This window comes from Parasteatoda tepidariorum, chromosome 9, assembly GCF_982258835.1.
Source record: "Parasteatoda tepidariorum strain Cologne lab strain chromosome 9, Ptep-v5.0, whole genome shotgun sequence".
In the NCBI taxonomy this organism is placed as follows: Eukaryota; Metazoa; Arthropoda; class Arachnida; order Araneae; family Theridiidae; genus Parasteatoda; species Parasteatoda tepidariorum.
In genome coordinates this window covers 91,731,306-91,853,201 of record NC_141763.1, presented here as the reverse complement: position 1 = coordinate 91,853,201, position 121,896 = coordinate 91,731,306, and the positions used below count along the sequence as shown (strand labels likewise).

General features: G+C 29.4%; 3 protein-coding genes and 1 long non-coding RNA gene across 7 annotated transcripts; 1 reads left to right on the top strand and 3 right to left on the bottom strand.

The window, feature by feature from the left end:
* Positions 1 to 4,503: 4,503 nt before the first annotated feature.
* On the bottom strand, positions 4,504 to 10,159 carry LOC147804331 (uncharacterized). Its single transcript, XR_015429415.1, has 2 exons — positions 10,019 to 10,159; positions 4,504 to 4,846 (listed from the first exon to the last, which is right to left on the bottom strand). It is a non-coding gene; the product is annotated as an uncharacterized LOC147804331 (long non-coding RNA).
* Positions 10,160 to 11,605: 1,446 nt separating this feature from the next.
* Positions 11,606 to 31,860, bottom strand: LOC107447608 (uncharacterized). Of its 4 annotated transcripts, none has more exons than XM_087152345.1 (9): positions 31,747 to 31,860; positions 25,952 to 26,109; positions 23,979 to 24,024; positions 21,803 to 21,896; positions 20,444 to 20,554; positions 18,616 to 18,671; positions 17,675 to 17,750; positions 15,856 to 15,982; positions 11,606 to 11,791 (listed from the first exon to the last, which is right to left on the bottom strand). In XM_087152345.1, exons 2-9 carry the CDS (start codon positions 26,074 to 26,076, stop codon positions 11,773 to 11,775), a joined length of 654 nt encoding a protein of 217 aa, XP_087008471.1. In that variant the 5' UTR covers positions 26,077 to 26,109; positions 31,747 to 31,860; the 3' UTR covers positions 11,606 to 11,772. The 4 variants fall into 4 exon arrangements, with proteins under 4 accessions (XP_087008471.1, XP_042900021.2, XP_087008473.1 ...); XM_043044087.3 differs by having other exon boundaries at positions 18,616 to 18,668; XM_087152347.1 differs by lacking the exon at positions 31,747 to 31,860 and adding an exon at positions 29,321 to 29,383.
* Positions 31,861 to 34,502: 2,642 nt separating this feature from the next.
* Klp61F (Kinesin-like protein at 61F) lies at positions 34,503 to 84,763 on the bottom strand. Its single transcript, XM_021145722.3, has 25 exons — positions 84,509 to 84,763; positions 82,596 to 82,731; positions 81,045 to 81,118; positions 79,778 to 79,856; positions 76,993 to 77,175; positions 75,176 to 75,391; positions 71,277 to 71,343; positions 70,192 to 70,270; positions 68,673 to 68,865; positions 67,087 to 67,175; positions 64,178 to 64,265; positions 60,790 to 60,894; positions 58,936 to 59,031; positions 58,639 to 58,846; positions 54,031 to 54,203; positions 52,844 to 52,972; positions 51,074 to 51,238; positions 49,119 to 49,214; positions 48,977 to 49,038; positions 47,648 to 47,741; positions 45,812 to 45,895; positions 45,640 to 45,735; positions 44,055 to 44,277; positions 41,310 to 41,581; positions 34,503 to 35,196 (listed from the first exon to the last, which is right to left on the bottom strand). Exons 1-25 carry the CDS (start codon positions 84,565 to 84,567, stop codon positions 35,023 to 35,025), a joined length of 3,240 nt encoding a protein of 1,079 aa, XP_021001381.3. The 5' UTR covers positions 84,568 to 84,763; the 3' UTR covers positions 34,503 to 35,022.
* On the top strand, positions 84,760 to 88,150 carry LOC107447648 (uncharacterized). The gene has a single exon (XM_016062614.5). The coding sequence runs from the start codon at positions 85,153 to 85,155 to the stop codon at positions 88,087 to 88,089; it is 2,937 nt and encodes a 978-aa protein (XP_015918100.3). The 5' UTR covers positions 84,760 to 85,152; the 3' UTR covers positions 88,090 to 88,150.
* Positions 88,151 to 121,896: the final 33,746 nt, after the last annotated feature.

Here is a 121,896-nt window from a genome sequence, read left to right as displayed (position 1 = left end):
AATAAAAATAAATTTGTGATAATAATTTTATAAATAAATAAATTTTAATACTTAAATAAATTTAAACAAGGGTGAATTTTAAATAAAGTTCTAAAAATAAAAACACTATATGAATAAAAAATAAGATCTATAAGCATACGGATACATCCACTAATACGGATACACAACTCTACCAATTGAAATAGCTTTGAAAAATTTAACCCAATAACAATGATCGCAAAAACTGCAATTGATATGATATTATTGAAATTCTATACAGTGTGCAAAAATTAAACGGACCACCCTGAATAACTTTTGATCTTATGATCAGATCTTCACGTTCTAGAACGTAAAGAATCTAAATATTTCGAGGGGATACCCTCAAAAATGCTAATTACTTAGTGCAGACGATATTTTAAGTTATGAAATCAGACACATAAACGTTCTTTCTCTAAATAAATTTTTTTTTTCCTCCAACGGATTTGGATTTCTGACCCCCAAAATCTAGAGGGTAGCCGCAATCAGGGAAATATGGTCTAAATAGTAAGGCCAGGATAGCGGTCCAATGGCTGGTCTCCATAATGCTAATTTTACTTTTTGCGTATTTCACCATATTTCAAGAACTTTCTAAGCAAATTGAAAAATATTTGCACACAATTATACACTCTAAAAACTGTACCGCTGATTTCAGAGGCACATTTGGATCGTTTGTGCCTCTGAATTTTAAGGGCACAACGTGCCTTTAAAAATGAAAGGCACAATGTACCTCTGATTTCAGAGGCACATTTGGATCGTTTGTGCCTCTGAATTTTAAGGGCACAACGTGCCTTTAAAATTGAAAGGCACAATGTACCTCTGATTTCAGAGGCACATTTGGATCGTTTGTGCCTCTGAATTTTAAGGGCACAACGTGCCTTTAAAAATGAAAGGCACAATGAACCTCTGATTTCAGAGGCAAAATCAGATGTACCTCTTAGCTTGAAAAGTACATTGTACCTTAGATTTTGCTTTTATGAACCACTCATTGAAATAAGCATTTAGTGGTACCAAAACCTGTTATTTACCAGATTTGAACACACTTTTTTTTTACCTATTTGTAATTTGCTTGCACTTCATATAAAAAGGGGTTTACACTATTACCAAGATATTAATTATAATAATTCTTAATGAAAAATATTTCTGAATTCTTTGAATATTGGCCACTTGAGGTGATCATCTCAAGGGATTCCATCTAAGGCTTTTTCATAGGCAATTATAAAATATGTAAATTTACACAATTTCTTTAATTATGTAGCGTTTAATGATACTTCAACAATTTCAATGATGTTTTTCTAATCAGATATAGGTATAAAAAAATAATATTTATTTCTGTTTATTCCAAGTCAATATAATTCATGGATTTTTTTCCAAAAAGTTATCCTCAAAATGGAAATTTCTTATAAATTTAGATATTTTTTAAATATTTAGAGATTTAATAAAATAGCTTTATAAGAATCAAAATTAAACACTAAATATCATGAAATCTAATATCTTTTATTTTCACACATAAAGAACAATATTACATAATTTAGTAACAGTTGCACACAAATATGGAAAAATATAGAACTTTCACAATATTTTAAAATTATAGATGTAGATTTTGAACAATTTGTATGTTTTATAACATCAAATATGTTTAATCAAATGACTTTACAAGTGTAAAATCAAAGATTTCTTTCTATTGAAATGAATTTTTTTTTAAAAGCCTGATTTTGGCGAAGCATATTAACCCATTAGGCGCCATCATTCCCATTTTGGGAACATTAGCTTTCAATTTTTTTAGAACTAACCCAAGTTCGTGATTTTTTTTAAAAAAATCAGATTTTTTTGATTTAAATCAGATTTTTTTGATTTTTATTCAAATACACTGTAAGAACTTTAATTTATGATTAAAAAAACTTTATAAATGCTTAATCAAAATTAATAATAAAACTATATTATAACAATATTTAGAACAATATTTTAACTTACTAAAATAATTTTTCATTATAATACATAGCTTTGAATGCATAGCAACCATTTTGAAACAAATGCATGATTGAAATTTAAGGACTAGTTCAAATAGAAAATTTAAAGAATACTTTAGTAGTCTGTCTAGGTTTTTCAAAGATAACTATTTTGTGAAAATGTAGACATAATTTTTGAAAATTAAAAATTTGGATTTATCTTTTCTTACGAGACACAAAAATAAAATGTTGAGAAAAAAGTATTTTGTGGAATTGTTCTACCGTTTTTCCTAAAGTTGTGTAGGTACCGGTAAACGGTAGTAAATTTCACTTGGACAGACCCCTGTACTTTAACTATTCAAACAGAGTTTCAATTAGCAAACCATAATCTTAATTTAAAATTTCCTTTTTTTTCCGTTTGATTTTTAAAATGACAAAATAAATGTAACAGATTGTGTTTATAAATGTAGTCATTCATCAAAAAATAAATATTTAATCTATATATTTTTATATTAAAATATGCACTTTTAATTCTATATCAAAATAGATACGTTAAGCTAAAAATATTTTTTTTAAAAAATCTATGTACTCATAGGAATTTTTTTCCACAAAATTTCGTTATAGAAAATCAGATGTCAAAGATACTGTGAACATATTATGAGCAAAAATACCAGTTAATAACCCTACTGTTTCAAATAGAGTTTGAAAGGGAAGAATGACACTATATCAGGAAAAAAATATCTGAATTTATTGGCCTTTTTCTTTTCTTTCTATTTTTGGCAAATTGGGTATTTTCTTTTTAATATGCTTTTGAAAAAGCTTCAAAAATATACATTTTCCACCAATAAATATAATGTAGATTTTAATTCCATGCTTTTTCTTTCAAACGGTAGAATTTTAATTAACAATATTTACATTATTTTTTGAAAAAATTCATGTTTAATAATTACTTTCTACAGCTATGCAAGTCTATATTAAGACAGCATTAAATGTTTACTTTAATCTGTGCTTTCAATCTCAAGAATCAAAAGACTTTAAAAATTGTAATTTTCAATATGTTGGAATTTAACACACACCAAGAAAGAAAGTAATTTCGTTAACTAAAATTAATTAATGCAACAATTTATTTAAAATAAATTTTGAAACTAAGAAAAGAAAATAATAAAAGTATCAATAATTTAAAACACTGTTTTTTAACTTTTATAATCAATATATATAAAAAAAAATTAGTTGATTTAAATCAATGATTTTTTTAAAAAAATCATTTGATTTAAATCATGATTTAAATCGTGATTTAAATCAAGCTGATTTAAATCAACAAACCCTGGAACTAACTGCACTTAATATTATTTAATTGACAATTTTATTTGAGCTCTGAATATATGAAAAGCATTTTGCAATTTTTTTTGAAAGCTTGTTTCAGAATTTTTATTTTTTATAGTATTTTAAAAATCGTGAAATTCCGCATTTTTATCCCCAATCATTAAACATGCATTTGTTTTATAAATATTATTAAAATAAAAATTATTTTAACTTAAACTTGATTACAACAATCTAATGTACAAAATAAAAATAATCCATAGAGAAAATGTACAATGGCTAGTTTACAATTGAAGAAAAAAGACCTTGTTCCCTTTTGGGGGAAAGTATTGGCGAAAGCTGTTTTCAAACGAAAAACAAGATGCAGATTATTTTAGCAGAAAAATATTTTTTCATGACAATAATATATGCACTAACTTAATAACGCAGAACATAGCGTCGTTTCAGGTTTATCTTTATATTACTACACTAATCTAATACGTTGCCAAAAATAAACCTCAATCTATGTTTATTTCCTCCCCTCAAACACGATAAAACATCTGCATTTTTCAATCTCTTCCCCATTCATTGCACGTTTACTCCTCCCCAACAGCAAAATGACTCTAAATTTCTATTTGCATTTTTATAAAATAATTAATTTATAATAAATTTGTATTATGTTTAAAAGTTTCCTACAGAAAAAATCTATCATAAAAAATTTCTAACATTTTCCTTTGGCTAAGAATTTTAAAATCTGGCAAATAATTTGAAATACTTAGTATAGGCTATGTATATATATATATATATATATATATATATATATATATATATATATATATATATATATATATATAGTAATATCATAATTAAAGGTCAATAAAGAAAAAGTGCTGGTAAAAAAAGAAAACACAACACTGGAAGCAAAATTATAATGGCAAACATACTTAATACAATGAGTAATTTAACCAGTGAGAATAGCCTAAACCAAATTTACAAAAATTACAGTTTAAAATAAAACAAAATTAAAAAAAATTAGCACTATAATGAGAAAATAAAATATCATAGTAAAAGGTGATAACATATAGATAAATTTGCTTTACAGAGTGGAACAACTGTAAGTCAATTTTACTTGGAGATGGTAAGATTCGTTTAATGCAGACTCTTATAAAAAAAAGTCCACATGTTTTGCAGAGAACTTTTATTAAAACATTTTCCAAATTTTGAAAAAAATCAAATGACACACATTTTTCTTTCTTTTAGTTTTCACTAGTTATTAATACAGAATCACAATAATTCGGAGAAATAGCAACGGACATTTAAAGGTTGTATCCGGAAGAAAAAATGCTCAAGTTAAACACTTTGCTGGGGGAGGTACATGGGCAAAGCATTTGCAGAGGAGGCCTGATCAAATCCTTCCCACAGCATCCACATTATTTATAGTTTAGCATTGACCACAGTGCTGATGTAAAATATCCTCAGAGGTAGTTGGATCATGGGTTTGAGTCCCCTGGACGCCAGACTAACTGTAGCAGGCTTAGTGGTTTTCCTCTCCATGTAAGTGTTTTATCATGCATTCAGCTCGGCTAGAACATTTAAAACAGGACTTATCAATGTAAGAGTATTTTATTTGAATAAGTAGTTAAAAGTTTCTATCACAATGTACACAAATACATTCATGAAGATTTTATTACATTAAGAATAGGTTTAGCTAAAATAATTTTTATATATAATATTATTGAACTAATTTAACACGTTGAATGCCATAGGGGTCACCGGTGACTGGTGCTGAGTTTTTTCGTAGCGCCACTGGGGTCACCGATGAACGGCGAAACCTCGATTATTCGAAACACATAATTCGAACAAATTTTTAATGCTCTAATTTTTTTTATATTATTATTATTACTAAAATGAATATACTGAATATACTGAAAAAATCATTTTGGCCAGACGGGCAAGCCATGAAAATTAGTGTGGCATTCAACATGTTAAAGAAAAAAAAAAGTGTAAATCTATCTAAGCTTAAATACATAAGAAAGTGCAAGGATTGTTTTTAACACAAAACAAAATTGGAGTCAACAAAGAAAATTCAAATGTAAATCGAAAAGTAATTATTTATAAAAATAATTATTATTTATAAAAATATTTAATAATTAAAAACATTTTTTTGCATTTACTGGAACACAGTCAAGACAAAGTAACAGCAAAAAAAAAAACTATTAATCATTTAGTTATACTAATAATATAAATTTAGATTACACAAACATTAAATTGCCCTTCAGATAGCAAAAAAAAAAAAAAAAAAAAAAAAAACAATTTCACTGCATCAAGTTTAAACACATATCAATCCTTACAATCAATATATTTTCTTTCTAAATATTATCAAAATTGCTTCGCTTCATATTTTTTTTACTACAGTTCAGGAAAAGCATTAGTTATAGATTAAAAAAAGTTTTTTGATAATGTTATTCTAAGTAACACAGGTAAGGTAGCAATAACAATAAAAAATAAAAAAAAGTTTCTTAAAAATTATTATCACTGATGCTGAATTAGAAAGTTTTACTATAGTCCATTCCACCTTAAGTTGGCACTGGAGAGAAAGGTAGGTAGACCGGATTACATGGAAACTGGGTTACTCTTTAAGTCAGTACGGGGATGAGGTAGCAACAAAGGGAGAGAAAGTGGCCAGTATTGGCGTTTAAGAAAGCAAAACGCCGATTTTTTTTTTTTTAAACCAAGAATCGTACTAAAATTTTGTACAGAATACGGAAAAGAGCACGATTTTTTAAAGCATTTCTCATAATTATTGTTTTAAGATACTAGTTGTAAGCTGATTTCCTAATTAGTATTTAAAAAGCAGATTTTCTTATTATGATTTTTTAACTAAACGAAACTAATTTTAAACAGAAAAAAATATATATATTTAAAAATATTCTTTTTTGCTGAAATCTAAGTAAATAAAAAAATCAATGCATAGATGCGCGAAAATACTTTGTTTTAAATATTTATTTTTATATTCTTATTCTTATTTTTTGTAGATTAATGTACATTAATTTATCCCACATTGGTGATTTGTTGGGGAAGGAAAAGTCAGCATAGGCTGGAAATTATGGATCATGAAAAAGATCATACTTATGTTTTATAATACTTACTATTTTTTTTTCTTATTATAATTTTTTAATTAAACGAAACTAATTTTAAGCAAAAAAAAAATATATTTAAAAAGATTCTTTTTTGCTGAATCTAAGTAAAAAAAACCGAAATGCATAGATGCGCATAAATACTTTGTTTTAAATATTTATTTTTATGTGCTTATTTTTTGTAGATTAAAGTACATTAATTTATTCCTCATTGGTGATTTGTTGGGGAAGGAAAAGTCAGCATAGGCTGGAAATTATGGATCATGAAAAAGATCATACTTATGTTTTATAATACTTACTATTTTTTTTTCTTATTATAATTTTTTAATTAAACGAAACTAATTTTAAGCAAAAAAAAAAATATATTTAAAAAGATTCTTTTTTGCTGAATCTAAGTAAAAAAAACCGAAATGCATAGATGCGCATAAATACTTTGTTTTAAATATTTATTTTTATGTGCTTATTTTTTGTAGATTAAAGTACATTAATTTATTCCTCATTGGTGTTTTGTTGGGGAAGAAAAAGTCAACATAGGCAGGAAATCATTGATCATGAAAAATATCATACCTATGTTTTTTTAATATTTACTGTTCTTTTTTTTTTATAAATTAAAAAAAAATTTTCAGAAGAGTTTTTTTTTTTTTATACTATAAAATTATTTTTTTTTTCTGAAATATATTTGCTTCTAAGAGACAAAAGAACTTACTTGAAAAAAATATTTAGTATTATCCATTTGGGGGGGGGGCGTACTGTTTGTTCGCCCCCCCCCCTGTTTTCAGCTGCCATATCCCACCCTCTTAGACTCAACAGGAACTCTTTGAATAACATGATAACCACCTATTCTGGTGGTTATCATGTTATTCATTTAATATTTTAACAGTTGACAGTTCCTTCTACAAACTCTTTGTGTGGTAGCCCTGAATTGAATTCAATCCACAATTTCTCATCAGGCGAAATTCTACTTGGATGGGTAGGCGCATTTCTTTAAAAGAAAATACATATTTTGAAATATCAGAACTTTACTTTACTTTTCAGAACCTTTGCAGGTGATAGGAGGCTTAAGAGAAAAATCCGTATAATTTGTTATTTAAGTACAGTAGAATTAGTTAGTCTCGAAATATTTTGTCAGATACTGAAATATCTTAATACTTTCTACATAAGAGAAAGGATTTCTCAGCTTTTTGAGCTTTGTATTTCAAAAATAATTATTAAAATATTGATTAGTTTAAATTAACCTTTTGATGTTTAAAAAAATTAATGATTCAAATTTTGCGTCTTTTTTGAAATTATTTCAATTCCTATACATTTTATTAGTTTATAACTAACGGATTAACACTTCTATTATTGAAATTGTATTTCAGATAATATTTAAAAGTCCCTTTGATTGAACAAACTAAAAATTTTAAATTTTTACATTATTTAAGTTCCTATAAAAAGCGAATTGTACTTCAGAACTAAACATGGCGCAAAAGACGCAAAATTTGAATCTTTATAGAGATCGAATAAAGCGAAAACAATTTTTTCTTTTGTCGTAAAAAAATAATAATAAAATCACATGTTGATTAGCTACACAGCAAATATGCTCAACTGTCATCAGTTTAATAATATTCACCAGTCTATTGGGGCAATTGGGGTGTTTTTTTTCCATTTATTCTGAGGGGAAAGAATTTTTCATTAAATATTGTACAGATGAGGTTAATATTTATAAAATTAAATAATCAAATACAAAAAAAAAAAAAAACGAAATAAGAACTGCACAAGAGATAGGACACTTAAGCAAAGCCAAGGTGAATGGAAAAGCTGACTGACCAGTGTAGAAACATAGCCAATGAGCCAATTCCTTGTCCTTGAAAACTAATTCAGCGCCAAACTAAAACACCTCCTTCTTCTTTGTACATTCGCTTTACTGAGAAGGTATTTATAAGTTAAATACATTTTAACGAGAAAAACTTCTAATGAATGTTTCAAGATATACTTTTCTTACTATGCAACTTTTATTTATATTTGTACGCACATTTAAACTGCAATTAATTCCAAAATAGCGAAGAACTACTTTTCAAAGGCGGAGCATTACATTTCCTACCTTTCTCTCCAGTGCCAACTTAAGGTGGAATGGACTATAGGTAGCTTTTCGTAGCAAGAAAACATGGAGTATAAAGTGTTGAGCATTGAATATGAAGTACCAAATATTTTTTAAATAAATTATTCAGTATATATCGATAAAGCATTAAGAATTTATCTTGGAAAATGCCAGTGACACAACAGCGATTCTGCATATCTAATCCATTTGTGATCCAATGAATGTTATGCAAATAATTTTTTTATTTTTTATATATAGTTATTGATATCAAAATTATGTAAATTAAACTGCTCTAGTTAACAATACTTTAATATTTTTTAAAAAGTTCAAGCTGTTAAGTACTTGGCATTATATTATTTTAAACAAAGAGCAAGGTACTCATCACCGCCCATCACTCAACCATGACCAAAAATCCTATTTCTAGGGCTTTACTTTTTAACGGCCATGGTTAAAATGCCATGTAATTTTGATACTGGTCAGATAAAGTGGACTCCGCTTGAGCTAGCTCGTTTGAATCTTCTGCATGATAACCAATGAGAGAACTTTCACTTGTGGCATAATTTATATGCAAAGTATACACGCCAGTTGTTTTATACATTGCCAGGATCTAACTCATTACCCTAGTTCTCTAATAAGCAGTGTGAAAGATAATTTAACCAGCTGTGCCACAAGAGCACCCTGGAGCAAGCTATTAATCCTTTTTAAAAATCAAATAAATTAAATTTCAATTTGAAATGCTAAAATTTTTAAAACGAATTTCACAGTCATAAATAATTATATATCCCATGTTATCTATTTTGAGTCATAAATTCAAAACTAAAATTTGAAATTATACACTGAAAGCTGTGATGTTAGAATAAAACATTTTTAAACATTAGTACTTTTTCAAAAAAAATAATAACTAATTAAAAATTTATAAATCATTAGAAGATTGCATTTTTCTACCATGCTTACACCATATTTAAAATATAAATAAAGCATAATCTTATTTTTTTCTTCAGGTTTATATCAATTGTAAGTTTAGTAACAGTTTGAAATAATTATAATTAGATATCAATGTCAATTGTTTTCTAAAATAGCTAATGATTGAAAGTATACTTTTCATAATTATAATAAAAATTCGAAAACATTCTTCGTTGTTTTTTAAATTATTCAATCATTCTGTGAGAGAATTTCTGTGATAGCTCTCGAATGTAAACTAAGATAAACAAAAAAGCAAATTGGTATTTCAAATAAAAATGATTTCTTATTCATAGCAATCGCCACATTCAAAACCTCATACAAAATTATAATCAAACACTACAGAACAAATATAGGGCACTTTAAAAACATTCCTCTTAATATTATAATGATAAAACATAAATAATACAACTACAACAGAAATGTAAACATAACTAGGGTTAGCTCTCTCGCTTAAACATTTTTATAAGATTTGTAGCATTAATAATTCACTAATAAAAATTGAAATGTATTAATAAAAAAGATGCCGTCGTTACTTAGGAATTAATATAAAAATAAGATACAAGTATTAAACTTACCAAATTCAAGCATTTTTATAACATCAATAGAGCACATTTGTAGAAAACTTCTTCCATCGGTAGCGTGGATGCGAGGGGACAGAAAACGTATTTCGTCATAAAATTTTTCACTGATGTGCGCATGCGCTTGTTCTCCGTTACATGATCGTACCGAAGAAAAAGAAATGAAGCGAATTTCAGAGGCACGAAAGTCTTTTTGTACCGCGCATTGACTGGCGTTTGCTTTGGTACCTTTAATTTGTTGTGGTGCCTCTCATTTTTAAAGGCACATTAGTTATGTGCCTCTTACGCGAGAAAATACACGGTACATTTAGCCTGTGCCTCTGAAATCAGAGGTACAGTTTTTAGAGTGTAAAATTCGTTTATCCAAAGATTATGTTATACAAAAAGTATATTTTAGTAAATATATATTATTATTTATTAAGTAATTTTATTAAGTATTAGTCGGAAAAAATTTTAATTGTGAGGTATATATTTTCTTACATCCTTTTAAAATAGGTAATTTTGCATGGCAAAATACAAATGAGCAAAACCGGTTGAATAGTTTCTGAGAATTTTAAATATACGCAGGAACAATTCGACCGATTTAACTCAATTTTGTATTTTGCCAAGTACAATTACATACATTAAAATTATGTAAAAAGTTGTATGCCTAACAGTTCAAAAATTTTCCAGCTATAAAGAATAATAAATGTCTATTAAAATTTATTTTTTTGAATGCAATTATCTTTGGATAAACGAATTTTAAAATTATGTTAAAAATTTTTACAACTTGTTTAAAAAGATCGATACATATCGAAATACGCAAAAAGTAAAATCAAAATTAAGAGATCTAAACTTTGGATCGCTCTCCTGATCAAACTATGTGAACCATATTCCCAATTTGGGGGTTCAAAATCTAAATACATCTGAAAAAGGGTATGTTTATTTAGAGAAAGTAAATTTTTGCGTCTGATTTCGTAAGTTAAAATATCGTCTGTACTAATTAATTAGCATATTTGAGGTCATCCCTTCGAAATATTTAGATTGAGTCACAAAACATGAAGATCAGATCATTAGATCAAAATTTATTCTGGGTGGTCTGTTTCTTGCTTTGCGCACTATACAGCGAGTTTTGTGTACAAAAAGTTTTTAAATTCACTCCAAAGATATGATGAAAAAAAAGCTATGAATCTAGGCTTTGAATCTACCCAGCTTTAGAACGGGTACCAGCTTGCCAGGGAAATAAAAGAGGTAGGTGCGCAATGCTGATTTTATTGTCACCATCACGCCGTTAGTCACAAAATGTGGAATTTTAATCTCAATGACCCTCTAGTTCACAGGGGACTGTTGTGCGAATTTTTTGTGTATTTCGTATATACCAAGAATCAAGATTTTTCATAAACTGATAAAATTGATAACTTTTTTCTATGTTATAATTATTAAATTAGTAGCTTAATTTTTTTAAAATTGTATAAATTTTATTTTTGTGTGAAGTTTCCATTATCGAATGTTTATGTCAAATATTAAAAAATAAGCTAAATCAGGAAATATATATAACCAGGAAAATAATAAGGAAAGCAAAAATGAATGCAAAACACTAAAAAATTTTAATCTTAATCATCTTTAATGTTAATGATCAAGAAAATAACAAATATAAAAATTACCAATGCGAGTTTACATACAATTTGCCTGCCACTTAACTTAACATTCAAATAATATAGTAATAGAGGAGGCATATTTTTTTTTCCTTTTCACAAAACGCCGGATTCAATTCAAAATCTCCAGATGAATCTATAACAAAGAAACAAAAGGCAAGCAATTAGCACGTAAATTACGTAACCATAAGATTGTTGTTGTTGTAGTTCATTTACGCCGCACTAGAGCTGCACAATGGGCTATTGGCGACGGTCTGGGAAACATCCCTGAAGATGATCCGAAGACACGCCATCAGAATTTTAATCCTCTGCAGAAGGGATGGCACCCACGCTTCGGTAGCCCGACGACCTGCACGCGAAGTCGAGCTCTTTACGGTAGAACAGTTTAACGAGGACCAATACCGCACACCCTCGGTCCCTGCGCAGACTGATCCAAGAGGTCACCCATACGCACACTGACCACAGCGAGTGATGCTTGACGTCTGTGATGTGCTGTGAACCGCGCCTTAGCGATCAGATCACTGCGGGACACTATAAAATTGAAAATCGCTACGTAAAAAAGAAATTGTAATACAGGGTGTCCGGAAAGCTTTGTGAGACGGTCAAATGTCTCGTGAAATGCCACTCATACAAAAAATGTATAAATGAAATAAAAATATGGAAAATCTAAAAATACACGAGAGAAATATTTCAAAGATATGAACCTAAATATTCTACCTCACTCCCCCGTGGGTCAAGCATGTAACAAGTTCCAAATTTCAAATTAATTCACCAATTTTTAATGCAGATTTGGATTCTTCAGAAATAAACTACAATTTACTTTTGCTTTTCAATTCAAAAATGGTGTTATAATCACAAACTGGAAATGGAATAACATCAAACTTGCTTTCTCATTCTCAAACTCGGCCTCAACCCCTGCAAATCATCCGACAGTGGCGTACATAAACTTTAGCGCACCCCATCCGCAAGATTTAAAAGTGCGTCTTATCCTAAAATAAGCAGATTTTTTTTAAAAAATTATAATAAGAAACAGGAACACAATGATGAAGAGACATTCGGGTATTTAAAATAATTATTTTCATTTTAATTTAAGAACATGAGAATTGTAATTAGAATGTAAAAGCGCTGAATTGTAGCCTTGCATATCCTTACCATATTAAAACAACTAACTATCTTACTATAATTATATTCAAAGTTTAGTTAAGGGTTATTATTTATAAAATGAATTGAAAAAAATGTCTTAATAAAAAACATATGTAGCAGCTTTTAGAGGTATTTTCTTAGGCGCCTGTGCCCTCAAATCTTGTGCAACCTACCTCACCATGTTCGCAAGGGTGTTATTTACGCCACTGACATCCAAGCTTCAACCTTAGAATTAAATGTGAGAGCATCAAGATATTTTGATGGTTTATGTTGGTTTCTTGATAGCCCAACACTTTTTAACGTTCAAGTTTTCATCAAGCTGTACGATCGTTTTTTCCTGGAAATTCAAGATGGTAACCATAACATTTATATTGGGCCATCAATGGAAAACCATCATGATTTTTTTGATGCTATTGAGATGCTATTGTGATGCTATTGTGATGCTATTGAGAGTGAGCCAAACAGCATTATAGACGAGCGGTAATGATATTAAACTGTCTATGGGAGTCGGGTGCAAAATCTCCAAACCAAATAACCCTAATATTCGGTCTGGAAAAACGATTGTGAAGTTAAACGTAGTTTTGAACTATGTCTGACTCAAAAATTTAGAAAAAATCGCTAGGTTAATCTCTGGTCATGGTTCCTATATCTTGGAAAAGGCAATTGTCACAAGGCCAGCTTATGTCTTTAGAATTTCCATCAAAGAATTTTAAGGCATTCATGCTGGATCAAATTCTTTTCATCAAATGATGCACCACCGCACTAGATTGAAACAAATAAGGAGCTTCATGACACAAAAACCAATCACGACTATACTGTGTCAAATCTAAATGACTTTTTAAGCGGTGCTATGAGAAATGATCACTTTTATATTTTAGGCTGGTGGTTCCGGTATTTATCTTTGGAAGTCGAGTAATCAAATTTAATGAACGCGCTATTTCCTTCTCACTATAAAATGAATATAACGAATCACATTTTTATTAATGACCCTTACTTAATAAATAAAATTTAAAAAAAAGAAGTTTCGTGGTTAATTAAAAAAAAATGATGGAATTAAGTTTTAGAGCTTCGCTTTAAAACTCACAAATTTTTTTAGAAATATTAGCAATTTTTGGTTAAAAATGCATTATTCGAAAAATATTTTTTTGCTTTCTTCGTTAGACCATTTTTTTGAGGTACCGTCATTCGGGGCTACTTTGTGCAGCGGGGGCTACTTTGTGCAAATTCGAATTTGGCACTTTTCAAGTGCTGCTATTCAGTATTATGTTTATTTCACGTTAAAAATGTGTGGAATTTGAAGATAGAAGTCTCATCTATTACTGCAAACATTTTTTCGAATTTTAAAACAAGCTTAGAGTGTGCTTCATTCATCCAATGTCAATAACTTTCCGAGGACGTCGGATGTCGAAAAGTGTGCGTGGAAACTTTAGCTGTGAAATGCAAAGGCGTTGATAAAGCAATTGTCGTAAGTGCAAAACTTTTTATTTATATATTAATAAACAATTATATCATGTTAGCGTTTAAAAAATTTGAAAATTAATAACAAATAAACGGAAAATGAAGAAAAATGCACTTTGGGGCTACTTTGTGCAAAGTTTCATTCGTTTTTGTTTTCGACAGAAAAATAATCAGACGTTATAAAAAAAATAACTGGAACGAGAAACTACCGTGATTACACTTTAGAAAAGCTGCAACAATGTTTGCAAGCAGTTGCTGGTGGTATGTCGATTGCAGAAGCTTCTCTGAAGTACAAAATCCACAAAAATACTATCTCTAATAAAATTCACAAGAAACACATGAAACGTGCTGGTAAATTATTATTTTTCTTCTACAAAGAGTTTTCTAATGAATTAATCAAACGATTTAACACATAAAAATATATTTTATACGACATCAGGTGATTTTGACAGAAACTGAAGAGCAAGTTCTGACATGTTCATTCAAGCATGTTATGTTTAAATGTATCAATATTATAAATGTTAATGAATATGTAATAATTATTATTTTTGAAATATCATCCATTTCAATGTTAAAAAAAGTATATGGTTTCCTTTTGTTTAAACTCAAGTGTTTTGAAATAAACATTCTTTTTAAGAAAAAATTCTTCAAAAAAAATTGTTTTTTAACTCTGAAAATTATTTTCAAACTAATCTTTACATATCTTGATGTTTTTGTCTTTAAAAATGTCAACAACTGACTTTTTTAACAATTTTATACCAATATTTTACTAAAAACATGATTATTAAACTGAATTCCTGTCGCTGCACAAAGTAGCCCCATTTGGGGGCTACTTTGTGCCAGGTAAGTTTTGACTTATTATTCGTAAATATTACATACAAATAATGCCAATGTTAATCAAATTCACTCGTCTGAGTCCAGTTATGAATATAATATCTATAAATTTTACTAAAGTTTGAATTAACATAGTTTTTTTACATGTCAAAGTTCAAAAACTGCGAAATCCTGCACAAAGTAGCCCCGAATGACGGTATTTATATATTTTTTTTTTTTTTTTTTCAAAAAAAGAAGTTTTTTTGCAGAAAGAAGCTTTTAGAAGCTTTCTGAGGTTTAATCGTTTTATATAAGGTGGAGATACCAACTGCTCCGAACAAGACAGAATATTTAAAAAAGCGGTTGAGAACTAAAACTTGCAGACTTTTGGTTTATTTCCCTGACTTTTTAAAAGGCACGGTTAAACTGCAGCAGAGGGACGTATAACTTAAACCTTTGAATTTCTTAGAAGTAGTGGTATGTAAAAACCCTATAAATCGAATTTATTAAACCAAGAATCATACATTAAAAGATTACCACTCGAAAATATTTATCCGCTGTCCGGAGCAAGTTGACATCTCAATATAAAGTTTGAAAGAAAACAATATGTATACAAAAAAATAATTTTCTCTCTTTTTAAATATGTATATATAATATGTATACGTTATTTAGCTAACTATTTAATGCATTCTAACTACTTAATTTATAGTAACTAACGATATAATAATTTCTAATGACAGTCATAAAACAATTATTGCGAAGGATAAAAAAAGCAATTGTATTCACTTGAAAATACGATAAAAAATCCCATGTGAGGTTTTCAGTTTTTTATGTGGGCTTCGTAATTCCATATCATCTGCCTTGTTTTGCTGCATATCTTCTCCGCTGTTATAATTTTCATATCTCTTCAAAACTATAAGAAAATTAAAATTTTCATGATTTCAATTTCTTTCATTAAAAGGAATAAATATAATGACACAAACGAAATCAGTGGATTTGTTAGAGTCTGATAGAGACTTGATACGATAACTTATAAAGCTAATCTTATTTTTGTGCACAATTATAAAATTCGTTTATCCAAGAATAATAACATGCAAACAAAAAGTGAAATTATTTTAAAAAATTAGTGTAAAAAATTAAGTTTGGAAATCTGGGAAGGAAGGATAGGTCCGTGCCCAAATTATCAACTCGTTATTTGCAAGGTGTGGAAAAACGTAAGTAATTGTTTTATTTTTTAAAAAAAGGCTATCATTGCTCAACTCAATAACCTTGTAATTTTGAACCAAACTCACAAGACAATAAACTCCTCTAACAAGAAGTGGGACAAACCAGCCTTCGTGGAGGACTTTTTGGTGGAACTTACCCGCATTCGCATGACACGCGGAGAACCATGCAAAGGAGAGAAACCTTCCATGGTCAGCCCAAAGACAAAGAGATTATATCTCATGATCGCCAACCTCTGAGGCTATTTTACATCAGCTCCGTAGTTGGTGCGAGGCGACAGCAGAATTCGTACCAACCAGCAACCGTTTGATTCACCTCATTGAGTGGAGAATGCTCCATCCCCTACTAAGCCACCACCGTTCGTGAGTAAATTTAGTTAAAATTGTCCAAATTCAATTGTTGAGAATCACTGTTTGAGGATGAAATTGTGTGCATTGCTAAAACATTTCAGTCAAAGTCGATTTAGATATCAGGTGGGTTATGTGTTCTTGCTGAAGAGACACACTAATCTCCATCTCTCTGCTACTGCTAAAAGGTACACAGACGAAGTACTCGAGCATTTCATCATTATACTCGCCTATTCTGGAACGCTTTTGGTCCTAGATTTATATTCATGGATGAATCCCCGTTTGATCTTGGTCGATGACTTTCTTGAAAGTGAAAATATTCAGCGCATCTGCAGTGGCCTGATCACTCACTGGATCTTAATTCTATTGAGAATGAGTGGAATAATTTCGGTAGACAAATTGCAGCTCTTTCGCACTAACCTAACTTTGTTTCAGAATTAGAAAGAGCTCTATACAAATTGCTTGGGGCTCATGGAGGAGGCAACTTATTTACACAACATAAGGGAAAACGTTGTGTAACCTGTCATGTCTTCTACAATTGACAAGATACCATATTAAACTGCCAAATAACCTTTTAATTTTTTTTTCTCGTTAAACTATAAACTGTTAGTTGGCACTATTTTTTCCGAACTGTTTTTTCGTTCGAATAGTTAATAAAATCCATTCTTTTTCATTGTTTTCCAGTGGTATAACCGTATTATACTTGCATATTACTTTTCCTACCATTCTGACTCAGATATCCTATAGACATTCACGTAAACATCAATTATGTTTACTTTTATGCGGCTTCATGTTATGTTAACTTTTGGACACCAATGTATTTATCTAAATCTTGCCAACATTGCTACTGACATACCCTTTTATAAAACATTCAAGGTGAACTTTAGACGTTGCCGCTCAAATTTTTATTTCGAGAATGAATTAAGTAATACCGGTGGACTAAGAAACCCCAGTTACTCTTTTCTAAAATTAATATTCACCATTCTTACATTAAGCCATAGAAGTTAGCTGAATATTAAGAAAATGTATATTACCTTCGTCTTCCTTAAATATTGCATCTCTGATCGAAGAAGCATTGTAACTATTTTCATCAGCCTCGATACTTCTGATCTAAGGGAAAGAAAAAATAAAACATAACTTCACTAATACATATCACTGTTGCTTTTCGTATGAATAGTGTCTTTAATAATAACGACGGATCGTTTATATTGCTTGGTAACTCGCAATCGTAGCGCTCGAATACGCCCTCTGAGGAGAAGACCTGTTCCATGTCTTGACCCTCTTCCCCTCTCCTTCCCTCCCTCTCTTATGATATTTTCCATTTTTTAAATATTTTTCGTATTTAACTGTCACAAATACTTTTTAAAATTTCCACGAAGCTTTTTTTAGAACTATGTTCAATGTAGTTTTCAGTTCCATATAGTTTCCTAACTTAAAATTTTTTAAGAACTAAGAAACTGACGTACTTCCTTCTCCTATGACTCTCCACACGCTATTGGTGAAAGTATGCGAAGTGTTGCCATAGGTAGAGAGTTCTGCTCTACGTCAACTATATCCCATTTCGATCACCAATTGTAGTTTACGGCATCGTTGACAAATACTTATAATAAATATTTTTATTATTTTCAAAAAGTAATGTAGTACACAACTAGAATACATAGCTAGAATAGCCACTTAATTTTTTATTGTTTTTAATCAATGTTTATATTTACCTCATATTCACGAAATCTCCGAAGCCAGGAAAGAGGCTCAACCGGTTTTATTATGTTATGAGCTCTGTTTTATGTAATGTGGACAGGAAAAGCCTCTTTGCACACTTAAGAACCGCTTTTTTTCTCTTTTTTTTTCTTCAATATTCTCATGAGTAATTTTTACAATTTAGCTTAAAGCTCGATTAAAAGTTAACTTAGCTGAGCCACAAAACGAAAAGTTGACAAATAAAAAATGACAGAAAAAAGGTTTATAAATAGCTTACCTCATTGAAGTTAGTCATTCTTTGCTGATACTCCGCTGCGGGAATTTCTTTTGCTACTGGAAAAAATATTAGTAAGTATGTAGTTATTTTGATCAGAAATAAATGCCTCATACTTATAAAAAAAAAATTCGTGAATTTTTTTTTGTTGCGGAATAACAAGAATATAAAATTTTTCATAGACTCAGGTTAAACGTTGTTGTTCTAAAAAAAAAAAAAAAAAAAAAAAAAAAAAAAAAAACTAAAGATTTTTGAGTGATATTATTAATAAATTCTATAGTCACATTGTAAAAAAACGCTAAAAAGGGAGAAAAAAATCTTAATATTACTGCTAATTTTCTTTCAGAATATTCCGTAGTCACCTACCTTAATGTACCGAAACAAGTACGTCGAAAAATAAGCACCGGTTAAAAAAAAATCTAAAAATACACGTTCAAGTGCTTTTTACTTGACACACCAAATTCACCAGAGGGTGAGATTTCCTTAACTTTTCTTACAAAACAGAAATTACCAGAGTGTTTTGTAATCATCAACTTTAATATTATTTTTCTGAATTTTTGTAAATACTTAGGAAAAAAGAAAAACAAAGCGAAACAAAATATTATCAAAATTTAACGAATCATTGCCGAGGATTAAATTTGATTAACTGTAGAGTTGATGACAAACTCAAACATTAGCAAGTACAAATAACAGTGTTAAACGACGTCAATAGCTCAAATTCAGTTTCTTCAGACATAAAACCAGTTTTATTGACTTTAATTGGGATTCATTTCAATAATGATTTGTTTTTCTACCCCTCAATGCAGGTTTAAAGACCTAATTTTTGACAGATTCAGGGCGGTGGTAATTTATTAATAATAGTAACTAAGAATATCACTAACAATAATACAATAAATAAATAAAAATATAATATTAGCATTTTGTGATGCTTTCTCAAATGGCAATATGGGAGGCTATAGAGGTATAGATAGCAGGGTTCCCAATGAAATGACCCAGGTTCGTATCCCAGTGATGGCAGCATGATCGATACGAATTCTGCCTCGAAGAGCACTGACAATAGTGCTGACGTAAAATATTCTTAGCGGTAGAAAGATCGTGGATAAAAATCTCTTTGCCGTCGGGCTAACCGTGAAAAGTTTTCATGTTTTCCTTTTCATGTAACGCAAATACTGGTAAGTTTCACCAAAAAGTCCTCCGTGAAGGTTAGTTTGTTCAAATGCTTGATCCAGGAGTTCCCTTGTTGTCTGGGTTGTCTAAGAAATTTAAATGCTACGAAGTTGAATATAGTCGTATACTCAAAAATAGGGCGGCTGTTCTACGCCGGTATGAAATAAACTATAGTGCTTCGATAGAAGCAATTTTCCTTTTTTTAAGGTCAAATTATGATTGTACTGCAATGAACGGTGGCAAAGGCCGATTTACTAATCAGGCGGCTCGACGATGCACAAAGCCTGTTTGGGGTCTTTATTTGGCAAGTATTTTGCAAAATCAGGGTATTATTTTAAAAAAATTAAAATTACTTATTTCAATAATTAGCAATTTTAATGCATTCAATCATTTTAAAATGAATATTAAATTGTAATTTGGGAATGTTGAAAAGGTGGAAGAGGGAGCCGTGCTTCCCTTGTCTTCTGGGTCGGGTCCAAAATTACAATTCTAGGAAGTTGAATATTGATCATCAAAAACCAAATATTGGTTGGCTGTTGAACACAGATTATAAAATAAATTGAAACACTCAAACCTCTTATATTTTGAATAAACAAAACAATTTCATTGTGCTTATAAGTTATAAAAATAAAAATAAAATTTGAGCAATTGAATAAAACTTCACCTTTATTTCTTTCCAGGAACGAAACAAGAAACTGATATTTCCCGCAGCAATATATTAGATTATCAACTCCTTCAAAGCATATCTTGTGGCTAAGTTTCCAAGGATGTAAATCTTACAAAAGTTAAGACTTTTACTTATTTATTTTTTTTAATATTAAAATATTAACATAAAAGATATACTCTTAGGTGATCTATGCACTCCATACATGTCGGAATTCGAATTGTGATATGTTTATTTTAAAAAATGTATTGTTTCTGTATGTATTAAACAAGGTAAATATAGAGGATGGTATCTATGGTATTATGCACTGCAAAAAATTCCGGATCACATTGTGATATTGGGTGCCGATACTTTTTACCATAATCCATTCTTACTGAAACGTATTCTTAAAATCCATTTTTACTGTAGCATGTTGGGGAACAAAACAAAAAAAAAATTCTGATTTATCGTAGTTTTTACAGTAATTATTTCCGTAAAATCCCTCTAATTAAATAAATATTACTGCAAAAATTACGGTATAAGTGAATTTTACGGATGATGCACCCAAAGTGCTTGTGCTTTGTACTGCAATTTCATTCGGAATTTTTTACAGTGTGTTATCTATATCTAGATTTAAGTAAACACAGTGGCCAAGTAACTTCTCTCTAACTACTTTTTTTTTTATTCTTTATTTCTCTTAAACTGTGATAATATAGTAAACAATCTCTAATAACTTTCAAAAAGTTAATAGATAAAAGTTAAAATTTAACTTCTCCGCTCAGCTGGTCACTGTAAAATTATCAACCTTTGATCGGACTGCAGTGATAAAAAAGTTGTAGATTACTGTGTTAAATTAATCAAAAAAGTTGTTTCAATTCTCTTGCGTAATTTGCAAACTACCTAGATATTATGCGCATTACCTGCTAGGATCTAAAAAATAAAATTACTACAATCAAAAGATCAGCACATTAGTTGATAGAATCAAACATCAATCACTTTATATAATATCTAAAAGAAATCAAAGGGTTTAAAATATTATTAAATAAAGGAAATTAACATGTCCTTTATTTATTCCTTAATGTCTTAAGCATCAAGACAAAAATTCGATAAAAAAATTAGAACGAATCAATAAAATAACTCGTTCATAGAAAGAAAAATAAACTTTTACATTCTAATGATACGGAAACAGTTGGTGTGTTCAAATATATTGTGGAAACTCTTGATTCCGCACTTAAACGGATTTATCTGGTTAATTTACTGGTTTGCTAATGCATATTAACGGCTTTTAAGGTAAAGTGGTAACAAATACATAATGAAGCAAAGTTTGTGCTTGTAAAAGAAGCATATTTAAAGTAAGGAAATACACTGTTTGAAGGATACTGAATTTTACAGTTAAAGATTCGGTATGAACCATGATTTCTTCAATTTCATTTAGATCTGTTGTAGCTTTATGTAGTGCATGAAGAATAGCTTGCTGTGGCAAAGACAATACAGTGAAATAGCATTTTTTTTAATACAACACAAATTGAAATTTGATGAAATTTGAAAAATTATTAATATATTTTTCAATTATTTCAAAAACTGATAGTAATAGTGAATTAAAATACAATGGGAAAAATATCAAATAATAATAATAACAATAAAAAGTTTATATGTATAAAATAAAAACTAAGCATTTTATCAGGTTCCTAAAGATATGTCTGATAAAAATGCCTTATATAAAGGATATGCCACAAAGTAAAATGCTTAAATAGGTACATAGAGTTATCGTGTAAAATATAAATATTTTACTTTATTTGTATGGTAATTTACTGGTAAATTATAATGTATTTGTATAGTAATAATTCGTATAGTTATAATTCGCATAGTAAATTTGTAAATCTTTATTTGTATAGTAAGGTTAGGAAACTAACAAAAGAAGAGTACGAATAATTCAAAGCTAACATCGACCGAAATTACTTGATTAAAAGCTTCACTCATTTCAAAAATATTTAAATATGAAATAACAGTTGACATGACTCAACGGCTAAAAAACAGGAGCTCATTTTCAAGACTATGTCAGACGTGAGAAAGATAAAATAAAAGTGATTTGAAATATAGAACAAAAAGTTGTCAACGGAAAATGGAAAAATAAACATGGGAAACAAAACTAGAAAAACCACAGTTGCCCAGGAAAAAAAAAAGACAAAACGGAACAAGTTCAAAAGACACAGTGTCCAAAAGAGGCAAATCAAGGTAAAATACATTTCCACTGGAGAGATCGTGAGGAACTAATGTCGTTAACAAGGTAATTAGTATTCATATCAGTAAAACAAGATTCCTGGGGGTCAAGATGAATTGATGTGACTGGGAGGGAGAGGAATAATTTTGGTCTTTTTGAAATTAAATTTACGTCCAAGATTCCAACACTGTGCAGCAATTGCTGATTTAGCGTATTTTTGATAACGGATATAATTACTGTGTTGTATCATTTTTAAAAAGAATGAAGTTTTTAATTAGGTAATGTCTTAAACGCTTCCGTTTCTTGAGATTATTCATTAAATTGACCGAAATTATTTGATACTAGGAGGCTCCACCCCTCCTCGCTTCGTTCACCAACTCCTACGATTGCTAAACAGTATTACTTTATTTCTCAAGACAAATAGACTGCTACATCGAAATTAAACAAAAATGTTCAATTAAAGGGTTGCACAAACATAAAGTTTTACAGATATAGTTTAAATTATGTGTATTTTAATCAGTTACTATTTCAACATCAACTACATATTTTTTTTTTTTTGTAATTCTATGGTGTCTTGGTTGCATTAAGAACTCATTAAATGTTTTTCGTCGAAGAAATTATTTAATAATCATCCAAAAAGTTAATTGCTCATAGAGTTTTACAATTTTGTATGCTTTTTCTTAATTGCATATGTTGACTGGATTCAGTTTCACATTTATTTTATAAGTAAGCCATGTTTAATAATTGCAAAAGGAGTAATAAGTTTAAAATATTTTTAGATATATTTATCATAGAATCTTGCGATGCTTTATAATGTAATATCAGATTAGTATAATAATAGAGAAACATTTCTTTTGGTTTTGAAATATTATATAAAAGCAGTTTTGGACAGAGACAAAAAAGATAAACATCAAAGGTAAATATACCGTTAAATAAGGCGAAAATTATCTTTATGATTTTATTAATTCTGATAACAAGCAAAGGAATCCGAATCTTTTTTTATGAAGGAATCATAACCTGAGATTATCAAGCCAATAAAATATAAAAATATGCCGAAAACAATAAGAAACGGTTTTAGACCATTATCATGTTTTATGATATATGGAGAAATTATTTTCTTGTTAATCATAATATAAATACAAATAGAGTTTTAATATGCTACAAATATCGTTTTATAGAAGGAAAAATAAAAACTGTATCCTTAAATTTTGTATACAATTGCAATTATTAAAAAAAATATTCATAAATTGGTTCACACGTTTTCTTGTTTAATACAGAACTTTAATTATTTTTAAACCTAAAGGGGAGAACATTATAATGAGAAAAATTACATACCTCTAACTCCCACTGAATTTTATGTTCACCATGTTCCCGCAAAAGTCTAAAAAAATTAAACGAAACTCTAATTCAATGTATTTATGTAAGAGATGTATGTGAAAATGTATGAAAAAAGTATATTGATACAATCGAACTAGTTTATAACGAGAATGCAGGAACAGAGAAAATTCTCTCGTAAGTCCTGAGATGGGAAAAATTATCAAAAATGAAAGCAAAAAAGCTATAATATGAATAGTGTGCAAAAGGAAAAAAGAAAAAAAAATCTTTTGAGCCTAATCAACGGATCTTCACGTTCTAAGACACAATTTTAAGGGTTCGGGGAGTTTATTAGAGCAGACGATATTTTAAATTACGTAATCAGGCACAAAACGTTTTTCAAGCGAATTGAAAAATATTTGAACTCAAAATTATTCGTTATTCGTTTTTTTTTTCCTTGCTGATTGTACAAAAATGAACTAGAAGATTCAGTTCCATCGCAAAAGTGGATCTCTTACATTTTACGAGGTTCTAATTCTAAACATTTACTTTCCACGGTACTGCTAGAAAAAAAAAAGAAGAAAAAAAACACTTTAAGGCAAAATATTTTTGCTTTAATAATGTAAATTGACTATATAAGTAATATTTTTTTCGAGTTTAATTCCTAAAACGAATAATGACATTTTATTATTTTTCTCTTTAAATTTAATACTATCGTTTAATTTTTATATTTTATGTATACGACAACATTAGTAAACCTTAAATATCAGGAATTTTGAGTATAAGAGCCATAATTGAATAATCATCAAAAAATATTTAAATAAATTTTATTATTAAATTCCTTAATTTTGATTTAAGTAGATTTTTTGTGTGTGGCCCCTGAAAAATATTGTGATTACTGTCTGTTCTATTTTATCTACTAGTTGAAATTAGGTGTTTGAATTTTCAATATTAAGACTAATTTTTTTTTAATTTTAAATAAATAAATGTTTGTTATAACTATTCAAATTCCTTTACAAATATCACTGGCATGGGACGACAAGAGGCCTAGGAATGTGGGGCCCTGAACAAATGCCTCGACTGCCTCAACATTACGACGATTCTCAAATGTTTGAAAACTGATTACTTTTTACAACTTTGTATTTTCTCTATTCTCTAGTTGAACTTATGATTGAGTTTATTTTGTGATTGAACCTCGGTGAATTTTCGATGCGTAGTTCATGGAGCGAAATACGTTATCACTAACATTGATTGGTTTCAAAAAAGTTTGCAATTTCTTGGATAATTATATGTTTTTGGATTCGGTGTTTAAATTGTTCGTTCACGGGTCAGGAGGAGTCGGAATAACCTGGATAGCAGGGCGCTGGACTCACGTTTGTGGGAACGGGAGTTCGAATCTAGTCTGCCGAATGTAGTAAATGGTGACTGGTGCACGTTAAATTTGTCGAATCACAAAGTCCTCCATGCTCCCATAACAAATCAATACCTATCTGGAGGTACTGAATTGGAGATGGATCATTTTCTGGTTCAGGTCAAAATTACGATCTGTGGATGAATGAATGGGTCCGCCCTATAAACGGGTCTGGCGGAAGTCGAATTCTTGACCATAGGTGGCGCCACTGGAAAACAACAATCGCGCACCTAGCCTTAATGGCTTACGACAACAAAAACATAGGTAAGGAAAACACACTCAGACATTGTTATTCTGCGATTCATGGCAAAGTATGAGTCACATTGTTTATCGATCTATAATTTTTGAACAAATTTAGCTAAAGCTCTTATAAACAATACCAAAGGTAAAACATAATTAGTACGAACAGTCGTATAAATGTCTCTTTAAATTTTTGATTTGCTATTAACAACAATGTTTAGAATAGATTTTTTTTATTAATATACCAACCATTTAGTAAAGCTTTTTATGAGGGTTTCGTTTAATACGTGACTATCGTTATAAACTAGTTCGATTATAATGTGAATATAAATATTAGTCTTACTTGTACGATACATCGTTCATTTTTATCGTAAATTTAAATATGTGATCCATATAGCGAATCAGTTTAATGCCATCGTTGTCACTTTGAGGAAGTATTTGAATGTGACATGAATTCCCATGTGACATATCTACACTGATCTTCCTGTTTACTTAGCTTATCTGAAAAGTTATATTAATTTTTATAAAGTTAATTAGTCATCATACTAATTTTTAATACGTAAATAAAAAATATGATTCGATTCAAAAAGCAGGAAAACTCAGTATAGACACGAAAGGATTGAAAAACAAACATTATAATTTTGCTATATATAGAATAAGGAATTTTTAAACTAAGTAAAGATGTAGTCGAAAGACGTAGAGAAAATTATGAGTTTCTTAAAAATTAAGTTTAGATTAGAGACATATTGTGAATTGTTATATTTGGAAAACTGTTTTTGTTCTAATAATTTAAAAAGAAAACGAAAAAAATTGCAAAAGAAAAAACCACAATTTAATACAACGAAATAAGTCATTTTAAAATATAAAAAACATTACCAAATAAAATAAGCTATTTAATATTTCAAAATATTTCGTTACCTCTATAAACAAACTTTATTTATTATGGTCATCAAAACGTCCAAACATTAACAGTTAAAACGAAAAAAAAAATGTTTTTTTGTTGTTGAAGAATTAGAATTGGTTTTCAAACGATTTAATATAACGATAAACTTAATAATTAAGAACATGAAAACGATCTTTTTATGGTTTAATGAATTATTTTTAAATTGTAAAAATTGGTACGGAATCAGTTCTTTAATTGGTTTGAACAAATGTAGAGTCAAAAAGCGTTTTGTTTAAAAGCGAAAAAAACTATCATTGTTACAAATATATTTGCTAATCTACAGCTTATATTAACCTTTCTATAGCACCTACACATTTTAAATTAAATTTTTGTCGCTTCCACAAAATTATTTTAATTAAAGATATTCATGTATTTCTTCTTATACTTTATATTACTTTTATAGTTAGACTATATAAAGTTAATATAAAATGCTAATTGAAAGTGTTTATTGAGAGTGACTAATGTTTAAAATATAGATAAACAATACATAGTTTTAATAAATTAAGTTATCAAATTTTATGCAATTTACAGACGATTATTGTAATCCAAATAATTATCAAAAGTAAAATATCGAAAATATTTTAGAATTCGCGATCGCAACGAACTATAGGGGGCGTTGTTGTATGAGACGCTTACCTGCGATTTCCATATGAACCGTCATTCAGTTACTCTGGAGACGTCGTTAATGTAGCGTGTAGCATTGCAACGTTCCTTCTTTAATGTGGCTTATTAAATTTAAAAAAGAAAAATGCTTGATCTTCTTTCTTATACAACCGAAAACAAAATGGTATCTCTTTTTATTAGAGAAGGAATATCCAAAACACATCGGAAAAATATTTGTACATTAACAGAAAAAAATATGTATATTCTTATAAGAGTTAAAACCTAATGCCCGAGAAATAGTATTACTAAATTTAATGATATAACATGAAAGGCCCATTTAAACTTTACATTCTATAGTTTTAAGAATCATATTAGTTCAAAAATTAAAATGAACAAAAAGTATACATAAGCCTCATAATTTTATGAAATTTAATTTTGTAAACAACGTTTTTTGACAAAAATTTTTATCAAAAAATTTCAAGTTTCAATAAAAATCATTATTTAGAAACTAAGAAACGTAAAATAAAGAATGCTGATGAAAAAAAAAAAAAAAAAAAAAAACAATTCTTTTTTGTCGCCATTTTTAGTGCTACGAATATTCGTCTTTGGGATTTGCCAAAAACAAAACAAGATGCAATTTTATTTTTTCAGGAGGGAAATATTTTACCGAAAAAACGAAAATGTACCAATTCCCACAACATAAAACTTTATCTTGGCAAACGTACGTTTTGGAAATGTTATTTCATTTGGAATCTTATTCATCAGAGTTCATATGGCGATATGATTGTTTTGAATCTATGCTAAACTCTATATCGGCTCATTTTCCACCGAAATCCAATTAACTATTTTGATTTTAAATAAAGTGTTTTATTTTATGAACTGTCGCAAAAATTTTAAGTGTAGATTGGCGGCACTTAAAAACCGCCAAATCTGTAGCGGCGGTGGCGTTAATACGTCGTAAGTACCGAATTTTTATTCCATACTTTTCTGAATCATATTATTTCAAACATTGGAATATACAAGAAGTATACATAAACACATAATGTTATACCATTTAATTTTTCAAAAGTATTTTGAGAACAATTTTTATCAAAAAATTATAAACTAAAAAACGGAAAATAAAGAATTCTTAGGATAAAAAAAACGATTTTAAGAATTATTAACATTGAAATAAAAACTTTCATATTGTTTCTTTTTTTATTATTCTTATAGTTCTTAATCAGACGTAAAAAACCATTCTGTAGAGAACCATCATCAAATGAAAAAAAAATATTTACAAGCAAATTTTTTATTGTAAAAATCATTGCACTTACCTGATTTATGATTCCCGGAGAATTCCAAAATGATAAGTTCCTTGTTTGAAAACTTTATTCTCAAATAATAGATACATAGTTTATACCTTCATTACTTTTAGATAACATACTACACAGCAAAATTTTATAATTGATATGAATTTGAATATGTAGCTAAAAACAGAATAGCTGAATTCTAGTTGAACTTATTCTTTCAAAATTAAAAAAAACTTACCAAGAAAACGATTTAAATTAATTAAGAATCAGCACAAGTGGCACTATTTCAAGTAACTTGGATAATTTTTTATTGTTGTTTTCCGAATTATATGGATACAGAAATATATACTATTCTATAACGAAGAAGAATATGCTATAACTATTACAATTCTGTATGTTCTGAATTCATATTTATTCACTGGAATGACGAAAGCAATGTTGACTTCACTTTAATTCGTAATGAATTGAAGACAGAAGAAATGCATTTTACCTTAATACACACATCTGTAACAGTATCCGAAATCGGAAGTCATCAGTTGCAAGTTTGTTGATAATAGAAATTAAAAATAATTGAGGAATTTTTCTTCAAATGTTTGGCGTGTTCTGTTCCTGAAAGATTTACTAATATTCTGGAGATTTTTTTCAAGTTCTTCGGCCTTTTCCTTAGGGAAATTTTGTTTCTTATTTGCTGCTAAAAAATGGCGTCTGATTTAGTCAATGACTTTGATGGAACTAAATGAAAACGTGATAAATTAATGTCTGATATTTACAGGCTCCCGCTAGACGGCGTACTCGAGCGTTGCGATCGCGAATACTATATTCTTCTACTCTGTTTTTATTTTATTTATTATTATTAAAGTAAGACTAGAAAACTCACTGTTTATTACCATTTGTTTGCGATCTTCTAATAATGCATGATCTTTCGACATAAAAAAAAAATAAGAAGAATGAAAATGAAAAAAAAAATTAAAATTTATCCAACGTTATCGGAAATTTTATTCATCTCTCTCGAGATCTTCATTTTATATGCTTGCACCTGAGAAAAGTAACAAAAAAAAAGTTTAAAAAAATAATTAATAATAATAAATTTAAAAAAAAGAGGCAAATTTGATGTTGCCAGAGTTTTAATAGTTGTGTGTGCTTTGACATTTTTAAAATATAAATTTAACTCAAGAGAGATAAAAACCGTTTCCTTTTTGAATTGTCATATTATTATATGTAATTATAATGCCATAAGATTATCTTAAGTCATCATTAACGAGTAAATTTACTTTTTTATTTCTTATGATTGTGTCACATTTATTTTTCCTAAGTTTAATTTTTCTTCCTGGTACAATTGATAATTTTTCAAAGTAAACTAATCATTCGTTTAGTTATAATTAAAAAAAATTGCTTACCCATTATAATAATTGCATATTTTATTAATAAAATGACTTTTACTTTTTTAAAAAAAATATCGACTTAAATGAAACGAATGCCAAGAAAAAACGTGAATCGGAGCATCCTAGTGTTAATGAAATAAGATATAGTTAGATACTTTTTTGGCTAATAAATTATTTCAGATTACTAATTTGAAAACAAATAATTTGGAACCTAGTTGTACCTACGTTCCTACAAAGTGAAAGTAAGGTTTACTTAATTTTAAGATTAAAACCAGAGGTAGGATATTAATAACCTAAATATCCCTAAAAAAAATTTTTTTTTTTTTTTTTAGAAAAAGAAAACGTCAAAAGTGAAAAATAATGCATTTGAAATTTTCGGCGCCATATTTTATATTAACCATTTTTAAGAAGAGAAATTATCGATCATAACTTGTATTTATAAATTTAATAATGAAATATATCAAAGCCATAGTGGCTCAGGGGATAGAGCAACCACCTACTAATAAGGGGAACCAGGTTCGAATCCTAGTGATGGCTCGCACCGATCTCAGTGGTGACGTAAAATCCTCAGTAGCAGACGGATCATGTGTTATACTCCTTTTGCCGTCAGATTAACCGTAGGAGGTTTTCCTCTCCATGTTGTAAAGCAAATGCAGGTTAGTTCCATCAAAAAGTCCTACATGAAGCCAAATTTCTCCTAATACTTGATTCAGGAGTTCTCTTGTCTTCTTGATTGGGTTCAAAATTACAAGGCTATGGATTTGAACATTACTAGTTGTAAGCCCGAAATTGGGTCGGTTGTTCAACGACGGTTATAAAATAAAATTAAAAAAAAAAAAGTTAGAGGGGCGATATCGTCTCCTGGTGGTAATTAAAAGAATCTATGAATAAAATAAAATGTAAATAAATACCTGATAAAAATTTATTAATCTTTAAGAACAAAAGAGAATTGCATTGTATCATCAAATGTTTTTTAATATTTTTAAACGAATGTCTTCCCACCAAAAGCAAATTCCGATACCTAGGAAAAACTGGATCAATATCAACACCTGTCATTGGAGCATATTTAAAATAAAAGATTCAATGCAAAATTTATAAGTTACAAGGAAAGAATTTGCTCTTAAAACAAAAAATTACATTAAAGTCAATGCCCAAGATAGAGGTTTCCATATCAAGATAATCTATAATATTGTTAAAAAGATGTTCTCCAATGCTCATAATCCTAAGTATGTTTTTTTAAAATATAACCGTCATTGAACTGCCGACCCAATTTTTTAAACTTTTAGTAAATTAGCTGCCAAGTACCAAGAATTCTTTTAAAACAAATTCCAAGCCATCTTTTCTCCAAATAACAAAATCAATTCCTCGAATCTCAAATAACCGATTGAATGCCCAGATGTTATATTGAATTCTGCAGGTAGAATATATGCTCTCTTGCAGAGCTGCAGAAAACTCTTAGACCTAATCATTTTCCCAGAATCCAGTTTTTATTTTTTGGGTTTGAAATTTTTCTCAACTAATTTACAAAACTAAATTAAGGTTCCACTCATAAACTAAAGGAATTCAAATTTATTGACTTATAAAGCTGTGTTATATTTAACATAACAGAATATACAGGGTGTTCCAAAATTATCTTTACATCACCTGGCTTGAAATTGATTACAGACTGGAAGTGCTTAGGGCCACCAATGGTGCACATGTTGAAGTGTACTAAACAAAACTTTATTAGTTGCAGTAATACATGCAAAAGACAGAATATAAATATCTTGTTTATTTTCGAAGTTATGAATTTTTGAAGTTGTAAAGAGAATTTTGGAACACCCTGTATATATTTTAACAGTAAGTTTATGGCAGAAAGAATGAGAAAAGTATTAAAAGTAACATGAAAAAAGCATATTTTATTATCTAAATGTTGACTTACTTTTCCATTTTTAGTATGCCTTATTTGTCCACATAGGGTCAGGTGGGGGAAAGTAGGTATAAAATTAAGCCTGTTTTAAAGAAGAGTGCATTTTATATATACATTGGATTCATATAGATTAAATATGAATCATAACATATGAATTTTGCTTGATTGTTTTCTTACAGTTAAGTAATGCATTCAAAACGTGTTTTGATATACCCACTTTACTTCAGAGTGGGGCAAAGGGAGCATAATTCTAATTTCATTAAAATCATTCAGTACATATGAGTTATAATATATATTTTATTAAAAAACATATGTAAATATTGTTTTAGAAATGAAAATGCTCTTAAATAAAAATAAATGAATCTTGAATATATTTAAAAGAATAAGTGCTAAAAATAACGTTCTATTTCCGTACATTAAATCAAAATTAGGGTTCACTTCGGATGCAGTTTAAATTGCAGAACTTGACATAATTTCATCAAAAAGCAAGAAAAGTGGAATGGTTCTTTGTTTATTTCAAATATAAAAATTAATATCTATTGAGGTAGTTAAAAGTGTTTTTTACTATTAATAGTAGTTTATTCAATTTAGTTATTTTTAAAGTAATTGTTTTGTTTTCTATGAAAAACTAAAATATGAAGACAAAAACTTGTGTGAAAACTCATTTATATCTTTAAATATGCTAAGTTTTACTATTATTCTATGTATTTTGGTAATTTTTTTTAATTATATAATATGTTTGTTACATTGTTATTACCCCTATCGTTGTTCGATTTAAAAAGTAAAACTTAAAAGAAATTCTGTTTTCAGTGTTGAAATTACTATGTAGGGCTATAATTAAACAAGTAAATAATATTTTAGATATTTTATTATAAAATATAGAGCATTAGATACTTACTAAAGCTAATATAGAAACACAAAAAAAGAAAAAAACATTACATTTAGCTAAGCCTAACCATATACCCATCTCAGAAAACAATTCATAGTAAAATGATTTTAAAATTTATTCCTAAATTTCGATGCTGATCTGTTCTTTAGATGCACCTCTACCAGTGTGAACTATAATGAATAGGTTTTCCGAATTTTTAATGATGTAAGAAGAAAGTTCACCACCAGCTTAAACTAATATACTGTATAAGATGATCATAAACAGATAGTTTGCAAACATTAAACTTTTTACTAGTTTCTAGTACTGAATTAAAAATGCCTGCCCCAATCCCAGTAAATGTTTCTAAAAATATTAAACCAATTACCTAAATTTAAAAGAGGAAAATAGATGTTTTTTTAATATATGCCCACTACACTTACCCCCCCCCCCATTACATTTTTAATTCTTCAAAAAGACTGAATAATAGTCAGAAAATCACAAACATTTTTAAGTTATTGAAATTAAAACCTTCATTTCTCCTTATGCATACTATCAATAAACCAAGAATTGATGAAAATCTTAAATTATTTTTTACCATGAAAATGTCTGTCTAAATACTGTTTTAATCCCTTCCTTCTCGCTCCTGTGAAAATGACTGGGTGAGATTTCGTCCACTATTTCTCGCTCGTGATATTGACAGACTAGAGTGTTCAGTAGTAATGCGCCAATAAGAATAAAACTAATTCATTTCTTTTGCCTGGAAAACATTTTATTTCTCATTTTACACACCTGATGGCAGTAGCAGGATATTTTTAAGGTAAGGTATAATTTCCAAAACCCAAAAATAAAAAATTTTATGTACTAAAATCATGTGAATACGAATCACGATATTGTATTATAAAATTGTAAATACAAATCACATTTGATTTTAAAATTGCTTTAATTTTAATCATAATGGGTAATTTCAGCGAATCATAATGTGCAATTTGTAAATGAAATGTGATGTAGGTTCTCTGAGATCTCGTCTGTTACTGGCGAAACAAGATTAAATTAAACGTTTTAAACCAGTTAAATATAGTGTAAAATAAACTTGGAAAAAATTAAAACGAAAAAGTCGTAAATACTGTATTTCATAAAACACATTTACTATGAATTGAAACTCATGATTTGTAAACAACTTTAAAGCAAATCATGATGTCTATTTCACCAATTGCTCTGCCACATTTTTCTTATTGAAGGCAGCAATAAAATCACATAAAAGCTGACTTTTTATTTTTCTTAAAAATGTAAGATGTTTAAACGGAAAACAACAATCCCGATTTTTTTTCTTTTACAGAGAAAAAGTAGCAAAAACATTTTTGACTTCAAAAATTTTGTAGCATTCTCTTTCAAATTAGGACAAAAACTTTTCCAGGATTCATAATTAGCAGATAGTCTTAACAATTGAATTTTGATATTTTTAAAAGCATTATTTAAAATAAAAAGGTTTTAAATTGAAAATAAAAATTCTTCAAACTGACTAGTTAAAAATATGCATTTGTATTATAGGAAAATGAATGCTCTGAACTCATACAAAAAATAATGTCAGGACAAAATATTTTTTACTAAGAATTGCAGGACCTACAGCTTGACTAAAACTGCACTGTGCAACATAAAAAAGTCATTATTGTATGGTCAATAACACTTACATTTATACTAATAAATTTAAATTTTTATTTTTAAAATTTCAAAAACAAAACACTTTTGAATAATTGGTAAAAAAAAAGTGGGCTCCAAACTTTATGTTGCTGCATTCTGGGGAAACAAAAAAAAAAAAAAAACTAATAAGATTAGATATGATAAAATATTATTAATATTAAGAAAGTAGCATAGGAAGCATTTAGCAAAGATATAACACTCATACCAAAAGTAAAATTTATTATAAAATTGCTTTCACAATACATGGTTCAGCAGTTTTTAAAAAGTCAGCATTTTCAAAAACAGTAATGATTAAAAAAAAACAATCACAAGGGTATTATTATATTAATATGTTAAAATAACATTACTTCCTTACTTCATTTTTAAAAAAGTAAAAACATTAAAATGGAAAATTTATTAAGAAATTATAACTGTGACGACGCTAATAATTATATTTTACATATTTATTATTGATATTTTTTTTAATTTACAACTTTCTTTCATTTAAGTATTTTTAATTTAATTTTATAATTGAAATATAATATCATTTATTCGGATTATAAAACGAATCTAAATACGCCTAAATGAAAGAAAGCTAACAACAATTAGTGCTGGCATACAAGCAATCAATGTTATCATTCCTTACCAAACATTTGACAAACAGATTACAAAAATATACATACACACGAAATATAAATATGATACTTTGCACAATAAGAAAATGAATTTGTACAGTCAATCTTTCAGGTAAACAGAGATGGATTACTTGTTGACAAAGGTTTTCGTTGAGTGGGTGTAGGTATTGAGGATTCCTTCAACATTTTTTTGGTCTTTTTCACTTTAGGCCTTTTAAGCGAAGGCTTTGGAAAGGTCTTGACATTTTCTTTATTTTTCAAGCCAGTAACACTCAAATCAGACTGGAACAAAAAATTTTTTAATTTATAACCACATAGAAATATTATATATGAAGAAAAAAAAATATGCTAAGACCATTGTAATGCTGAATTAGGAATTGTTAGGAGAAATAAAGTTTCTTCTTGGCATGAAAAAAATTAACAAGAGCACCAGTCATCTTTAATTTTTGGGAAGAATATGGAAAGTTAGTAACGGTGAAATTTTTGGCAATAACTGAAAATATATTAAAGAAGGAAAAAAAGTGCATTTACAGCAAAATCCCAAGAATCAGGCCCATCAAAAAAAGGCAAATTAAATGTACATTTTGAGACTCATATTGGATTATTAAATTTTAATTGTTGGTGTGAATCACAGCGAACTCTAACCGACGCTTAGGAACATAGGAAGAAATTTATTATTGGCAATTTATTTAGAAATAGCACTGCCAAAAATAAAGGCAATCTTGCGTTATTAACATTAAATTTAAATAACTTGGCATAAAAGTTAAACATCAATAAGACAGTCAGAATGTAACATAAACCCTGTAAACATATATTCACGCTCAAAAGAAAGGGGGGGGGGGAAGAACAGATTTCGATACTATTTGTTGTTTTGATTTTGATACTGATTTGTTCAATCACCTTGAATAATAAATCATTATGCAATTCAATTGAATAAAAAGTTAGCTGAATAAAACAGAAATAAATGCATTTGCTTTTGATGAAGTGGAATAAAAATCAAATTCCTAATATATTTATTTGATGAAAGATTAGCACTAATTAAATATAAAAACAATTTTTATGAAATTCAAAAACCAGAAAATTTTTAATGCTTATAATAACATGACAGTTATAATTGTGCTAACAACCAACTAAAATCTTAATAGCTACCACAAAATAAAATATGATTTTATAAAAAAAGAGGTGAAAGATTTTATTTACATTTCTTAAATTATCATTACCATACCAATACAGTGCTATGGTATACCTGACAACTCTTAAGCATTTTTCAAAAGATTTTATTTTCACAATGCAGAATTTTTACATTCATACTAAGTTCCTGTTTTCAAAATTTTTTAGTTTAGACTAACACTACATTTCCATAGTTATAACTTACTAACAGCAGGCATACCAATTATTTTATTGAATTGTAAGTGTAGGCTAAATGTGAATTGAATGCCTACTTACAATGTCATTTTGATTGGCGTTTCACTATGATTAGAAAAGAGCCGTGATGACTCAGGAGATAAAGGGTTCGCCTTCCAATGAGGTGAACCGTGTTTGAACCTCAGCTTTGGTTCGTCGATACAAATTCCCCTTAAGCTGACCCCGGTGATGACGTAAATTTATCCTCAGTGGTAGACGGATTATGGGTTCGTCTCCTTGCCGTCAGGCTAAACGTGGGAGGTTCTTGTTGTCTTCCTCTCCATGTAGTGCAAGTGCAGGTTAATTCACTCAAAAAGTTCTCCACAAAGGCAAATTTCTTCCAATACTTGATCTACGAGTACCCTTGTCTTCTGGATTTTGCTCAAAACTACAATGCTAGGGAGTTGAACATTAGTAGTCGTAAACCCAAAAATTGGGTTGGCGGTTATAATATGACTAGAAAAACACTTTGAAGAGTGTGAAAGAAGATATATGATGTACAAATAATCCTTATTTTATACTCCGATCACAATTGTTTAAATACATAGTTTTTTTCCCCCATAAATAAATATTTCAGGCTTCTGAGTTAGTAGGGCTTATTTTTAATATTTCTGAAATAAAGTTATGTATTTGTATAACAAAATATGTAAAAATTCATAATTAAAAAGAAACACTGCTGTCACAAAATATAAAAAACATAGAAGGTATGGAATGCAACTTGACAAACACTTATATTTTAAAACAATTATGGCATAACAAAAAATAATGTATTCCTCTAAACGGGAACTTATAATTATGTTTGAGAGAGCTCATATATTATGAAATTCTAATTGAGGTTGCACACTTCTTGACATGATCATTAAAAAAAAAAAAAAAAAAAAAAAAAAAAAAAAAAAAAAAAAGAGAACATTTTTAAAAAAACAGAATATTTTTTTATAACAGCAAAACTACTTTGAATAAAAGGCATTTAAGTACAATAAACAGGGTATCTGCTACATTTTAGATTTTCAAATTCATGACTTTCCATTATTAATTTCTAGAATTTTTCATGACTTAACGAAGTAACTGTTTTCTCCAACAAAAAACACAACAATAAATTTAAAAAAGCATTATAATAACATTAATTGAAATGATAGGTAGAAATAAAACTGTTATACTCTGCATCTTTATATTTATAGATTTTAAATTTAAGAAACAGAGTAAAGAAAGAGTTGAAGCAATAAAATAGCTGAAAAAAATAAAAAAGTAAATAATTTTTCTTCTTTTTTTCTGCAGCTTTATATTCTAAAGATACTTTTCTTGTTCACCAGAAAGAAGTACTCACGATTTTTCTGTTCTCATTTCGGAATAAAAAAAATACGCCAATAACTGGCTTTCTTCAGCAGTGTTGCCAGAACTTAAGATTAAAAAGTAGCGAATGGGAGCTCCAAAAGTAGCGGATTCGAACATTTTGTAGCCCAAAAATAAATCATATATATATATATATATATATATATATATATATATATATATATATATATATATATATATATATATATATATATATAAATTTATTTACTGCACTAATTTATTTGGCTATATTTCTGTAAAACAGCGCCGTTTGCCAGAAAACACTAAAATTATAATAACATTGACTAGCTCGTTTTTTTCCAGCTTTTTTATGGGTAAAAATCAGTCGGAACTGTCTTCGATATTTTAATGTTGGTGCGGTCTTTGAGCTGCATAAGAATACTAAGAGGTTTCGACCTCAGCTCGCTTCGTTCCCCAACCTCAAGAACCTTAATTACTCGCACATAAAAATGTTCTCACTAGCTAATTTTTTTTTTAATAAAAATTATCTCGCGTTTCGAGGAAATTAAAAATAAGACCTAACTAGGACCCAATCTCCAGCAAGAAATTCAGAAAAGTTCAACTTCATGGGCCTACATCTGTGTGTATTTAAAAATAAAAGGCAAAAAATCTTTTTTTGATAAGCAAAATAATTTATTTATTCATTTCTGCTCTGAAGTTCGTAACAATACAAAGTACAAACATTCAGCTGGCAGATGAGAAATATGACTTTGCTTTTCTTTGTAACAGCATCAATAATTGTTTCAAACTCGATTGAGAATAGTTTTGATAGTAATTTAGTGAACAAATGAATATTTTGATTTGGACCACGTATGAAACAGTATTTTAAAGCGTCTACGAAGCAACAAATATTTTTAACTAATTTTTTTTTCATTTATAGTAGCCGTAACATCTGTTATAAAGTGTAAAAAAAAACAATTATAAAAAGATAGATTTGCACTAAATGCTCGTAAATATTTTCTTTTCTCGCAGCTCGTCTTAGTTGCTGTGCTTACTTTACTTGCACAGTGAAACCTGTTAAGTTGACCATCTCTATAAGTTAATCACCTATCTAAGATTTTGATGATCAAGTGCAAAACTGGTAAAAACAATTTATTATCATTTTTATAAGATGACGTCTCTGATAAAACCATCAAATTGTAGTTCCACTTCTGATCAGTTTACGATAGTTTCACTGTAGTAGCTTTAATAATTTTCTAAACTCCTTTTATAACACGCAGCATATACATTACCGTGTTTATCATTTACAGTAATTATCTTTCCTAGCTATTTTGCAATTACTATTAATGTTTCGAAAGGTTTAAAATGGTGACATTTTCGAATTAAAAAAATTGTCGTTATTCAGTTTTCCTGATCCCTAAGTGCATTATGTTTCAATTAACTTAGTCGTTTTTATTCATAATTTCATTGTTATAGTTAATTATTATTTGAAATTTCATAGTATATATTTTTGTTTTAATAACAAAATCCATCTTTTGCGTTTCATCGTCATCATTGGGTGGGCCTTGGCCTTCTATGAAATATTTCTTCATGTCGTTCTCCTTGATGCCAATTCTGATTATCATTTGCGTTTGGTAATACGAATTTTATTTTAATATGATAACTATCCAAAACTTAATTTTTATTTGTTTCATTTATTTATTGCATATTTGGCAAAATGAGGTGAAAAATAATAACTGTAACCATAGCAATACATATTATAGCTTCCTTTAAAAAAAATAATTTCATCATTTACAACGGGCAAATCTAAGCTCTAGAGCAGGGATGGGCAAACCTTTTTGATCGAGGGCCAAAAATCGAGAAAAAAAATGTTTGGTAGGACAAATAAAACTTTCAAAATTTAAAAAAAAAAAAGCGATATACAAGTTTTAATTTAAATATTTAGTGAGATGAATGAAATTGCGATTTCGTTTTTAAAAGTTCCTTATATTAAGGTTCGAAGCGAGATGTGCCTATTTTACGGAACAAGGCTAAATCCTTTTCTGTTAGTCCACTTCTGAAATGATTCTTTCTAAGGTTCAAAGTTGAAAACTCTTGTTCACATATATAAGATTAAGCAAACATAGAGCTGATTTTCTGGGCATGAAATATTAAATTTTGGAAACTAGCTTTTGGTAATGATTTGTAAAACTTTGGCATATTTAGAAACAAATGCTTCAGATGACTGTTAGATTGTCCGCTCGTTGGATCTTAAAATGCGTAGTCTGCCAAATGTGAAGTACAATTTACCTATATTAGATTCCTCGAGAAAGACAAACGCTAGTTAGAGACAATCTAAGACAATCTAGTTAGAGACTTCTGCTTTCAACATTTTACCAATTGAAGCTGTCTGTGCTAACTATTTCCATCAATTTATGTTTCTTAGAACAAAAATAGAGAAAGTAAAAAGGTCATCAGTACTTTGTTAAAAAAGGAAAAACAGAAATAATTTTAAATAGTTGACAAGAAAATGGATGTATATTGTTTATGTATATTGCCACTGATCGGCAAATTAAAATTATATACGCGGGCCGGATAAAACCTTCCGGCGGGCCACAGTTGGCCCGCGGGCCGTAGTTTGCCCATCCCTGCTCTAGAGAGATATAAAAATTTTCCTATTTTTCGTGCAACTGTGAATAGATCGTGATTTACAAAAGTGAAATGAATTCACTAAAAAGCATTTAACAGTACGATATTTTTTGGAAACTCGTTGTCATTCACAACAACTATTTTCATTTATCAGGTAAAATGACTTTGGATTTAATTTTTCTGAGTTTCAAAGCGAGTAACGTGATTTTTTTTCTCCAGAAGATAAACGATTAATAATAGTTGGAGTTAAAAAACATTTTCCCCATCATACTCTCCGTGCATTTTTCCATATATATCTTTGCGATTTCCCGAGTCTACGATTTGAAACATAAACATGGAAAGATTATAGACTCCATCAGTAAAACATATCAAGAATCCAAAACTGAAGCGAGAACGTTTTCAACAACAACAACAAAAATGTCCTTTTTAAAAATGGTAAAGAAGCTGCAAACTTTCAGAATCATTTTATAATGGGAAGGGAAGAAATTAAAATATATATATATATTTCAGTAAGGAAAAAAAGTAGCGCATATTTAAGATTTGTAGCGTTCGAAAAATAATAAGTAGCCCAAAAAGTAGCAAGTAGCGAAAATTCAATTTTCAGTAGCGGGGACTTTTAAAAGTAGCCCAATCCGCTACTTGTAGCCCAATCTGGCAACACTGTTCTTCAGCTAGAATTTTAAATAGATAAAATAAAAAATAACAAAAATTCTGAAATCACAGAAGCTTAAAAGATAATTCGATCTAGAAATGGTTTTTCTTTCATTTTTTGAAAGAACACCATAATTTTTAAAGAACATAAACCTTTTTATATTTAAATAAAATACCACTGAAAGTGGAGACTGTTACAAATTCAGATATTCAGAACATCGTGAAAGGGGGGGGGGGGGTAAATTCACGATTTTAAAAAAATAGTTGAGAAAATTTTTATTTGAGAAAATCAGCAGATCAACAAATCAGATGATTGTACTGATATTGGTAAACTGAATGGGAGTAATAACTAGGTAATAAAATTTGGCTCGGTACTAAGTACATTACCAATTAAGCGCAAAAAACAACAATTAGATACTTACCATTGAAGAAGCATTGGATAAAGTGTCACAGTCAGTAGAATATTCATCACCATCATTCAATGCTGATTCAGTAGTGATTACTTCAGGAAAAGCTAGGTTGAAAGGACTTCTAACCTCATCGCTTTCATCGAAACTACAGTCCATCGGTAAGTTCACAGCCTTATTCGTGTGTTCATCTCGGAATTTGCGCAAAATGCGCAGTTTCTCGTCATCAGGGGAAAGAGTAATTAAATCCTTAGAATAATAGTATTCCTTCCTTTGTGGAGTAGTGCCTATAAAAGATTAACATGTTAAATCCAAGCAAGAGTGCATTAGATAAACATTCATTTTTAGTCAAATGAAATAGCAAAGGAAAAAAAAAATTGGGAGAGAAAATTTAAATGATATTTTGAAATTATTTAATACATTGATTAAGACTAATAAAGCAAATGAATTATAAAATAACAGGTTTCTAAACCCAAATCTGTAGGAACGTCTGTGGTTTTCAAAACTGTGTTTTTAATTAGAGGACCCTGCTTTGAGAAATAAGTGCCTAGGAATTTGAAATACCAGGTTGTCAAAGAATGTTACTTTCCAAAGTCTAACAGAATGTTCTTAAAATTTTAAATTTTTTTTAATATTTCAATAAAAATAAAGCACATTATCTCTAAGGACCAAGATGTAGTTAAACATAGACAGAACAAAGGGACCAAAACAATTTTCCATTTAAATCGGGTGCTTGTTACACAAGAGTCAGCAGAAATTATCAAAAAAGCCTTCAACATCATGTACAAAAAATATTTATAAAAATATCTTAGTTTTATATTGTTTGGAATAACATCTCAGGCTATTATTATTAAACATTAATTATTATTATGCACGAAATACATTAGCCTATTGCTTTCTGGAAAATTTGAAATTTTTCAGCACATTATGTTTTAAACAGAGTTTAACCATTTCATCAACTTTAGATAGTGCAGGGTTGGCTTTTTGCCAGCAGAAACTGGTTATAACCGGTAAAAACTAAAAAACTTCTATATTAGTTCTAGTAATTGCTTAATGACATTTTAAGTAAACTGAAAAATGTAACTTCATGTAACTGTAACAAACTTTTTCATTCATTGTTTGTAAATATATATTATTTGGTTTATATTAGTCCAGTTTTAAAAAATATGCTAGAGATGAAAGTTTCACAAATCTTGCTTGTTCCTTGATGGCAATGCTCGCTAGTTCTGCTGGACTTGAGAGAATCTTCTCAAATTTTTTGTTCGTGCATAGCAAATTGAGAAATTGTTTAGGCTTAGAAACTGCATCAAAACTTGTCTTTTGTTATAGATTACTGCAGAGTGCAAACAATGCAATATTTGATTTTGAATGGTAATAATCTTGTAAATTGTACTTTGTTTAACATTTAATTGTCTTTTCTATGAATTATCCATTGTATGTCATTCTCAGTACTTACTTTTATGTCATTTTCTAAATTTCTGCCACAAATGTGGCAGAAAAGGGTTTCTGCCATGCCAGTTTTAACCGGTTTCTACCAGTGGTTTTAACCACCTCGGCAGATACTTGTCAACCTTGGATAGTACATTTTGGAAATATTTGTTTTGAGATCATGCTCACAGGCACACGAAAATCAGTAGATATATAGTATATTCCATGATTTGCAAATCAAAATCTTTTGTAAATTATTGCAACAGGTGACTGTGCAAGGCATTCAAGAAGCTTCACATTAATTCTCTTTATTGTTTATCGACACATAATTTTGGAACAAAAGGGATGCTTTTAACCTTTTTCAAACAGAAAGAAATTTCTAGAAATAGTAAAAAACATTTTTTGATAAATTTCAAGACATTGAAAGAACATTTCTTGTTTAATCCCACAGATATACCAGATTTGAGCAGTCTCAGAAGAGGCGCTGAATGCTTGTTATCGATATTTATTTTTTAACAGTATTTGAAGGAACGGACAGTCTGGGTAGGGAGTTGGACCCAAGCTCAAGAAGTCATGAGTTCGTTCCCTGTCAGCCCTGTGCAGTAAAATCTGTTGGGTCACAAAGTCATCCATGTTCCCAAAACAAATCAATATCTATGGAGGTAGAAATATTGGAGATTGATTGTTCTCTGTTTCAGGTCAAAATAATGATCGGTAGACGGATGAATGAATAGGTTCGCCCTATAAATGGGATGTGATGTGTGTGTGGCTGAAGTTTTTCTCTTGTCCATAGATGGCGCCACTGAAAACAAGAAATGCACCCTCAGCCTTAAATTTGCTTGGTTTCATCAACATCTTGCTTGCTAATGCAGGCTTGCTGATATTAGCTAGTGGCATTAGAAACAACAAGAACCGTATTTAATTAGCATACTTCTAGATTTTACGAGACATTAGTTTGATTTATAATTAATTATTTTAATTAATAATAATCTTTTAGTTTTCATGCTTAGGTTATATTTATATGAATACAATTAGAATGTTTTTATCTATTTTCCAAGAAATATCATTAGTGTTCAATAGAAGATTCATAATTAAAAATTTCTTTATTGCATAAGTAGTAATATTCTAAAAATTTATGTAGATTTTGCTTTGATTCTGAATTTTTTGAAAAAATTAATTAAACAAATAGAAAAACACATTTTGGGACACTGGCCCAAGTTCACAAGAATCTGGCCCTGAAACTAGGCTTTTAACAAACTAAATTTTTCTCATTAAATCGGGATTCTTAATTAAGGTGTTTAACGAAATATTCTTTATAAATTAAATACTCACCTGTAGGAATATCTTTTTCTAAATCTTCAGTGATGAATTTTTCAATTGCCAAATCTCTCTGGAGTATTTCTTTGCTCACTTTTTGACTATCATCTTGTAAATTCTGCCTAGAAGCATTGATGATAGTTTCTGCTCCAGACATTTTCTTAAGTATATTTACTTTGTGATCATCCAGGTGCAAAATGTCACACTTTATAGCATCACTCACAGAATCTTGAATTTCCTGTGAAAGAAAACGTTACAAAAATTAATAGGGCTTTTCATTTTACAGGACATATGTTATAGGATCGAAATATTTATGAAGTAGAGTCAAAAACAATTTTTTCTAAGAAAACTGTTTCAGGAAATATATTCAAAAATAGAAAAGATAAATCGATAAACGAAAGACTTAAGATGATTGCTAAAAAATTAAATAGTAGTTTGCTCTTCAATATAAATTTTATATACAAATGAAACAAAGCTTAATTTACTTTGAGCTTCTTTAAGTATCTTCATTTTTTTCCCTTCTTTTTTCATTCACTTATTCTATTTTCAAAACAAATTATTATTTAACATTTTAAGAAGAAAAATTAAGTATTTTTAATAAAACTCAAACAGTTACAGATAAAAGTAACATTTTCAGGGGTCTGTCTAGGTTTTTTTGAGAGGTACCTATTTTGTGAAAATTTAGAAATAATTCGTGAAAATTAAAAATTATATTAAAAAATCAACACAAAAATATGCTATAAATATGGATTTATTGTTTCTTACAGGATACAAATTTTTTTTTTAAAGAAAAAGTAGTTTGTGGGAAAACTCAGAGGAAAAAAGGAACAGCTGAATATATCTAAATAATGCTATAGTAAATGAAATAGTTTAGTATAACTGAAATATCATCCTTTAAAATTCCACATTTTACGCTTTTAGAGGTCAAAATTTTTTAAAAGACTAAAATAAGAAACGAAATTCCTTGTATTTTCTCAGTTTTTAATAAATAAATAAAAATTCTCTGTATTTTCCAGGATTTTCCCGTGGAGTGGCAGCCCTGAATCAGTTTTAAAATGATTTATTTTCCAGGTTGCGGAAATAAATCTGAAAAGAGCTAGAATTACCAGTAAACTACAAGTCTTTATTTTTTAACGCTTATATTTTTTCACAAAGTAAATAAAAAATGAAAAATCACAGAAAATTTCAGGCTTCATAAAATCTAAGAATGTTAATTAACCGTAAAAAATAAGTTTGCAAAATAAATAACTAAAAACTTGATAAAACGAGTATAACAATTATAATATAAAGATGCAAAATTAGCATGTTTATAACAAGTTTAAGTTATCTCTCTTAAAATTTTAACCTCTTAAATAAAGCAAAATGTGTGTCTGCGACAAAGTTCTAATCTTCCTAACAAAAGTTCTTTGCTAGAAATTCTACCACACACTTCAAAATAAAGTGCCTTTTGTTGGCCATATATTAATTGTGTCCTCCCATTTCCCTTTTCGGTAACTTACTATTAAAACTTAACATTCATTGTTATTAATGATGTCAAACACTATTGCACTTAATCTCATTTTTTATTGAAAAAACTTATACTGTATACACAAAAGTTTACCTTTAGATTGGTTTTCCTTGATTCATAATTACTCTGAGTAATTATTTCATTAGCTACAACTTCATCTTTTATCATCTCAAAGCTTGATTCTTGTTTCTGTAAAGATAAAGAAATAATTTAGTAGGAAATAAGTAAAATTGAGCAGGAAATAAATTTAGAGACTATAAAATACCTGTTGGTTATTTTTTATGAATGTTGCGACTCCGGATATCTCAGAATCACAGTAACTGACCACTGTATCTAATCGTGAAGTAAACTGAAAGAAAGCAGACAACTTTTAAAATTTGTAATGGCTATGACTGAGGTTATTGAAACTGATTAATGATTCCACTAGATTTTGGAAACTACAGGTTGTCATTATCACCTAAGACTATCAAACTTATGGGTCCTTTTTTACCAAAAGGGGATTCCACTTGATGGTATGGATCCCTATCTTAAAGATGCACCCGAAGAGTAAATATTTTGTGTTTTATGTTTTTTAAATATGTTTTATTTACTAAAAATTAAAATTTAAAATCTTCTAAATCTCCATAATTTTGCAATTCAAATTTTGTTGTTCAGAAAATTAAAGCATTATTGCAGAATTTAGAAATCTCCAAGAATTTTTTTTTTTTTAAAGGATATAAAAGGCTTGTGATAAGGAGCAGATAATAACTTTTCCTCCTTCTAAATTATTATCCTCGTTTATAAGCATTTTATCAATTGATAAACAAAATAAGAAAAGAATTAAATTCGACAGGAATTTTAAATACACTTAACTAATAAAACAGCTGCAAAAAGTGAACAAAAAAAAATGCAATTTGATTTTTTCAGAATTATTTTTTCGCTGATCATTCTTGATTAGTTTTACCCAGACAAAACAGAGCTGTAGTTCTTTTTCCTGTAGCAGAAAATTATTCATTTCAGAGGACGCTGTTTAATTTTATTTTTGTGTTCCACCTATGATTTTTACAAATGTCTTCATTGCTTCAAATAGGATGGACCTTTACAAAAACAATTTAGTCAATAAAAATAGGGGGGGGGGAGACATAAAATTACTGATATTCTACTTTAGCAGTTTCCAGCCAGTGCAGCTAGTTTTGATGTGTGGTCACAGATTTTTATTATTTCAAAGACATTCTAACTAATGCTGACAATTTGCTTACTTAATTTTTTTCTTAATACCATACTCTTTGCATGTATTACTAATGAGTGAAGTGTCTTTTTTATGCTCATATTATATAGATCAACCTTGATCTTTCATTTTGTTGTCCCTAACGTAAGTAGTAAATTTAACAAAAGAAAATAAGACACAGTTGTGTACACCTAACTTAGACACAGAGAATGTAACTAGATCTGGTTTAGATCCTGAAGAAGTGAGATAAATTTTACTGATGATAAAGAATATGAATAATAATTTGAAATGATTGGATGTTATGACTAGGTTCCCCCCAGGTTTTCCCGAATTTTCATACAGGCATTCCTGCATACCCTCCAACTTATGAGGATTTTGAAAATAATTCTTTCTAGTGGTAGCGAACCAAAGTAAAAATTTTTAAAGCAAATGGATCTCTCATAAAACTTTTATCAGAACTTAAGAATCTAGCCATATGGCCTGCACTTTTATAAATAATAGTGAACAAGTTAGGCTAAAATTAATTTTTTTTAAATATTAAGACATTAATTTTGCTACCGTCTGAAAAGAAGATTTCTGAAACTACGGAAATTCCGTAGCAGTTGGAGGGTATGTTCCTGCATCAAAAAAATATATAATTGAGTAAGAAAATGGTACACAGCAACAAATTTTTTTACAATTTTATCCAGGGGCCCAACTCTTTTTAGAGTTGCTATTTAAATTGAAACAAGACAATAAACAAGAAATTCCCATTCGAACAAGAAATTTCTTCTATAGAAAAAATTATTTTAATTTCAAACATTTCTTGTGAGGTAATTAATATTTTACTGATGACATTGCTGTTAGAAACAAAAATATGCACACACCTAAAAGACATTTAAGATAAATTTTTACCTCATTAGTTTTAATTGTGGTAGCAATCTCATCTAAAGCACCTAAACTGGAAGCATTTTCTGGTTCTAAAGTGTCAAGATGTTTTTGTAATGATCTGAAACAAAAATATCTCAGTCAGTCATCTTTAAACTTGTTTAAAATCAAAAAATTAACGTCAAATAAAACTGGATTGACAGAAAACACACACAAAAATAAAAACTTCATTTTCATGCAATGAAACATTAATTTGGGAGTTCCCTTAATGTTAATTCAACGTTTTGGATATTTCAAAATATCTATGGAACTATTTAAGCAAACCCCCAATATTTTTTGCACACTATTATAAAACTTGCCAAACGAATTTTTAATAAGTAATAAACAATAAATAATCTTTGCTCAATTCAATCAATAAATAATCTTCAAAATGAAAAGTTTTAATTTGAATAAAATTATCTTTGGGTAAATAAGCTTAATAATTCTGGTTTTCATTACATTCATTAATTCCATTTTAAAGAGTATAAAATATCTAAGGCTGTTAATAGCATGCATATTAAGAAATGTTGTCACTTATGCATGATAGATAAAATGAGCATTTATTTAAAACAACTTTAGCATTTTTTCAAAAACCAAAACTAACAAGATTAACTCACTTCCCGATTACTGTTAAATCTTAAAGCTAAATTAAAAATGTATTTGGACAAATAAGTCATAAGGAAGATGGTAAAGTATGCTATCATTTAGATATACATTTTTAAAGTTTATTTTAGCATAGTTCTTTTAATTCCTTATAGCATATTAATTAGACTTCTAAAAACAATAATTTTCTGTTCATGTTAAACACAAACAACTACTTTATATGTCAATTTGTTTGAATTCTTTACGTTTATGAGCAATACCTTAAATTTTGTTGTCTTATTACTACTTTTTCAACATATAAATTTCCATCCTTTTTAACACACGTTACTTTATTCAAGATTTGTATAAAATTTAAGTATATTTTTTTCTTTGTTAAAGAAAATATTATAGGCAAAAAACTTTAAAAATTTTCCAATATTATTTTCTAAAAATATTTTGAAAAAGTAATTGTACCAGGAAAATAATAATAACTTTCAGGAAATCATTTCATTTAAAAAAATCATGTTAAAGGGAAATATTAGATTTTGAAAGTTTTCTGCAATCCTGTAGTTATTCAGCACTGTTCCTTTTTTAAAATTTATTTTGTGCAATATACATTTCATTACAAAAATGAGCACTTAAATATGATTGTTAAGCACAGAATGCAAACAGGTTAAGTACTATTAGACTTTTTTCCCCAGTATAGTCAACACAACTACTTCTTACTCAACTTACTTTTTAGTGGCAATTAAATCAGATTCAAGATTCAATTTATGGTTTTGATGCCTGGTCATAATCTGTAAGGAACAACTATGTTAAAATACAAGACAAAATAAATAAGTTAGTATTATTATTATTTTTTAGTGAAGAAACTTACTGAAGAGTTCATTTCTTTTTGAAGAGATAGATCTTTGGAAACATCAGAAGTAAGTTCGCAAATTAATTTGCTAAGTTCACAAATCTTAGTCAATTTCTATGTAATAAAAATATAATAAGCAATAATAATTAATATAACTGTGTTCAGTCAATCTGTGCAATTAAAATAGTGAATATAAAATAACTGTTTAAAATACAAAGGACGATATATCGAAAGAGGAACTTTTTATAAAAAATTCCGTTTCTCTTCCATTGGTACATTAAAAATTTAAAGTGAAGAAAAAGTGAGTTCATAAAGTTTCAGATTCTGAAAAAATGTTTTCGGACTATCAAAATGCAAATGAATTATGGTAGGATAACTTCGTTAGAAAACATTTTTTCAGCACCTGAAATTTCATGGTTTATTTTGGGTTGACCTGAATTCACTTTTACTGAACTTAAAATTACTTATGTAGATCTGAGAAAATTTGCCATCAACTGTAAGAACTATTTTTTTCTGCAATCTTGGGTGGGAGAAAAATATTTAATTAATGCATTTTCTTAGCAACTAAAAATTAAATAAGAAATGAGTACATGAATGAAGATAACCCAGCAAAATCATTATGTTTTAAATTTTTAGCTTAAATATAAAATTAAGAATGAGCCGAACCTTGATAATATGAGCTTGATGAAAGTTATTAACGTTTATGAGAGTACACAATAAAAAATGCAGTTGATAAATTTCTGCAACTAAGAAAAGGAATAATAAATTATTTGCTAAAAGAATACGAGAGACTAAAGGCTCCTTAAGTAGAGCAATTTCAAAAGTTCAGTAAACCAAGTTGACCAATTTCGGTTTGCAAAGTTTTAATGCTCTAGAAAAATTAGTTGTTTTCCCGTAAATAATAAATACTTATGTGCACATTTGATACTTAATTTAAAAAGCATTTTAGTCGATAAATTTAGAAATACACAAAATTATTTACACGACACAAAATTCTATAGAACAAAAATCCAGGCGCTTTAAGGTTTGTGTTATAAAGATTTGCTACTGTAGTTTGTTGTATATAATTGCTTAATTTTTTATTTTACTTTATTGTTAAATAAAGTAACAAAGTAATATATAAACAAATTAAAAAAAACAGAACACCTTAAAGATTTGTAATCTTATGAATGAAAAGGTTAATCTTAAATATGCTAAACTATTTATGTAGACCATACTTGAAATTAAGTAACGAGACACGAAAACATACTTTTTCTGGAAAATTAAACATAACTGTTTTTAGAAAAATTCGGATTTCTGACCATAACATAACATAAGACTTTTTGCAACAATTAGGTAAATAGGATCCTAAATAGTTTAGGTAGGCTAGCAGTAAATAATTTTGGCACTTTATGGCTAATTTCCTCTTCTTTTGCATATACATCATACTTTAGGAACTGCTTCAGCAAGTCAAAAACTTCTTGCACATAATTATGAAACTTCTTTATCCAATGATAATTCCACGCAAATATTTCATTATTCAATTTCATCATTTTCAAAAAACACTTAAATATACTGAATAAAAGATGCTTGCATCATTTTAAAAAATATACTAATTTTAAATAATAAAATTTAAAATCAAACTATTACAAATATTTTCTTTCGAAAAATATAACTTCATAAAGAGGTTTTCTTGGAAATTATTAAATTAAACAAGATTAGGATTCCAATTATAAACTGTTAAAAAAATTGCTTAAATCATTAATTTTTTTTCTAAAAAAAAGTCTTTTACTTGGGAAGAAAAATAATATATATATAAGATTACAAAGTAAATTGTTAGTCTTCATCTATTTTAACAACAACTTTCAAGGAAACAATGCAAAAGAAAGTTTGTGTGTATTTATGTTTTGGCCTCATAATGAATCTTATTGTTTCTATATTATGTTAAGCTATGGAGACTTTGAAGATATGAAATAAAGGAAATGAAATCATACTTCTGTTTGCGACTGTCTGGAAGAAAGGATATTTATTTGTTCCTCTAAAGCAGCTAATTCATTGTTATGACTCTCTCTAATGGTGTCTATTGTTGATATAACATCATTCATAAATTTACTGCCTTCTTCTTTATGGTCCTTCATTTGTTTATGAAAATTTTCAATCTGAAATACCAAAAAAATTCCATCATTTTTATTTTTTAATGCAGAAATTACAGATTCAAAATTTCAAGAAAGAAATGAAAGGGGGAAAAAATGTAAGAGAAAAACAAAGAATGCATTTAAAAAAAAGAAAGAATGGAAACTAATAATTTGAGTACAGAAAATCCATTAGCAATTGATATTTAAGTTTAAATGCTGTCCCAAAGTAACAAATTGGAGGCTAAATATTAATATTTAACAGAAAGCTTTTTAAGCTTTAAACAAGAGAGCCAATATTTTCAATCATCAATCAAGAGACGAGAAAAAAATAGCATTTGTGAAATATTTAAATAAATGAAAGGATCAAAATATTTTATTTGCTTGTTAATTAAATATTTCAATGAGTTAAGATGCAGCAGCTCATTAAGTTTATTAAGTCAACCAAATTCGGAATTGAGGAGCAACTCTAAGTTCAAACAAATTAAAAGTGCAGAGGAAAAACATTATAGTTTATGAATTTAAGAATGTATATGTTACTGTAAGTGACTGAAATTGGTGGTTTTCGACTTCCACCGGTGAATGTTGAGAATCACTTAGGTAAAAGTCTGAAATATATACAAGGACTAGTTAAGTTTACCAAAAACTGATGGCTTTTAAAGTTCAGTGCCACTGCCCAGTAAACATTTGCCCAGTACTCCGAACACTGTTTATCCAAATCTATCCTCAGCAGATATTAAAATATCGAATAAATATAATATCAATGAATAAATTAATATCAAATCAGATATAACAAATATTTTGGACATTCACCAATGCGGTTGTTGACATTTTCTGGATTTCAGCTATTCATGGTAAATAATATATGGTTATTCATGGTCATATATAGCACAAGAAAGACAAAAAGGATTAAAAGAAAAAAATTTATAAGCTTTATTTACTGTGCATAAGCTGTAAGCATATAGAACTCGTATAATAACTGCACATAATCGTGCGAGCTGATGAAGAGATAATATTTTTTCATTTTACGTTTCCTTAATTTATTTATTTTTTTTAATAATTTTTCTTCTACTTTTTTCATTAATCTTCATTATTTTCCATGTTCTCACTATATTTTTAACTCACATATAAATACATAAAAGCTGATCATAACATGTTATAAATATGCAAAGTAGACTCTCCACATGCCGCAATGATTTGAGAATCTAAACCCAGGGGTCTGGCTAGTTTTTTCTGATAGATACCATACCAACCTATTTTGGGAAAATTTAGACATAATTTGTGAAAATTAAAAAGTTATATTAAAAAATCAACACAATATGGATTCATCTTTTCTTACGGGATACAAAAATAAAATTTCAAGATAAAGTATTTTGCGAAACTACCGTTTTTCCTAAAGTTGAATTTGTGAAGGTACCACTAAACGGTTGTGAATTTGGTCTGGACAGACTCCTGATACCTTACTTTTTTTAAAGTTTTAACATTTTTAAAATTATATTTATACATACGAATAACCTTAAGTACATACAACATACAATAGTGTACACAAAATAAAATTGTTTAAATAGGAACTAAATTTATTCTTGATATTTTAATAAAGTGTACATTTAGTTTTTAGAAGAGAAATCTTACCTTTTGACTCATGTGATAATGGTTAGTAAGGAACCAACTTTTCATCTCTACCATCATACCAGAAAACTTTTCAGCAAATGTTGGAATGTTTTCAGAACAAAACAGATCTTGCTCAGCCTTAAGAGTATTCTGAAGGAAAATAATACATATGACAAAGAGTACAAAAATAAGCTGTAGAAAATTATGTATAAGAGCTAAAAGTATTCTCAGTTAAATTAAGTTGAACATTTAACTTCAATGAAAAATTTTATTTTTTTTAGTTATAATATACCGACTAGGGGTGTAACGAGTAGTGATTTGGCCAAATAACCGATTATTCGGCCAAAAATATCAGCCTATAGTAACATTAAAAAAAAAAAAAAAAATTTAAATTATTTTTCATATAGAAATAAGTTTAGTTCTTAATGAAAAATAATCAAAACGCAGCTGCTTTATTGGTATGGGGTAAAGAGGGAAAAAAACTTTAATGGAAATGTTTAAAAAAAACAAACTAGATGTTAAAATAATTAGAAATATTTAAGTAAAATAAAAAACTGACTAGCAGGTATTAAAAAAAAAACTGCAGTTGTAAAGTTGAAAAAGATAAATAGAAAAAAAAAATTGTTGTACATAAAATGTTAAAAGAGATAGACTATAAGAAACGCTTTTAAAAATGAAGCACTATCATAAAAATGGCGATAAAAAAAGGATTACACACAAACACAAAAAATAAAAATCGATCTTAAATTTCGGAGGAAAATTATAAAGCTTAATTGCGCTTGGAGAGGTCAGAAGACAAAAATAAGAAATAAAATTCCCTCTTATTTTCTCCGTTTGCAAGGAAAAATTCATAATTCTCTGCACTTTTCCCGTTATTTTAGGTGATTCTTAAACTTCCTGTACTTTCAAGGTTTTCTCTGTGGATTGGCAACCTGAATGATCAGTTTTCTTACAAGCCAGGCAGGGTGAAAATAAATATTGTGTTCCCATTAAAAATGAAAGTTTTTCCAAAGGTAACAAAATTAGAGTTGACGATATATCAGATAGTTTATTTGATAAAAAGTTCAATTTTAACCTCTCCCAACATTAGCTTGTTTTTGCTTTGTTACCAAATGCACAAAAAAAAAATAATAATAAATTTGAGACTACACACTTACTAATAACTTATTTTGGTGTTTACAAAACAGATTTAGAGAGATCAACTTTACCTTTTTGGAATTCAAATTCTCTAATAGTGAATTTGAAATTTTCTGTTGTTCTACAGCCTCATTGTTTAACACTGAAGAAAAGTCATTTAATGAACTTCTTACGTTTGAGTCAACTCTATGAAAAATATCTGTAGCTTGTTGAAATGAGCTCTTAATGTCAGACGAAATACCATCTGGAAAATATAATTATATTTGCAATATTTTACAATAAAGCAATTTTCTTAAAATTATATAACTATCGTTGAACAGATGACCCAATTTTTGGGCTCACAACTATTAACAGGGTATCTGCTACATTTTAGATTTTCAAATTCATGACTTTCCTAGAATTCTTCATGACTTAACGAAGTTGCTATTTTCTCCGATAAAAACACAACAAGAAATTTAAAAAACCATTATAATAACATAAATTGAAATGATAGGTATAACCAAAACTGTCATACTCTGCTTCTTCATATTTATAGATTTTAAATTTGAAAAAAGAGAGTAAAGTAAGAGTTGAAGCAATAAAATAGCTGAAAAAAATACAAAAGCAAATAATTTTTTCAGCAGAATTATATTCTAAAGATGTTTTTCTCAGGGTTGCCACAGAAAAAAATGGACGAAATAGTTGCTTTTAGTAGCCTAAAGTATGAAAATAGTTGCCGAAAACTATGAATATAGTTGCTTAAATAAGAACAAAAATTAATTAAAAATATGACAAAAATTTTGTTAATGACTTAATTGTTATATATCATGATCCATTTAGTCAAGTTGGTGGTAAATATGATAATTTTTATATAAACGTTAATGTTCTAGCACAATTTTCTCTTTCATCAATAATTTATCTAGGATATATACACTCACATATATATTGTGAAAAGTGATTACTCAAATTCGAAATTCACACATCGTAATATCGTATTAAATTCTTTTTTTTTTTTTTAAAAATCATGCGGAATTTCGAAGGCGACATAGAAACGAAATAGACTTACAAAAGAATCTGCAGATTGAATGAATTAAAAAGTGAAAACTCAAATTTGCAATTCAAAATTTTTCATTTTTTAAGAAACAAAAGTACAATGTGTTCAAAAGCTATCTTGGGCGGCAGATTTTGAACCCAATTTATGATTTAAAAAAAAAAAAAAAAAAAAAACAACGCTAGGAGTACAGAAAAGTCTCCCAATAGTCTCCTCTTCCTGGAAATAGTTGCTTTTTTAGCCTTTTCAGGCAAAAAAAGTTGCCATAGTCGCCTCATGCCGAAAATAGTTGCATTTTAGTCACCTGTGGCAACCCTGTTTTCTTGTTCATTCGAAAGAAAGATATACTCCCGATTTTTCTGTTCTCATTTCTGAATAAAATTTTTTTCCCAATGACTGGCTTGCTTCAGTTATAAAATAAAAAAATAACAAAAATTCTGAAATCACAGAAGTTTAAAAGATAATTAATTCACTCTAGAAATGTTTATTCTTTCATTTTTTGAAAGAACACCATAACTTTTAAAGACAGGGATGAGATTAGCCGAAAGGCAAAAAAGCTGAATTTCCACAATAGCAAATTTTACGCAAGCGCAACCCTTCAATAATAAATTCCAGACAGTTTAAGGTAATAAATAATGTGTTGACATACAATTGTGTACTAATCTATTATTATATAAATGACTACATTGATACTTAACATTTAGATAAAATAAAAATTATCAATTGAAAAAATAAAGCTGGAAATTATATTTTTCCTCAGTTCACATAAGAGACAATTATTACTTGAAAAACTACCTTGTTTAGCAAATTAAAACTACTGAGAATATTCAATAATATTTCATTTCTTTTAATAAATACTGTTATGTGATTTATAGCAAATATATCAGTAATATTACTTTTTAAATTATATTGGAAAAAAAACTTTAACAATGGACCGAATCATTATGTTCATATTATAGTCTCTAACTAGAGCCCTTTGAAACATATCAATAACAGTGAAGTAGAAATATATAGTAACTCCTTAACATAAAAAAATTGCTATTTTAGTTTGAAAAATTACATGACAATCAGCAAGTGTTTAGATAATTGTATTTTATTTGATAAGAATTTTGCATTTTATAGCATAAATAACAGCAATTATAAATAAAATTTTGATGATGAGTTAATTAACTCTTTTCAAGAAAAAAAAAAAAAATTAAATTAAATCCCTTTGTAAGTGATTGCTTTTGTTTGCTATATCTTTTATGTTTGCTATATTTAGTCGTTAGTCCATCTTCAAACATCTTGTGACAAATCCTATTTTTTCTTCTTTGCAAGCACAGAATGTAAGTTTTGAATATATTCCCTTCCAGTTTCTCTGATGTTGTAACACTTACATATATTAATAATCGTTGTTAGAAAAACAGTTACATTTATAGTAACTAATTAAAAAATAAATTTTACTTCTTACAAGAATCGCGATAGTTGAGCTTAAAATTGCGTGAATATGAATAACAATTATGGATTTTGAAATCACATGAATATGAAACTAGATATACGATTTTGAAAATGAGAAAATACAAACTGGGATATAGAATTTTTAAAACGCGCAAATACAAATCACGATTCATAATTTTTAGATCGCGTAAATACGAATCATGATGCGCAATTTTTAGATTGCATAAATAAGAATTATGATGCATAATTTTTAGAATGCCTGAATGCGAATCCCAATGCCTTATTTTAAAATCACGTATAAATACGAAAATCGATGTTTGATATTATAAACTGCATGAGCAAATCAAGACATTGAATTTTAAACTTGCGTGAATACGAATCGCTACATAGGTTTTTAAAAAGGCATAAATACGAATCACAATATCGGATTTTTAAATCTCGTAAACAAGAATCGCAACGTACAATATTCAAATCGCGTGAATAAGAATCGCAAAACGCAAATATGAAAAGCTATGTTTGATATTAAAATCGTGTGAATAAGAATCGAGATATTAGCAGATTCCAGGCTTGGGACATGTAAAAGACTTGTCAGAAGCAGCGTCGTTTGAACTACAAAAATCGGATCTATCTGGAGGGCGGGTAAAAAATTCGGAAAATCTTATCTGCTGCGAGTAAAAGGGGAGAAAATAGTTAAAATAAGTAAAAATGAGAAAGGATTGGTAGCTATGTAGTTTGAATTTTCTGTTTCTCTTTGAAAATCGGTGAATTTTCTGAAAAAGCGGAATATTTATAAAAAAAAGTGAAATTTTTAGAAAAATCTGAATTTTTGATAAAAAAAAGTTGAAATTTAAGAGATAAGGGAAAAAAGCGGAAATCCGCTAAAAAGCGGAAAAATCTCATCCCTGAAAGAACATGACAAAAACATTTTATATTTTAATAAAATATGACTGCGAGTGGGGATGTTACTACAAATTCAGATATTCGGAGCACCATGAAATGGGGGAGTATTCTTAAATTACATTTTAAAAATTAGATTTTTCAGCGACCTAAATCCATGACTTTCCATGATTTCCTTAAAAAAATAGTTAAAATCATGACAAATTTTTTTTAATACCGAAATTCATGACTTTCCAGGTGTGTGGATACCCTGTATTAAGGTTCAACTCTATAGCCTTGTAATTTTGGCCCTAATCCAGAAAACAAGGGAACTTCTGGATCAAGTATTGGGATAAATCTGCCTTCATGGAGGACTTTTTGATGGAACTAACCCACATTTGCATTACTTGGAGGGGAAAACCTCTCATGAATAGCCTGACCTCAAGGGGACTCTAACCCATGATCTATCTTCCATTTAGGATATTTTTACATCAGCACTGTGGTTGGTGCGAGCCGGGTGCAGAATTCGTATCGTCCAGCCATTGCTGGGATTCGAACCCTGTTGGTCATTGGCAAGGGAACGCTCTATCTCTTGAACCACCAGAGCTCAAATAAAAATATCAAGATTTTTGAATAAGCAAAGGAAAAATGTGTGAAAAAATCAGAACATTTTCTGTACAATTGTATACACATGAGTCTATTTTTAAAAAAGGCAACAAAAAGAAGTATGATTTACTCTACTCAAGAATAATAAAGGCAAATTTTATAGCAAAAGAATAATAAATTACATAATTTTTAGTTTTAGAATTAGCTTGTTTAGAAAAGAAAGATTATACATTTTCCAACATAATTTTATCAGGCATTGAGCAACTCATAATAATTTCAGATCAATTATAGAAAATTTTTACACCGAAGTTTAATGAAGAAAAATAATAACCAGTATCAATCTTTTAATATACCTTCCCATTAATATTTAATTAAAACTTGTAATTTAGTTTACTTCATTAATCAAATCATTTCAATTTAAGGTTTCTATAATAACAAAATGAAAGCACATTGAATATATCACTGAACATTTTAGTCTAAAAGTAATTTAGTGGATGATTCCTCAATTCACCAAGTAAAAATTCTACAATATGATTATAATCTATCACTTTTAAAATTAGATAAATCAATAATTGTGAACACAAGCAAAAACGAGGAATATCAGAATAAAAAGTTAAAAGTTTTTTTTACCAGTAATGCCAGAACTACAAAATTTGCATCAAACAGCAGCAGTCGCAGTATCATAGCTAGTAATGATTAAAAAATTATAATGCTCTGAAAATAGATTTACCTAAACTTTCTTGTAAGTTTCCAAATTTAGTTTCCTGTTTCTGTTTTAAACTATTAACCATGTCATCTAAGTTAGCAAACTGCTTGTGAGATACTTGCTGAAATTGCTTGAGGCGTTCTTCATTACTTATTTCCACTTTTTGTTTTCGTTCCACCTTCATGTGAAGTTTATTTACGTCACAAGTGCTTTCGTCTACCACATGATGCAGCTGGAAAGAGTTTCAATAGATTAAACACTTAAGTTATAGTTAACCATTACTCACACATATATATATATATATATATAACACTAACTTACCTCCTGATTTTGTACAACTAATTGCTTTTCTTTATGATGGTGAATATTCAGAAGATAGTTCTTTTCATCTCTTTCTAAAGCTGTTTTCGAGAGCACCTATAAAAAGTTCAGTTTTAATAGAAAGGATGATAAAGAAAATGAAGTTTAAAAAAAAAACCTGGTGGTTACCTTTCCTTTAATTAAATACAGTAGAACCTCAGTTACTCAATGACCAAACTTACTACAAATAACAAAAATATTCGAATTATAGAGTATACATTATTTTTTAATCTCTATCAATCAACTCTTAAAAGTCTTTTTTTTTTTTTTTTAAATAATTATGTTATGCACCCATTAAATGAAATTTTAATTTGATCATTCAAGATATGTCTTTCTGTCAAACAGATATAGAAAGGATGATAAATCTTATTCATTTTCTAACTCATTTGTACTAGATAACAGCATTTTTTTTTTTCCTGAATAAATTGTTTTCACATATAACGGTATGATTTGTAATGTTATATTTGTAGCAATCAACTTCACCAAATAACTAAAGAAAACTATAATAAATATGTACATTGTTAAGTAAGTAAGTGCGAGGGAAAAATTGTAGTATATTTTTGCTGAAGAAATTTGAATAATTGAGGTTCTATTGTAATTTGAATATCATTTAGTGCTAAAATCATAAGCAAGGAGGGAAAAAAACATAGTAGCAAATAAATTTGACAGCAGTAATGCCAACCTGTCGTAGTAATTTGACTTTTAAGTTATCTAAATCTTAAATTATCTTATTTTAAATTTCTTCTGCTGTTTCAAAATATCATTACTTATATACTGAACACTGAACTGGAATAAATTTTTTTTTCAACGAACCAATATGAAAATGAGCTGTATGAAATTGCAATTAGGATTAATATTTTTTAATGAACAAAAAAGAAATATTTTAATTAAAAGTGTTTCATTAATTTCAAATGCAACTTATAGTTTTTTATAAAAATAAAATAGAAAATAATTTGTGAACTATACTTCAGTTTACCCTTTTAAAACCTCCGAATTGTTAACTGAATTGAAATAAATTTTTTTAATAAACTGTACGAAGAGATCAATTTGAATTTTTGAGAAACCAATCCTAATCGTACGAGATTTGATTTATAAATAGTAAATTAGTATATATGACTCTCAACTAGACTTTTTAAAATTTTATGACAAGAATAACAATATTTCTTGCATTTAAAATTAATTTGAACTATTCAAAGTATCTAATTTTAAAAAAATGTTACATAATTATACATTTTGATACCCATGATTGCTGTACTTTACACTTCTATCCCCTTATTTAATTTAGTGCATGAAAAAAAGTCTTTTGTCAAAACATTAAGTTATTAGAAGAAAATTTTGCAAACAGCCTAAAAATGAGGACATTTTTTTTTTTAAATCTGTAATTACATGTATAATCAGTTACAGAAGTATAATTGGATTTACATGGTTTTGGAACACATTTGAAGGAAAAAAAGAAAGCAATTTTTGAGAAGGGACTTTTCATGTAAGTTTTGATAAGCTCTTTCACCTTATAAACAACTTGAATCTAAATAGCAAAAATAGGCTAATTGCTCTTCAATTAAAGTCTAAAATTAACTTACATATTACCCCTATCTTTTAAACAATTAGTCTTGGAACTGTAAGTTATAATTTATCATTCACAAAAATATTCCAAATTGAAAACTTGTGCATGTTTAGGTTTCATAAATAAAACTCAAATGATAAAGAGTTTCAATAATAAATTTTAAATAAAAACACAATTAATTTGCAGCTAAATAATTTAACTGTTAATAGTTAAAATATTTTAAAACCTAATGACAGGAAATAAACAAATACCTTTTCAGTGTAACATAAAGTATCTGTTAACTTTGAAACTGTTTCTTCATGCTGTTTGGTCTTTTTATGAAGTTCCTCCTTTATTTGTGTAAGCAATAGTTCAATCTACAAAAGACAATATTTCACTATTTTATAAAATGAAAAAAGTGTATATGTTTTAATACACTTTTTAGGATTGGAATTTCTGCTCATTTCTAACAAACACCAGTCACTATTTACTACACGGGGAAGTCTTCGGTCGGCTGGATTCGAACTCCCTTTCTCACGAACGCGAGTCCAGTACCTCACCAACCAGGCTATCTCGGACTGGACTTTCCCGTTAGTTTACTTAAATAAATAAGCACTTATATCTAGATAATATTAATTCATATTATTTTTAATTGACTGCAGATACTGTTTTGCATAAATATAAATTACACATAGATAAAATTATATTTACAAGTTTAATTTTGAAAACCAGAACAAATATTTTTGAAATTTCTTTTTTTTAAAATCTAATTAAAAACGGCAAATCATAACCCCAATCTATATGAAATTTATCTGGATACAAAAGTAAGGCTTTTAACTACCAAGCTTTCTGCAAAATAATTTATTGAGAGATAGATAAAAAGTAAAGCTATAAGAATTTTTGAAAATTTCCCAACCTGTTAAAAGTCATGGGAAAAAGTTGCGTTTTATATGAAACTTTTGAATCATTTATTTGTTTACTTGTTACTAATTGTATAAAGTAACTGTAAGTCAAATTTACAAAGCAAGGAATCATACATTAAAACATAAACTTAGCTACCACTAAAATAAATGTTCCAATAAAGCGTAGAAAATTGCCACCCCTACAAAAACTTACATATTTAGGAAATAAAAGATAACATAAGTCCTCTTTAAAAATAGATTATGATAGAACACTTATATTTCAAAATTGTAAGATACTTTAACAAATGTAAACAATATTACACGGAAAAGGTAAAAAAATCAAGCACTGTTACAGGGTTCCCACTCAATTTCAAAAAAAAAATCCTTGACTTTTCCAGGTAAACTAGGTAAATTTCAATGAAAATCGAGACCACGTTTTCATTATAAAACTTTAATTCTTTTATTTGTAATGCGAAATATAAGATTATATGTGTAAAAAAATATCATTAAATGAGGATGGGGAACCTTTCAGTTTGACTAAAAAATGAAATTTTTTTAAACAAATAATTGTAATAGATGTTAGAATTATTTAACTTGAATCTCAATAACTGATTCAGGGTTCCCACTCTATGATGAGATTGAAATTCAAGGACTTTTCAAGGACCTCAACAAAATTTTCAAGGACCTTAATCTAAGACCAATTTTAAAAATTATTCTCTTCTATTTTACTAGAAGCAACAATGCTTGTTGTGGCAATAATTAATTTCAAATATAATACCTAAATGCTTTGCCTATATAGAGAGAAGAAAGTATATGTATTATGGACTAAAATTTATATTTTTTTAAAAACAACCCTACTGGTTTTACATATTAATTCACAAAATCATTTTCAGCACGATCTATAACTAATGGTAATGAGGTGTTAATGGTGAAATTCCTTTAATCCTGTGTATTTCCATGTGAAGGCTGCATGAGAGACAGAGCTAAATCTTAGGTATTCCATATTCCATAACCCCCCCCCTCCTCTATTAAACATCGTTTCTGAAATTATTCATCCATAATTTACACAACCTTCTCTAAATGTTATGCAGCAACAATTCTTTCTGAAAATAAAAATTAGAAGGAACATATCCCATTTTCACCATGTTTAAAAGTATTATTCGTTATGTGTAATCCACAACTGCCAATGAATATGACCTGGTGGGAATATTTCTCTTTTAATTCACACTGAAGCTTCTAACAGAATTTCCAATTGACATAGGGTCCATCCATGGATAATTGAAGTATTTTAGAGAGCTTTTAACCATCATCCATGCATTTGTAAAAAGAGGACAAAATATTTTCTGCAGTTCCATGACCCATAAATTGGGAGGTAAGATACTTAGTGCAAACTTTATTATCAATTCCTTACCATAATGTCCATCTGCTTAGATTGTAGAGACTGATTTAACGTCTCATCAAAGAGTACAGTGTAGCAATCAACATTCTTCAGCTCATTTATAAGAATCCCTTTGAAGTATAGTGCCAATCCAAAGGAGCCCAAATAGGCTCACTTTGTGGCACTACAAAAAAATTGTCTCGCTATACAGCTATCAGCAAACATTTTCGAGAACAATTTACTAATCCCTTCACAGGAGTTACATGAATAATTACTAGTGATGCACTTCAGACTCCAGAGAATTTCAGCATCAAGCACATTCCTTTTGACCAGATAAGAAGACAATGTTACCTCGACCACTAAAGTTTCTGTTTTACATGAGGCACACGATGTTGAAGGAGTATTTACACCAGATGAATTAGACGTTGATGTCTTTGGAAAAAGAGAACTCAAGGCATGAGACTGCTCTTTTGTTTTACCTTTCTTTCATGTGTGATTTCAGAGCAGATTCTTCCATTTTCGCGATATCGATCTCCTTCATGTATAATCGGCACTTGGCTCTGAACTTCTTTTCGGGCATCGATAAAATCCATTCTTTATAAGCTTGATTATCCATCCATTGGGGATTAAAATAGCACTTCCCAGGCATAACTAGTCTAAACTACATAACACAAATACGAAGTCGTGCCTTTGCGAATACGCTTTACAATAAAGTTTTGAAATGACGCAAACGTAAGGACAAGTGCGGATGGTAAAACGGCAAATTTATTGAAAACTACAAGGTACATATTGTTACGAAATTCGAGAGTATTCCAGTTTCGATAAGAAAAAAGATCTAAGCATATGCGACAGAAGATGAAGTGGAGTCTCGCCCCGAACGCATTGATTGTCTGCTGTGCTCCGCGCGCTTGGCAGACACCAAGACGCTAGGCCCGGTTAGAAACGGTAGCGTTAAAAACCACGTGAGAGAGCTCGGGAACAAAACAGAAAGAACGAGAAAGATCCGCGGGTGTTTTATAAAAAGGGCAGGCGGCAGTACTGGACAAATTCAAGGACCTATCAAGTTTTTCAAGGACCTAAGACGTTTTTCAAGCACTTTCAAGGACCTAAATTTAGCACAAAAAAATTCAAGGACTTTCAAGGACTCTCAAGGACCGTGGGAACCCTGTGATTACTGTTACTGACAAGTTAAGACAGGTTATTTTCAAGGTATGACATAGAAATATTCCAGGTTAAATAAATTTCCCTAACAATTCCAGGTTTTCCCTGTTCTCTCTGTCGTTATAAACTAAGCCTAGTGAGAAAAGAAAAAGTTGATAAATCACTGCATTGTAAATAGAAAGAAAAAAAATTTTTTTTTAAAAATCGACGAAAACTTACTTCAACATTTTGTTGTTTCAAAGCTTCTAATTCCTCTTCCTTTACTTTTATTTTATTCTGTGTTTCAGCTATTTGCTTTTCCATTTGTCTAAATGAGAGAAAAGTTAACTATTTTATAATTTAAATTATCTTCAACCAATTATATTTAAAAATATATATAATAAATTATTCCAACCAATAAACAAAGTTAGTGATTTTTTTCAATTAAAATCTAATCTTTTAATACTTTAAAAATACAATTAAAATTGAAATGTTATTAAAAATAAATCATAACAATGTATTAAAACTATGTTGCAGAGTTAAAAATTGGAAATGTAGGATTTATTACAAATGGCATAGAAATGTATCATTATTAACTAAAAAACAAACTTAAAAAATCCGTATTCAATATCTACAATAAATTTCTGAAAAATCCATAGGATATAAAGATTTTTAAAATATCATTTTAAAAGTGATATTTATTTCACACTAAGTTGCTAATATAAGTTTGCTTGCTGAGACTTCTGTAAAAATCATTAAAATATGAAAATTTTTAAATTGATGCTTAAAAAAATGAAAAAAAAAAATATTTAATTTAAATAACTCTTACTCTAAGAAATGGAAAAGTAATAAGGAAGTAGCAAAAATTATCTTTTAACATTTTTCTTTATTACTCTTTTTATGGATTGATTTAGGATATGGATACTTTTTAATTTTGATAAACTTAATTTATGGGTTTGTTTAAAATTCTAAATAATAAAGCTACATTTTTAATAAAAATGCAAAAAGAAATACCAATCTTGCAGATTTGATTTCAACTTAAAAAAAAAAAAATAAAATAAAAAAAAACATTTCCAATGTACACTTATAACTTTTCTTTGAAAGATACATACAAATTATTAATACAGCAAACTTACTTTTAATATAATTTCGGTGTTAATAATTGTCGTAATAAAACCACGACTGCACCTGTAGGATAAAACTCGGTAGCATGAAAGGTTAGGCTAAAACACGTGCTTCAAGTTTTGCAAGTTGTAATAATATCGAAATTTTAAAAACCATGAGAAAATCAATTGATTTAACTGGAAAAAAAGACGTAAACTGGGATTAACGATTGTTTTGAGCATGTTGCAAAGTGATCACTGAAACGTGCAGTTTGAAATTTCCACGTCGTAATATCTGATAAAAGGAAAATTTGATCGAACTGTAGTCAAATTTAAAAGAGGGGGAATATTTATCACATTGATTAAATAATTCTTCTGTTACAAATCGGAATTTGCTACTCATTAAAATAGAGGTTTAAAGGGGGGGGGACACTTTTTCTAGCGAACAATCTTTTAAATGTTTACCATTTCAGAATTACCTTTACGATTACCAACCAATTTTATATTCTTGTGTTTGTCTCAGTAGTGCATTGATTCCAGCAGAAGTTATGATGGAATTATTTTTTTTCTTGGTGTTTATCCAAAGTTGCATTTTTCTCTAACAAATTCGTGTAAAAAAAAAAGAAAGAAAAAAAGAGAGAGATTTAATTGAGCGTGAATAAGAACTTAGGAAGAAAAGAAGCTAGTAAAAGCAGAATAAATATCTCGTTAAACAAGATTCTGCATAAGTAACAGAATTTAAATTTTAGGAACACTGAGAATTGTTAGGATATAAATTATTGATTTGCAGGGTTGCCCCAGAAAAAAAAAGGAACAATATAGTTGCTTTTAGTAGCCTAAAGCATGAAAATAGTTGCCATAAACTATGAAAATAGTTGCCTAATAAAAACAAAAATTTTATTAAATGACATAATTGTCATATACAATGATCCATTTAGTCATGTCTGTGGCATATATAATATTTTTTATACAAACATATATAAAAATTTTAATATCAAACAGTTAATACATTTGCAGAAAATTAAATACTTTTAATTACAGTACAGAAAACCAATCAATCAAAACCAACAAAATCCGGAAAACCAAAAAACCGGAACGAAATTCGATAAATTTTCCCGCCATTTTTTAAATTTTTTTTTTCTCATAAGATTTCAGGATTTTTCTTTCTTTTTTGAAAGATGTTTACCTTACCATCATTTTGGAAATAATCATTAGTGTATTACTTCATTGTTTTTTCTTCTTTTTAAGATTATTTCCAAATATTTTTTTTTTAGTTGAGTTTGACAATAAAAAACTGCTTTTTGTAGCGATTTAGAAAACCAGAAAAGTCAGTTATCCGGAATAGCGATGGTCCCGATCGTTACGGATAGTCGGTTCCCTACTGTACTAGAAATCACTCAAAAAATCTGAACTAGAACTACTGAACTAGAAATCATTCTGTACTAGAAATCATTTTTTATTAAAAAAAAAAACATATTTATTTTTACTAAAAAATTTTCAGTTTAACTAAGAATTGATTTAGCAAATACATATATTGTGAAAAGTGGCTATTCAAATTCGAAATTCATGCATCATAATATTGTATTGAATATTGGGTTTTCTAAAATCCTACAGAATTTCGTTGCAATGACCGTTGAAAAAGCGACTGAGAAACAAAATATATTTACAATTGAATCTGTCCAAATTTAGAGCAGTAAAAAGTGATGACTCAAATTTGTAATTCAACATTTTTAATTTTGTGTGTAGGCTGCAGGTTCTTTATTTAACCCAATTTATGCTAAAAAAAACATCGTAGAAGCATAGAAAAGTCTCCTTATCCTGAAAATAGTTGCTTTTTTTTTTTTTTAGCCTTTTCAGGTAAAAAACGTTGCCACAGTCGCCTCAGGTCGAAAATAGTTGCAAATAGTCACATTTTAGTTGCCTACGGCAACCCTTGATTTGAAGAACTCGATGGTCTTGAGATTTGCGGAATTCGGCAAATTAGTGGAAAAAATCACATGCCTTGTATATTTAAAACATCTCAGTAAACAAAAAAAAAAGTCTTACTCATAATTCAGAGCATCAACATAATATCCTTCTCCATTTCGAGTAGCAAGAAGTTCTTTTCGTAAGCGTTCAATTTCCTCCGTTAATTCCTAATAGAAAATACAACATTTTATCAATATCAAAACCGATTATCTGTTTTGTATTAAAGACGAGATAGTATTTTCATAGCATTATGGGTATACACAGAAGAATTCATTTAAGTAAATTTGTAAAGGTTGATTGCCAATTAGAATTCTTTATTAAAGTTAGTGTGAATATTTTAAATTAAATTCAGTGATGATTAAATAAAATATAAACAAGTTCAAGACTATTTTTTTTCTTGATTCATTAATGTCAGCTAAAGTGGAAAAAAAAATTGGGACCCCAAAACCCCACCTTCCCATAAGAGCAACGAAAATGAATTAGTCATTAAAACGAACAGAATGTGAAAAATAACCTATCATTGTTATTCGACACTTGAAGAATGATTTCTAAGAAAACAAATGCAAAATATCGCTTTTGGCATTCCTGACACACCAATAAAAAGGGTGCCAAGAATGCTTCTTTTAGTTCTGATTCTAAGATCTGGGAGTTGTGAGTCTAAAGTCTAACAATGGAAAAAAAACTATTGGGTTCTTGGAATTTCGATAACAATAAGGAGATAGTTCTCCAAACCAGGAAATATGTAAAAATTAATAAAAGTAATTGGGTTTTTTTTTTTTTTTTTTGAATTTATATTTTAGTTGCTGCTACAATTTTAAAATGTCAGCTCGATCCCTGTGGTGGAATTTTTCCTGCAAAAAAATTCTGCCACATGAATTCCACAAAAAAATTCTCTAGCAGAAATATCTTTCAGCGCCATACTTTTGAAAATAGCGAACATATATATTGCTATTTTAAAATAGCAAAAGCACTGATTTTACAAGAAAAAACAGCAAATATTTTTTTTTAACTGAGCATGCAATAGTTCTTTTTATATATACTAATATTATGGGTGATATTTTTGCATTTAATTGGGAGACAAATGCACTAATTAATTCCTTTTTCGTATTTTGTAAATAATCATCACATTAAAAAATTATGAAATAGTATTTATTAAAAAGATTGACGACGAAATCACCCGAATTAATAGGACTCTTCAAAAAGGGGTAACTTAAATGCTTTAAATGAGATTAGGTTGTTGCAATAAATAATGCTGCATAATAGTATCTGATTTTAAAAACTTTGGGGAAATCAATAGCAATAGCTGTCAAAAAATCAATTGCAAAAACTGCCAAAAAATCAGTAGAATCATTGACTTAAAAAGTAAATACTCAAATGCACGAGTACAATTTCCCATATTGTCAGAAATATATATTTAAAAACCACGTGAAAATCAATAACAACTGATGGAAATATAATCAAAACAATACATAGATTTATGATACTATCGTCATCAGAAAAAGATTCGAATTTTATGTGTAAACTTTTGCAGAAAAGAAAACCAAAATTTTTTGCTTTTCAAAAGAATGTTGCCTCGATTTTGCCATGGAGAACTCAATTTAGTTTAAAATAGCAAAATTGTGGATAGATTTCAAAAATAATAATAAAAATAACCACCGTCTTACACGTATGTGTGCTCGTATAGTCCTTTTTTCATTGAGAACAGGCTTGTTTGTTATGTTCTTAGCTTTAGTAGCATAATCCAAGGTTGAGAGTGTCTCTTCCAAATTACACTGAGCGGGGGATATAGTTGCAATGAATGATGTCTTTGTATGGCCTCCCAATGAGTCTTGCAACAGTCTTGTCAACTTGCTTTCCCTGAAAAGAAGCAAAATTATAAACAGAACAATTTCAATACAGAAATAAAAAAGTAAATACGGCAAAGAAAAAAAAAGCTTATGTACAGAATTTAAAAATATCTGTATTAAACTCTTAATATTTCTTCATGATTTAATTCCACAAGTGGTTCAAACATTTTTTAATATCCCTGATTTGATAGTCATCCCTAAACCAAAGAAATATAAGCAAATGAGATTTTTTTCACCAAACTAGGGGTGCACAACCACAGGAGAGCCTGATCACAATTTTTTTTTTTGATAAATAAAAAACTCAATATTTTTAAAATGATACAATGAAACCTCTTGGGAGTAACGATTCTCCATTCCTCAGTAGAATGGTCATTCATGGAGGTTAGTTGTTCTTAGAGGTTACCTTCATTGACTTCAAAATTGTTATCGAAGGTAAATGATTTTTCACAAACTATATTAATTTCAGTCAGGTTCATTTCCTTGATGTGGAAATGCCACGAGGTTTGCTTGCTTTTTCTAAAATAACCTTAGTTTTCTAATTTAACTTCCAACTCTAAAAGTAAATCATTAATAGCATTGAATTTAGTGCATTATGACTGCTACATGAGGTTGTATGGCCAAAAAGAGCTCTTTAATTGCAGCTTCACACAAATATTACACATTTTATTTTAATCTACTTATTTGTTTTTTTAAATTTTTTGTTCGGATACTTTGTGTTTTCTTAATTGACCTATTCCGCATTTTGGTGCAGGTGTTTGCTCAGTCGCTGGAAGAGGTTTTATTGGACTCTCCTAAAAGTTTCCACATCACAAAGTCTATGGATAAAATCAGTGCCTCCTAACAGTGGTCGTAAAGAGAGGTGGTTTTTCCTAGATGTTTCACTGTATTATTTGAGTAATCTCTTTTTGACTCACTGCAATGTTTACATAAAAATTAACATATTTTCCACTAACAGGATTGAATATGTGTGCGATCCTTCACTCAAAAAGTTTGCCCACCCTAAACAAAGTATATATTTTTTGATTTAAAAAAGTGTAACCATAATTGGCCAGTAGTGGCCTCCACTCAAAAAAGGTTGTCCACCCCTACACAAAACTATATATTTTTTGAAAATAAATTGGTTTTAAAAAAGTGTACGCTTAATTAAAGAATCGGCATGAATGAATATGTCATTATTTTTTTCTTCTTCAGTTTCATCTTCAAAGTAATTTAATTAAAGTACTTTGTTGTTATATTGCAGTTAGGTCATATATTGTTAAATCAGTACATTCTTGCCTTTTAAAACATGCATAGTCAAAAATTTGAAATTTGGCTACAACAAATGAGCTATACATACCTGTATGGAACATGAGGCTGATTTTCTATTAAAGCTGTAATTACTCTTCCTAACGTCAAGAGGCTCATATTTATGTTACCTAAAGAAATATAAGAAATCAATAAAAAACAATTGAAATTAATAGTGTTTAATTTAAGCAGTTCATCCAACCAAAAATTATAAATTTATGTGAGCTCCATGCAAAATAATTTTCTGTTTTTCTATTAACAAATAAATATTTTGATTATATCCATTTCATCCAACACAAGTATTTTTCAAATTTATTAACTTATTTAAAAATTATTCGAGGTCTATTTCACATAATATAAAATGTATTGGTAAACATTAAAATATGGCAATATGTCTAAAACAGTTCAATCTGAATGATTTAAGTACTGCGTTTATAATTAAGAGAAGAATGGAATTATCAAGAGCCCTAGAAATAAAACGTGACAAACTTATTTATGTCTCTCTGTAGATTGGTAAGTAAGTATTTTGAGTTGCGCTAGAGCTGCACAATGGGCTATTAGCATAAATTTTATTATGTCAACAAACATTTTGTAATATTTTAAATATAAGCATTTAATTTTTATTTATTCAAAAAATTAAGAAGAAAAATATTTAGTTAGTAATTTTTATTTACATTATACTAGAGCTGCAAAATGTGCCACTGGCAATAATCTGGGAAACATCTCTAGGATCTAACAGGGAAAAAACTAGAGGGGGAGAGAGGGGACAAATATATTTAAAGCCTATCTACATTATAAAACCTACCAATCCAAAAACTCATGTTAAACTTCCAACAATAATTTCAGACCAACTGCTCAGTAAAATTGTAAATTGCTTCTTTTTGGTTTCTATTAATTTAATCTTACTTTGTTTAAAACCAACAAATCACATAGCTTTTTAGCTTGAATAAAAAACATGATTGCATTTATTCAGTGATTAGTTTGTAATGCAATTAATGATATCTACAACTACTTCTGAAAACTAGTTCTAGAAATTAAAGACATAGCTTAAGTACAAAACATATTTTTTTTAAAAACAAATGCTACAAACACAATACACAAATAGCTACAAACACAATAATGACTATAATAACTTACTTGCTTCCCGAAACCTCTGGTTTATACAGCCAGACCGACCAACACATTCACTTCCTGCAAGATCCACCTAATGGAAAAGAAAAGGCATAATAGACAGTGAAAAACTGAGACGTTTCTGTGTTCGCCTTTCAAAAATACAAGAAAAATAGTTACAAAGGTGTAGGAGAAGCATGTCGAGAAACTATTTGACTTTAAAATTTAACCTTAACTGCGACATAGCCGCATTTATTGTAAGTAAGCAGAAGTTGAATGATCGCCTCCGAATTAAGAGGTTGAAATGTATGCGCTGTTCCTTTGCAAAACATTGATGCATCGTCTAATCTTGTTTGTTATGTTTTTGTTAGAATATTAAATGTTTTCAAGATATGGACAGTAGTTAATTCCTTCAATGACAGACCTTGCTAATTTTTAATAATAACATCTTTTGATTTAAGAATAGCAATCTTTTGAAGGGAAACAAAAGCAGTCCATCTTCCCTTGGCCAAACTTGAAGAATTACCACAGAAAATACAGGTAAGGTAATTTTACCTTTACATATTAAGAAGTGAACATAGTATAGGTATTATTAATTTTGTTAATTTTACAAGCAATATATCAAATTTAACAAAGAAAAAGGTTTTTTATTTCAACACCTTAAATTTGTCTTCCGAAATCTGGTAAGATGCACATGCATTGGTATTTGCAAAATAGAAAGATAATTCAAACATTTATTTTAACACCTAAAATTTGTTCTTTTAGGATAAAGTCTAGTACTTAAATTAATCTCTGCAATATATTGTTATATTTTGTTTGATGTTATGGATTTAAAATTTTGAAGATGCCCCATCCTATTCTGTTCGGCATTTAATTATTCATGTGAATTACAATTTAAATAAACTATAAACTATCATATTAAAAAATATATAAATTTTTTAAGTCATTTTCAGTTTAGACGTATCAAATTATAAAATAAAGCAGTTTCAAACTGCCATTACTTTTTAAACCCTCAATTGGAATGATGACTTATTAAGAGCAGTGGTGAATCGTTTAAGACCCATTTAAAACCAAAACCATCATCATTCTATTAACATTTGAACCATTTTGAAAAACTACATAACCATTCATATTAATGCTAAAAATTGTACTTCCAAATAATGACATTAACATAAATAATGCTGAAATTTCTCTGCCCTGATTATCCAGGCAGAAACTTCTTTTTTACACATACTCCTGAAATAGCATTCAGATATTAAATGCTCATTTGCATGTTAAGTAGAGTAGTAAAGTAATAAATAAGCTTATTTAAAATCTTTAGTTATTATACTGTTCAATCATATTTGCACATTAATGGAACTAAAGTGAATATTTTAAATTCTTTAGTCAAAATATTAATTAATAGTGACAAACGATGTCTGTTAAATACTTTTTAATGACTCGGTTACTTTTAATTTGCCAAAACGCAAAAAAGCTGAATTTCCACGATAGTAAATTTTACGCAAGAGCAACCCTTTAATAATAAATTCCAGACAGTTTAAGGTAATAAATAATGTGTTGACATACAATTGTGTACTAATCTATTATTATAAAAACGATTACATTGATACCTAACATTCAGTGAAGAAAAAAAATTACCAATTGAAAAAATAAAGCTGGAAATTATATTTTTCCTCAGTTCACATAAGAGACAATTACTACTTGAAAAACTACCTGGTTTAGCAAATTAAAACTACTGAGAATATATATCAATATTTCATTTCTTTTAATAAATACTGTTATGTGATTTATACCAAATATATCAGTAATATTACTTTTTAAGTTATATTGGGAAAAAAAACTTTAACAATGGACCGAATCATTATGTTTATATTATAGTCTAATCTAACTACAACCCTCTGAAACATATCAATAACAGTGAAGTAGAAATATAAAGTAATTCCTTAACATACAAAAATTGCTATTTTAGTTTGAAAAATTACATGACAATCAGCAACAGTTTAGATAATTGTTTTTTATTTGATAAGAATTTTGCATTTTATAGCATAAATAGCAGCAATTATAAATAAAATCTTGATGATGAGTTAATCAACTCTTTCCCCCCCCCCCAAATTTTTTTTTAATTAAATCCCTTTTTAAGTTATTGCTTTTGTTTGTTATATCTTTTATGTTTGCTATATTTAGTCGTTAGTTCATCTTCAAACATCTTGTGGCAAATTCTATTTTTTCTTCTTTGCAAGCAAAGAATGTAAGTTTTGAATATATTCCCTTCCAGTTTCTCTGATGTTGTAACACTTACATATACTAATAATTGTAGTTAGAAAAACAGTCACCTTTATAGTAACTAATTTTAAAAAAAATTTACTTCTTACAAGAATCGCGATAGTTGATCTTAAAATTGCGTGAATATGAATAGTAATTATGGATTTTGAAAATGAGAAAATACAAACTGGGATATAGAATTTTTAAAACGCGTAAATACAAATCACGATTCATAGTTTTTAGATCGCGTAAATGCGAATCATGATGCATGATTTTTAGATTGCATAAATAAGAATTATGATGCATAACTTTTAGAATGTGTGAATGCGAATCCCAATGCCTTATTTTAAAATCACGTATAAATACGAAAATCAATGTTTGATATTATAAACCGCATGAGCAAATCAACACATCGAATTTTAAACTTGCGTGAATATGAATCGCTACATAGGTTTTTAAAAAGACGTAAATACGAATCACAATATCGGATTTTTAAATCTCGTAAATAAGAATCGCAACACGCAAATATGAAAAACTATATTTGATATTACAATCGTGTGAATAAGAATCGAGATATTAGCAGATTCCAGGCTTGGTACCTCTTAAAGGCTTGTTTGAACTACGAGAATCGGATCTATCTGGAGAGCTGGTAAAAAATTCAGAAAATCTCATCTGCTGAGTGTAAAGGGGGAGAAAATAGGTAAAATAAGTAAAAATGAGAAAGGATTGGTAGCTATGTAGTTTGAATTTTCTGTTTCTCTTTGAAAATCGGTGAATTTTCTGAAAAAGCGGAATACTTATAAAAAAAATGAAATTTTTAGAAAATCTGAATTTTTGATAAAAAAGCTGAATTTTAAGAGATAAAAGTGAAAAAAGCGGAAATCCGCTAAAAAACGGAAAAATCTCATCCCTGAATTTGGGGGTTAAAGTATATTTAACCCCCAAATTAAAATTAACATTTCGTTTGGAATGAACTATAGAAAAATAACTGGGGGGTGAAAAAAAGGGGATAAACTCCAGCTTCTTTTTTACCTTGACAAAAAGGCTATTTGAAGATTTAATATTCTTTTGAAAATAAGAATGAAATAACATTTGTAACTGAAGTGTTTCACTAGTTTTGAATGCGACTAAACTTTCTTTTTTTAAAATTATCTTAATAATCCTTAGTTTTCCATTTTTGAAATTTGAGCATGCATTCATTGGATTAAAAAACTCTTAAATGCAAATTTTTGAAACAACTTGTCTTTACAAGATCTGATCTTATTTTCTAAAAATAGCAAATACGTATATGACCTCAAATTGACCCTTAAAAAATTTCATTATAAATTTTTTTTTTTTCGAAATTTTTTTATGCAGTATAAAGTAGAACACGTAAGAATTTTCATTTACTCTAGAGTAATTTGTGGATTGTCTCTTAAATGAATCGTTCATTGGATTAAAAGAATTTTGAATTCAAATTTTTGAAACAACATATCTTTACAAGATTTGATCACATTTTCTAAAAATGGCAAATAGGTATGACAAGACCAAAAAAGAGAAGGGGGGGGGGAGAGAAGAATATTAGGACAAAATGTTAAAAATCAGAACAGAATATTTTTTCTCAGGAAAATTAGGGATATGAGGAGAGTTATATACCTTGAAAATACATGGAAAAAAATACTAACCAAGTTTAATTTTCCCGTTTTAACAAGCTCTTCTCCATCGACAGTGTTCTCTTTAATATGTACAGTAACAGAAAATACAGTGTGACTACGACTTGAAGAAGCATTCAATAGAGTTGCAGCTGTTTGTCTGCGAGCAGTACCCTTTTCCAATATTGCATAAACTTCATCTTTACTGTTCACCACAACTTCTTCAAGTCCATCAATATGAACTGATCCCTAAAAATAAAATAAAAAATTAATGATGATTAATTATAAATGAGAAAAAATTGCGATAACAAGTAACCCATTGGCCAAATGTTTTTTTTCTTTCTGGATTGACTTTCATAAACACATCAAGACTTTAAGCCCAGAGTTGCAGAAACTGCATCAATTGTTGTTTCCCCTCTTCTTGCAAAATGGGATGTTGTGGATTCAATTCCAGCCAATATATGTTTATTGATGAGCCACAACATTCCTTTTCCCTTAAAGTTTCTATATTTACATTATAATCATCAGCCAAAACCGTAATTACGAATAAGTCAATAATAAAAACACTCTTAAATAATATTATGTAAAAAATAAAAAAAATTTAAAATAAAAACTCAACATGGTATAAATAGAACACCTATTTTCCCAATGGATAAGAATAATTGGAAGTTTTAGAAATACCTCTAACAGAAATTTTTTTTACTCAATGATGAGATGACTCTTGTTATCAACAATCTTTTGCCATCAAACAAGTAAATTTTCAATGCCGAATTGATAAAAACTAATTGATCTAGAGATATCATTTAGTAAATAAATTTTTTAATCCAAATTCCAAATTTCCAATCCAAATTTTTTAATTTTTCTTCCTCCTATTTAGAAAATTTTGTAACAATTGCAATAAATGTAAACCTCTGGCAAATGTGATCGGTAAGATACCTTCCACCATTATTCCTAAATTTTTTACCAGTTTCCCTGATCGATAAGAGTTGGGAAATAACTTTAAAAAAACTCTTTGGCATATACAAGCATTTAATGTACTAACATAAATATTGAAAAGAATTTCAGTAGTAGCTGCTGTGTTATTATCTCAGTAGCAGAACTTATGGAATGTATCTTCAGCACTATCTTCTTTAAATCCAAATTTATTTTGGATATTAACGTGGTCGGTTAAAGATTATTGAAATATCCAGTCCGATTTAACATACATGTGTAAAATTTACAAATATAAGGTCTCTTAAATATTATGCATAAAATCTTTGTAGTTTATATGTAAGTTGAACTTTCTGCAATGAAACTAAAAAATGAAATAAATCCTTATATAGCTAAACCAGCAATCAAGTAGCAGAAAAATATTCTTTGTTTATTGTGATGTCTTTTCAATCCAGCTTTTTGATTTTTATTACAAACAAATTAAAATATGTTTTTAAAAAAAGTAGTTAACACTTTTCCTCTTTTTTGATTTAAAAATGAAAAACATTCTGCAGCACCCAAAGCCATTCGGGGGGAGGTAATCAATATGCGGTTACTGCCCATGTGAAATTAAAAAAGGTTACAATGCAACAAAGTACATTTTCTGGTAATTAGCAGGCCATTTCAAACTTAATTACATTGATAAGTCCCATATTGAGAATTCTCAGTACTTCAAGTCCGAAAAATAGATTTCTCCGTATAAAAAACTTACTTTCTTTATAAGAAGTTATTTTGAATGCAAAATCATTTTTAAAAAAATAATAATAATTTTTATATTAAAAAGAGCTGAATCAATTTAACAATAATTCATGTAACTGTCGTTCTTACTAGAAAAGAACTAGCAAAGGATATTTAAGTATTTAAGATCTATAAAAGAATACCTTTTTGGATGTATTTTCATAGATGCGAAGTTTGATAAGATCTTTAGAACTTAATAAATCAATAAGTTCTTCGTTGTATAATTCCAAAAAAGATACTCTTACAGCAAATTCCACATTATCCTCCTGATTTAGTTCTTCAAACAGTTGATGTAAAGATCGTGGTATTAATCCAGCCTCCGGGTCCTTCAGAAAGAAACAAAAAGAAAATTATCATAGTCATTAGTTATAAGCAACCTTATTTGAAATACAGTAGAGTCCTGATTATCCGAGAAATCAAATATTTCAAGGATTTTTTTTTGCTCCAGTTTATTTTTTATTTTCAAAACTACCGCCGAAAAAAATTCTAAAATTTATCTTCCTAACACCAAGAAAAAAAAGCTGACGGAAAACAGAAGATTACCGATGAAATGATCGTTATTACCGTCAATAACAAAAATGAATCTATCAAAGATGAAGGCAGTAAAAATGAAAATCAACCTATAAAAATCTCTCATACAGATGGACAGGGGTGATTGAGAGCCCAATTCAAAAATCCCGAAAATTTCTAGAGTAAAACCATTCATGATAATACATAAATATGATCAATGATTTCTTGAAACTTCCGGACCTTAGATTTCAGGAAATTTTAGGATCGCGGTTAGCGAAAAATCCGGAATTTTCCGGAGCACAATCATCTCTGGATTGACTAAAAGCTAATGAAAGAGCTATTGAATACATAGAACAACAAGAATAGGCAACACTAGACTTCCTGTTTTCCCTAAAAAAATGGCAAAATGCTGCTGCAGAAAAGCACCAACGTAAAAAAAAAAAAAAGATTAAGGACTTTGTTCAGTAAAAACTCTAATTCTCGTAAAATACGCTCTTTAAGTGTTTTTAAGTAAGCTTTTTCATTATTATATGAATTGCATGTGGTGTACTCATAAAAATTTTTGTATTTGTTAAATATATTACATTTATACCTTCTATTTTTCTTTCCCTTTGCATACTCTTCGTTGTAACAAAGTTTTCGTTTATCTGAGTTTGTCGTGGTCCACATCAACGCAGATAATTAGGACTCTACTGTATTTCTATTAATCACAAGGGTAAAATAGGAAACAATGGTTTGTCATACATAACATTTTGTAGCAAGCATAAGTCTCTCTGAAACAGTCACAAGTAGGGACTAAAGGCTTTGTAGATTTTATATCATTTACAATTTTTCTTTCCAAATGACTAATGGTTGATATATTTGAAGGCAAAATCCAATATATAAAATGTAATGCTCTTCATAAAATTATTTAAGTTACCTGCATTTTACTTTATTTTCATACACTTATCTTATTGTAGTTTGTTTCAAATATTTCTATACTCATGTCCACAAAATAAGGAAAATTTAGAATCACAAGGAAATTAAACACAAAAATAAATATTTAAACTGTAGAATTACCACACACATCTTCATGAATAACCTGCAAATTACATGAAATCACCAGATGATGCCGATAGTGTGTCACAATGTTGAGAGGGATGGTGGTATTTGCTCATAAGCATTCTGTAAGTTGCTCAGTGCCATAACCAAATAGTTACAACACAGAAGATGGATTTTTTTCCGGGAGGGGGGGGGGCAGAATCATTGGATGCCTGGAATGTGGTCATATTCAGATGGAAATATCTAAGGAACTTGGAATTGCATTGGAGTGTCATTTCTAGGCTTTGACAGCAATCCCAAGATGATGAAAATGTCAGTAAATCATGTTACTGTACAATCCCTCCCCCCCAGTTACTAAGTCGAATGAAAACCAGTACTTGGTAGTCTGCCAAAAGAAGCAAAGAGAGTGTTCTACCACCTCATCAGATATCTGCAGCCACAGGTATCACAGTTTAAAGGCAAACCATGTACAGACGTTTCGGAAATATTGATTTAAATATCAGACATTGGATCAAATCCAAACAAATCATGAGATGACGAGTTTACATGAGGATGCCTATTTAAAAATTGCAATAATTGAAAGCAACAAAAAAATAGGGCATTGAGCAAAAAAAAAAAAAAAAAAGAGAGCAATTACTGATTTTTTTTTAAAAAAAAGTAAGTTTTAATTTGAAAAAATTTATGTTGTTTCTATTCAAAATATATCTCAGGGTAAAAATAAACAAAATAAGCAATGAGTTTTAAAAAGCAATTACCCAGTTATTTATCTTTAGCCATTCTTAACTTTTTATTTCCTGCTACTCTAAGTGCTTGTGTATTGTCAAATGAGCTACTTTTAGTGTTGTGATTTTTTCCCCAATGTTTATTGAAATTCAGCAATAAACTTAAAAAAAATCAGCATAAAACTAATCTTTTCCTGCGAGAACAGAACATATAGAAAATTAAAGGTGGGCATAATTTCGATTTAACCAATCATCGTAACATTCTGTTTGGCGAGGCATTTTGCAGCAAACAAAACTTATGTTCCTATCACCAAATGTTTATGCTTGTAAAGATTGAAAATAATTCCCCATTCATTTAATTGCATGTGAAAATAGGAACATTATAAGAACAGTGAAATATTATATCTTAACGAAGTTATAAGAAATATTGTCCATGCTTCCTGCTTTCGTAACCAAAGCAAACCAGCAAATGTGAAGTGGCCTATATTTAGAGTGAGTGTAATGAATACAAGTAGAAAGCATCATCCAGAAGTATTAGTCCATACAAGTAGAAAATAATAAAAGAAACAAAACAATAAAATATTTAAATACATACACATCTTAAAAACTATATCAAGAAGATATAAGAATGAATAATATATTTCTAAACACTTACATCCTCCCAAGAATATTTAGCATTATTTCTTCTTTCACCCTCCATTGTATAGGTTTTACCTGTCCCTGTTTGACCATAACTATTAAAAAAAAAAAACATACATAAGAATTTTATGAATTAAACTTATTTTGTTATTAGGGTTCACACCAGTATTGTAGCAATTATTGCCAAATGTAATACAAATGTCACTGAAATCATAGGCATAAGCAACAAATTTGTCACCTTAAAATACATTTAAAATTTACATAGTAACGAGAAGAGAAAAAAATTATTTCGTTCCACACGTAGTAAGGAATTTAACTTAAATAAAAAATTTCTCTTTTTGTGAGTTCGATTAAAATATTAATTTAATGAGTTACTATTATAAATACATAATAAAACAAAGATTCTTTTGTTTATCAATATAAGTCAGTTTGAAAAACGAAACTATACACATATTTCTCTTTTCTAGTAAAAAAATGATAAAAATTGAATCACGTAACTAATCCCTCAATATTTACTCAACAAAATTTCATTCATATAATTATGACAATTAACAAAACGAAATTCTAAAACAATATACCAGCAGTTAACGTAATGTAGATCACAGTGCCCAAACAATATATTTTTCTATAGCTTTTAACACAACCAGCAAATTATACTGCTCTCTCATCAAGAATTAAAATAAAGGGAATAACTGTTTACAAACATTTAATATTGTTTTGATTCTATTGTTTAAACTGTATTACAAATTAAATCTAACAACAACAAAAAAAACTTACTCGGGAAGTTTAAAAAAAAAATAGTCATGTCATGCAATGACTTCATGAAAGAGCCCAAGACTTCCGGTAGTTTTTTTAAAAAATTTTTTTAGGATAGATGGTGAATATAATAATCAATAGACTACATTAATTGTTTAAAAAATATATCTAATTGAAAAAAATTAATAAGCAATCCGCATTAATACAATATCACAAATTTCAATTTAATAATAAAACTTATAAAAGTTTGTCTGTAAACAAATAGTTGCTTGTCTTAAATCGAAAAAATACTACTAAAAAAGAAATGATCTCAAATTAAAAATATGAACTATAAATCAAGAGGCTATAAGAAATATATCAAGAAAACTGATTATTTTTTAATATTTTTTAAAACCTTCGTAATTCCATGATTGGAACAAAAATTTGTATTAGCAGATATTACAGGAATATTTGCTAAGAAACTTTGAAGGAAACATTGAATGCTAACTAAAATTAAAAAAAAGAAGAAATTAAATATATAATCTTACGCTAAAATTGTACAGTTGAAACCTTTTAAAACTTCTTGAATTAAAGGTGCAGCAACAGATTTATAAACATCAATCTAAAAATAATGAAAATCAGATATAAGTATATTTTAAACATACAAATAGTCTTACAAATAAAAGTGAAAGTCAAAGAATTTTCATAAAATTTTGTCTTATGAACTATAAGCCTCCACAAAGGGAACCACCATACTGAATGGCATACATGCGAGATTACTTCCCATCTCTCTAGCTGCAATTGGTAGCGGATTACAACACGTCACTTACTCAATGGCTACCCAGAAGCCTAGACCTAATACTTTGTGATTTTGTCCAATGGAGGCAGGTGAAGAATAAGGCATTTGTCCATCCCCCCTTGTTGATCTAGTGAAGCTAAAACAGCGTATTACAATCACTTTTGATGAACTTGATTAATATACCTTAACACAAGCTTGGACGGAAATGGATTACTGTTTTGATGTAGGCCATGTGAAAAGGAAGTTACACATAAAACATTTGTGATTGTCTTTAGCAAAACTTGGTAATCCCATTTAATTTTGTTACAGGTAACGTAGAATATAAATGGTTACAAATATTGCCCAAAACAGACTCCAAAGATCAGCACGGAAAAAAAGTCAGAAGAAAAGCAGGACAATTAATTTTTTTAAAGTAATAGAAAAGGAAGAAAATCCAACTACTAAATTATAATAAGGAAGACTATTACACCTTGTGAAATAGGCTGTACTTGTTATATTAAGCTTTCACTGTATTATAAAGGAGTCAGAAAAAGATCTGGAACATCAGGAATAAAAGGTTAAAAAAGAAGAATCTGGACAAATGTTTATTAAAAATAAGAAACATGTTTAGAACATTAGCTCTTAAAATGATCATATATTGTACTTCAATATTTACAAAAATATTTTACCGCCATTCTAGACTGCCTTAAAAGTATGTTTTCTTGTTGTTATTTTTAAAGATATTTACGAAGAACAAACCTTTCAAACTTTTCTGAAGATGGTAAAATCAAGGGTAAAACTTAGTTTCTTTCTTTTTTTTAAAAAAAAGGGGAGAGAAAATATTTTTAATCTATTTTTTTTTTTTTAAATATATAATATACCTGTATACTTGTTATATTACCTCGAAATATTTATCCAAAATTACTAACTGAAAATAAAGTGAAGTATCTCTGGTTATTTTATTTAATTGAAAATTTAGAATAATGCAAGCCACAATTGTATACAAGATAGCATTTTTAGAAATCAGGTTCATTGTATCAAAGCATGCGATAACAAGCAATTAGTTTTGCATACTATTAGTCACCATGTCACAAGAATGCACTAGAAATAATAAATATCTAGCTAAAAATAAACTAAAGAATTACTACAATTTTATCTAATTTTAAAATTTACATTTAATTGAAAACTCACAATAATGCAAACCACAGTTGTATACAGGATAGCATAGTTAGAAATCAGGTTCATTATATCAAAGCATGAGGGCTCATTATATCAATCATTGTATACAAGATAACACCTTCAGACACTACATTCAAGTTACCTGCTTAACATCTGGAGGAAAGACTTTGTCAAAAGTAAATTCTTTATTCCTGTCCCTCACAACAACCTTCTTTTCTTTTTGAATAACATCTACAACAGAGAATGAATCTTGTTTCCGCTCTATACCATTTAGTGGCCTATAGGAAATAAAAGACTATGAAAAATACAAGGAGTGAAATTAACAAAAGTTATACAGTTTCTCCCATAAAGCAGACACCTCAAGATTAATTTTAATTAATTATTTTATTAGGTGGGAGAGAGCAGCTTTCACATGCTGCTTTTTGAATGTGAGCTTAATTCTTTTAACTTTTGAAAAATAAGCAAGCATTTGAATGCCGACTTTTCGAACAATCTAGTTCATAGTTTCAACATAACTTCATTATTTAATAATAATTATTTTAGTAACAATCTTTTCCAACAATCTAGTTCACAGCTTCAACGTAACTTCATTATTTAATAATAATGATTTGTATAGAAATATTTTAAATAATTATGACAGATAAAGAAATTAATACAAATTGCAAATAATGTACTAAGGTTATCTCACAAAAATTTGAGATACTAATTCACAATACAATTGAAACTAATGTCATATAACAGGACAAAATATATAATACTTTTTGAATTACAGTTCACTGAAATTACTTATAAAAATATATTTTAAATACTATTTTTCCAACCAGAGAGTTGTGGTCTGACACTTTTAGAATATTGCAACATTTAACTGGTGAAGTACTTCTAGAATCTCACTGTACATAACATAGAACACAATTATTCAATTGGAAAGCAATGCAATATTTCCTTCATTAATAAATTGTCTTGATAAAAATTTATTTGAAAATTGATCTTTCTAAAGATCTTTAGAAAAGAGATTCATTTATTTCTCTTTTTAAAACATTTAGAAGTTTTCATAATCCTAAAATGTCTGTCAGGGGGCCAAGTAGTTAGTATGCCTGACTGAAAGTAGATAATTGGGTCCCATTACGGTTAGTAAAAATATTATTTATGATGTAAATTACATTGAGAGATGAACAATGTAAATTACATTACATTACAAAATCATAACTATAAAATTTAGAAGAATTTCTGAAATTAAAGAAAAGATTTGAGTATCATGATCAGTGGTAAAATAATCGCCAAGTCTTTGAAACTTCTGTGAAGCGGCCAGCAAATGTATAACTCATAGTATCATCCCCAGGCAAAACACAAGCTTTTTTTTTTTTAAATTGCAACTTTGAAATAAATTTAGCTCCTTAGCAATTGTAGTTGGATTGTCAAATCCCGGTTCAGATATAACAACAAATAGATTTTCGTTGTCAAGAAGCTGAAGGTTAAAAGAAAATTGTAACAAATGATTTAGAACAACAAACGAGCCCATGGAAACATAAATTAGCATTAAATTTTTTAATAATTCCTGCTATTTTTTATTCTAAACCATTTAGAACGTGTGTAAATTAAGTTCTCCTGCAAATTTCATCTCCTAAGAGATAGCGACTATATTTCGAAATTACTTTGTAGCCACTACATTTAAAAAAAACTGTTGTAAAAATCAACAGAAAAAAGTAGTTTTTACGACTACTATGTTATGCAAAAATTACAAAAATTTTAATATAAAAGCGTAATGTTGCAACTTAATCAGAGTATTGAAAAGTTTGCATTTATATTCTGCTTTAACAGATTTTTCATGAAAATAAAAATTTTAAAAAAAAGCTCAATTCAGCAAGAGAACTGCAACATAACGTCTGTTATAAGTAATGAAAACTCCTTTAAATTACTACAACTGATTTCAATTCTGACGATACACGAAGAGGATAGAACTAAACTTCATTTATCTGCACCAGAAGCTTGAAACTTTTTACAATACTATTTAATTTACAAAAGAAAATACTAATGCACATAATGAGGTAAACAAACCTGCAACGAGCAAAAACTTGTATTTTCGATACTTCTTGGTTCTTCTCCCCTTTCCTCATATTGACAAAAAGTGTTTATCTTATTTAATGATGACAATTATTTTAATTAATAAATAAAAGTTTTAAGAAAACAAAGAATTATTTGCAAAGCGAACAGTGGTAGCGTTGGTGGCAGTCAGTAAAAATATTTTCTAATTCAAAGTTAGCGCCCATCCAATCATTGCAAGCTTTTAGATCACGTGAAGCTCAGAAAGTTATAGTAGTTTTTTTTTCTATTTATTCTTTTGATCATGTGATTCGTGTGGAAAGCCAAAATGAAAATAAACACTTGCGAATAAATGTTATATCGAGTTTATTTGTGCTGGATGTTATTTAATTATCTTGAAATATAAGTTTGGCTTCATTTAATATTGTACATTTCTGTTGAATTGCCTTATATAATCAGGAACAGAGGGCGCATCTGCGTCCAAAACTAAATAATCCATTGCGTATTTTGTTTTAGTTTTATTATAGAGTTCTCTGTTTTCAGCTGATGTGTTACGATCGCTAATATGATCTTAATTACATTAATTTACGCAAAAGAGAATTTAATTTTAGACAGGCTTTGAAATATTAATAACATTTACTTTCATCTGAAATTCCACAATGTCTTTTAAAAATCTAAAGGCATCCTATATTTCTGGCTTAGGTTATCTTACTCATCAACAACAATATGAAATGAATGAAGGGGGGATACAACTATTAAACAGGAGATTTAGATACAGTAGAAATCTTTTCAAAAAAGATCTGTATGCACATTATGGGTGCGTCAATGCCATAGAATTTTCGAATGATGGTCAATGGATGATTTCGGGCGGCGACGATAAAAGAGTACTTGTATGGAAAATGATTAAAACTCTTACATCGTCATCTAACTCTTATCAACCAACTGCTATGAAATCGGAACACAATAGTAACATTTTCTGTTTAGCATTTAATAAATCTCACACGAAATTGCTTTCGGCTGGAAATGATGAGCAAGTAATATTGCATGACATCAACACTAGAGAAAGTCTTGACGTCTTTCCTCACCAAGAAGCTGTTTATGGGTTATCAGCTGATCCCATGGATGACAACTTGTTTGCTACTTCGTGCGATGATGGTCGCGTTTTAATTTGGGATATTCGACAAAGTATAGATGAACCATTAGTTCTTGCCAGTAATGCCAATGCATATCATGCTGTTATGCACAATCCTGTAGAGCCTCATTTCCTAGCAACAGCAAATGCAAAAGAAGGTGTATGCTTATGGGACATTCGTAAACCTAACACTTATGTCATTAAATATGGGTCATCTTTATTAACGCACAGTGCAATGAGTGTTCGTTTTAATGCCACTGGCAATCATTTGTTAGCCTTAAGGCGAAGACTACCCCCTGTACTTTATGACGTAACTTCTGCTCATCATATCGCTGAATTTGATCATCCTGAATACTATAATTCTTGCACTATGAAAAGCTGCTGTTTTGCAGGAGACAAGGATCAGTACGTTTTATCTGGGTCGGATGATTTTAAGCTTTATATTTGGGAAGTTCCGGATGTCACTTCCAGAAAAGGCAATCTAATTGCAAAAACCCATTTTGTTTTGCGGGGGCACAGATCAATTGTTAACCAAGTGCGATATAACAATACATATGGAGTTATTGCCTCATCTGGTGTGGAAAAAATCATTAAGTTATGGAGCTCATTTCCTATGTCCCACTCTGACGAAAGTGAAGCAGAAGGATTGAGAAAAGTGTACAGCCATGAAGAATACATAAATTTAGTTCTTCGGAGTGGTCAGTTTATGACTCACGACTACAGTCATCATTCCACTCGAGAAGATCCCAGAATGATGGCATTTTTTGATTCTTTAGTTCAAAGGGATATCGAAGGCTGGACCTCCGATTCTAACGATGCTTCGGAAAGAACCACTCGGGACGGTTTCTGTTTTGAAGTCCAATCTTCGGAAGATTCGACAACAAGTATTTCATCCTCCTCTTCTGAAGATGAATTGGAGAACATTACTCAACGGAGCAAACGGGCTCTTCTTGAAATATTCAACGATAGATTGGTTGAATTACCTAGCACGTTTAGTAGCACTGATAGAGCTGCTGCTAACAATGCTTCTTCAAATAATCAAAATACTGATAGTCATGTGATTAGTAATGAAGATACTGCTCTAAATAGTTCAATAGTTAACGAAGACAGACCTTTGGATCGAGCTTCAACTAACAGGGTCTTGAACATTAGTCAACCAGCGAGTGAAGTGGGAGTCACCAGGCGATTGTTTTCCGACAGAGATGGTATGGGCGGACGTATACTTACAGATACTGATAGTGTTATAAGTCGCTATTTTTCTGGTAGAGAGGGTGCAACTAGTCGTTTATTTGCTAATAGAGAAGAGGCTGCAAGCTATTTGCTTATAAACCGTCAAACTGTCTCCACACATCTGAACAATAATGAAACAACCAATGAAGATTCTGAAAGTAATGAGAGAAATCCACCGACTTCAGATAGAATATCACAGCTCATAGCTCAAAAACGCCGTGTGCAGAAATTAAAATCTGCTCGAAAGTCAATGAAACGAGAAAATGTTGTTTTAAGAAAATTCAAGAGAACAAGTAGAAAATCGGACAAGAGGCCATCTGAGGAGAATAACGAAGTAGGTTTTCGACCTCTGAATTTAGGTATTGGAAACAAAAAATCTGCAAGTCTTAATGCCAAAATTAAACTTTTGAGAAAAAAGCGAGCACAGTTGAGTAAAACTCCAAACTTAGATGGTAACAGTTCTGACTCTGATGACTATGAAGATTGTAAAAATAATGTTCAAAGTGCTAGCAAATTATGTGATATGAACTCTGTTTCAAATGGGAATAAAAAGAAGAATGAAGAAAGTGATTCTTCTAATAATGGGTTGAACTATGTTTCAAATGGGAATAAAAGAAAGAATGAAGAAAGTGATTCTTCTAATAATGGGTTGAACTATATTTCAAATGGGAACAAAAGGAAGAATGAAGAAAGTGATTCTTCCAATAATGGGATCACAAAAGTATTTTTTAAGCGTAGCAAGAGCTTTAAAAAAATATCAGATACCACAAATGATTTAGTAAATTCGCAAAACCCGCAATTTAAGAGTGATCTTTTGAAAGATTCTTCAGATGCTAGTAAAAGTTCTAATTTAAATTCTATATGGCCCAATTCTGAAACTAATAAGAGTCCTTGTTGCAGTGGAGTTAGTAGCAATACTAATGCTTGTGAAAATTCTTTCATTAACGAATACCCTATACCAAATGATGAAAATGAAATCAGGGAAAATCTGAGCTCTAGTATTAATGATTCTGACTCGAGGGTTGTTGAAAGTTCCGTTGTGAATAGAGATAAGACTAACTGTGATGAATCTAGTGAACTGAACAATTCAATTTTAGGTTCTACTAATAAGGATTTGAATGGAACTGAAATACCTAGTGATAATTCAAATTCGTCTTTTTGTTTTCCGATATCAGTTGTTAAACATGGCAGAAATTATCGTAAAAGAAATATTGAAGACTCCAATGAGGATTAAATTGATGATGTAGAAAAATTATATAGCTATTTATACTTCTGTAAATTTTTTATTGCTATTGTGTTCTTTTTTTGTTGTAATTTAATCGACTAATCTTTAATAACTATTATTTTCTTCCAATCCCTGTGAATTAGTTAATGCAGGCAACCATTTAACCTGCTGAATCTCCTATCAAAACACAAAATTAACCAAATTTTAAAATTTCTGTTATTTCCAATTTATATTTATCTAATTGCGGAAAACCATTTTTTAAAATTATTATATACAATCTTTTTCAGTTGCCCCCGTGGCAGAATCACGGCGACATTATCGCAGGACATTACCGAGTTCTTGCAGAAAGATTTTTCTTTTGAAAAGTAAAAAAAAATTACCTCTATTTATTTTTTGACAGAAATTCACCTGTTATATTTGAATCATGCATTTAGATAATCACTTTTTGACACCCCCAATGTACGCCGATAGTATCGTAAATTGATGTATTGTTTTGATTGTATTTTCGTCAGTTATTGATACTGATTTTCACTTGAATTTTAAATATCCCGATTAACAACATGGAAAATTCGAATCGTGTATTTGAGTATTTTTTATTTATTTAAAGGCAATAATTCTGTCGAATTTTATCAATTATTGCTATTGATTTCTCCATAGTTTTTAAATCCGATATTTTTTATGCGATATCATTTTTATACAGCAGCCTAATCAAGAGGCGAAACACGGATTTGAGGTGTCCGATTCGAGTGATTCTGTTGTCGATCTTTTTTTTTCGCCAAGTACTACTACGGATTTAATGATTTTTAATATTTTTTTTTTTATTGTGATGATTAGTTACAAAAGGCGAAGGAAATAATTTCTGCTTTCCCCCTCCCAACAAAATGCGAAAATGTTACCGATAATATTAGAATAAAAATTACATGTTAAATTTTTAAAAAATTACCTATAGTTTTTTTTTTTGTAAACACAGCGCTCTTGTTATTTTAAATTAGTAACATACCTGTTTATTATTAAAAAAAGTATCTTGCAGAAAGATATTAGTGATAGAGAGTTGGGTCGCAGATAGCTCGAACAAATTCTGCCACAGGGTCAGTTGCCTTCAGCACAACATCAATACAGGGTAGTAATTTTAACTGGTTAAAGCTGATTTTGATCAGGAGGCTGAATAAAAATGGTTTTAACCTTCTGAAAGTTTTCAAAACGAGAATGACTGCTAAAAATGGCCTTAATCAGGCTTAATAATGAATTACTCTGCAATTAAAAATAACTTGGGAGTGAGCAGTAAAATTACTAACAAATAGACAAATTTATGAAGATAGTTAATAAAAAATGCCTATTCAATACGTGTGTAAAAAACAGACCATGAAATTATTAAATTATGAAAATTTAAGGCAATTAACATTTTAGTTAGTTGACATTAGTTAACATTAAGTTAAGTGTAACATTAAAGTGAGTTCATTACATTAGATCTAATAAACTACTGTGTCAGTTCATCTTCCCCTGAAAGTTTATTTTCTAAATTTAGAATTATCCAAAATAAGTTATGAAAGGACAACATTAAAACTTGTTACTTGCAATCATTTTTTAAAATTGAACATAAATTATGAAACAGAGCTTGCATAAAAAATAATTAAGACGGTTGTATTGTTTTATGTTGTTATATCGTAAAATTTTTAGCAATTTTAAAATTTTATTAGTTTTGATTGAATACAAATTTGGTTTAGTATTTCATAAATTGAATAGTTATTTTCAGTGATAGAAATTGATATTTATCAGGACTGGTTAAATCACTAAACCTCCTTGGTTAAAATCTATACAACTTTGTGTCCATAATTTCTCAAAAGTGCAATATTTTGTATATATTTTGCTTTTTTACCTTGTTCACAGGACTGATTGTTCTCATCGTGCTGAAACTCTCTTTGTTCAATTATTATTATACTTCTTGGAAATTTTTTTAGACCTATTATAGACCTACCTGTTACTTTAGAACTCCAATTATCCAAATTAAGAGTGACTAGTCCAATTTAAATATCTGTATCATTAGATTATTTAAAAAATTATCATATTTAAAAGCAATGTATGCATTTAATATGAGTTTTATTCTTTTTGCCAAATAAATTGAACTCACAGGTAACATAATAGAGTAATTTTTAAAAAAAAATTTTCTTTTTGTGTAAAATGTGTATTTTTTTTTAACATAATAACTTACAGATCACGGAATTGGATCATTAGTTTCCTGTTAATGTGAGTTCTGCGTTATTTAGTTAAGATGGCTAATCAAATAGTTTAGATTTTTAGTTAAGATTTTCTTTTTCTCAATGTTTTTTTTCTTTTCTTCTTTAACACATTTTTGATGATGATAGTGTAATTCAGTACTTGTCAAGTTTAAAATTTTATAGCAATTTTTCTTAAAATCTGAAACAATATATATTTATATGGTTAGTATATGACAAAATTAATAAACGCCACCGCTCAGAAGGCCATTAACTATAAAAAATGGCGATTGAAAATTTGTTACTTAGTCAATTAACTTTTTATTGAATTTTACCCCATGTATTTTCATCTTCTCATTTTATTTATTATGTAAGAGAACTGTAACCATCCCCAGAATGTTGAGGTTATTTTACGCCCGTTCAAAGGGTTTGAATTTGGCTACTAAAGGTTTTATCCAAGTTCAAGGTTATTTCATATTTCTTCTTTTTATTTAATTTAAGTCTATAATTTTTAAAAATGATCTATTTGATATAAAGTCATTATAATAATTACTTCTCTTTCAGATTTTTTTTTTGTAACAAAAAGATTTTATGTTAGCTTATGAACATAAATTTAATGTTGAATTATTAGTTTTAAAATTCAAACCTTGCAATTTATTACATAGTTGGAAATGTTACATACAATACTTAAATATAACATGGAATATAACATTAATCAACATGGAGAGATCGGAAAATTATTTCTTTATTTTAAAAATTAAAACTGGTAGTGTTTATCATATCCTAAAAAATGCTTTACATTAATAATATTAATAGTTTATGAAAAAGATGCCATCTTAAAGACTGTTGGATAGTAAAATGTCCTAACTATGCCCTCTAACGATTAGTTATTTGGGATAGGTTGTTTAATACTTCGCATTTATCCACATTTAGATTCAAAATTTTCTATTATTGTTCAAATTGATGAAAACTGATTTGCTTATTGCTGAAAAATTGTCTTTCCATAGACTATGCAAAAAAGGAAGATAATAAACAAAAATCAAGAAAAAGACAAATTCATAATGCTATATTATTTTATGAAAAAATTTTGACTTTAGAAGTGTATAATTTTGTTGGAGGGAAAATAATAGAGAATCTGAAACACATTCTGATTAGTTAATCGTCTTATATTTTAATTTTTTTTTTTTAAATATTACTGACTAGAGAAAATACTCAGTATCAGTTTGTGTTCATCAAGAACATATTTTGAATCCCCCTTCTGTTTCAACACTTCTTTAATAATTAAGTTCAGTGTGGAGGAAAGAATCCTCTTAAAAATTTGAAACAAATAATTTTGTAAATTAAAATCAGATGTTTCATAAGATTTTGTGTCAATTCTTTATCTACTAATAGGTCCCTTGTCATCTGGATTGGGGTGCAAGCTACAAAACTGCTCAGTTGAACCACAAGTCTAATATGAATCGCCAGCGGTTATAAAATAAAATCTGAATTTAAATTAATTTGACATTTCTTGATATTTCCCTGTTATAAATGTCCATCTGTGAGAAATTATGTAACCCAAATTGCCTTAGTCAGTGGCATATCTACTGAACTAAGTTAGACATAGCACTATTTCTATGCAAATTTAACTGTATTGGATATATACTGAGGTGACAAAAGTCATGGGATACTTCTTGACATCGTGTCGGATCTCCTCTTTCTCTACAAACTGCAGCGAATCGACCAGTGATGAAAGTCTCTTGCAGGAATGTTTAACCTTTCAGCCAAGCAGGAATATTCCATCACGGTTACAATGCTTTCAGAAGTCCCATTCGTTAATTTTAAAGCAAATGTATTTAGATTTTGAAACTAATTACAAAACTTAAGCTTTACGTTGTCAGTAATTTCATCTTTATGCATTCATAAGGCAAGGTATAGAAATGACTGAAATAGTTATTCTCATAGCTATTTCTTTCATTAATCCCTTTGGTAATAATCAAGCTATATTTTTTTCATAATGTATTTTATTTTATGTTTATATTTCATATATGTAAGTAAGCATGTAGAATATACTTAAAACTCACTTATCTTCAGGCAAAATTAGTTATTTTCATGAAAAAAATCTAATTGAACTCACTTTTCCCTGTGCAAAATTTAGTTTTTCCATGAAAAAACCTGGATTTTTTTTTGCGAATTCTGAATTTCCTCCATAAAAATTCTATTGTTTAGATACACGAACTCCAGGAATGACTCCACATAGCTAAACATAAGCATTCCCATTCAATAATCAGTGCAACTCAAATTAAAGTCTTGCCAGTACACTATCCCTATGTACATGATACTACTGCCCTCTGTAAATTTTTATATTGCTATCCCATGATTTTGTCACCTCAGTGCATTGCTATGAATTTCATGGTGTATTATCTATTATTAATTTAATATTTGTAATTTTTTTAAAATAATTATTCAAAGTTATAGATAAATATGAATTATTAACATGACCAATGGTCATATAATTAGTGGTACAAAATTTTAATTAATGAAGGATAAAACATTAAAGTAATTGATTTGCAAAAAGTCCACATGCTGTGAGTGCTCTAATTAAGGATTCCAACTTCAAAACTGATTTTACAATAATGAAAACAAAACAGAGTTTAAAAAGATAATGTAAATTTACTAATAAAAAGAAATGAATTCCGAAAAAAAAATTATAATTGCATTATTTATTGTTAGATTTCATTATTCAATTAGTAAATTGTAACCTACACAATTTTAGCAATATTTTAAACTGAATTCGGCAATATTTTTAGTGGGCATTAAAATAAGGAATTAATTATTTCTTTAGTATTTGTGACAGAGTTTAAGTAAATTTAGTGTCTATAAATGTTTTTCCTCTTGTCTAGTTTAAAATATATAGTGTGCAAAATAAAAAAAGCAAAAAGCATTAATTATTTTAAATTACAAAATCTGATACAAAAAAAGTACAATCTAATTTGGTTTGGGTTGGTTGATTTAGGTTCTTGATGCTCAAAATCTGGGCGTAGCCTAATAGCTGCAATCTAGAAAATATTGTTCCAATACTTTAGGCAGGTGGAGAGCAATTGAAAGTTTGAGCCTTCAAATTAACATAATTTCACTTAAATTTAATTTTACTATTATGTATCTCACCATATTGCCAGAACTAATAAAGTGAATTAAAACATTTTTGTACACAATTTTTATCTAAACATAGTTTATCTAAAGATAATACTATATGAAAAATAATTTTTTTCTATATTCATTTTTTATTTAATTTATTAATAATCGAACAAATTTTGAATTGTAAGATATACAAATTGTTACACCAATTTAACCTTTGTAATTTTAAATGACAAAATCTAGTTTGAAAGAATGAGTCGAGTATGTCTTAAGATACAAAAATTTAAAAATATTTTTTATTTGAAATTTGAAAATGTACAAAGGGTGAAATTAATGGGGTTCAAATTTTCGACCGCTCTCTTACGTATACTATTGAAATTATATGTTTTGGGTGTCAAAATTCCAGATCCCTCAACAACAAAAAAATGTTTATTCAGGAAAAAATACATTTTTGTATCTGATTACATGATTGAAAATATCGTTTGCACTAATTAATTAGCACATATAAGGTCAGGCTATCTGAGATTGAGTTCTAATTAGTGAAAATAAGATTATTTGATTACAAGCCATTCCATACGTTCACAATTTTATTATACATTCTGTGCATTATGATTCTATTGTATCACATTGTTTTAAAAACTGAATATTTATATTTTAATTGTAATTACAAGGAAACATTACAGCCTGTATCTATTTATTATGCTTTACAAATACTATTATATAAATGTTACAAAAGTCGAGTTCTGTAGTTTATTATCTCATGGCAATATGTATAAGTTCTTGTTATATGTATTTTGTTGACCAAAACGATAGTTTTTGGTCCTTTTTGTGTATTTGTTTTTGCTTTAGTTATGGTCAAAATGCAATTGTAATTTTCATTTGAAAGCGATGATTTATAAAGTAAAATTTTTATTTGACCTCTTTTAAAAAAAAATTTTTTTTGAATTATTTTTCTTTAATTTTATTGTTCCTCCTAAATAACATAATAGCATAATTTATTGTTTTGAAGAATAACCCCTTTTTTCCCCCTCTTTCCTGGCACAAGTTGAGAATAACATTAATAAAAATTTTTAATCCTTAACTCAGGTGCTCCTAACTGACTTCATAATTTTTAAATTTATATAGTGCTAAATAATTTTATTCCAAAAATGTGAATTCTTCTTTGAGATTGCAAAGAATGATCCAATGACAATTTTAAATCAACCGACAAAAACCTTTATTAATTTGTGTTCCATCAAATTAGTAATAAGACAGGATCCTTGAGAGATTTAGCATAGCAAAGCCCAAGTATAAGATTATATGTAAAATTCATATATCAGTTTTATAATTCCACTAACTATCAAGATTTTATATAACTTGCTGTACTTGTCGAGCTCAGAGAAAGACAATAGTTATGATGGATAATATATGAAAATAAAGGATGAATGATTAATGGAAATAAATGAATGGTTAATGGAAATTAAAGAAAGTGTTAAGTTGCATTTTGAAAACACTAAAATGTGTCAATTAAAGAACATTCTGTGTTTTATCATAAGTTGTTAAATATTGTATGCTTTATTCTTACAAATATTTAACGTAGTTTTATTAGGAAAAAACATTTTTGTGAATGGTTTCCTGATGTGTCTATACATTATAAAGCTAATCTTCGCAAATTAACTGCACTTTTATTCATCTGGTGTTCTTCCATAAATACAACCTTCTATAGTTATATTTCATAGATATTAGCAGGATCTGAATATAGAGCCTATAATTTCTGAGGGTCTCAAAAATTAGTAAAAATTTATCAAAATTATCACTGATCTTTTTTTTTTCATTTGATATCTTAATTTATATTGAGCTTTAATGAGCGTAGAACTATGTGAACTTAAACTGAGAAAAATAATCTCTAACTGTTTCAAAATATCTAATCTTTAGACAAAAAAATCTTCTATACTTCATGCATTTTATAAAATAATAGCATTTTTCAACTATGCATGCTAACAAAAATACGTGCTATTTTAAACACAGTCTTGACTTTTCAAAAAAGATTTTTTTTTCTTTTCGGTGTGTTGTTGTTTATTTACGTCGCACTAGAGCTGCACAATGGGCTATTGGCGACGGTCTGGGAAACATCCCTGATGATGATCCGAAGACATGCCATCGCAATTTTGATCCTCTGCGGAGGGGATGGCGCCCCCGCTTCGGTAGCCTGACGACCTGCACGCGAAGTCGAGCACTTTACGGTAGAACAGTTTAACGAGAACCAATACCGCACACCCTCGGTCCCTACGCAGACTGATCCAAGTGGTCACCCATCCGCACACTGACCGCAGCCAGTGATGCTTGACTTCGGTGATATACTGGGAACCGTGTCTTAACGATCAGTCCACTGCGGGACTTTTTTTCGGTATGAAATGGTAAATATGGGACATGGGTACAAAAAACTTCGGAAGCGGCGTTCTATTTCTCATATTGGTATCGTATGAGTAGCGGGAAATCGTACCGATGCTTGGCGACCATTTGACATACAATGAACTGTTAAATTGAAAATAGGTTCATTTTCACTGTAGACAAATTTAAAACATAGATTGTAAGAGTTATGGTACAATATCTCAAATGGCAGAAGTATACTCTCTGACAATTATCTGAAAATTTAAAGTTGGTTGGGTTTTCTAGCATTTAGTTTGAGTGCCTAAATTTAATTTGTACACTTCTAGAAAATGCAATTTTTAGAGAAATTAATTTTATTAATGATTTTTTGTTGTTGAAAGAATCGGGCTTTTAATTTTTATTACTGTATTTGCCAATACTTGAAATGTTTTAAAGGTATTTTTTGCGCATAAATTATTAGTTTTCATTCGGAAACCGTCAACATAAACTATTTTATTGTTCTAGAACTGATTCTAAATTTAATCGAAGTGCGACGCCTTGTCCATTTTTAGACATAAAGAGTACGTAGCTGCTAAAAAGAAAATCATGGTTATCTTGCTAATAGTTTTCGCCAAACTAAATTACGTATCCTTTATTTTATTTATAAAAAGTAAAATAATTCACTTATGACCGCATCAATATTATCTTTACAAGAGGCGGCAAAAAAAAAAAAAAAACTCGCTAGCAACTTTTAATTTAACTTTATCAAAAGTAAAGAAACTAACAAAATATGGCGAATAATCGACTTTTTACTAATGAATAAATTTAGAAATATATATATACTTATATACTACGAACGATAAAGAGATGAAAAAGAACTAAAGAAAATAGGTTTTACTAACTGCGCATAAACTGCAAGTACATAACATCCAATTATAGGATGTCGTTTTCGGCCATTAAGGGAGAGGGGATGCGATTGTTCTTGTTTTCCAGAGGCGTCATTTATGGCTAAGAATTCGACTTCTTCCACACACATACACCACACCTCTTTATAGGGCGGACCCATTCATACATCCACAAATCGTAATTTTGACCTGAACCAGAGAACGATCCACCTCCGATTCAGTACCCCCAGAGGTATAATTTGTTATGAGAATATGGAGGAGTTTGTGACTCGACAGATTTAACGTGCACCCGCCACCATTTACTGCACGGGAGTCATTGGTCAACTGGATTCGAACTCCCGTCCTCATGAATATGAGTCCAATGCTCTGCCAACCAGGCTTTCCCGGCTCCCAATAATAAGATAAAAAATACAAAAAAAAATAAAAATGGAAAAACATCTTTTGTGAAGGAGAAGAAAAAAAGGCAATAATCATCATCAATCGGAGGTAAATGGACGTCTAATCTGGCTCCTAGCTTAATCTGTTACTTTTCGTGTTTATTTTCATATATTTTAGAGCAGTGTCGTACATAGACTTAGGTGAACCTGCGCCCTTCCAAGAATATGTATTATTCTTAGACTTAACACATTTTAAATAAGGAGACAAGAACGCTATGAATAGACATTTGGGAATTTATGAACATTCATTTTATTTTAATTTATAAATCTAAATTATTTTAATAAAGAATTAATAGTTGCGATGAAAAGGCGGAATTTAGAAGAAAGTATTAAATTGGAACAATGTTAACACTTACTGTGGAACAGCATAGAAATTAAATTTATCTTAATAAAGCAAGGAAATAACTCACTGTCTTATAATAAATATATGCAAAGTTAAGTTAAAGGTTATTTTTATTCATAAAGTGAATTAAAAAATATCTCTATTGAAATTGATATAGTAGAGTGCGCAATTTTTTTGAATCCAGGGCTCAAGTATTTAGGATATATCAAGTTGATGGCAATTATGATAATTTTAATTTAAACATAAGTGTTTTAAACACAGTTCTTTTTATCAGTCACCTTTATTTGCATTAAATTAAATTCTTTTAAATAATTATAAGTCTTTTTTTTTTCTTCTTCATTTTATCATTTAACTTAGTACTATATTGACATAAAATTAAATTCTTTTAAACATTAAGCATTAAAAACTGAAGAAAACCAAACTTATGTTTCTCAAATTATTAATATTTCCTTTTTTATCAAAATAATAGGAAAAAAAAAGATTTATTGAAAAACATGAAGATGGGGAAAAGTTATGGTTTTTTATCACTTCACGTAGCACAAAATTGTTTTTTTAAAATAAATTAGCTGTAATGTTCTTGAATGAAAGCAAAAAAAAGAAAAAAGAGATAAATATTTTGTTTAGCAAAATTGCAAATTAGATATCTTAATTAAAAAAAATCGTAAGTTGTTTAAAATGATTTAAAATAAAACTAACACATTTCAGCTCAAAATTCAATTTAACATTCAGTTGGGATTAAGTTCAATCTATTTTTAATTTTAGATAATCGATATTTAGGGAATTATAAGAAAATTTAAGAATGTTAAAATAATCTTAAAACGGTTTTTCAATTACTTTTTTAAGCTACTAAAAATTAGAAACAAAGCTTAAAAAATGAATAGTTACAGTTTAAGACTTACAGTCGGTTTGCGCGTTTTGTAATAAAATTTTTGTATTAACGAAAATCTAGACGTAAAAAAAACACGTGAAATAAATAATGGCAACTGCCGAAAATTTTTTTTGTAAAATAACACAGAAGGACGATGAAATCGTCAGAAATAAAGCGCGTCAAAATTAATGTTTAAAATGCCGAATGCGAAAATCGTTTTAATACCAGATTAAAAATATCAGGATTTTCGAAACCCCGTAGAAAAGCCTAGCAATAACCATTGAAGGAACCATAAAAAAAAAATCTCTTAGATTTGCAATATAAAGTGTCGCAAGTAAAGCGCATATTAAGTCGTACTAATACACATTAAAAAATATCGGTATTTTCAAAACCATGTGGAAATGCGTAGTGCGGAAAACAAACAATAGAAAAATAGCTTGGATTTAGGATAAAATTGACACAAATAAAGGTGATTATTATTGGCACGATTCGAGAGTCGCGATTCGTTAAAATATCGTATTAAAAAGATCGAGATTTTAAGAAACACGCGGAAATCCAACAAAAACCTTCGAAAGCGAGATCGAAAAGTCACTTCAGAAAGAAACTATGAAATGGACTCTATTAAGAAAGATCTTGTGATAATTAAAATTCGAAATTCTCGCATCATAATCTTGTTGTATTAAAATCAAAAATTTTTAAGACTTAGGAAATTCGTAGCGATAACCACCGAAAAAAACAATCACAAAACTACATTGTTTTAGGTTTGACTCGTTTGAAAACTTAAATGCGCTATTCAAATTTTTTTTTTTTCTCTTTTCCTTTTTTTTAAATTTTATTTTCTTTTCAAAACAGGTTGTGGGCCTCTAGTCATGTAGTGTATTAATTCTGCATTGTGCACCCTCAAACTACATCATGCACTCCCACGCAATGCTGAGAAGTTATTTGCGCCACTGTTTTAGTGTTTTTGGTTGATATGTTTTATTTTCGTAACGATTTTTTTTTGCAGTTCTCCTCACATTATCGTATTAATAAATTTTGCATTGGCTATATTGATACATTATTGGAAAGCACTTTAGTTTGCGGATATAATCGTGTGAGTTGATGACGAGATTATATCTTTTTGTTATTTTGTTTTCTGGCATTTTACTTTATGTCTTATTTATTTATTTATTTATTTACATTTTTAAAACAGTTTTTAAAATAATTTGCCTACTTTTTTTTTTTTTGCAGTTTCTCCTCTTCATGTTGAAATTTTTTTTTTCCTTTTTATTTATTTTAATTTCATTTATTTATTTTTATATATATATTTTTGTATTGCTATTTCTTGGTAAGTATCCCTTTAAGCTTTTAAAACAACGTCAGCTCATCTTTAAAAGCAGTTGTGAAACAATTATGGAATAAAAATTCTCATTATTTTTAGTCTTGAAAGTTCGGACATCACTTCAGTTAAACTTAAGGTTAAATTTTTAATTTTCGTTTTTCCTGATAATTTTTTTTCTTGTACTTAACTTTTGATGATATTGTATTATTTGACTACACAATACTTTTAAAAAAAAGTGGAAAGTGAAGGGATAGCTTCATAATGTTAGGAAAAACTATGATATCGTAAATTACGGCACAAAAGCGTAGATATTAATCAAAAATCTAAAACAAGACAAATATCTGTGCATTCTTTTTTTTTAAAAAAAAAAAAAAAAAAAAAAACCTTTTTTGAAACTCTTAATTGCGGAACTATATTGGTATAATTGTCTAAATAAATAACTAAAAAGTTAGGGAATCTAAAATACTGCAAGCTTTATAACTCAAATTGTGATTGGTTGACCATCTCATATTTTACAAATATCGAAAGATACAGTTAAATAGAGTAAAAATCCACCTACAGTTCATTTGTGAAAATTATATGAAGAAGGAATAAAATCATATTTAAAGAATTTTCTTCTCCGTCTCCCCTACAGTTCAGTTTGGCAGAGGAGAGATAAACGCATGTAGTCGTCCCGAATTACTAATTAAAAAAAAAAAAAAAAAAAAAAAAAAAATGAAGACAAGTTTGCAGTTTTGCAACGCAAGAATCAATGTAAATGTTTCTATACTATATTTATTACTTATATTTCTTATCTATACTTATTTTCTAAACCTATTTTACTCAGATCTAAATAATATATAAAGTTACTAAAAAAAATTTATAATTTTTTTTCAGAACTTGGGAAGTAAGAAATATTGTTTGTTATTAGCAAGAAGAAAAAAAAATGAAATAAGAAATTACAAACAGCATTTAAATTAAATTACAGAGATAGATGACGTCGCTTTTCGAAGTTCTGAAGCTAAGTTCAACAAAACTCGTATTCACATTTCCTAGTACTCAACAGCAGAAGGTTTAGTCATGTTTAAAATTTAAAAATATAAGTAAATAAATAAGAAGTAATAAATACAAATTAAAAATATATCAGTAAAAAAATTTTTAAAATTAAATTCAAAAACAGTTTTGTTTGAAAAAACAAAAGAAAAATGATATGTTCCTTTGATCTCTTCGAGCGTCAAAGAAGAAAAAAAAAAGAAAAAAAAAAAAAAAACCTGAATTTTACATATTTATTGAAATTTCTAAGTAGTTTAAGTTTCCAAAGTATATGTACTGACCATTTTCTTCTTTTTCTTAAATGTAATCATTTTTGAATATTCGCAGTTCTGATAACTGTTCCCACACACACACAGTTCTGTAAATAAACAGTTTGATTATTATTTAATTAAATTTTAAAATAATTCGAAGCTATTTAGTTGAATCGCTGTGTAACAATGCAGATGTTTTGACCAATGTATATAAAGAAAGTTATCAAACACCTGGAAAATAACTACTGAAATAATATTTCTATGATTTCTGATGTTTTCTTCTCTCTAACTTGAAAACTGATTTTAGTTTTATTAGTGCTGTCATCTGTATATGTAAAGATAAAGTTAAATAAATAAAATTTATTTTTTTTAGTGCTGCCATCTGTAAGTACAAAAAGATAAAAATAGTACTTCACTATTATTATTTGTTTTTTAGTGCTGCCATCTGTTGAATTTAAGATATACGAAATCAATTGCAATAAAACTAAGACTCAAATAATTGCAGCTTAAAAATTGCTGGGAGTAGGAGTTATAGTATGCATATATATATAGCAAGTGTAAACTTCTTACAAAATCTGTGGCTACAACAATTTGACTCGTAAGTAACTATGCTAAAGAATTATGAGTTTAAGAAAAATTACTATTGAACTGGATTGATGTTTATTTTTCCAAACTTGAACGGAAAAAATAACGATGAAAATTTTGGAAATGATTAAAAATTCTTTCTTGAGACCCAGAAAGCCCAAATATTTCAACCAACTAGTGGTGGGGGGTATTCTCTGCTCCCTTCAAATAACCATATGTATTTCTAAACCTTACCTAAAATCATTTACTATTATTATTTCTGATTTCCATTCTCTTTCAGTCCTTTTTATTTATTTTAACTTTGGACTAACACTCACGTGAGTTTTAGCAGCAAAATAAATAATTAAAAAAAAAAAAAAAAAAAAAAAAAAAAAAAAAACGCTTTCTCGAGGTGCTCTGTCTTTGAAAGTCAACGTTTGAAAAAAGTAATTTCGAATTCAGCCCAAATTCAAAAAATTACCTAAAAATTTAATTTATTTATTAAATTTTTTCTTTTTTAAAAAAACATAACTCAATGTTTCTACTTTAAAAAAAATTTCACTGAGTTATTTGAAACTAACATTTTAAGAACAAATCGCTCCCAATCAATGCAACTCAGTTAATACTTTATATAGTTCGAAAAGTTTATTTACGGCCGGGATAACCTGGTTGGTATAGCGTTGGACCCGTGCCCAAATGGTAGAAAGTTCGGTTCCCCCCGGCCAAAGACTCTCCGGGTAGTAAGTGGCGACTGGTGCGCGTTAAATCTGTCGGGTCACAAAGTATTCCATGTTCTCATAACTAATCATACTTATGGGGGTACTGAATTGGAGATTGATCGTTCTGTGGTTCAGGCCAAATGTACAATCTGTGGAGGAATGGGTATACAATATAAACGGGCAGTGACGTGGTGCGTGGTTGAAGTCGTGTCCTTGGCCATAAATGACGCCACTGAAAAGCAAGTAACGCACTCTCTGCCTTAAACTCGCTTGGTTTCACAAGCAGGCTTGCTGGTATTGGCAAGTGCCATTAGAAACAACAACAAAGTTTATTTTGAATATAGTCTTTTATTATTACCATGTTTATGCCTACCTGTTTACCAGATTCCCTATTTTCTGTAAAGATTCAAGACGAAGAAAAAAATGACAGAAAATGATTCATCCAATATATTCCAATTGACAGTTGAATTAACGGACAATTGAAATACGTTATATATTGGATACGTTGATTTCACATTAATTGAATGTTCGAACGGGGATCTTTTTTAATCTTTCTTTGGAATAAATACTTCAATATGTCTTTATAACGCCCGTTGTTTTTAAAGGTGGAAAAGGGGAGGGAATTTTATAAATATGTTTTTAATCCTTTTTATTTAGTTTTTACAAATAAACTCATGGTAGATTGTTATTTTATTCGTCAGTATTTTTCTATACATGCAAAATACGTTGGTCGTCACCCAATCAAATCTAGAAATGTACAGCGTTCGTTAATATAGAAGTAAAATATCCTCAGTGGTAGACGGATCAGGGGTTAGAGTTCCCTTGCCGTCGGGCTAACAGCGTGAGCTTTTCGTGGTTTTCCTCTCTATGTCCGTTATAAGGGTTAGTTCCCTCAAAATGCCCTTAAAGTAGGCAAATTTCTCCTAATACTTGATCCAGTAGTTCCCTTGTCTCCTGGATCGGGTTCAAAATTACAATGCTACGGAGTTGACCGTTGGTAGTCATAAAGTCAAAATCAGCTCGGCTGTTCAACGAAGGTTATAAAATAAAAATGTTTTTATATACCTTATTCAGAAAGTTCGGGTTCCGCCAAAAGAACGTCGATCATTTCATAGCCGAAAAAAAAATTTAATACCACTGACCAAAAGTATGAATATTAGTCAATTTTTTTACTACCGTATAATTTACTCAAAATATGTCATGGATCCGTATTGCAATACTATTACAAAAGCAATAAAATTTAAAGTTCGACGAACGACAGAGTAAAGGAAGCTATGCTCCTATGTACAGTGAAGCAGTGCTATGAGGTCAACAATCATAGCAATTATACTATAAACGACGGTTCACTGAGCCGTGGTGGCTCAGGGAATAAAGCGTTCGTCTTCCAATAAGATGAATCGGCTTCGAATTCTGGCAATGGATGGTTGATTCAAATTCCGCACCCAGCTCGCACCAACCACAATGCTGGCGTAAAATATCCTCAGTAGTAGACGGATCATGGGTTAGAGTACCCTTACCGTCAGGTTAACAGGTCTGAGGTTTTCATGGTTTTCCTCTCCATGTAACGCACGCGAATGTAGCTCCGTCAAAAAGTCCTCCGCGAAGGCAAATTTTACCCAATACTTGATCCAGGAGTTTCTGATCAAGTGCAGACCAGGTTCATCCATTCATGGCAACAGTTTTTCCTGCGGGGGATGGTGTTTACCAACTAGATAATGCACCATGTCGTAAGGGTCGAATCGTCGAGGAACATTCCAGTGACTTTCAAGTCATGTCTTGGCCCCCAAATTCACCTGACCTTAATCCAATAGAACATTTGTGGTCCTACTTGGAAAACCAAATTCGTGCTGCCACGGTGCAATGTGAGGAAATTGCAAGACCAGTTGGTGAGCGCTTGGTACCAGATACCTCAGACTACCTATCAGCACCTTGTGTAATAAATGCCACGGCGGGTGCTAGCAGTTTTGAGGGTATGCCTACATGCTATTAGCAGGGTGGTCATAATGTAATGACTCTTCTGTATATATATATATATATATATATATATATATATATATATATATATATATATATATATATATTCTATTGACTTGAATTTTATCTATATTGGCATATTGTTGGAAGTAAAGATTGCGCTAGTGCAAACTTCGGCGCTCCCTCCAATTGTGGGATCAATACACAGCATGGATCGCCACAAATTGGTCAATTTTACTATTTCTCCAACTTATAATAATTTTGATTTTACCAAATAGATAAATAAAAGATGAAACAATGCACGTTTCTATTATATTTTTTAAGTCCTTACTTATTTAAGACTTTCACAGTGTTCTATAATTTAAAATTAAAGTTTATGCCCTGAAACTGTGAATAGTGTAATAGCATATTATATATAGTAGTGTAATAGCATATTATATATAGAAGTGTAATAGTATATTACGATACAAGTGAGGACTCACGCTTGTGTAGAAGTTGCAAAATGCTTATGGGGGCCCACAAAACTCTCGTAAATATTATGGGGAGAAACCCTACACTAAAGCAAAATTTGTTAAAACAAATGAACAAATAAAGTCTTTTAACAACAACTTTTGATTGAAATGTTAAATAGCATTAAAATATTCATCATATAATTAAGCGGTTGTCGCCTTATGACGAATTTTTTAAGATGCTGACGTTTTTGTTTTCTTCTATTTTTGACGGAAGTTATAAAGGGATACCTTCAAGTATCCCTTGGTTCTCGATCCGTAGGGAGGGTATCTCGATCCTGATTGGTTGTTGAAACGTGACATTTGTTTACGTTAGCAATTGCTCTTTCCATTCTATTTCGAATAAGACAATCCCATATAGCATCAATTCTCTTAAGTGACACATTCTATATTCTTACATAAAGATTTTTTCACAAAGATTTCAATTCTTTCACTTTTTATCTCTTACTTAACACAAAGAGAGGCATGAAGCCATGTAGAACATAGGCAAGCTAATGCATTGAAATTGAAAGATAGACAAAAAATTATATCACCGTAACCATACAATACCCAACAAATTATAAATCAAAGTTAAATGTAAGACGTTCTTGTAAGAGAATTATATTTCAATAAATTTAATGTGCTATAAGACGCTGTATTCAAGTCAAGTTCTGAGTTATGTGGCGAAACATATCTAAATTTTAACACGCCATTTTGCTTAAAAACAATCAACTAGCGCTGACGTAATAGGTCACATGTGTGGGTATCCGTGATGTTATTCTTCTTGACCCAATTGGAAGTTTTCGATTTTAAATGAAATCCGTCAAAATTTCAATGAAATCAGTCGAATGGTCCCTGAGGAATCGAATTTTACAAAAGGGGTAAATTTAAAATTTGATTTCTGATGAATTATATGACGAATTGTGCTCGCATTTTATATTCTGTTGTATAAAATTGCAATTAAAAAAAGATGTGATATTTTTTTCTATTGTTAAATAGAGTATTAAAAATAATAAATAATTATTAAAAATTAATTTTTGCTTGAAATTATCTTCGGATTAATAAAATTTATAACTGTAGGTAAAAAAGTTTAAATTAACTTACGAAAGTCTCTAGATATGGTGAAATCCGCAAGAAGTGTTATTAACATTACGCAATTCAAAATACCTAAATGCAATATTGAGTCCCAGTTTTTCTAGTTGCGGCTACCTCCGCTCCAAGATGTTCTGACACTGCAGTTCTAAAACAGACATAACAGTTTAATCGATTTTAATCTATAGAGGATAGTGGAGGCATTTCATTCCTTCTCTTTTATAAATAAACCGTTCTAAAACAGACATAACAATTTAATCGATTTTAATCTATAGAGGATAGTGGAGAAATTTCATTCCTTCTCTTTTATAAATAAACCGTTCGAAAACAGACATAACAGTTTAATCGATTTTAATCTATTGAGGATAGTGGAGATATTTCATTCCTTCTCTTTTATAAATAAACCGTTCGAAAACCGACATAACAGTTTAATCGATTTTAATCTATAGAGGATAGTGGAGATATTTCATTCCTTCTCTTTTATAAATAAACCGTTCGAAAACAGACATAACAGTTTAATCGATTTTAATCTATAGAGGATTGTGGAGATATTCCATTCCTTCTCTTTTAAAAATAAACCGTTCGAAAACAGACATAACAGTTTAATCGATTTTAATCTATAGAGGATAGTGGAGATATTTCCTTCCTTCTCTTTTATAAATAAACCGTTCGAAAACAGACATAACAGTTTAATTGATTTTAATCTATAGAGGATAGTGGAGATATTTCATTCCTTCTCTTTTATAAATAAACCGTTCGAAAACAGACATAACAGTTTAATCGATTTTAATCTATAGAGGATAGTGGAGATATTTCATTCATTCTCTTTTATAAGTAAACCGTTAGAAAACAGACATAACAGTTTAATCGATTTTAATCTTTAGAGGATAGCTGAGATATTTCATCCCTTCTCTTTAAAAATAAATGATTTTGTGTTGAATTATAATGTGTTGATAATAAAAATTCAAATGAAATGAACAGAAATTGAGAATTTAATTAGGGCATTTTAAACAGAATGATCAAAACAGATCCAGTAGGAATGTTCCCTAAGTTCTCTAAAAATCATTGATTAGATACCTTCAGCTGACGTCATCGTGGGTGAATCGTAGCATTCGCTTATGTAATGATTCAGACGCCATTCAGGTTCGACACACACGCGTGACATCACTTACATGTATCCAGGTAAAATTTATCCGAAAAATCAATTCAGCGTGATAATAAATCAAGCCTAATTTCGGTAACGTTATCCAGCCAAGCACAACCACGTGATAAGGTCCGACCACGTGACCATGTGATTTTAATCACACGGTTGGGTCTGATATCGTATTCTTCTTCTTGAGTTGCAAGTACCCAATTGTATTTTATTATTCTTTAAGATTTTAAGTTTTTTAAATGTAGTTTGTTTTTCTGATAGAACTATTTAGAATATTGATAAAAGAAAAATTATTAAATAAATAATAATGAAGTGACGTGAAATTATGAACTGGATAGTTTGGAATGTCGACTTTTACTTTTCATTAGTTAAAATAATTTGTAGCTGGCTCCAAAGGCTTATCCAATATATTCAACACCCAATATTATCACCATTTTATTACCTAATCTTATCAACTTCTACGTATGACTTAAGTGTTGTCAATTTAGTAATTAATAATACTCGCAATTTTATATATGAAAATAAAATTTAAACCATTGAGTTAAAAAAAAATTTTGAATTTTATTTTAATTATTAATTTTTAATGTTTCAAATATATCACACAAAAATTAAGCTGTCATATTAGAGGTTGCAAGGAAAAATGGTATGTTGAAAGTAAAGTATTTGTTAAATAAATTTTCCAAGCACTTCTATTACAGAACAATTTATAATTCCAAACATTAGTCATGGAAGATATCATTTGTATCATTAAGTTCAAGCGAAATCATTAGCATTAACTATATGGACTATTGATTTTAACTTTTAGCTTTCAAAGTAATGATGTGTTTTCACAAATCTATGGTATATTTAATACTTCTTTTAAAATGTTAGAAATTTTCCAAGTTTTAAATAAGAATTTTGAAAAATTATTTTACTTTGTTTTATTTTATTGAAAAGAATGTACTTGAACAATTGATGAAGAATTCTGTTTTTGAGAAAAATAGTATTAAAATTTGTCACTTAAAGCAAATGTTTTCTCTTTATTATTTTTTGAACTTTATATTTTTCAAATTAATTTCTTTCAGGGGATACGAAAATAATTTTACAGCACTTTGCTTCGAGTTTTGTGAAATTTAAAAGCCAATTTTTTTTTATCTCGTTCTTATAAAAATAAATATGAGTAAATGCTAAAAAGTTTGTTTATACAATGCCAGCCGTATAATGTGGTCGTATCGGTGACTGAAGATTTTGATTGTAATTGGGTCCTCGCATTTCAGGAAGAAGAAGAAGAAGATCATTGACACCCAGACATGTGACCTACGACCTCAGCTCCCGCTTATCGTGTAAAACAAGATGGCATGTTAAAGTTGAGCTAAGTCTCTCCTCATAAACTAAAATGCTAATTAATGTAAAGTTAATTAAATGCTACACCATATTGCACATCGAATTTGTTAAACTATGATTATTTCTCTTCTACGTCCTTTTACTTAACTTACTTGTTTGTATTTATTATTTGTTGATGTATTTTATGGTAACCGTGATATATTTTTGTTTTGTGTACCTGCCAACTTTCATGCATAATTAGTTTATGTTCTACATGACTTCGCGCCTGTCTTTATGTTAAGTCAGAAATATTCAGTGAAAGAATTGAAATTTTTCTGAAAAAGTCTTTGTCAAAGAAAATAGAATGTGTCACTAGAATAGACACTTGACGGGCTTGGCTTACTCGAAATAGAATGGAAAGAACAGTTGATAATGTGAACAAATGATAATGTTCCCGTTTCAACTACCAATCAGGATCGCGATACACACACTAAGTCACTTGCATTATAGTTTCGTTCTTAAAAGCTGTACTCATTGCTTTTTTAAAAGAGCAACGTGTGTGTGACCGCTTGCTAAGTTATCTTCTTAACAAAAGAAATGTTCTTCTGCATTTTCCTGATCTATTAATTCTTAAAGCTGTTTATTGAAGTTCCCTGTTATCGATGACGTCAAAAGGTATTATAATTGTGTTCAGAATTTTTTTCATTCATACAAAAAAGATGTCGAGCTATGGCCAAATACGCAAAAAGTAATATAGTAAATAGAATATAGTATAGTATAGAATATAGTAAAACTAAATCATTAACAATTATTTTTTGCATGGAATTATCTTTGGGTTAACGAATTTTATAATTGTGTCCAGAAATTATTTGATTCATACAAAAAGATGTCGAGCTATGGCCAAATACGCAAAAAGTAAAACTAAATTATTAACAATTATTTTTTGCATGGAATTATCTTTGAGTTAACGAATTTTATAATTGTGTCCAGAAATTATTTGATTCATACAAAAAGATGTCGAGCTATGGCCAAATACGCAAAAAGTAAAACTAAATTATTAACAATTATTTTTTGCATGGAATTATCTTTGAGTTAACGAATTTTATAATTGTGTCCAGAAATTTTTTGATTCATACAAAAAAGACGTCGAGCTATGGCCAAATACGCAAAAAGTAAAATTAAAGTAAAATTATTAAAGTAAAACTAAATTATTAACAATTATTTTTTGCATGGAATTATCTTTGGGTCAACGAATTTTATAATTGTGTGCAGAAATAATTTTGTGATTCACTCAAAAAAGTTGTCTCGAGGTATGGCGAAATTAACAAATAGTAAAATAGATATTAAGGCAAACTTCCGGCTGCTCTGTGCGGAACCCTATTATCCAAATTACGAGAAAAGAGGCTCAAGGTATAGAAAGTTCGCCCCGCAATGAACCAAGTTTGAATCCCAACTATAGCTGGTCGATACGAATACCGCACCCGGCTCTCACCGACCACAGTAAGCAAAATATCCTCAGTGATAGTCGAATTATGGGTTAGAGTCCCCTTGCCGACAGACTAACAGTGGAAGGTTTTCGTGAATTTCCTCTCCATGCAACGCAAATGCGAGTTAACTCCACCAAAAAGTCTTCCACGAATTCAAATTTCTCCAAATACTTTATCCAGGAGTTCCCTTGTCTTCTGGATTGTGTTCAAAATTACAAAGGTACGGAGTTGAATATTAGTAGTCGTAAACTCAAAACTGGGTCGGCTGTTCAACGACGGTTATAAAATGAAATTACGGGGAAGAATGATGTATCCCCCGTATTTTTAGGGTCAAGAATCTGTTGGGAAAAAATATATGTTTATTCAGAGAAAGTACGCTTTTGTGTCTGATTTCGGAATTTAATATGTCGTCTGCAGTAGTTAAATTAGCACATTTAAGGTTGAGCTCTCGAATCGTTAAGATTGAGCCTTAGCACGTGTAAAAAATCCGATTTTGAGATCAAAAGTTATTCCGGATGCTTTTTATTTTCCTCACTCTGTATATTTAACGAACCAATGATGAATATAGTAGCAATTGTTACGTTCTAATTTTAATTTCAAAAAAGAGTGTCGCATATTTAGAACCTTTCTAATTTTTTTTAAAAATCGGATCATAGATTGTAATTAATGTATACGCAAAACTGAACCTTTCATTCTTTTCAACCTCTTTGACTATTTAACCTTCTGATCACGTCAAAAGTGTAACTTCGTGATAGGTGAGGTGACGATGTGGTTTCAACATCAATATTTATCTAGTGGAAGTGGGAGAAAGAAAAAGCAAACGATCGTTAGGCATTTTTGCCCCGTTTTGGCAAGTGCAAATTTTAGCACCTTTTTAAAAGTATAATTAAGGTCGAAGTGAAGAGCGTCACGTGGGAATTTTCGTAAGAACGCTTTTTAAAGAGCCCGTCTTCTTGAAATATGAGGTGTCTAGGTCACCACCAAAACGCAGTTCAGGGGTCATAAAATAATAAGAGCCCGATAATCCGCCATTTTTACAGACAATGAAATATGTTAGTACAGATAGAATTCCAAAGCAAGGAAAGAAATAATGAGTTTCAGATTTAATATATATTTTTTCTTTTTTTAGACTATACGTTCGAAGGGTGTTTCTCCCTTAATGTAAAAGTATTGGGACAATCTACCTTTTCCTTAATATGTTTTCTAAATGGTTTAAAATTAGCTCCCTAAAGTTTGCACAACGTACGAATTAGCACTGTGCTATGATTTGTAGCCCAGGGAGCGTCTTGAGGTGAATATAAATAGCGTATTTTTTGGACAAATGATTCGAAAGGGTGATAAAGAGCGTTATTAAAGGGTTGTTAAAGATTTCATTTCGATCCGCTTTTGTCAATAAAGTTTTTTTTTTAAAAAAAAAAGTTTGAGTAATGTGGAAAGGAAAAAAAAGCTTTAAAATGACGCTATAACATAGAAGAAACGTTTCCTGGCGAATTCTCTTTTACCTTCATTAGTATTTTAAAAGTTAGATTGTTGGTTTACGTCGCACTAGAGCATACAATGGGCTATTGGAGACGGTCTGGGAAACATCCCTGAGGATGATCCGAAGACATGCCATCACAGTTTTGATCCCCTGCTTCGGTAAACTCAGCCCGAAGTCCAGTCTATTACAATAGGACAGAAACCGCACACACTCTGTTCCTTTACAGACTGGTCAAAGTGGTCACCCACCCGCACACTGACCGCAGCCAGTGATGCTTGACTTCGGTGTTCTACTGGGAACCGTGTCTTAACGATCAGTCCACTGAGGGAGTTAAAAGTTAGAAATGTGATTTCAAGTAAACCTAAGTGCAAACCATGAAATTTCAAATGCTGAAATCTTTTTTCTTCTGGATATCAAAATCAAACTTATGGTAGTATTACTTAGGATTATGCATTGGGGAAGTTATCATACCATAATGTGTTTGCATTTTGATGTTTAAAACACTCTTTTCAGCAATTTAAACTTAATGGTTTACTCTTGGTTAATCTTAACTTACTTTTTCTTTATATCTTAAATTAGTAAAGGAGCTTAAAGAGAACTTTTGACGAAAAGTTTCTCCCTTGCTATGGCGACCTCTTAATTAAAAACACATTTTATAATTGTGTATAATATTTTATTATTCGTGTAATTAGCTTTATCGACAGGCTGACAAACATAAGATATATTAAAATGGACCAATATTATGTGCATCATCAATAAAAATTTGAAATTGAAGGAATTTAAATTATAATTGCCTAGCGGAAGAGTAAATCGGATAGGATAGCCTAACCCACTCTCTTAAAACTCATATTTGAGGATAAGTGATTCATGCCAAGACACTCAATGTTGAAAAACACAGCAAAAATACACACTACACTGCATAAAAGTAAATATTTATGACGAGGAAAAGTCGGAACGCTATCTACTGCTTCATTCTTCACCTCCTTCATTTACCACACTTTTTTTAAAAAATAGAACTGTTCCAAACATTCCTAAATTGTTACTTACTACTTGCCAATACCAGCAAGACTGCTTGAAGTCAAGCGAATTTTTAAGGCAGAGGTAGCGTTTCTTGTTCTCTCAGTGGCGCCATCTAGTGCCAAAAGTTCGACTTCAGTCACTCATGCGTCACAGACCGTTTTACAGGGAGGATCCAATCATACTCCATTTATTTATCCACAGATCGCAATTAGACCTAAAACAGAGAACGATCAATCTCCAATTCAGTACCCTCAGAGGTATTCATTTGTGACGAGAACTAGAAGACTTTGTGACCCCGGCAGATTTAACGTGCACCAGTCACCATTTAATACACGGAAATTCTTGAGCCGGCGGGATTTAAGCTACGTTCTCACGAACATGTGCCCAACGTCCTAAATTTTTACCAATGCAGATCATTGGGAATCCACTGTAGTTAAGAAATGCAAGCTTACTATTGTTAAATATTTTTTTATAATTTTAATGGAGCCGCGGTGGCACAGGAGATAGATCACTTGCCTCCGAATGAGGTGATCCAGGCTCGAATCCCTGCGGTGGCTGGTTGATACGAATTCTGTTCCCAGCTCGCACCAACCACAATGCTGACGTTAAATATCCTCGGTGGTAGACAGATCATGGGTTAAAATCCCCTTGTCAATGACTAAACCGTGAAGGTTTTCGTAGTTTTCCTCTCAATGCTACGCAAATGCGAGTTAATTCGATCAAAAGGTCTTGGGTAGTTTGTCCCAATGCTTGATCTAGGAGTTCCCTTGTCAACTGGATTGAGCTACGGCGTTGAACATTGATAGTCGTAGCTATCAAACTATTAATCAACTCAGAATTCGGTCGGCTCTTCTTCAACGTCGGCTATAAAATAAAAAAAATAAAATATAATTTTAATGATAGAAAGTGTTATTATAAAAAAAAATCTCTGAATCTAAAAATGATCGTTTTACTGTTCTTTCCCCTATTTATTAGGTAATAGCTTAAGAACAATAATATAACCTTGTTCAGCTCTCTTTCATTTGTGAGATACGGAAAACAGATAGGATGAAAATTGGAAAACTTTGTAGGGGGGCGACTTAGCCTTTGCCCTTCGAAATACCGTCACCTTTCATCAAACATCTCCCTCCCTTCGAACGCAGAAGGAAGAAAAAAAAAAACGATCTATCTTGTGGCTGATTACGGACGTCACATCTTCCCGCGGATTTGTGTCTTCTGAGTTTTATGATTAAATTCCACAGGTAATGGAATCATAACGTTACAAAAACCGAATTTTAGAAACGTTTGCTCAGATTTATTTTCCTGTCTTTGAATTTACGGCCATCGCGTTTTGAAAACGGTAAATCACATTGAACAGAGTAATACTTGTCAGAAAGATATTTATTTATTGACTATATAATATATTGTCTGGATAGAACATTTTTAAGTTTTGAAGAAAAAAAAGTAACCGCATTTCTGTAACTTGGGGTGGTTCGAGAACATGCATGGCCACGTGCGCCACAGCGTGGCACGGATGAGTTTTGCAAGTGGCACGTTTGAAAAAAATATTAGTGTTGCCTTCGGGAACATAGCACTTTGCTAAAGAAATTTCAAAAGATTAAAAACCGAAAAAAATCTCTATAGCAGAATAACTTTTGATCCTAATGATCGTATCTTCACGTTCTAAGACTCAATCTTAATGCTTCGAGGGGGTGACCTCAAACATGCTAATTAATAAGTGCTGACGATATTTTAAGTTACGAAGTCAGTTGCAAAAATGCGCTCTCTCTTTTAATAAACATACCTTTTTTTCGACGAATTCGAATTTCTGATCCCCAAAATATGGGGGGTAGCTGCATTTTAGGAAATATGGTTTCTATTGGTTGGTCAGAAAGTCCCAAAATTTGGACCCCTTAATATTAATTTTACTTTTTGCGTATTTCGAAGAACCCGAAAACTTTTTAAGCGAATCAAAATATTTTAGATACAATTATAAAATTCCTTTATCCGACGATAATTCCATGGAGAAAATAAATTTTAGTTAATAGTTATTATTTTTTATTATTTTATTTAAAAATAGTAAAAAAAAAATATTTGAACTGTAAGGTATAGAATTTTTTTCCATCATTTTAAAGTAAGTAATTTCACAGGGGAAAATATAAAATTTGAGCGAAGTCGGTTGATATGATTCCTTGACGTTTTCTAAATATCTGTTCCTTAAATTATTAGCACTTACCATTAAAATTTTCTGTTTTTAATCCATCGTCGAATATTATAACTGACGATCATATCGTGCATATCAGAGTAATGATCAAATCGAACGATAAAATGTCCTTTGAATATCTTATATATTGATATTGAAACAAAGTTTGCAAACTAAAGTGTGAATTTCGGAACAGAGGTATGATTCTGTAACAAATCGACAATTCCTGTTACAGAAACTATTAGTTGTCTCAAGTAAAACTATCTGTTAAATGATGGATAGGTACCACATCTATCATTAAACTCTATAACATCATTTGTATGATATTGTACTGAATTATCGTTCCCTCAAAACTTCATCCATCAGTCTGATGTTTCAAAATGGCGCATTCTCCCTCACTTACCCATAGATAAGGATCCACTCCAGCAGGTGATGTATTATGAGCTTCATCAAATTATAAGCCATTGCCTTCCTTCCATATTTGTAATTAGAAGCTGTAATTCCAATGTGAAACGTTAATCATATTTCTTTTGTTCTTCGTCCGACTTATCGTTACGTTGAAAGAAAGTTGAAGAACATTTCTTCAAAATTGAAGAGGAAAAAATTCTACATTAAAGAACAAAAAGCATCCATTTTTTTCATCCGATTCTTACAAGCATTAACTGTTGAAATGTTCGACTCCGATTTCGAATTTTTTTAGTGGTCGACTTATATTTCCTTGAAATTTTTACCGAATTCTTGAATAATATTAATGATAATGCTAAAAAAATATTGATTAAAATGATATAGCTCTATTTCTAATGTAACGATGGGAATTAAATGTGTTCTATTTAATTTGTAATTAGAAGCAGTAATTATAATGTGGAAAGTCAATTATATTTCTTTTGCTATTCATCCGACTTATCGTTATGTTGAGAGAAAGTTGAAGAACATTTCTGAGAGGAAAAAATTGTGCATAAAAGAACACAAAGCATACATATTTTCCCCATATGATTCTTACAAGCATAACTGCTATATCTGTTGAAATATTCGACACCGAATCCGAATTTTTTTAGTGGTCGACTTATATTTCCTTGAAATTTTTACCGAATTCTTGAATAATATTAATGATAATGCTAAAAAACTATTGATTAAAATGATATAGCCCTGTTTTTCTTATGTAACGATGGGAATTAAATGTGTTCTATTTAATTTGTGATTAGAAGCAGTAATTATAATGTGGAAAGTCAATTATATTTCTTTTGCTATTCATCCGACTTATTGTTATGTTGAGAGAAAGTTGAAGAACATTTCTGAGAGGAAAAAATTTTACATTAAAGAACACAAAGCATCCATATTTTTTCAACTGATTCTTACAAGCACAACTGTTATAACTGTTGAAATGATCATCTCCGAATCCGATTTATTTTAGTGGTTGACTTATATTGCGTCTTGGTTGACTTATATCCAATTTTCACATTCTATTGTGAAAAGCTCTTTTCCAATTTCTAAATTTTCATAAGATCAAAAAAATTCTTTTTAACCGAAATGGCTTACCTTTAAAGTAACAGGAGTCAGAGTCACACAGATTTTCTGAATCCGACTCCTGCAAAATATTTTTGACAGTCCTATTCAAAAGGAAATACTGCATAATGTTGTTTACTGAAAAAATATATATCTTTCAGATTTGGTATTTTTTTAAAAATTGAAATTGAAATCTAGCACAAAAACTGTCATTTGCATACCTGCAAGTGAAGTCATTGTAGGTCACTTGTGACATTTGTCGATTCAGAAGACACTCATGTTCGACACACGCTGAACGTCGCTTACAGGAATCCAATTAAATCTGATTTAAATCACATGGTTAGGCATAATCATATTTTTTTTTTCGAGTTGCAAGTACCCAATTCTGAATTTGCAACCAGTTTTTTCTTCTTTTTTTTCATTTTTTTGTGGAACAGTTTTTTTCTTACCAAGACAGCGAATTTAAATTAATTATTTCGCGTTATTAAATTATTTGTGACGAATTATTTCTAACATTCTGATGGTAAATCCCTAAAAATATATTCTTGATATGCTTCTTTAGTTGCATTCAAAAATGTTTTTAATTAAAATTGACTAAATTAAAAATGGAGTATGAAATGTATTATAGTTCGTTCACCAGGCGTTGACACCTGGCTCCACTTCCTTGGAAGAAGAGTTCATTTCAGCGCGGAAGTGAGAGGAGAAACGTCTCCGCGCTTGAAATTGAGACAACCCTTAATGCGCACCAAACGCAAACAGTGAATTCTTTTTCAGTCACTTACTTTGCTTTATTTTGCATCTGCTATTATACCTTTCGTACTCTAGCTAATTAAATATATCACAGCAAAATGTCTCAAAATGGACAAACTATTCACTCAAAGGAGAAAACTATCATCAAATTTATGAAATATTTAATGTTAAAAAATGTACATAAAGATTGCGAAATAAAAGTTTTTGTCATACGATCGCCAAGAAGCAACCTTGTTCACATCCTTTGCCCAAAAATAGCGAAATAGTATCGTCGGAGATGATAGTGGAGCCAAGTGCCAACTCCTGGTTGACGAACTGTACCATTTGTTTCCCTATTATTATTGTTCGAATGCTATTCTTTTTTTGTCCCTTCAAATTTTATTTTCACTTGAAGTAATAGTTTGTGAGTAGTTTATTAATAATAAAAGGATTTTTAACAGCTAATTTATCACAGAATGTTGCACTCTCTTTTTTTTTCAGCTACGAAGGCGAAGAAGAATGTCACAGGAAGAAGTAAAAAGTAAAGTCAATTAATGATTAATTAAAAAATAAAAAAAAGTATTTATTTTTCTGGATCAATTGAATTAAATGGATGCCTGCAAGTGACGTCATCGTAGGTAAATCTAAGGCTCCACTATAGTGAGAGCTGAACTGTCCGCCATTATGGAGCAAACAAGTTCGCTAGTTAAGTATAGTGCTAACATTGACGTGAGAATTTGAAGCTCATTTAGATACTTAAAATTACTGATATGAGTAATTGTGCAGCTATAAATTGGACAAGCAGTTTAAGAAAAGGTTTTCGAATGTTAAGATTTTAATCAGATCTCGAAAGAAAAAAGAAATGGGTAATAAATTGCAGAAGATATAACTGACAGCCTGGAAGTGGAGCTCGCGGTTTATTTATTAAAAACTAAAAACTTTAAAAATAAAAATTAATAAATAAAGGGGAAAAAAACAGTTGAATTTACTTGCATTTAGTAACTTTGCTTTGGCGACTTTATAGCCTGCGCCACCGAAATTGAAAAGTACTGCGATCGCTTATGTGTGTTAAATGCTCTTTCATTTATAATTTATTGAATTTATTCACTTATATATGCAGTTGTTGACCTTAAGTTATTAGAATTTGTTTTTGAATGCTTCATTTTGAATGCTTGTTTTTGTCTGTATCTTTAAAAATAAATAAGCGAATAACTTTTCTGGGTTACTTGAATTGTTCAGTTCTAACTATATATCAAATATAAGAATTTTCATCGAAAATTGCATTTATTAAGTAAATATTTATTTGAAATATGACCTTTAAACAACATTTAATTAATAATTTAATTTACAATTTTGAGTGTTTGTGTGAGATAAAACCAAGTAAATAAGTATTCTCCAAACTTATCTCAGAATCATCAAGTTTTGTATTCACTATTCAGCAAGCTTTGTTTTCGTTTTGCTTTGTTAAAAATAAATATTTACCTGTTTCTAATTGTATTTCATTTCGATTAACTAAATATCAGATAGTTAGATTTTTAATCCTGACTCATTTAATTTTCTTTAGTTACTTATCGTTTAAAGTTCAAACGGTTTGTTTATATTTATAATAAGAAATCTATTTAATATGCGATCTTCCATACGTTTTTGGATTTATAAATATTATCTTTTTTCTTTAAAATACTTGTGATATAATAATAATTAGTTTCTGTTGTAGAAAAAGTAATGGGATTATGTTTACAAAATTTAAACTCTGAATTTTTCAATGTGATTTAATTTAAGTAGGAAAATATAAAACAGTATTTCAAATATTTTTTCCAGGTTCATTTTGTAGAATCTCAATTTAAAGTAAATAGGAAAGATGGTAGCAAAAAATTAAGGCCCGATACTATTCCAAAGCCTTTAAAAATTCCTTCAAAAAGACTGAAATGGATAAGTTGTCCAAAATCAAGATAAATTATAAATGAGCTTAAATCTGCAAATGTAAATTTACTGATTCTTCTCCATTTGCTTGGTTTTTTTTATTTTATAATTATTAAAGAACCGAAAATGTGTATAAACTGTTTCTATCAAGTAATGAATAACATTTTTCTTTTAAATATCAACAATAATCAAATTTTTAAGAAATTTGTTCAATTATTAAAAAAAGTTTCTGAAAAACAAAGTAAATAGATGTACACAGAGACATGCTTTTCTTATGAATTATCTTAGTTGAGGTTAGCGTCTTTTGTAGAAATAAGTTACCAAATCTTGTTGTTCTTTCGCATTGGTTAAAGTTTTTGCTCCTAAATGGCGGACGAGTCGATCTCTCTAATTCAAGGACTCCAAGAAAAGCAAGGCATTTGTCGATTCAGAAGCCAATGAGGATCGACGCAATGCGTGAAGTCACTTACAAGTAATACTAATTACTAGTACTAATAATATATTAATACTAGTACTAATTTAAATCACATGGTTAGGTATAATCACTTCACTTCTTCTCGAGTTTCAAGAATCCAATTTCCTTTACATTTTAGATTTCAACGTTAAATATGACTTTGATTTAGAAGCCGTAACATTTGCTGGTTCGTATGTTGTTAAATTAACATTAATAACGTCTTAATAGAAAACAAAAACAATATTTATTAATAATATAAGTACACTCGTTACTTACTACATGCACGTACATTTCGTATCGACGTTCTACAAAAACAATAATGTTTACATCACAAAATCGAAACTGAAACTAAAACATAACCGCTGTTGCCATTCTTCATTTTTACAATATATATGCGCTTACGGTGGCCAAGGCGCTTACATGCGAACTAAATAATCGCTGTTGCCATTCGTAATTTACAATTGCGCTGACACATTTTTTATAAATTGAAGTCCAAAATTTATCCGATAAACCCTTATTAAATTTGAAAATAAAAATAATTATTTATTCCGAGGCACACACAGAAATAAATTAGCAAAATTTTAATTCTAAAACTAATAGGTATTAGGGTTAACTATAAAGAGGAACATTCAAGTTTTTTGTTCAGTTAAGCACCTTGTCACTAATAAGAGTCCACCATATTGAAGGACCACTTAAGAATCTAATTAAATCGATTTCACACGGAGAATGTAATTTTTTAAAAAAAATATTGTTGCAGAATAGTAACAACATTTAAATTTCTTTTGTAAAATTGTTTTATCATATATCAGAAGTCTAAGAGTTCCGTCTGCTGTTTGGGAAAATTCTATTATAGAGCTAATTTTAACTAAATTAAGTTTAAGAAAAAGGATATAATAAAAAATGAATGTGACAAAAACCGAAAAGGCTAAATTGACAGAAGATGAAGAGACGGAGACTGTAAAAGATACAAAAGATGAAGGAACCGATCCAGATAAGGCAAGCGATGAAAAGAAAACCCAAACTCACATCAAGCAAGAAAAAAAATAAGAACATGGTATTATTACCGGTTTGTGTTAAAATACTAACTCCTGACTAACGTAACTTTTTAAAGCGATGTCAATTAAACTTATTGTCTTTGGAACTTGATGGCGTTGCAAAATTATTTGATGCTTTACTTGGAATAAATTTATTATAAAAATATGACTAGACATAGTGTCTTTACACTGCTATCATAAATTTCAATTTCAGTTGTGTTTACTTCGGCGTAAAATTTTTTTACGTAGTTCTAATTTTAAATAGGGCCAAGTTAACTGAAATATATTATTTACCAATAATTTGTGTTTGTTTCTAATGGCACTTTCCAATACCAGCAAACCTGCTTCGTAAAACCAAGCGAATGTAAGACAGAGGGTGCATTTCTTGTTTTTCAGTGGCATCATCAGCCACACACTTACGTCACAGCCTGTTTACAGGACGGACCCATTCATACATCCATTCATCCACAGATCGTAATTTTGACCAAAAGCAGAGAACCATCAGTCTCCAATTTAGTACCCCAAGAGTTATTGATTTGTTATAGGACCTTAGAGCACTTTGAACCGGACAGATTTAACATGCACCAGTCACTATTTAATACACTGGGATTCTTCGGCCGGCTGGATTCGAACTCCTGTTTTCACGAGCACGAGTTCAACGTCCGGCCAACAGGGCTATCCCGGCAGCTCACAACTGTTTTAATATACTCTAGTGATAAAGTTTGGGTTCCATCGAAATAATGTTGATCAGTCAGGAACTCCTGGATCAAGTATTGAGAGAAATTTACTTTCGCGGAGGACTTTTTGGTGAAACCAACTCACATTTGCGTCACAAGGAGAGGAAAATCGCGAAAACCACCCATGGTTAACCTGACGACAAGGGGACTCTAACCCATGATCCGTTTACAACTGAGGATATTTTACGTCAGTACTGTGGTAGATGCGAGTCGTGTGCGGAATTCGAATCAACCAGTTATCGCTGCCATTCGAACCGGCATCACCTCATTGGAAGTCGAACTCTCTATCGCTCGAGCCACCGCGACTTGAATAATGTAAATATAACCCGATGTTCCTACCTATTTTCAAAAATAGTACTAGTATTCTGTACAAGTTTCATAGCTTAGAATGGTACTTAACCATTTCGCCATCGCAGGCAATAAAGTCACCAATGTAATTCAAGTAAATTAAACTTTTTATTAAACTTTTTATTTTTTATTTGAATAAAAATAAATAAATAAATAAAATAGCTGAATGTACTTGCACCAGTCCTAGTACATAGCACAATCGGGATTAGGTGAAATACATCGATTGATATAATCTGACTTTTTTTGTACAGGGTGTTCCAAAATTATCTTTACATCACCTGGCTTGAAATTGATTACAGACTGGAAGTGCTTAGGGCCACCAATGGTGCGCATGTTGATGTGTACTAAACAAAACTTTATTAGTTGCAGTAATACATGCAAAAGACAGAATATAAATATCTTGTTTATTTTCAAAGTTATGAATTTTTGAAGTTGTAAAGAGAATTTTGGAACACGTTGTATATTCTTGTGTATATTAGAGCTCAAAACAATGAAATTTTGATTCAGTGGAATTTCACGTAAAAGGTAATTTTAAAAGTTCAAAAAATTTATCTAAAATATGCAAATTAGATTGTGCTATCGATAGTTATAAAATCAGTCACAAAAATGTATTTTTACTGAAAAACCATGTAGCCAAGTGCGCCAACACGCAGGAAAAATGTCAAATATACCGAGTAGATACCGACTACCGATGATAGTCGGTATATCGAATACGTCAGTATCGCGATCATCGATAATACCAATCTTTATCCGACGATGTAGGATAATCCCGGATACTGGCATACACTCCAAAA

Excerpts from the sequence above, each read along its gene's own strand:
- LOC107447608 (XM_087152345.1), bottom strand. The coding sequence starts at position 26,076 with ATGTCACATGGGAATTCATGTCACATTCAAATACTTCCTCAAAGTGAC. Across the intron at positions 20,555-21,802 it reads ATCTTTAACTGTAAAATTCA|ATTTACATCCTTGGAAACTT; the intron begins GTATCCTTCAAA and ends AACTTTTGTAAG. Across the intron at positions 15,983-17,674 it reads AATATTTAAGGAAGACGAAG|TTTTGAAGAGATATGAAAAT; the intron begins GTAATATACATT and ends ATTTTCTTATAG.
- Klp61F (XM_021145722.3), bottom strand. The coding sequence starts at position 84,567 with ATGAGGAAAGGGGAGAAGAACCAAGAAGTATCGAAAATACAAGTTTTT. Across the intron at positions 60,895-64,177 it reads TGAAACAACAAAATGTTGAA|ATTGAACTATTGCTTACACA; the intron begins GTAAGTTTTCGT and ends TGTCTTTTGTAG. Across the intron at positions 49,039-49,118 it reads AAAAAGAAATGAACTCTTCA|ATTATGACCAGGCATCAAAA; the intron begins GTAAGTTTCTTC and ends TGTTCCTTACAG.
- LOC107447648 (XM_016062614.5), top strand. The coding sequence starts at position 85,153 with ATGTCTTTTAAAAATCTAAAGGCATCCTATATTTCTGGCTTAGGTTAT.